Here is a 139,486-nt window from a genome sequence, read left to right as displayed (position 1 = left end):
TGTACCTATACCACTTTAAAATGTTTTAAAAATGTATGCACTGTATGATAATTCATTACATGTATGTTCTTAAGATCATATACACGAGAAGTAGGAAAATTTCTGTACTTTAATGGGCATTATTTTGTCTTTCCAATGAGTAGAAATTACAATAAGCAAAAATATGCACGAAAAGTAAAACGTTGGATATGTATTTCTAGCATATTATCTCTACTCTCAAATCAGTTTAGTACAAATATATATAAGTGCTTTTGTTGGTATAAGTTAGAAAAGAAAAATAATTTGATGTAATATCTCTTCAATCTGTGAGGAGAGAGCTATTGTATTTATCTATAGATACATGATAAGATAGAAGAGCCGCTGGTCATGATGTCTACAAGTGGGTCTTTGTGGTAGAAATTAATGAAACACACTTGAAGGTCCTTACAGTTAACCTTGTTACAACTCACAAGGAACATGAAAGTTTAATTCGGACATGTTTAGTGTATGAATGGGAAACCAAATTTCCAGGGAAATAGGTAGCACAACTTGTCACATCCAAGTTTTAGAGCAATTGGCGTAGATTCAACGATCTGTAATGCTGTCAATCATATTGCAGCCATCTGCTACAACCATACCACACCTCCCTCAAGCCCTGGCCCTTGCTGCTTCTAGTAATCCAACTCAAGTGCCTGATTGGTTCTCTGATAACAACTTTGATGTTGATCACCATTAGTGACAACGAGTTGCGATTATCAAGGGACCGAAAGCCACTATTTCAACTATGACCTTGTCTACGAGAATTATTAGGGCCACATTCACAACCACGTTAGACAAATTACATATTGGGACAAGTCTGATGGAGATATGTTGATGGAGCCAACGTATATGGGACAGTATAAATGATGTCATTAGCACTGGCTTATTAGCTAGAACCCTAATATAATCTCTCTTCTATTTGAGGAGAGTAATTATATTTATTTCTATAAATACATAATGAGGTATACAACAAATCAACAATCAAAACCATAAATTTAAGATTTAAATAATAATTATCTTGGATATCTTGAACTAATAATTCATAAATAAGAGATTAAAGAGGATATGAATCATAAGATAAAAGCAGGGTGGATGAAGTGGAGAAGGGTATCAAAAGTGTAGTGTGATTGTAGAATACTTATTAAGCTAAAAGGAAAATTTTATAAGACTACTATACAATCAACTATGCTTTATGGTTTTGAATGTTGGGCTATTGACTTGAGAAGCAACATATTCACAAAATGAGTGTAACTAAATAAGAATATTAAGATGGATTACATGGAAAGATAAGGTTCAGAATAAAGAAATTCACTTAAAGATATGAGTAGTCCCTATTAATGAAAAGATAGAAGAAAGTTGCTTTGGTTTGGTCTTGATATGAGAGGGACTAATGCACTAATAAGAAAAAGCGAGTTAATCCAAGTTGAGAAAACATAAAAACGAAGAGAAAGAAAAGAAAAAAAAATCATATTAATAGAAGTTGTAAAAAAATACATGGCTATTAAGAGAGTAACAGAGAGTATTATTATAGATAGAATGGAATGGAGAAAAATAATATATGTAACCTACTCAAACTAATCTGTAAAGATCCATAACTGACCTCAAAATTTTGAGAATAAAGATTATTTGTTGTTGTCCTCGTTGTTGTGGTCTAATAATATATAGTTTATTAATTTGAACCACAAAATATAGCAAATGATTGGAGAGTTTTTCTCTTCGGTCTTCACTAGTTGCTATTGATTTTCTTGTGGCAACTTGTACGGCCAAGTGATAATTATAAATTTGAGATTGTAAAACCGCTCTACGGGTGGAAAGAAGAAAAAGTGCTGACAAGAAAGTCGTGTGTAATATGTAATTCCCTATTTATTGGGCCACATATACACTGGACCTAACAATTCTCTCTTTTTCTTTTTTGTTGATATATATATATATATATATATATATATATATATTTGCATTTTTTTTTCCTTTTTTAGTAAGGAGAGCAAGAAAATGTTTCAGGTGTATTCTTGAGTAAATTTTAGTACCAGCTTGGAGAAATAAGTTTAACAAGGTATGAATAGTTGGGGAAAAATATATGGGCTTTCTAATGGGCTTGACGCACCAGACCATAAGACTGTTGACCGTAGGCCTATTAAGCTTGTAGAGATATTCGGTTATTAACCGTAAAGGATTGCAATAAAACGAACATGACGTTGTAACTTTGGTGTGTGCGCGTGTAAGTTTGGTTTTTAGACTATTTTGAAAGGATTATTATGTTTTCCTTAACATTTCTTCAATATGATTTTAGCATTTGCACGAGATATCAATGCAAAGAACACTGCATCTGATGTGCTAAAAGACCCTAAATATTATTTTAGTACACCAAAGAGAAAAAAAAAACTCCCTCCATCCATGTGCCAGTGCTACTTGAGCAAAAATTGCAAAATATTTTAATATTGCTATAGTGATCTGTTATTAGTAATAAATCACTACATCAATGTTACTTTTGTCTTCCTCTCTCTCTCTCTCTCTCACACACACATTTGGTGGGTTCTGAATTCCGATGTGATTTTTTTAATATTTTTTAATTAGCAGTAGGAGTTATTTTAGAATATTATTTTAATGGGTGATATGCTAAAGTAAAAGATGAGAGGGAGGATGAATTGTGAAATAGTTCGTTAAAGTAGCATTTTTTTTTAACCCATTGATGCTAATAGTGATAAAACCAAACGTCATCAAATGTGTACTTTAAAAAAAAATCGTGACAATAGTTAAATTCATCATGAGTAAAAATATTCACATTTTAAATTAGGATACAAAGGTCAACAATTTAATAATTGATTATTGAATAGAAGAGTAGTTGAAATCGATTGAACATTGTTGAGGGCCATTTGTGAAAACCCAGGCAAACAGAAAGAAAGCCCAATAATAAGGGCAACAAAGAATTGACAAAATAGATAGCAAAAAACCATTAGATCCAAGCGGCAGGAATAATGGATCACAGACCCAACAAATAAACAAATGGGTCTTGAAGAGGCAAGCGGACTCAAAGAAGACAGGAAAGAAAGAAATAACAGCCCATGGGCAGTGTATGAGGTAGAAAAGCGAGAAAGGGCCGCCGCAGACCCAAGGCAATGCAAACTAAGAGAGTAAGGGGTTTATGGCAGGCCCATGAACCCCAATGATGAGAATAAGATTATTGGGCCAGGGAAGCCCAATGAAGTTAGTAAAAAGCCCATGGGAGTGTAGAATTAGCAAACGGGCCGAGGAAGCCCAAAAGGACATAGGAGCCCATAAGTAAAAGCAAAACAATGCCCATGACAAACTTGAGAAAAGGAATAAACGGCTAGCCCAAAAGAAGTCCAGCAGGATTAAGTTATTGCGGCAGGAATAACAGTTCAATGTTGTAAGAAATAAAGAAAATCAAGAGTGGACCAAAGAAATGTAAGGCCTATCATCAGACAAGGCCCAGCTCTTGAATGGAGCAGGAAACCAAAGAAAAACTCACATAAAAGGTCAGAAAACACAGACGGAGAGTCTCCAGATCACGGCAAACACATGAGCAGCAGGCAGACTCTTGGACATATCTGAAAGGAAAGCATGTGCAAGGCCTAGGCACCATCAGTCTGTACCCAGCCAATATAGGACGTGATGGAGCCATGGGCCAGAGGTAAGAGGTAAAGGGGGTATGATTTAGTGGTGGGGAGAGGGGAAAAGATCTATTTTGCGGCTCCTACCCAAGCCCTTTTGGGAGGTACATCCTGCTGGGATGACAGACCACCCAAAAGAGGCAAGGTTGAGGGGGGAACCGTTGGGTGCATGCCTTGAGGGAAAGAGAGAGAAAGCATTTATACCGTGGCAAGAAAGAAATGCTACGGTAGATTGAGGAATGAAACAAACCTGCCTTTGTCTGGCGAGGGTAAGTGTCACACACCTTTGGTGGTCGGCAAGTATGCCCAGACCAAATAAAGGCGGTTAAGGGGCAAAGTGGTAAAACATTGGCCACGGCAGGCACTATAAAAGGGCCCTTGCCGTGCCCTAAAAAGAGGATCGAAAAAAAGAGCATTCACAGAGTAAAAAGAAAACAGAGTAAAAGAAAAGAAAAAAGATAAGAAAGAAAACAGAGAAGAAAAGAGAGGAAATTGAGAAAAAAAGAGAGATAGTATAATGGGCATGCACCAGTAGGTCGGTTTCCCTCTCTCCCCCTTCAAATCCTGCTTTCTTCCAAAACATAACAAGGATCCCTTTTGAGCAATAACCATTCAGGTCCGGCTCCCTCAAAGCCATTAATTCCCACGGCAGGATCTTTTCCTGGGAAATTATTTGCATTGAGAGGAGGCGTTCTCCCATCTTTGGCTTTGCTTCGGCGGACCAAACTTAAAACTTGATTTATGTCCATTCTTGATTAGTTCATATTGTTTTCTTTCTCCTTTACTTTCTCTGTAAATGACATTATCACAATTGTAATCATGCTTTATAAGTAGGGATTACTTGGCCATTTTATTTAAATAGTCAGAATACTCTGTTTTAGTTATATTATATCTGTCTGCCGTAACTCATCTGAAACAGTTCTGCTTGCCGTAAGCCTACTCCTGACAGACAAGGCATAAGTTTGTGCACAAACCAGTCCAAGTTGAGTTACAATTGGACCGGCCCCAACTCCTTTACTCAGAAACATTCGGGCCCATTACCGCAGGAGGCAGCCCAACCCAATGCACAATACGCACAAAAGGCCCCTACAAGCATAAATTTTAAATCCATTCGGAAAAGATTACTCTAAATCTTAAGAATATTGTATTTTATATCATAGGTCGGATTATACTCAAGTCAAGCCAAGTGGCTATTAATACTTGTAGGTCTTAATACTTGTCGACCTATCAAGAAACTACTAAGTGGCTATTATTTGTGTAACCTAGTAGAGACATAAAATGTAAGGTTTCGATATTAAAAACCCTAGCCTCCACTTGTTGAACCTATGAGTTCAGAAAACAAAAGATTGAGATATTGCTGCAACTTTTGTTAGCCTTTAGCACCAATAGTCGAAGATCTTACTAGTGTTTTGTGTGAAGCTACTACAAAAAGCTACAACAATCAAAAGTATTGATGTGGAGTTAGTTATAGATACGGAGATTTGTGCAAAGGAGAAGTTTTCTACAAGATCAAGTTTAATTGTGGATTGGAGCTGATACTGGCATAGATCAGTAGGTTCTACTGTATATAGGTATTTCGAGATAGTCCTATAGGGTAAGATTTCTTGTGATTGTAATTGCCTTTTCTTGTTAGTGGATTTGTCAAGAATGATAACTTGAAATTCACCTTAATAGGGTCTTGCCTACGAGGGTTTTTCCATCACAATTCGCTGTGTCAAACTTGTTTTTTGCTGCACTCTAATTTAGTTTGGTGATTTGATTGTATATATATTAATCTAATTTGCATGTAATTTAACTAATTAATTAACTTGAGTAATTAGATTGATTAACTGAGGTCAATTTATAACCCAACAATTATTTTTATTTCTTTAATTTTTTTTTTAATGGGAACCCAATAGTTATTATTCAATGCATATTAGCCACTATATTTATACTTAGATGCTAACAACTTTTATAGAACATGAAAAATAAAATTAACTACATTTTGAACAAAAAAAAAGTCCTTAAAATTGCAAATGATGATTATGAAAAAAAAAAAAAAAAAATACTATCTTTAGTGTTTATAAAAATATCAAAATTCAATTGATTAGATTTGTTCAAGAACGAGTTCAAGCAATATTCAGAACAAAATCTAACCGAACTTGAGCAAGTCACATGCAAGCAACTTAATTCATTTTACAGCTGCATGATACATTTGCAGTAACCTCTAGCCCTCTACAAATGAATTGACTAGATAGCCATCTTCATTGATAGAATAGTCTAAAATGAAAAAAAAAAAATATATATATATATATATATGTATATATATATTATTTTATGGTATTCTAGAGGTATTTGGCCCAACTCACATTCCCCTTTCTTCTCAACCACCGACATTCCCCTTATTCTTTCTCTAGTTGAAGTTTTCAGTCTTTTAACTCATTCTTTATAGCAAGTTTTGGCTGTAAAATATATTTTCAAGTTGAATTTGGCCCTATATATTTTCTATTTGTCCACTTACTATTACCTTTGTCTATGGTTGTAATCATTTCTCTACTTCTTGTAACGAACTTCGTGCATACATTGATATATTTTTCCTTTTCCTTGACTTTTGAAATGTAATAATCTCTTATAGCTTTGTTCAAACTTTGGTGATCTGGCACGAATGATGATGGGATAAATGGAGTGATTCAACATGTTATTACTCTATTAATTACGCTAATTTTGGCAATTGACCCGGCCTTGAAAGTGATTTATTAGAATACTATTATTAATGGAGACACACACATTGCACAAGTAATCTTAATTAGTCCAATATTCTTAAACCCACCAAATCCTTTATAAATCTTTATTGTGTTTAGATTAGAGAAACCTTACCGATTTCATCTTGCATTGATGAGCCAAAGAAAAAAGGACAAGTAGCCCAATAATACCAAAAAGAATAGGACCTAGCTAGCTAGACATGATGAGCAGGTGTATTGAAATTTGAATTTAATAATTAGAATGGTGATGGCACAGTACATATCTCTCTCAAAAACACACCCTGATTCACGCAAATCTATCTAAGAATAACGACTAAGGCAAGCATGTGTGTGAGGGTCTCTTTCTCATATCATGGGGTCAAACTTCAAAGCTTTGCCCACAAGCAACCTCTCCCTACTTAAATGTTTTGAGGTCCCCTAGCTAGGTTGTTATCCAGTCAATCCTCTCCTCCAATCAACTATTCCACAAAAAGTAAATTCACTCATATTTTGAAACATTATGGACCCATGTACCTCTCTCTCAAACCCTTTTTTCGGTTGTGATTTCTTCCAATCAGAGGACTTGCTGCTATGCCTTCTTGTTTTTTGTTAATATTAATGTACTAATTAATAGAATTTATGTTCGAATAGAAGTGTTTATATTGGCTGTGTATAACCTATGTTTTGGAACTCATTATAATAAAAATAATTCATGAAAGAGATTTAACTGTCCCTTTTTTTTTTCCTTACCTCAACAAAGCATGCATTTTGCTATTCACTTAATTAGTTTTATGTTACAGTTTTTGTTTGAACCTTGCCGGTACATGAATACTGGATAGTTACAAAAAAACTTACGTAAACTTCATAAAGATTTTCTCTGCATAAACTAGGAGAAGGTGGTATAAATAAACCTACTCAAATTTATCAAATCCCACTCATTTTATTCCAGCACTGCACATAATTATTTTCACCTACGTGCAGTTCCTTTCAAATAATTCTTGTGCATATGGAAAATTGACGCTTCGTCAAACTAATCATGATAGCTGATCATCGTCATCATTTGCATGTAAGTGTTGTTGGACATTGCGGTTGTTTAAACTATAATATTGAACAGTTAACCTCATCCTCCGATTCTCGATAATAAAAAAAAATAAACCTCATCCTCCAATGAAATGGAGAAAATAGGGAACGGTTTGTAATGCGCTAAGTGGGTGAACGAAGACTTCTTCTAAGTGGGTGAACGCAATGCAAAGCTTCAAAGATGGGTATAAAGTATAAACAAGAAAAAAAAAAAATAGTTTCTATAATGGGCCAAAAAGTGGTCTCTCCCACAAAAAAAAAAAATAATAATAATAATAATATTAATCATAATAAAATTGAAGAAGAAGAAGAAGAAGAATTGGTCACTATGGACAATGGCCTCCTTTGGGCTGAATTTTGCTTCAATAAAATTAGTGACTTTCAAATTCCTCAACTCGGCAAGAAAAAACAGAACAAGAAAAACCTTCTCAAGCAATTGTCTAATCATCTTTACCAAACAAATATTTCCATTAGAGAAGGGGGGAAGAGGATAACATTGGAGGGTTATAGTGAAATAATACATATTTTCCATGGCGACCAATATTTGATGATTTCATAAATTTTCCTGATAAATTTTAAATATTTCCTAATATATCATCAGATAGATTGCGATTCTTTTCCTCTTTTTTCATAATATTTTCTAATATTTCGCCACTAGATTCCAACATACTCATTTCTTATAATGAAGTTGTAACTTATTTTGAGAAACCAAAAGCTTTTATAATTTAATGGACATCTTGTGGTGGTTTTACTTGAGATATTCAAAATTCAAATTCTCACTCTCCATTATAAAATTTAAAAAAAAAAAAAAAAAAAAAAAAAAAAAAAGCTGATTTTGAGATATCACACCTATTTTTCTTTTTATAATCCAAAGTTACAACATAAGAGGGGTTCTCTCAAAAATGTTAAGAAACGTCAACCAATTGAAATATCGCACTTAAAAATATTACTCTAGTGGTCCTTGTTGCTTTTGCTTCTGCTACTCCAGCCAATCCCTGCAGACCAAGTGGATCTGAAGTTAATTTCCTATATCAAACCATGGATGCTTCATTTTGTTTGATCTATTTGGATTTGAGGTTGATCTAAGTTTGATATATGGTTGTGTTTGTTTGATCTGGAAAGTACGAGAAAATGTTGAATTAGAACAAAAAAAAAAAAAAAAAGGATGATAAAAAGAATTAGAAAGAGGAAAAAAATAATAATAATAGAAATAGAGTATTGACATTGATGTAGTTATTTGTAAATAATAGATTAGTTAAAGTAATAAGTGGGGTTACACCAAATTTTATTAAAAACACATTGAGCGTAATATGAATCCTATAAAATTCTACATAATTTTCCATTTTGGATATATGTCTATATTTTCCCAATAGAATTAAAACAATTAAAGTTAAGATCTTAATAGCCTTTTTGGTTTAATCTTGTCACACTAAAGATTCATAAAGTAGATTAAAAAGAAAGAAGATTGAAGTGGGCCAAGAAAAAAAGTTTTTGAAGTGGGAAACACATGCATGGGGCGGATGGATTGCATTACATCCATCACGAGAAAGTGTCGCATCATATATAGCCTTTAATTTTTTTTTCGTTTCAGTGCTTAACCAATAATAAACAAATAAATAAACATTAAATTTGGTTCAAAGGAAAGTTCCTCAAGATCCATGATACGGTGAACTATGAAAATACAACGGTTAAAACTTAAAAGATGATGTATTGGATGTCTCACATAAGCTTGTCAATGAATCAAATTGTTCATAAATTATTCGGGTTTTGACTTGATGAAAAAACCCATTCATGCTTTTTATTATTTATATAAACAAGCTTTTTTATTATTTATAAACAAGTTGAGCATGAGTTTTAATTTTAAACTTAGTTAATAAATGAAAAGAAATTAAGAAATTTTTTTTTTTCATAAACAAACTTATGAACAATAGAGTTTAATAAATAAATAAAAAAACAAGCTAAGTTTAGACTCGTTTATAGAATATGTGATAAGATTGATACGGGCTAGACAAATAAAGTCATAAAGACTAAAACTTTAATTAATTGAGAATTAAGAGTTTTGACCACTTTTCCAAACAAAGTAAGCTTAATAATGTATTTGTGTTGGTTCTCAAACTCGAGAGCTTGATATTAGCCCTGAAGTTAGCTTGACTATTAAATCAAGCTAAGCCAAATGAGTTTAAACTTATGGACTTTTTAATGATTTCAAGTTCAAACATCATGTGTCAACTTTGTTAGAACTTGAGCCGAGCTAGTATAAATATTTTACCTTTTGTTGACATGGCAAAATAGGTCAGAATTTTCTGACCCGACCCGATTGACCCGTTTAAAAATTACTCGTTTTAACTAGCGACCTGATTGACCCGACCCGAACCACCCGTTTTGCCATGTCTACCAACGTTGAATAGATTAAGATTGAGGTGTAATTCTTATAAAATATTTACTTATTCTTCTTTACTTAATATGTTATGTACTCTATTATAGTTTATCATTTTTTACTTGTTACTTTCATTTTCTCTTCCTACTTTAATTGAACAGATCGAAAATTATACCAAGATTAGTTTCTAGAAAGCTGGAACAAGAGTTGCACCAAATTTGGGTATCAAGTATTTAGTGGTAATTGGTAACAATATCACCAGTGAGAATCTAATTACAGTTAAGGAACTCATAAACAATTGATAGATTGCATCTATTTCAAAAAATAAAAATAAAAAATAAATAACTTTGACAGTTTTTAGACCCCTTAAACAATTGATTAACCCTAGTTAATCAGCCAAGTTGTTACTTAGTCAGATTAACAAATCTAGGTTATCACAATAATAAAGATCAAATCATGCAAAGCAGCGGAAAATAAATAACACACGATATGATCACCCAGGAAACCAAACCAGTAAAAACCTAAGGAGGATTTGACCTAGCTATCCTCAAGGTAAACTTAAATCCACTATCAGAAAGAATCGAAGTTCATACAAAAGGACTTACAAGCACCCCCGCTCGACTTCCTAATGCTACCAACCAGTAGAACTTACTGACACGACCACGTGCAAGCTCCGAATCCACAGACTCCTTCTTTCTTTGGATTCCACCAGCTACAAGCACCCCCGCTTGTGTATTCTTTAAGTTTTAATGGCAGCAACTGTTTTTATCATCAAGGTTTAGAGAATATCTCTTCCTTGAAAACCCTAAGTTTGTGTAAAGGAAAGCTCCTCTAGATCTCACAAGAGATTTACACAAACCGCAATATGAGCAACACTAAAACGTGGCTAGGGTTTACCTTTTATACTTAGGACAAATAAGAAACCCTAAAAACGTTTTAAACACATAGGGCTGAGTTGGACGAATTTGCAGAAAAGCAATCTGCCCAACGTTCGATCGGTCGAGCCTAAGCTTCGATCGATCGAGCCAGGCCGAAAGCCATACTGCTTTCTACTTTCCACTCGATTCCAACTTTACATTGACATACAACTTTGAGCTAGCTTTAAACACTTCTAAACACATTGTTTTGATCATGGTTTGCCAACATTACACATTAGAGTTCTAAAATACATAAAGTCCTAAACTTTAAAACCTAACAAACTTGTTTGAAAAATACGGGTCAACTCGACCCGACTTGCGACCCGACTCGACCCTTGACCCACAACCTGATTGACCCGACCCGAACCCGCCTTGCCCCGCCCGTTTTGCCACATCTAACCTTTTGTTATCCAGCTCAGCTGAAATATTCAGTGCTAAAAAATTTTTGAGTCGTTTATATCCCTAGTCTCACTCTCACACACACAATAGGTGAGGTCTACGGATGTATGGATCCCAAGCTCTTTGTACATTCAGTGTCGGCATAAAATGTATAAGATACTACCATCTACACGTAAAGGGTGAGTCCAAAGATGCGTTTGTGCCATAAGTGTTAAAACTGCAAGACCCACTGACCAAATGATGGTGCAATGGGGCCTCGTTTCCCATACCGATGGGATGTTTGAAAGAGAGTGGAGCCACCATTGAAGCATGCTGTATGCTTTCAAAAAACAAAAAAGAAAGGTCCCACACATCATAATCATTTACTTGTAGATGTGGTGGTAAAGCTAGACACTGGATTGTTCCTCCATGCATTTGTCACCAACCCTTTCAGAGTACTGCAACATGACTAGGGAAAAGGTGTGGAAGATGGTGAAGGAAGGTTCCCCACTAACGCAAAACTCTTTCATTTTTTTTTATTATCTCCTATTCACCACCCCACTCACCAAAGATTCTACCCACGTACGCAAGCTCTGACTTAAACATCAAGTAGTCCAACTCGTAATTATTTTTGGTGGACAAAGCTAACTCTTTTGAAATAAGAACACCTAAAGGGAGATCCCATTACATTATTCTTAAGACTATTTACCTTCCGTGTTCTCGGTCATTCAAGTCGTCTTCACAAAAATTCTTTATACACTTTTTATTCCATCAAATAGTATAATATAATATAACATATATATATATATATATATATATATTTTACATTTTAAAATTTGATTATTTTATATAATAAAATTGTGTGGTAGCTGTGATAGGTAGATCATCGAGTATATAACTTTGGAGTATGACACAGAATTTTATTCCATAACATAGTATTTTGTTAACATTGTGTATCCATCACATTCTTCCAAACTTGACCGAAACGATGCTGTACTAATTGTAGCACGTACTACATAGTACAAGTCTCTCTCTCTCTCTCTCCGTGTTTAAACAAAAGTGAAACTTCTGCCACTCATTAATAGAATTGTGTCGAATATTAACAGTTTGTAATTGGTTCATTAATTTTATTTCGAACGCAAATTGATTTCAAGTTCATCTCAAAATTATATTATATGTTTAAGTTTGATTTATTTTGGTTGGGTTGATTTGAGTTTAATCTGTTTAGGTTTGATGCAAAGACAGAGCAATGATTAGAGCAATGATTTGAGTTTAAAGAAGAAGGAAAACGTTGAATTGAGAGAGAGAGAGAGCAACAGATAGAAGAGAGAAAATTGAGACTGGTTTTTTTAATTAAAAAGAAGAGAGAGAGTTGAATAAAAATAAATAATTTTAAGTTTACAATTAAGTTACAGTAAGTTCTTAAGTTCTAAATTTAAGAAGTCACTGTAGCGAAGTTCTAAAATTTCTTAAGAGTAAGAACCCGAATATAGGTAGGATTTTGCTGTTTGCGTTGCTAAAATAGCATTTTTGGGGTTTTACACCCCTTGATGCAACTGCTCTAATATATAATAATAATTAATGACTAAATTATAATTTAAATTATATTACTTGATTTAAATTATATAGTCTAGCTTTCATTTAAGAATTAAGAACTTATAAAAGTTAGATTCAACAAACTACTACTACTACTATTATTGCTATTATTATTATATATACGTACACAATATGAAATTGGTTATTGGGTTAGTTGCAATTACACCCCAAAGGATTTCAATTCTTCCTTATAAGTTCATGAGGTTTCCATATCCATCAAATTGACATCTGCAACTAATTTCTTTAATTCTTATGGATGAAAAAAATCATGTGACCATCATGTGACTACATTCAGAAAACTCACCAACTGATTCGTGCTATACACGATTTTTCCACCCTTTTAAGCTAAGATCATTAGCATTACACTCCCCCAAATTGCTAGTTTAGCAACACACGCTCAAATGGAGCTTTAAAAGTTATTTTAGCAAACACCCCCATTAAAATTCTATATATGGGGTGTTTTTGCAACTAACCCAAACCGGAAAGGTGTTTTTTCATCTAGGGAAAAATAATAATTTAACATCCTATGAACTTATCGATAAACTTACATCCCCAAAAATTAGTCTATATAGATATATTTTTATACATATATATATCTAACATATACCATTATCTGTATTTAAAACAAGTCTCCTATTCTCAAGCTTGTTCACGAATAGATTATAATGTTTGAGCTTGGTTTGTTAAAGAGTTTAAGTTTAGATTTAGGCCTAAGTTTAACTTGTTTGGTTAAAAAATGAAAATAAACAAGAATTGTTTAAGTCAAATTCAAATTATTTATAAACAATTTGATTAATTTATAATTCGACTATTCAATCAAACCCATATGACTGAATTTTTCAAATATTCTACTAGTCCAATATTAGAGAACAATCGAGTAGAGAGGCAAGAGCTATATTCAAAACCAGGGGTGGCAAAATCTGACATGACCTGCGAACTCAACACAACTAACCTGTTTAAAAATAAGTCATGGGTTAAGGCTAAACAGATTCGGGTCATATTCGGATTAAAACAACTAACTTGTTTAAAAAATAGGTCATGTTCGTGTTCAACATGCGAACTCATCTAACCTGTTTGACCTATTTAGCTTATAAAGTTATTAGTTATCTTGATATTATTACTTAACTTACGATTGTTTTTATATGTTTATTACTATATTTATGGTTGTAATTGTATTTTAATTTAGATATATGGAAATTGATAAAAATCATATAGGTTAGATATGACCTATTAATCAAATAGATTATTAAACAAGTCATTTATATTGATCTTTACATGACTTGTTAATTAAATAAGTTAAATGTGTTGGGTTGGGTCAACCTATTTATTAAATAAGTCGTGTTCAGGTTGAGGATTCCTGACACGATTATTAAACATGTGGTTCAAGTCAACCCATATAACCGAATACTCATAACTTGACATGACATGAACCCGACCCGTGAACATGAATTTCCACCCCTATTCAAAACTAGACTAACACCATAATTGATACCCTCATTAATCGATTAAAAAATAGAAAGCTTATTAATTAATTATAATTTGTGGAGAAGTACAATGATCTTACTACACTCCAAAAACATTTCTTTACATCCTCCGTGTATATTTTCTATGCCCCATTTTTTTGATCTTTTAATTGCATACCTTTTCAATTGTCATATAGGGCCGACTAATTCAACCATTATATTTATGCTTTTGAAAGTCATGAAGACTGAAATGACTGTTTGCACGTTCATTACATCAACTAATATAAATAGGTATAAGTTTCCAAGCATCTCACTAAATAAACAAAAAGGCCTTCAAAATTGTATTAAAATAAATCCAAAATCTATAATTATGATTGAGTTTTTCCTTTTAAAAACAATATAGGTCAATTTTGCATCTTTTCCCCACCATCAAGAAAGCTCCCATGAAATTGAACCAATAGAAATCTAATACAATTGAAACCCAAAATTATTTTACCAAAATAAATTGTTATAAGTGTGCTCGGTAACAACCAATTTTTCTAACAACTTGTAAAAGAGATGTTAATACTTAATAAAACTTAAAAACAAAAACTTAATTAAAAATTTTGCATCTTGAAAACAAGAAAAATTTCTAAACCAAAACAAAAATATATAGAAAGTTTAATAAAATATATTTAATTGATATTTAAATATTTTTTAAAATACCATTAAAATTTATTTTCTTAAATTTCAAAATGTATTGAGTCGGCATTGTTAACCTTCATTTTCCTGTGGGAATCTACCTCACATTTGTGTGAGACAAATTCCATACACATCTTTTCCAAAGTTTGTATAGATGTTGATGATGCTGAAATCGTCAGTAGTTGGGTTTGTCTAGAGGAACCAATACGAGCTCATCCAAGTTCCTGCAGGGTTAATAAAGAAAAAGGGAAATCCTCTTAGGTGGTCACCGGTATGGTGTCAGCCACAGAATCTCCGATGGTAAAGTCAGCTAATGGAGCTCAGGAAATAGAGAGAATTTTGTAATGAGAGTGAAAGCAATTAGTGTGTATGTAGACAACATTGGCAAAAGGGAAGAAGAAGGTGGTCTCCTAGACATCTAGTGTTTGGGATGATGCTGGCCTTGCCTTGGTGAGGGCCCATTTTGCCGGTATTGCTGAGGACCTCAAGGCGCCTTCTAGCATCCCTTCTCACGAGGTTGTGAGCCGCCATATTCACAAGCTCGTCCAAGTGAGGTCTTTTTTATTTGGTTGCGTAACTCAAAAGGCGGGATGGTCCTTGATGTTTGTAATTCTTCCCTTCTTATGAATTTTAGGTGCTAGGAGAGGTGATCCACATATCTTTTGAGTATCTTAGCCAGGAGGAGAAGGCCGTAGTGGCAGGGTCCAAGGTGGAGGCTCTAGAGGCTGATGTAGCGAAGCTAAAGAGGGATCTCATTGCTGCTATAGACGAAGCCAACACAGCTAAGGAGAAGGCCAAGGCTTTGGCCAATGAGCTCAAGGTTGAGAAGCAGCTGACAGTGCAAAAGGATGAACAGCTTCAGGCTGTGAACCAAAAGGTTAAATCCATGGCTGCCAAGGCTGTTCAAGCTTTTCAGCTGACTAAAGAGTACAACATTGTACTCTTTACAAAGGCTTCGAGCTCCTTAGGTGGTACATGGTAAATCATCCCTATGAAGTCAACTTTGAGGAATTAGACTTTGAGGAAATGGACAAAGAAATGGAGGCCGACGAGGCTGCCCAAGCTGCTGTTGCTTCCGAAAAGAATGCTCCAGAGGGCAACACTTGATCCTGGGGATGCTCCTGTTGATGCAGTTGGATGGGACAAGGCTACAACTTGAAGCGCTTTTCTCTTTTGTTTTTGTCATTTATTTTTCTTCCTTTTTTTGTGGCGCCTAGTATGTTTTTAGGCTTTAGATGGTAACTCCAAAACAATTGCACTATATATATATATATATATATATATATATATATATCATGTGCTTGCTTTCTTTACCTTTAATGGTTGTCTTTACTTGTTGCACGAACTTGCTTCCTTTAGCCTCGTCTAGATGATCCAGGTCTTTGTTAGGGGTTGCATCATTTGCTTTTCTTCTCTGCCAGTTTACATCTATCACTTACCTTTGTCAATGGTTTGTGTCCAATTAAGGAATCTTATAATTTAGCCATTTTTTAGGTGATTTTGATCCAATTAAGGAATTTTATCACTTGGCTTCATCAGTTATTTACATTCACTTTAGGAGTTTTATCACTGGTTTTCATTAGTGATTTACATCCACTCAAGGATTTTTATCACTAGGCTTCGTCAGTGATTTACATCCATTTAAGGAATCTTATCACTTAGCCATTTTAGGTGATTTACATCCATTTAAGGAATTTTATCACTTAGCTTTATCAATGATTTACATCTGTTTAAGGAATCTTATCACTTAGCCATTTTAGGTGATTTACATCCATTTAAGGAATTTAATCACTTGGCTTCATCAGTGATTTACATCCATTTAAGGAATCTTATCACTTAGTCATTTTAGGTGATTTACATCCATTGAAGGAATTTTATCACTTGGCTTTGTCAACGATTTACATCCATTTAAGAAATCTTATCACTTTGCCATTTTAGGTGATTTACATCCATTGAAGGAATTTTATCACTTGGCTTTGTCAGTGATTTACATCCGCTTAAGGAATCTTATCACTTAGCCATTTTAGGTGATTTACATCCATTTAAGGAATTTTATCACTTGGTTTCATCAACAGTTTATTTGTGCACAGTTTTTGAGAATATTTGCTGAATAATACTTTTATTGCTTTATTTTCATCAACAAAGAATTTCTTTCACAATTACAATGGTGATTTGTCTTTAGTGATGATACCTCTTCAAATGCTCAATGTTCCATAGACATGGCAATCTTTTTCCATCCATCGATTCCAGGTCATAGCTCCCTTGTCTTAAGTAATGAACGATCTTGTAAGGCCCTTCCCAAGTTGGTCCAAGCTTTCCTTGTGCTGAGTCCTTTGTTGCTGGTGTGATTTTGCATAAAACGAGATCTCCTATGTTTAGTCTTTTGAGTTTTACTCTTTTGTTGTAGTATTCGGTCATCTTTTGTTGGTACTTGGTCATTTTCTTGGATGCTTCCTCCCTTGTTTCGTCCAGGTTGACCTTTAGTTGATCATCATTGCTGCCTTCTTGAAAAAATTCTCTTCTCATGCTGTTGATTCCTACCTCAACAAGTATTACTACTTCAATACCATAGGTGAGCCTGAATGGTGTCTCTCCAGTTGAAGTTCTAGCGGTGGTTCTGTAGGCCCACGAGACATTTGGTAACTCTTCTGGCCACACACCCTTTGCCTCCTCCAGTCAAACTTTAATGATTTTCAGTAAAATTCAATTTGTCACTTCTGTTTTTCCATTGGCTTGTAGGTGTCCTAGTGTAGAGAACTGGTTCTTGATTCCAAGCTCAGAACAAAAGCTCCTAAATTCTTGGCTGTTAAACTGACGACCATTGTTTGATATGATCGTCCTTGGTATGCCAAACCTGCAGACTATATTTTTCCACACAAAGCTCCGGATTTTGCTCCCGTGATTGTTGACAGAGCTTTTACTTCTACCCATTTAGAAAAATAGTCAAATGCAACTAACAGAAATTTTACTTGCTTTTTACCTTGTGGTAGGGGGCCTATGATGTCAATCCCCCATTGAGCAAAGTGTCATGGGGAGGTTATGACCATCATCTTTTCTCTTGGGACACATTGAATGTTCCCGAACCTCTAGCATTTATCACATTTTTCCACGTACTCCTTTGCGTCCTTCTACATGGATAGCCAGTAATAACCTATTCTGATAATTTTGCTAACCAAGGACCTCGGCTCTGTATGGTCTCTATAAATTCCTTTGTGACCCTCCTCTAGGATGTATCTAGCTTCCTTTTCTTTGACGCACCTCAAGTAGGGCATTGAAAAGTCCCTTTTATACAGAGCGTCGTTCAGGATTGTGAACTTGGCCACTCACTTCTTGACCTTCCTCGCCTCATCCGTGTCTACTAGGAGGTGTCCATCACGAAGGAAAGTGATGATTGGAGTCGTCCAGCCATTCTGGTTTTGGATCGCGAAAGTGTGGAGTTCATCAATGCTTGGATATCTTTGTACTTCCATTTTTAGATTGGGTGAACCCGTTCCTTCCTCTAACGATGCTTGCCTTGCTACCTCATCTGCTTCTGAGTTCTGGTGTTGAGGAACTTGTATGAAATCCACCTAGTCGAACTCCTAGACCAATTGGTGCACCAACTTGAGGTACTTTTGCATCCTGCCCTCTTTCACTTCGTATTCCCCTCTTATCTGCCCTACCACTAGCTTAGAATCGCTTTTGAGGAGTATGTTTTTCACTCCCAAGGCTCTCCCAATCCTGAGTCTTGTCAGTTTGGCCTTGAATTCTACTTCGTTGTTGGTAGGGGGGAATTAAAGCTGTACCCCATACTTGAGGGTTTCTCCTTCAAGCGTTTTGATGACGACCCTAGCTCCTCCTCTTTCTTGAACTGACGAACCATTTGTTTGTATTGTCCAGCTCTCTGAACCATCCTAAATTTTTCATCGTCCAGGATTGTGAAGTCGATGATGAAATTAGCCAATGCCTGAGCTTTGATAGCTGTCCTGGGACGGTATTCGATGTCAAACTGACTCAGCTCAATCGCCCATTACCTCCCCACCGCTTTAGGCTTTTTCATTGCTTTCTTTATAGGTTGGTCTATCATTACCAGAATGGGGTTCACCTGGAAGTAGGGGCGAAGCTTATGTGAAGCAATGATTAAGGCGAAGACGATATTTTCATGCGTGGATATTTCACCTAGGCTCCTTGGAACGCTTGACTTACGTAGTACACAGGGAGTAGTACTCTATTCTCTTCTCGAATCAGTGCTGCACTCACAGCTGTGGTTGATACCGCCAAGTATAAAAACAAATCTTCACCTTCTTGTGATTGGCTTAGGAGGGAGGATTGCTCAAGTAGCAATTCAACTCCTAGAAGACTTCTTTGCACTCACTCGACCAGGCAATAGCCTACTTCAAAGTTTTAAAGAAAGGCAAACACCTGTCTGTAGCCTTCAAGACAAACCTGTTGAGAGCAGCGATCCTCCTTGTCAGCATTTATACCTCCTTTACTGTCTTTGGAGAGGTCATGTCCAGTATGGCCTGTATCTTTTTAGGATTGGCTTTTATTCCTCACTGAGATACCATAAACTCGAGGAATTTTCCTGATGATACCCCAAAGGTCCATTTGCTAGGATTTAACCTCATTTGATATTTCCTAAAGGTCGCAAAGTTCTCTTTAAGGTTGTCCAAGTGTGTGTCCTCTTCTTTGCTCTTGACGAGTATATCGTCAACATATACCTCCATGTTCCACCAAATCTGTCTACTGAACATCTTGTTGACCAACCTTTGGTAAATGGCCTTTGCGTTCTTCAACCCAAAGGGCATCACTTTGTAGCAGTAAAATCCTTAATTGGTGATGAAGACAGTTTTCTCCTGGTCTTCTTTTAACATTTTGATTTGGTTATAACCTGAAAAGGTGTCCATAAAAGTGAGGAGCTTATGTCTGGCGATGGAATCCACAAGCTGGTCAGTTCTTGGCAGTGGGAAGCTGTCTTTAGGGCAGGCATTGTTTAGGTCGGTAAAGTCCACACACATCCTCCACTTCCAATTTGCTTTCTTCACTAAGACAACGTTGGCCAGTTAGTCAGGATAGTAGACCTCTCGGATGAAACTGGCTGCAAGTAGCTTATCCACTTCGTCCATGATGGCCTTATTATATTCAGGGGCGAAGACTAGTCGTCTTTGTTGGACAAGTTTCCTTTCAAAATTGACATTCAGACGATGCTGAATGACTTTCATCGCTATGCCAGGCATATCCTTGTGGCTCTATGTGGAAATATCCAAGTTCTCCTTGAGAAATTGTACTAGCTCCTTCTTCATTTGATTCTTCAGGTTTTTCCCTATTCTCGTCATCTTCATCGATTCTCCGTCTACTAATTCTACCATTTCCAGGGCTTCCACCTTCTCATTCTCTTCTTCCTCAATCATCCTAGTATGGTTCTCCTTGGTGGCCAAAACGGCTTAGTAGCATTCTTTGGCTAACACCTGGTCTCCTTTGACTTTGTCTATGCCGTGTTCTATTAGGAATTTTACCTTCAGGCAATATGTAGGCATTGCTACTTTCCAATGATTGAGAATGGGTCTCCCGATGATCAAATTATACAATGACGGGCAATCCACCATTAGGAAGTCAAGCTGTTTGGTGAGTTGCAAGGGGTAAGAACCTATTGTGACTGTCAATGTCACTATTCCTCTAAGGTATACCCGATCTCGGCTGAAGCTGACAAAAGGAGATTCGAATGGTCACATTCTCTTGGGATCCACTTTTAGCTATTGGAAAGTCGAGAGGTAAATAATGGCAGCAGAGTTGCCATTGTCAATGAGAATCTGTCTGGTGTTGAATACCTCTATCATAAGCATGATGACTAGGGGGTCATCATGTGGCTTCTTCACGCCTCTAGCATCTTCTTCCGAGAACAGGATGTCTATACTTGTTCATCTTCTCTATTTCAAACGAGATATCCCATGAATACTGTTCACAAATCTCTGTTAGGATATCCTGAGGGATTTGAAAGTTCCACTAGTGGATAGTCCTCCAGCAATCATCTTTATTTCCCCGATTGCGCTCTGTGGACGGTTGTATGAATTATCTTTATCTATAGGATTTTTTCAAATTTCTCTCTATGATTGTCCCTAGATTGGCTGGACTCACCGTTTTTTAAAAATTTTTGCAACTTTCCTTTCTGAATTAATTCTTTTATCTACTCCTTCAAGTCTCAACAATACTCAGTATAATGGTCGTGGTCTTTGTGAAAATGGCAATATTTCTTCTTGTCCTGTAGATTGGGCAAAGAATAGAGTGGTTTTGGCCACTTAAGATGATGCTTGTCCTTAATTTGCACTAAAATTTTGTCGAAAAGCATTACCAAAGGAGTGAATTTTACCGTCCTTGGAATTTTGTCGTCTCTCCATTTATTTCCGTCAGAATTAGTCTGATGATCTTTCCTTTCTCTCTTGCATCCCCTCCAGTCTTCCCTGGCACTTTCTCTTTCCTTAGGCATGATTTCTTCCCCTATCACAACTAGAGCATCCTCTACATTCATGTACTTATGGGCTTTTAGTAGCATCTCAGCCATTGTCTTTAGAGGGCTTTTCGCAAGGGCAACTACGAACTCCCTGTATTTTAACCCTACTTTGAAAGTGGTTAACTGTACCTTATTATTCACTTCATCAACTTCTAGGACTTCTCTAGCAAAATGTTTCACATATGACCTCAGGGGCTCTCTTTCTCCTCGCCTGATGGAAAGTAGATGGTCCGCTGGTCTTTTTTGACGTTGCCCACCAACAAAATGGCACATGAAGGAATTACCTAGTTGCTCGAAATTGTCAATGGACGACGTTGCTAGCTTACTAAACCAAACTCACGCTACTCCCTTGAGGGTGGTAGGAAAAGAGTGACATAAGATTTCGTCTAGGGGTTGTTGTAGACTCAAAGTCGTCTTGAAGGTGGTGATATGGTCCAGCGGGTCTTTCAAGCCGTCAAATGATTCGAGTAGTGGAAGATGAAACTTTGGGGGCAAAGGACACTCCAGGACTTTCGTAGTGAAAGGTGAGTCCATCCTTCAAACCATCCCGTCCAAATTCTGGTCCGCCTTTTCCCGCATTGTGTTTCTCAACTTGTCCATCTCCTTCCTCATATCTCTAAGGAGATCTAAATTCGCTTTGTCCGAAGGGTTTGGTTGTCGATAGTCATCTCTCCTATGGCTATCTTAGTCATTATTCCTGTTAGTCTCAATCCTCATGGGTGAACGATTTTCTTCCCATTGCAGTTACAGCCTCATCTCCTAGTTTTGCCTGGTGAGTTCTTCCACGTTAGCTGTAAGTGTTTGAATTTGCAAAGCCAATGCTGTAGAATCTTATGGTGTATTGGATTCCATTTGGATGTCAAAACCAAACAAGACTATGATTTCAAACGAAGGTCTGAATTTGTCGTTCCCACAGACAGCACTAAACTGATGATGCTAAAATTATCATTAGTTGGGTTCGTCTAGAGGAACCAATTCAAGCTCATCCAAGTTCCTGCAAGGTTAATAAAGAAAAAGGGGCATCCTCTCAGGTGGTTACCGATGTGGTGTTGGCCACAAAGTCTCCGATAGTAAAGTCAACAAATGGAGCTCAAGAAATAGAGAGAATTTTGTAATGAGAGTGAAAGCGATTAGTGTGTATGTACATTGTCTTGGATTTGGTAGGCCCTATAAATAGGCTCTTCTTATTAGTCGTTTTCCTTCTTAAATGGTGGCTTTAAGGCTAATTTGGTAATGTCCCATGCCTACTCAATTCAGCCTTAATGGGTTTCCAACAGTCTTCTTACTGATATGTAACCATCAGGGCATTGAATTACTACTTTCATGGCGCTCTATGTTCGTCCAAACTGGCTCTTCTGGATAGGGTAATTACTTGGTCTATTAGATGCTATTAATTCTCAAAGGGTAGTAGTGTCTTTGAGGCTGAATTATTTTGCTTAGATAATTAAGAATGTCTATAGTTTATTAAATGAGTTATCGTGTTACTAGATTCATCAAAAAGCAAACAAGGCTACTCATAATGTACTTAAATGGTCTCTCAAGCATGTTTTCACTGGATGTTTTGAATTGGGTAATTGCACCTCAAGTTTCGCTCGTGTCATCTTGGATGAGGCTGTTGTTTAGTTCTTGTTTGGTTTTGTTCTACTTTCTTTCATTGCATTAATAAAATTTTGTTATTCATTAAAAAAAAAAGTCCTACTCTTGTGGTACTTTACTTGCCCCTGCCCATAACACTCCTATAAAATTAGAGTAATATTACTGACATGAAATTTTTTACAATTTTTTATTTTGGGTAAAATACTATTTTAGTCCTTAAATTTTAACAAAAGTTTGTTTTTCATTCCTAAACTTTAAAAAGTTCTTTTTTCATTCCTAAATTTTGTAAAGGGTTTTTTCAATGGTTTAAAGACAAAAAATAGGGATGAAAAAGAACTTTTTTTAATAGTTTAGGGATGAAAAACAAACTTTTAGTAAAGTTTAAGGACATAAATAAAACATTTTCAATAGTTTAGGGACAAACGATGAACTTTTCAATAGTTTAGAGATGAAAAATAAACTTCTTAAAGTTTAGGGACCAAAATAGTATTTTACCCTTTTTTTTTTCTATAATTGCAGTTGTTATTATTAGAAAAACACAGTTTTGCATCTCATACAAAAATATACAGCAGAAATAAACAGATCTACTTCATTCATGTGAGATAAAATGGAACATCTATATTTTAGAAACAAAGAACAAGAAGGCGTACCTTGATGCAGTAAAATTTAAGACCAACCAAAGATTGAACTTGGGAAGACTTTCAATCTTCACCCCAATTCCACATATGCCCAAGATGTGTGGCCTCTCAATTAGTTCTATACATACTTGTTCAAGAGAATAAGAGAGTGACTTGAGAAAATTCGTATGTTTCTCTTTTAATCATACTTATATATATATATATATATATATATATATATATATATATATATATATATATATATATATATATATATATATCTTTCTGCACTTGGCAGTTACTTTATTTAATAAGAGTTATTAAATAAACAACTGATTATCTAATTGAGTTAGCCTTATGGGCCAGCTCAATTGGGTTTTAGTGTGTGGCTTGGAGTGGGACCAAAAGGGACAAGTAAAGGTCTAGCTCCAATGGGTTTCAGGCTTATTTGTCAACTTTTGACAAGCGCAAAGTTACCATTAATTATATTTAATACCACTATATAAATATAATTGTACTCTAGGCCTTATTAATAAATTATATCCCAAGACTTTATTATCTAAACATTTAAACCCTTCATGAAAATATTCGTAGTAATATAAAGTCATAATATATAATTGTCGCTTTGAAGATTACTACCTTTTGATCCTTTAGTACCCAGTTTATCCTTTAAGTTATTCATATAGATATATATATATATATATATATATATATATATTTATATATATTTATGAAATCCAATTTCATAAAATATAAACTTTAGTAACTCTTTACTAAAGTGGTTAGGCCTAACACTCTAAATAACCAAACTCATTAAACTTATCTCAAGAGAATATTTTATATCTCTATAAAGAGATTATGAATTCCATCTTGAGAATATATGTTCCTTCAACACTACGTGTAATTGCCCAACATATTGAGGTTTTGACCGTTAGATTAAATCTCACTCCTGATATATCAAAACAACCTACATTTCATGATTGGGTTCACTATTCTTTTAGGATTGAGAGTTTATATAAATAAAAGTCGTGAGATTTATTATTCATTTGATGGTCGTTAATAGAATAATAAATCTCATAGCGGTCCAGTTCAATATGTCCTATACACTTAAAACATATTAACATATCAACTAGAAGTCTCTACTTCCATGATCAAGACAAATCATCTTAGTTGACATATCAAAACAACCTACATTTCATGATTGGGTTCGCTATTCTTTCAGGATTGAGAGTTTATGTAAATAAAATTCGTGAGATTTATTATTCATTTGATGGTCGTTAATAGAATAATAAATCTTATAGCGGTCTAGTTCAATATGTCCTATACATTTAAAACATATTAACATATCAACTAGAAGTCTCTACTTCCATGATCAAGACAAATCATCTTAGTTGACATGTTATAGTCTTTGCAGATGAAATGTCAAATTTCATTACCGACTACGAACTAAGATTTTGTGTTTGCAAAGAACTTGTGATTTACATTTTCAGTGACTAAATCACATATTATGCATCTCAAAAACTATATGATAATGTCCATATATTCATGTTACCATTATTTTAGATAATAAAACAACTTTATTACTAATAACATAATGTTATACACAGCATTATACAACAGCATTTTAGGGCACTAATCCTAACAGTTATTAATTTCACATGGCCCTTACTAATTCACTTTACTGTCTACTATTGAGAACTTATCACCTCCAATACTTGTGAAAGATAATATTCTGAAAAATTTTGTGTTTGAAGACAAATTTTTCTAAATATTTGTATACTTGTTGATATAATCATATTCTACAACTCATGATTCATGGCCATAGAAAGTGCACACAATACTAAAATTGTACTTTTAGGTAGCTTCGAGGTTATGTCTTGTTTTAATATAGAGGTTGTTTCGAGAGTGCATTTTGTCAACGTGTAATTATTTAATGAAAATTCAAAACTATGGGATAAAAACAGTTACACACACTATTATACACACTTTTTTTTAACTGAAATCGTGAAGAAAAGATAAATTTCAAAATTGAAATCGTGTATTCAACTCATAATTTTTTATATTCACCTATCTTTGGTGAATGAGCGGTTGGTTGTGGCATGGCTGGGGGTTGAGATTTCAAAGCTCTATCATCAGTTGAATTTGGCACACCATCACTCATAAGTCAGTCCCTTGTTTTAGCAACCTATAACTCCACCCCTAATTGCTCTTCAATAGTATACCTTATTTTGAGTATTTTGTTAGCTTAGGATGTTAAGGACCGTGTAGAGACTAGGATTGTCCAACCCATTTGGAGACTTAACTCACTCAGAAGTTTGGTTATGTGTGGGAAAGGTGTTAGGCACCCCACTAAGCCTGTCCGAAAATAGTCCTTGGTTTTGATAAAATCTTAATTTTCGATCATTGGCAATTAAAAACAAGCTATTAGTATTAGCTTTTGGGGCTTTAAAATAATTTTACTTTGAGGTTTGACTTTCGATAGGGGTGTGGCATTTATCAATGCTTTACTAGCACATTTGGATTTGTTGCCAAACTTTCACAGTGAAAATTCGGCAGCATTTCGCCTTACTTTAGTGGTAAAAATCCGGTAGCATTTCAAATCAGGTGCATCATAGCATACAAAACATTATCCTCACAAAGCCTAATACAGTAAAAGGTTGCTCCATTTTCACAGTGAAAATCCAATAGAGTTTCGCGTATGATGCACAATGGTGCACCGACAGGGTTTCGTTCCCGTGTATACGACATGCATCAATATGTTCATACTAAGGCCAGCCTAAGCTCACCAAAGCATTAAACACATTGATGCGTGTCGCATACATGGGGAAACTGATGTCACTAGCTGACATGGATCAAAGGCAATCACATCGCGACAGTCATACACACAATGTAGCATGAATATGGATTTACAGCAATCACCTTGATTGTATACCTACATCCAAGGTCAAAAGCACCCATGATCATAAGTGGGGTACCCTCTTAACCATGTGATTCAATCATAAAAAGTGCATGACCATCTTTAAACAAGCATATATAAATATATATATATATATATATATATATATTCATGCACAATGCAAAACACGCAGAGCAGAAAGATAAACCAAATATTGTCATATCCCAAGGGTATAGCCAAAGCAAGTTACAAGAAAAATAAAGGATCATACATTCCCATACCAAAGGAATGTGGCCCAAGAAAGGTACAGGAAAAAAAGCCCTAATCTAGAAAGCTATAGACATGGTTATAAAAGAAAGGTTGAGAGAGAGAGAGAGAGAGAGAGAGGCTAAGCCTCCTAATCTACTAATTGTTGCCTTTTCTAGGCTTGCCCTTTTTGCTTGGCCTCTTTGCTTGCATTTTAGAAGTTACACTCACACTCCAAGTGTACATGCAATGAACAAGGAAAATACAAAACCAGCAAACAAGCAAAAGAAATAGCAAAGAAACAAAGAAAGCACTAAGCAAACAAGCAAGACATGTAGGCAAAGGAAAGGAGACATGCTAACAAAGAAAGAAATCATGCAAAGGAGCAAACAAGCATGTTATCAAATGAGTAAGCGAGAAAGGGTGTCCTAGAAGGACAAATGTGGGTTTGGATTTGGTGTCCATAGGTCCACTAGATTGGAGTACAAATGACACGTGTGCCACCAAGAAAAGTTCCTAAAAGGGATTAGGGATCTTGTGTACAAAGACAAGAGTGAACCTGCACGAGATTATGGGTAGGAACTATGCTTGATGACACAAACAAGCACACAAAGACACATGCATGTACATATAAGCAAGAAAACCCACACGAGGTGGCACAAAGTAAGCAAAGCGAGAAGCATTGCATGTTATTACATAAAGGGGAAAGCTAATCATGTCATAAGGCAAATTCAAGGGTGACATGAGAAACCCTAACATGCAAAGCTAAACAAGAGAGAGATTGGCAAGCGGCAAGCAAGCCAACATCATGAAGATGAACTCTTACCACACGGTTGCATCCAAACAAGTCACAAAAGGGGAAAGGATGCAACCAAACAAACAAAGAGTCACAAAAGGCCAACAAGCACAAACCCACAAAGAGAAACAAAACAAGAAAAGCAAGAACCTATATCTAAGCATACAAGCATGGATCTAAATGTAAAAGCACGAAAAAGGGAAAACAAAGCAAAAACAAGCAAATAGGAACTAATTCAAACCCTTTATTGTAATTGTATGGATGTAGGCCTAGACCACTAGATCTAGATCTACACCCTACCCAAAAGCCAAACACAAGAAAAAGGCACAAATAAGATGTGTAATAGCTAAAAAAAAAGCATTGGGCATAGCATACAAACAAATATTTAAGCACATAACATGGAAAGAAGCACAAACAAATATTTAGACATATCCTAGCCCAAGAAGGCAAGGCCAACAACATCAAAGTAAGAAAACATGTTAAGAAAGCCAATAGACATGCTAGAATAGCAATAAACAAGGTAGGGAAAGCAATAAAACATGCTAGGAAAGTAAAAGAAAGCAATAAAGAGACATAAAATTAAATGGGTGTAGATTGTAGCTAAAAAGTTACATCTACACCCCTAAACCTCAAATCCAAGGTATATGTACCAAGAAGAGGGAGATGAGAGCAAGAAAACTACCTCTTGATGTGTAGGAAAAATGAAAAATCAATGGTTTTTGTGTGTATTGGGAGAGAATTTAGAAGGAAAAAGAGAGAGAAATGCTCCAGAAAAATGCTCAAAATGCCCCAAAATTCCTCTTTTTCAATTCTAGGAGGTATGGGGGTTAAATACTTTTTTTTTTTGGTGACCCTTTTTGCTGACGTCAGCAGTTTTGTCATTTTCTCCAATCTTATAGTCCAAACTTGGATTGATCACTTAAAGGCCTTTCTCTACTCTAATTGACATAATCTTGGTATCACTGGAAATTTATGGATGTCTAGTTTCCATAACACATGACATTTTGAAAATCCAATAGTCGGATCAAAAGTTATGGCCTCAGGAGGCCGACTAATGCACCTGGCACATTTTTTCAAGATATCTCAAATGTTTTAATTTTGATTTCGACCTATGAGCAGTAGTTGGAAAAGGGATTCAAAAATCTTTGTGATGACATTGATTCCAACACATTCTGGTGGTTAGATCAAAATTAGGTTTTTTAGTCGCTTCCTAGGCCATTGCAAAAACTAGATGGTGACTCCAAAACCTTTTGTGTCCACAATGGCAATTCCACTGGAGATTGTGAGTTTAATTCCTATGTGTCCCATGTCTTAACCTTAATAAAGACTTACTCAATACTTATTTGCACACACATCACATGATTCTTTTGTCCCTTTGCCTTGGTTGGTGATGAGTGGGAAGATGGAAGGCTCCATTCAGGCCTAAGTCTTTTGAAGTTCATCCCGCCAACTCACAATGTGTGCCATTGCCTATGTTGGGTTTTGAGTACGTTAACGGTTTGCCACCAATCCACAAAGGTCCACTTAGGCCCTCGATTGGAATCATGGCCCACCTAGTTGTGAGTGACCTACTTTTCTATCCCTTTAGCCTTAAGAAGGCCTAGCCACACTTAGAGAGATCCTAGACCCAATCAAAAGAGGATACCCTTTATATATCTCTTTTTTGTTTAACCATATATCTTGTGCTCACCTAATTCTACAGGACAAATAAATGATATAAAAATGGAAGGATGACCCTAAAGCTATGGCATACCCTAAGACAAATGGGACGAAAGAAAAGAAGTTCTCACATATAAGAGGCTTGCCCCTAAATCCAAAGGTATATCTTAACTTGAAAGGTTTATAAGACCATAGCCTAATTGCTATCATAAGCCCAAATCAAAAAGCCCTTTTGAAAAAGAGGACTTTGGGCCTAAGGTAACAAGTATGCTATGAACTCAGTATCCAAGATCCTACAAAGTTAATATGGATTTCCCTAATCTTGGGCCTCTTTATTGTATGCCTAGGCCCAAAATGATGAAACTTCATGGACCTTGAGAGGAAAGTTACAATATATTCTAGCTAATGGGCTACTTCAAAAAATGATGATGATAATGAAATGAAAAAGAAGAGCTCAAAGGTGATGAATATATTGTAAGCCCATGTTTGAGACAAAAGGTTGAAAATCTCTAAGTACATTCTAATGAAAGCCCATGAGAGTAAGATGAGAGCATTTTTGTAAATGGACCAAAACCTAAATGAAACAAAGAGGTAAGGTTCATAAGAGGAAAGGAAGTAATTTTGTAATTGAGCCCTCATTAAAATGGACTAAAAGATTTTCTAAGGACACCTAAAAACAAAATGACCCTTTTACGGACATGAGCTTAATAAAAATGGGACTTCTTTTTAGATTAAGTTCCCACTCTAATTCAAGTCCAATGGAAGGCAAGACATTCCAAGAAGGGATGAATGCTTCGAGTGAAGAAGCCTCTTTGCAAGAGATATTCAAGCTAGTGGAGGCGCGAGGTAAAACCCTTGAGAAGATACTAAGTCGCCTCTCCAAGATAGAAGAAGTGTTTAAGGAAGGAGAAAAAGAGGATGAAGAAGACAAGGTTAACTGTGAACAAAATGAGTTGACTCAAGAGGACATTGATCGAATGATGACAAAGAAGGTCCGCCTACTTCTACCCAACTTTATGCCACAATTGAATAGCAATCCCAGACCATGGACTTTCAAGAGAGCCCATGTCAATGACTTTTCTGAATAGGGGGACTCGGGATCTTGGGAAGATCATGATTGGCCGGAATGGACCTTAAAGGTGGGGACAACCCAAGTCACCCCAACTTGCTTCATGCTTAAATGCAACATGGACCCTTCTTCCAACGACGACCAATACCTCGTGCTATCACAAGATGAAGTATAAGAGGAAGGAGATGATGAAGTGATTAGCTATTGGAGTGAAGACGACGACGCCTGGTTCTTCGACGAGGTGGGAAAAGACTTCCCCAATGAGGGTGAGGTTTTGTATGACATAACTAAGGCTATGCACATATGGAAACCTCTGAAAGAGGAGGACTGGTCTACTAAGCTCAAGGATTTGTTCGAAAAGGAGGAGAAGAGCAACATGCCTTAAAGAAGAAAGAAGACAAAATTCATCATTTCTATTGTGGGGCAACTTAATAATTGGACTTAGGTTGGGTTTTCTAGAAATGTGGGAAAGAAAACGTGTAATGCAAGTCCTAGTGTACTTTTCAACATTTTTAATAAGATAACTTCTGATTTGGCTTATTTTGATGTGTCCCATAATATTGAAATTTTGCACTTAAATGATTCAAATGAATTTGAAAAAGAAATTAATAAGCAATTGGAAAAGAAAATTGAACCTATAGAACCAACTTTTGAAACTCTTAATTTGGGCAATGATGAGAATTCACATTTAATTAAAATTGGCTCAACCCTAAATGAAAAAGAAAAAAAAGATCTCAAAGAGTTTCTTATCGAGTTTCAAGAGGGGTTTGCATGGTCGTATGAAGATATGCCGAGTATTGATCCCAAGATAGCTCAACATCACATTGACACTCACGCTCACATGGTGCCCATCAAACAGAAATTGAGGAGTATGAGAACCGAATGGCTTCTAAAGATCAAAGAAGAGGTCACCAAGCAATTGAAGGTAGGGTTCATCAAACATGTACACCAAGCCAAGTGGATAGCCAATGTTGTGCCCGTACCCAAAAAAGATGGGAAGGTAAGGTTGTGTGTGGATTTTAAGGATTTGAACAAAGCTTACCCTAAGGATGACTTCCCTTTTCCTCATATAGATGTCTTTGTGGATACCACTGTTGGTAGTGTTTTGATGTCTTTGTGGATAACACTGTTGGTAGCACTTTGATGTCTTTCATAGATGGTTTTTTGCGATATAACCAAATCAAGATGGCTCCTAGGGATATGACCAAAACTACCTTCACCACAGAATGGGGAATTTATTGCTATATCGTGATGCCATTCGGGCTCAAGAATGCGGGTGCAATTTACCCATGAATGGCCACAGTCATGTTACATGATATGATGCACAATAAGGTTGAAGTGTATGTTGGTGATATGATTGTGAAATCCAAGGAAAGAGAGGGTCACATCGTTAACTTGAGGAAGTTCTTCAAAAGGATCAAAGAGTATAGGATGAGACTAAACCCGCAAAAATGCACCTTTGGAGTAATTGTAGGAAAGTTGTTTGGTTTTCTGGTAAGTGATAGAGGGATAGAAGTTGACCCATCTAAGATCAAAGCCATATTAGAAATGCCTCCACCCAAAAGCGAGAAGGAGATAAGGGGAATTTTGGGCCAATTGCAATACATTAGTTGATTCATTGCCAAACTCACTTCCACTTGTGAGCCCATCTTTAAGCTCATAAGGAAGAAAGAACCTCATGAATGGAATGATGAATGCTAGAAAGCTTTTGAGCTCATTAAAGAATATCTCCTCCATCCACCTATCTTGGTACCCTCGATGCACAAAAAACCGTTACTCCTCTACCTCTCTATCATAGAAGATGTGGTTTGAAGTATGCCTGCACAAGAAGACAACGATAAGAATGAGAGGGCCATATGCTATTTGAGCAAGAGGTTCCATGACTATGAGACTAAATACACACCTATAGAAAAATCATGCTTTGCTCTCGTATGGGCCGTACAAAAGAAGAGACATACCATCCTACCTTTCCAGATATAGGTAATAGCCCGAATGGATCCATTGAAGTACTTTTTGAGAAGCTCGCTTTGAGTGGAAAATTATCAAGATGGTTGATCCTATTAACAGAATTTGATCTGAAGTATGTGGCAAGGAAAACCATCAAAGGGAGTATCATGTTAGATTTTGTGCTGAGAACCCCATGGAGGGAAAGGATGGTAGAGAAGATTTTCTGGACAAGGATATTTTGGATATTGAGCTAAGGGTATGGGAGATGTATTTCGATGGAGCCATGAACCAATATGGAAATGGGATAGGAGTACTCTTAATCACTCCCAAAGGATCTCACATACCCTTGGCAGTTAAGTTGAACTTCGAGGCAACCAATAACATGGTAGAGTATGAGGCTTGTATCATTAGAATGGAAGCTCTTCAAGAATTGAGGGTGTAAGAGGCCAAGGTCTTTGGAGATTCGACCTTGGTAATAGCCCAAGCGCAAAGGTTGTGGAAAGTAAAGGAGGAGCACTTAAAACCTTATCAGCGTTATCTAGAGGTTTTGACCAAAACTTTTGACAGAATTGAGTACACGATCATCCTTAGAGCTCAAAATCAATTTACGAACGCCTTGGCTACTTTTAGCTTCCATGGTTGAAATACCTGAAGAAGTATGGACACGACCCTTAGAAATTGAGCAAAGTTATGTGATGGTACACAAAGAGAAGACCGAAACTTCAGTCTTGGTTATAGAGGAGGAATGGATTCCTTGGTATTATGATATCATGAAATTCTTGGAATTAGGGGTATATCCAGACGATGTCGACAAGAGAGAATGTCGTTCGATTAGGATGATGGCAATGCAATATATCTTATATGGAGGTCAGCTCTATAGAAGATCCTATAAGGTATACATCTTCATTGTCTAAAGAAGGAAGAAGCCGAGAAAGTTATGGAAAATACTCATCAAGGGATTTGCGGTCATCATATGAATGGGAGAACATTAGCCAAGAAGATCTTAAGGGTAGGGTACTATTGGAACACAATGGAGACCAATTGCATAGACTTTCTGAAGAGTTGCCATGATTGCCAAACACATGCAAACTTAAATCACGTGCCACCTAGTGAGCTATACAGCATGACCTCTCCATGGCCTTTCTCAGTCTAGGGCATAGATGTGATTGGAAGAATAGACCCTAAGGCCTCAAATGGACACGAATACATCCTAGTGGCAATTGACTACTTCACCAATTGGGTGGAAGCAACCTCCTACTCTGTGTTAAAAGCCAAGCATGTGGCTTGATTCATAGAGAATAACATCATTTGTTAGTATGGGGTACCCCAAGAGATCATCTCTGATAATGGTTCTTACTTTAAGGGAGGGGTTAGAAAAATCATGGAACTGTACAACATTAAGCATCACAAGTCTTCACCATATCAACCACAGACTAATGGAGCCGTAGAAGCAGCCAATAAAAACATCAAGAACATCCTAGCCAAGATGGTAGTGACATACAAGGATTGGGCCAAGAAGCTCCCATTTGCCTTATGGGGTTACAGAACTTCTATCCGTGCATCAATTGGGGCAACCCTCTACCCTTTGGTCTACCGTAGTGAAGCGGTACTTCCCATTGAGGTAGAGATACAATCTTTGAGGGTACTAGTAGAAACCAAAGTCCTATAAGAAGATTGGGTGAAACAAAGATATAACCAGTTGGCTTTGATAGGTAAGAAGAAAGCTAGGGCACAATACCATGCCCAAGGGTACCAAAAGAGGATTGCTAGAGCATTCATAAAAAAAGTGAGACCTAGAAACCTTAAGGAAGGGGACTTGGTTTTAAAAGTTCTTAGAGATGAAACTTTTGATCCAAGAGGAAAGATGATGCCAAGATAGTCTTGTCCTTTTATTATCAAGAATATCATGTCAAGAGGTGCTACAAGAATTATAGATTTGGATGGGGAAGAGATGCTTTGCCCAATCAACATGGATAGACTCCAAAGATACAACATTTGATAATAATAAAAATAAATAAATAAATAAAAAGAGGAAAAAGTCTACTAGGTTAAAAACCCAAAAAGGCGGCCTAGGCAAAAGGACCCTGTTAGGTTGAAAACCCGAAAGGGCGATCTAGGCAAAATATAGGGGCAAAGACCATGGGCATGGTGAAATTTCCTCAAAGGACATCATGGGCAAAAATTACATGACATGGAAAAAAGAAAAGAAAAAGGAAAAAGATGACAATAAGCAAAAATAATAAATGGGTGCTTCTCTCATTTCTCAAATTAAAAGAAGATAATTTTCTTCTATAAGGGATGTGGAACATTCCAATCCTTTATTAAATCCATAAGAAAAGACATGAGAATCATAAAGTGCAGAAAAGTAAAATTTAGAGCATATCAAGGTTGTTGGTTAGACTTTCTTTCTTTTGATTGATTGGACCTTTTGTAAGCTTTTTCAGCTATACGAACCCACTTCGTGATAGCCCTAAGTCATTTCTTATATATCCTAAAGTTTGATGGAATTATTGAGCCTCTCATATGGCCATCCATGCAAACCAAAACGCAATCCATGCAAAAGTTAGGGATTAAGAGAAAAGATTCATCCATTTTAACTTAATGATATTGGAAGGTGCAAGAGAGAGATTAAATGTACTACTCAAGGCGCAATTCAAGCACAGAGTTTCCAAGAACAACATAATGGCATAAAGTTCCTACAAGTTTGTAATTTAAGTACATATCCCAAATAAAAGCATAAATGTAAAAGGTGTTCTTAAAATACAACCCAATGTCTCAAACAAAGTCTAAAAGTTCAAGCATGTGTGCTAAAAAGAAAAAAGTAAAAGCAACAAAAAGAAAGTATGCTATGCTACGTTGTGTTTGTGTCTGCATCTGTCTATTTGTAGGATCATTGAAAGCGCCTCTTCCTTGGCTGGTAGCTTGGAGTCGACTCTGAACCTCCCGCGCCATTACCGCCATCATCATCATCATCATCCTTGTCATCTCTACCACAATACAACTGCCGGGAGTACTCAGTCAACTCCAGCTTGAGGTTTCCTACAAGCAAAATGAGCTCTTCATGCTCCTGGACAGTAGGCTGAATTTTGAAGGGAAGGTTGTTAGAACAAGTGCTGGGATGCAAGGATGGAAATTAAAGAGAACAAGAATGAAAGAGAACTCACCGCCCAAGTGCATTAAGGAAAAGGGTAACCTGTGACATTTGTGTTACGGCCAACAAAGCACTCCCGAGCAAAGCTATCAGGGCCGTAGGCATAGACTGACCAAGGCAAGGGAAGGGATCAATAAGAGCATCGATAGCAAGGCCCTCCTAACACAAGTGTTTCATTTAAGTGTTACTAATGTACAAGAATGCAAATAATGACTGTTTGAAGGAAATGAGAGGAGCGAAAACACATACTAGAACGGTGAGGAAAGGCATAAGGCGAGCCTTCACTAAACTCGTTATGATCTAGCTTATCTATGACTCGATCAGTAAAGGGTATGCCCAGCCTCCACTGGTTGTACTCTGCATCCATCATGGAAGAAGGAGCAAGTATAAACACTGGAGGGTCCATGGGAACCCAAGGCGCATTCTCCCCCGCCAGATGCTAGCACACCCTCTCTACCAAATAGATCACCCTTAATCCACCACCCTCAAAGGGTTGAGAGAGACTAGATACAAGATTCAAAAATGACAGTTTGCAAGATGAAAGTTTGCAAGATGATAGTTTGCAAAAGGTTATGGCATAGTTTGTAAGATGATAGTTTGCAAGGTTTAGATATGGTACAGTTTGCAAGACATAGATATGGCTACAAGGTGATAGTTTGCAAGATATGGGTATGAATGCAATCAGCAGGAATATGGTACATGGCCCTAACCTATATGGCATGTGAATGTATGGCTATAAGAATACATGAATTTCAAAGGAAAAAGGGAGAGAAATTGACCTTAAAGAGCTTCCAAGTCCTTACTAATTGGTGCAAAGTCCCTCGATTAAGAGTGTCCAAAGAGGAGTAAAAGTACGCCAAGCATATCGATCCCCAGTTGGCAGCCCAAGCCCTCTCAAAGTCTTAGAAAAAGGCCAACCACCTAAAAGAAACTGTCTGCCCACCATTGGCACACAAGTACGCCTCCAATAAATACAACAGAAAGACCCTAGCCATCTGAAGATACTCCTTAGCCATCCCTTGTGGATGATGCATGAAATCCGCCTCGAGATCAATATAGCAGATCGTCTCAGTAGCATACCTCCTCCCTAGCAAGTCTATGCCCAACCAAATGCCCGACTCATCCTCTAAACTAATCAGTACCCCATCAAACCGCAAGCCAGTCATGTGGTGGAAGTCATAAGGAGTGATGGTCATCTCTAGACCAGCAATGTGGAAGGTGTGGGTAATGTCCCACCACCTCTTAGCCAAGGTCGACCCTAAGACAGCACTGGCAGACCTTTCAGGCATCAAATGGATAACAGGCTCAAAACCCACGGCATGAACATGGCCCCAAGTCTCCTTAGTCAGGATGTTGTACCACACCAAGACCTAGCTAGAACTTCCTCTACCAAAATATGGGGCTGAAACCTACTAAAAGAGAATGGGATTGAATTCATGATTAGGTGAAGGGAATGGTAAGAAAATGATATTGGATGCACAATAGGGTGAAATGTGACATGGAACATACAATTGAGTGCAAAAGTGAAGAGGAATGATGATTGATGATGCAAAAAATCAACAGTTGAGCTCCTCGTCATAGCGGATGGACAATGCTATGAATGGGATTGTCTCTATAGATGAAAAACATGAAAATGAATTGGGTGGAAGAGTAACACACCGGTGTGGCTTCAACCAAACCGCCTCCGATGCTTAAGTCAGTAAGGGAGAAAGATTCTAGAGAGAAAATGTGCAAAGAGTGATTTCATAGAGTATTTGTGTGTACCTTTAACTTCTGTTGTCTTCTCTTTTATAGTTATGTGCCTCATTAATGGGTAATGATGTACTACATTTATGCTCAACGGCTAGTGTGTTACAGAATCTTTGTCTGGAGATCACAGCTCATTCTGTGAACATTGCTTCGTCCATTATGTTTCATCATCAATGTGCGTAATAAATGTGTAACGTCTTCTCTAGGTGAATGACAATCTGTGTATAATGACGACCATAAATTTCTGGTTCATTAGCTGCCCCCTTGTTCATTTTCTCGTCTTTTAGATGAGATAAGAACAAATTCGTCTAACGCTTCGGCTAGGATGTGCTCAACATGCAAACATGTCTCAGTTTTCCCGCACATGTTTTGGCCACTTGTTTTGCATTTTCCCCTCATCTTTCCTTTCTTTTTTATTTTTTCCTTATTCAATTTCTATTCTAGGGTTCGTTTCTCCTCCAAGCTTCCTTTCTCTGTTCTGCGTTTCATGGTAAGTCCTTCACACTTTTTCTTCTTTTCTAATTCTTCCATGGTAGATTATTCTGTTGTTAGAGAAAATTGTCCTTCGATAGCTTTCTTTTTTGCTCATTTAGGTAGTTTATTTAAGTCCGTAGAGGGGAAGCGTCTTGAGAGGATTAGTTCCTTTGTAGGGGAGGACTGTCCATATACTTTTGTCCTTTCTTCTTTGTTTCCTTTAGTTTCCCAATCTGCTGAGGTAGCTAGGTTGCTGAGGATGTCTGAGGTAAGGTCTAGTGACCTGGAGATAAGGTTATCCTCGTTTGATGATCGTGTGGTCTCGAAGGCCACTTTTGTTTCCACCCTTTATAAAGCTTGGAACATCTCGTGTTCCCTTACGGGAAAAGGTAAACGGTGAATCAAGGATAGGTTCTAGTTCCCTGACTCTGTAAAAGTTAGGATCCCGAGTGAAGAAGAGAGGGTTATCACTTTTACGCCGATGAGTTTTGTTTTTACGAGGCCAATTTTTCCAGTGGCCTCCGTTTCCTTGTTCATCCCTTCGTTAGGGAACTTTTTTCTTATTTGCATCTGGCTCCGGCACAGCTAGTTCCTAACTCTTGGCGGATCCTTGTTTCTTGCATGGTGGTGTAGATGTCTGCCAATGATGGTGATTTCATTAGGAGGGACGAGTTTCTCCATTTTTATTGTCTGAGGAAATCTAAGGACCCCAGCTATTATGAGTTTAAGCCATGGGATAAGGCTTCTAGGTTAATCCTTGATTACCCATCGTCTCTCCAAAACTGGAAGCCAAATTTCTTTTTTATCTTTGGAAGTGATTGGGAGTTCGTCCCTGGTAAGGACCTGGACGAAGCCCCCAAGTTTTTTCATAGTTGGGGAGTTCTTGTGTCTTGTGCATCTTTCTCTTCTTTTCAATTGTTTTTCCCTTTCTTTTATGAGTGACGATGATAGATAGCTTACTGGTACTCTTGTTTTGCAGTTTCCCAACGTCCTCGTTTAAAGAAAAGGTACCAACGTCGGGCTGAGAAAGCAAAGGAGTATCTTGAGTCCATTAAGGATTTTGACGAACTTGTTTCTCCTTAGTCCTTATTTTTACACTTTTTTGGTCCGGAACCGTCTATTAAGGTTCAAAAGAATTTGGAAGTTGTGAGAAAAAGTACATGTTTCTGCCTTCTTCTTTCTTTTTTTTTCTTTCTTTTTATAAAATTTTTACTTTTGCCTTGTCTTTTCAAGAATGACAATTAGATTAGCAAGCAGAAATTAGTTGAGGCCCAAGAGAAGAAGGCCAAGGGTGGCACCGTTAGTGCTCTCTTGTCCAAGAAGAAAACTGGTGACGTTTCTAAGAAAGACCCTGTGTTGACACTTCCTCCTGCTCACTCACCTGCTAAGCGCCCTACCTCTCCTACTTCATCACTGGAGATGATTGCCTCTGGTGGAGAGGAGATTAGGAAGAAGAAAAAAGTTGGTGGTAAATCTTTCCTTCCTACCTTCTGGGATGACGCTAACGTAGTAGTTTCAAAGGCCCATGAGGCACTTTCTGTGGATGATCTGAGCCCTCTGATGGTGAAGTCGTCCAGTGAGGTGATGTCGTCTCACATCCAAAAACTTGTGTAGGTATGTATCATTGGTCATCCAAAAACAAGTCTTTATTTGCTGAGAATGAGATGCTTAAGAACAAGGTTGCCATTCTTTCTACCGATGCTAAGAATGACAAGGAGCGCATGGCAACCTTGGAGAAAAGCCTACAAGTGGAAAAGGATTTCTGCAAGCTGAAGGATAAGTAGATTGGTGACCTGAAGCTGAAGCTGCAGAATGTTAAGGCCACGATGGAATTGGATTTCAAAGACTCTGACAAGTACTCTGATGAATTGTGCAAGTACTATGTGGAAGGCTTTGATCTTCTTGTGAAGTGGATGGCAAAGCACCACCCTAGCTTGGACCTTTCTGGCTTGGCCATGGACGACATTGAGAAAGAGCTCATGTCCTCTAAGGCTACAACAGAGAACATGATGGAGGAAGCCATAAACGTTGCTGAAGGAATGAAGGAGGCCACTGTTATAACCCCTGTAGACCCTGTCCCTGATGAGCAGTAATCTTTTATTTTTTCTTTTCAGTTTTTTTTTTTCTTTGCAAGGCAAGAAAAATATTTCTCTTTGGGCCCGTTGTTTTGGGCAACTAAACAATTCCTTTGACGATGATGGATAGGTTTATGGATTTCCTGCTTTTAGCTGTAGTAAACAAATGCTTGGACAACCTTTTATGATGATGTTAGTTGTGTTGAGACAACCTTTATGTTTAGCTTGCATTTTAGTAGCTTTTTCATACTTAGCTTGTATATGAACAACTTTTTACCTTCGGTTGTGTTGGAATGATTTTTTATTGAGTCATACTCGAATGACAGTCTTAATTGTGTTTGAAAAACTTAGTATTTTTTAGCTGTGTCTGAACAGCTTTTTCTTGAGTCATGTTTGAATGATGGTCTTAGTTGTGTTTGAACAACTTAGTATTTTTTAGTTGTGTTTAAACAGCTTTTTCTTGAGTCATGTTTGAATGATGATCTTAGTTGTGTTTGAACAACTTCGTACATTTTTAGCTATGTTTAAATAGTTTTTTATTGAGTCATGTTTGAATGATGATATTAGTTGTGTTTGAACAACTTAGTATTTTTTAGCTGTGTTTAAACAGCTTTTTCTTGGGTCATGTTTGAATGACGTTGTTAGTTGTGTTTGAACAACTCTAATTTAGTCGACTTTGGTAGTTGTGTATCAACAACTTCGATGGCTATGATGCCGTTGGCTATGTGTGAATAGCTTTTGATTTGAAATTTTAATGACGGAGGTCCTTGAGACGTCTCCCAAGGACGACTCCTAAACGTTGCACACATTTTGATAGTGATAGATCATTGATAATCATTGATAAATACGTATTGCACATGACAGATCATGGATAATCATTGATGAATACGCATGGATAATGCTTTCATGTATTACTGATCTTATGAACGACTGATTTTATGAGTGACAAAAGTGATGGTTGTCATACATACTGATATGAAGATTAGGCAACTTGAAATGTAAAGCATTCCTTACTGGTAGTATTTCTTCAAGTATTCTATGTTCCATGGTCGAGGTAGTTTCTGGCCGTCTAAAGACTTCAGGTAGTAGGAGCCTTCTCTAGAATGACGGATTACCTCGTAGAGGCCTTCCCAAGTTGGTCCAAGTTTTCCTTGGGATTGGTCCTTTATTGCTTGTGACAGCTTTTTAAGGACAAGGTCTCCTGTGTTAAACCTTCTCACCTTAACCTTTTTGTTATAGTATCTGGCCATTGCTTCCTTGTGCTTAACCATTAGCTTCATAGCTTCTTGTCTAACTTCATCAATTAGGTCTAGATTGCTGTTAAGTTCTTGCTGATTCTTCTGGTCTTCATATGTTTTAACTCAGTAGCTCGCCAGTCCTACTTCCACCGGTATGACGGCCTCAGTGCCAAATGTCAATTTGAATGGTGTTTCTCCTGTTAGAACTCTTATGGTCGTCCTATATGCCCAAAGGACATTTTGTAGTTCTTCAGGCCATGCCCCCTTTACTCCCTCAAGTCTAATTTTGATAATTTTGAGCAAGTTTCTGTTCGTCACTTCTATCTGGCTGTTGGCCTGAGGGTGTCTTAAATAAGAATAGTGATTCTTGACTAATAAGTCTTGGCAAAATTTATTGAAACTTGGGGTTTTCAAACTGTTTTCCATTGTCTGATATTATGATATGTGGGACTCCAAACCTGCAAATGATGTTTTTCCACACAAAGTTTGTGACTTTAGCCTTTGTTATCATCATCACTGGCTCTGCTTCTACCCATTTTGTGAAGTAATCAATTGGGACAGTTAGAAATTTGAGTTGCTTCTTCCCTAGAGGGAATGGACCCATAATATCAATTCCCCATTGGGCAAATGGCCATGGTGAGGAGATGGGTGTCATCGTCTCTCCTGGTCTCATCTAGACATTTGCGAAGTTTTGACACTTGCCGCATGCTTTGACAATGTTGTATGCGTCTTTATGTAGGGCTGGCCAGTAATATCTTACTCTAAGTTCCTTTCCTCCTAAAGATCTTGCCCCAGCATAGTTTCCACAGGTTCCCTCATGTATCTCGCGGAGCACATAATCTACTTCTTCTAAACTAGCGCATCTTAGATATGGGAGCAAATATCCTCATCTGTACAGCACGTTGTCAATAATGACGAAGCGAGCTGCTCTGATTTGTATCTTCCTTGCTTTCGTCTTATCTTCAGGGAACCATCCTTCTTTCAGGTAACGGATGATGGGAGCCATCCACTCATCTTGTTCTTTTATCGTTAGGATTTGTTCACCTTCTGTGCTTGGCTACCCCCTTATCTCTACACATAACTCGGAGGTTGCATTGTAATCATCTAACGAGGCCAATCTTGCTAGAAAATCAGCTTCTACATTTTTGGCTCGAGGGATTTACACAAAGTTTAAATAGTCAAAGTGCTATAAGAGTCGTTGGACAATCTTTAAGTACTTCTGCATCCTTTCTTCTTTGGCTTCATAATCTCCCTTCACTTGTCCAATTATTAGCTGAGAATCAGCTTGGACGATGAGACTCTTTACTCCTAGAGCTTTTGCTACGCTTAGCCCTATCAACAATGCCTTGTACTCTGCCTCATTGTTTATTGCTGGGAACTGCAATCTGACTGCATATTTCAACATTTCTCCTTCTTGAGGTATAAGAACTACTCCTACTCCTCCCACTTTCTTCGTGGTTGACCAATCTGTTTGGACCGTCCATATTTCCATGGGGGATTCTTCTTCCTTACAGGGGTAAGTGAATTCTGCAATGAAGTCCGCCAGTACTTGGGCTTTAATTACTGCTCGAGGTCGATATTCGATGTCAAATTGGCCTAATTCAATTGCCTATTGAATAAGTCGTCTCGCTGCATCTATCTTGTTCATTGTCTTTCTTATGGGCTGGTCTGTAATGACAATGATGGAGTGAGTTTGGAAGTAAGGATGGAGTTTTCTAGAGGCGACCAATAATGCGAAAACTATCTTTTCCATCCTTGGGTAACTTGCTTTTGCTCCTTGAAATGCCTGGCTGGTATAATAAATTGGCTTTTAGATGTTCCCTTCTTCTCTAATCAATGTTGAACTTACTGCAGTGTTGGATACTGCTAAGTAGAGGTACAACATTTCTCCCATCACCGAGGGCCTTAGTAGAGGTGGTTTCGTCAGGTACTCTTTTAACTTGGCAAGGGCTTCCTCGCATTCATCAGTTCACTGAAAAGCTTTTTCCAATACCTTGAAGAATGTCATGCACTTGTCTGTTGCCCTAGAGACGAATTTGTTTAGGGTTGCAACCTTTCCTGTCAAGCTTTGCACCTCCTTCACTATCTTTGGTGTTTTGACCTCAATTATTGCCTTTACTTTATCTAGATTTGCCTCTATATCTCGTTGGGACACCATGAATCCCAAGAATTTTCCTAAAGCAACAGCAAAAACGCATTTTGCAGGGTTTAACTTCATATTGTACTTTATTAGTGTGCTGAAGGTCTCTTTTAGATCGTCCAAGTGGTTGGCTTCGTCCTTGCTTTTCACTAGCATATCATCCACATACACCTCTATATTCCTCCCTATCTAATGAGAGAACATACAGTTCACCAATCTTTGGTAAGTGGCTCCTGCGTTCTTCAGTCCAAAGGACATAACCTTGTAATAGTATAACCCTTGGCTGGTGACAAATGAGGTCTTCTCTTGATCTTCTTCGTTCATAAGAATCTGGTTGTATCTAGAGAATGCATCCATGAAACTCAAGAGCTTGTGTCCAGCAGTTGAGTCTACCAGCTGGTCAATCCTTGGCAAGGGGAAGCTGTCTTTTGGGTAGACCTTATTCAGGTTTGTGAAATCAATACACATTCTCCACTTACCATTGCTCTTCTTTACCATGACCACGTTTGTTAGCCAATCTAGATAGAAGACTTCTCTGATGAAATCAACTTCCAGCAGCTTCTTTACTTCTTTGGTTACTGCTTTGTTGAGTTCTGGTGCAAATATTTTCCGCTTCTATTGTACAGGTTTGCATTCTAGGTTGACGTTGAGACAATGCTGTATGATCTTCCTATCAATCCTAGGCATATCCTCGTGTTTCCAAGCGAAAACATCTTGGTTTTCCCTTAAGAAGGAGATTTTTTTCTCTTTTTCAGAAGTTAGGAATGTTGTTCCAATCTTCAATACCTTCGTCGAATCTCCTGGGACGATCTCAACTTCTTGTGGTGTTTTTGATGGTTCGAGAATGGGTTCTGGTTCACTGATCACCCATGTGTGATTCTCTCCCAATGCTAGGGCAACTTGATAGCACTCTCTTGCATAACTTGGTCTCCTCTGATTTCTCCTACTCCATGGGCTGTCAGAAACTTCACCTTCAAGTGATATGTTGATGCCACTGCTCTTAGTCTGTTGAGTGCAAGTCTTCCCAAGATGATGTTGTATGTTGAAAGGCAATCAACTATAAGGAAATCAATTTCCTTGTTGACCTATGCTAGGTAAGTTCTTGCGATCACAGTTAGAATGACGATGCCCCTAGGGACGATTCTATCCCCTGTGAAGCTTACTAGAGGTGAGGTGAAAGGCCTGATCCTTTTCTTATCCAGCTTCATCTGCTAAAACATAGGCAAGTAGATGATATCTGCTAAGCTTCCGTTGTCAATAAGCACCCAATGGATGTTGAATTCTTCTACTTTGAGCACAATTACCAGCGAATCGTCATGGGGTTAACTGATACCGTGACTGTCTCTCTCTGAGAAGAAAATATCAGGCTCATCATTCTTTGGCATCTTCATTGGAGGGACCCACGAATGGACGCTGTTTATTTCTCTCCCTTGTGTTTTTTTCAGGGACTTCAGCGTTCCGCCTACCATTAGTCCTCCCGAGATTGTCTTTATTTCTCCTGCAGAGGGTTTGATATCCCTTACCTCCGGAGTTCTGTCCTGGTCGTCCTTCCATTGGTATCTGTAGGGCTCCGTCTTTCTAACGTACTTCTGTAACTTCCCTTGTCGAATTAAAGTTTCCACCTGGTCCTTCAAATGCCTACACTCATCGGTGCGATGCCCATGATCCTGGTGGAACCTACAATATTTATTCTTGTCTCTCCTTTCTTCTAAAGTGCTAATTGGCTTCAGCCATTATAGGGAGGGATTGTCTCTTATCTGCATAAGGATCTGCTTAATTGGCCTTATTAGAGGAGTGAAGTTAGTGAACCTAGGTTACCAGTCTGGAAATTCCTTCTTTTTCCTTGTGGGCTGTCTAACACTTCATGTCTCCTTCTTCTTGTCGCAATTGCTGCCTTTTCCTTCGTCTCTCTTCCTTTTTCCTTTCACTTCCTTTGCGAGCACTGCATCTTCTGCATTCATGTACTTCTAAGCTTTACGGAGCAACTCCGCTACTATTTTTGGTGGACTTTTAGTGATTGAGAAGAAGAAATCTCCTGATAGCACCCTTGCTTGGAAGGTCGTTAAGATGACTTGATCTTCAGCTTCATCTACTTACAGTAGCTCTTTATTGAATCAATTGACGTACTATCTTAGTGATTCTCCTTCTGCCTGTTGAATGTTGAGAAGATGGCCAGTTGGCTTTTTGTGTCTTTGCCCCCTAATAAAATGATGAACAAAACCCTTGCTGATTTGTTCAAAATCTACAATAGTTCCTGGGGGTATCTTGCTGAACCATACCCTGGTTGCTCCTTTTAATGTTGTTAGGAATGCCCTACACATTACCTCATCTAGAGTCATCTGTAATAGCATCAGCGTCTTGAATGATTTTATGTGATCCAAGGAATCCTTGGAACCATCATATGACTCCAACTATGGAAGACAAAATTTTGGTGGGAGAGGACGATTCAACACTTGATTAGTGAATGATGAGTCTGTCCTTCGAATCATCCCATTCAAATTCTCTCCGCCTTTTTCCTTCATAACACTTTTTAATTCGTCCATCTCTTTCCTTATGTTGCAAAGCTCATTGGCCACCCTGGTGGAATCTTCTCCTAAAGTTCTGTCCCGCTTGTTGGCTTGAGAGTTTGATTCTTCTTCATTTTGATTTTCACCCATTCGCCGACGTTCTAGGTTTTGGGATTCCATTGTCTTTTGTAGTTCTTCATTCTGGCGAGTCAGCTCTTCCACATTGGCCAAGAGGGCTTGGATTTGTCATTGTTGCATAGCATCTGGCTGAGGTGTGGCCTCTGCTTCCATCTCGCACTCCAAGGAACTCTTTTGTCACTAGGAAAGATAGCTTGAATGATTAGCATCCCCACAAATGGCACCAAATTGATGATGCAAAAAATCAACATTTAAGCTCCTTGTCATAGCGGATGGACGATGATGTGAATAGGATTATCTTTGTAGATGGAAAACCTGAAAATGAACTGGGTGGAAAAGTAACACACCGGTGTGGCGTTAGCCAAACCGCCTCCAATGCTTAAGTCAATAAGGGAGAAAGATTCTAAAGAGAAAATGAGCAGAGAGTGATTTCGTAGAGTATTTGTATGTACCTTTAACTTCTGTTGTCTTCACTTTTATAGTTATGTGGCTCATTAATGGGCAATGATGTGCTGCATTTATGCTCAACGACTAGTGCGTTACAGAATCTTTATCTGGAGATCACAGCTCATTATGTAACTGTTGCTCTGTTTGTTACGTTTCGTCATCAATATGCGTAATAAATGCGTAACATCTTCTTTAGGTGAATGACGATTTGCGTATAATGACGACCATAAATTTCTAGTTCATCAATGATAAAATTGCAAATAGATGAAAAAACAGATGAAAATGAACTAAAATGTCCAAATTAGGGTTTCTACCTAGTGCCATGTGTATGTAGGAAAGACCCTGCGTATGCAGAGAGGATCCAACACACACAAACTAAAGAACAGATACACGCACACAAGAACAAACCTACGTACGCATGAATCAAGGCTGCGTACGCAAAAACAAGTTTGCACATGTAAGTCCAATCTACGCTCATAAGAACGAACATAGAAGGTTGTTCTGTGATATTTTCCAAGTTTTCTCAACCAAAACTCAACCTAAACATGTTTCTACCCCTCCTAGAGTGTCAGGTTTTCATTTAAACCCACCCCAAAGCAAGACCCAAGCATTTACATGCCTAAAAACATATTTAAATGAAAGATCAAATGAAAATTTAAAAAATGAGAAAAGTTTGAAAAACTTACTGATCTAGCCCTTACACCCTCTAGAAGGTGTTGTTATGATCTATAGGTCAAGAGAGGAGCCGTTGTTAGCCTTACCGCTCCATTCTACCAAGTGAGATGGAAAACATCGATGGAGAGGACGTAAGAACCCTTCCTAGACTTGGGTGCCATTGAAGGAGAAGAGAAAGATTGAGAGAGGAGTTGAGATTGAGGAAGCAAATAAGAGTCAGATTGTGAGGGAATGAGAGAGAGGCAAATGGCTTTTGTAGAGAAAGTTAGAGAATGTGAAGAAATGAGGGAAATGTAGAGAATGAAGAAATGAGGGAAATATAGAGAATGAAGAGAAAAGAAACGATTGGTAACTGTTGGAGAAAAATGAAGAGGCGGAAACACACTTGATGGCTAAACTACATGTAGACACTCGATTTTGCACCCATAATTTAATCAAAGAAGATGACTAGAATGACCATTTGTGTACTCGAAATTCATTATTAAATTACATGCATTAATTTGTTCATTGCATATCATAAAAATGATCTTGAGGTTCTAACGATCACGACGGTATGCTCGGTTTCCAAATCGGACCATCGGATTGAAAGATATTGTATAATCAAGATTGCACGGTCAGCATGCATTATGTTTAGGTAAAATCAACCACACATGATTAATTTAAATTAATTCTGATTGGCTAAAAAATTAAAATTAATTAAATGATTTTGTGATTGGTTGTTAGTTAATGTCAAAAATAGGTTTGCTTGCATGGGAATAAAGAGGATAATCAGATAACTATAAAATTGAGGATAATCAAGACTTTTTGGAGTATTTATCTACAAGATAATCATTGTTGAAAAGACCAGAATTATCAGAAAAAGAGTTTAATTTTTTAGAATGTGGATTAAAAATGCATCTAAGTGCAAGTCCCAGTTCAAAAAATCTCAAAAAAGGAGTCCAAAATGGACTCGAACTCAAAAGCGAGCTTGGCACCCAAAAGTGCCACTTGGCACTTTCCAAGTGCCGACTTGAGCCCCAGCCCGAGGGCACTTGGATCAAGATAAAACTCATCCTTTTTCGAATTCTTAGAGATAAGGACGCGTCCCTGTTCGTATTCTGATAATTTATCTACTTTTTCGAGCCTCCCAGCCTATATAAATAGAAGCTGCATCTCATAATTCAACACACTTTTTTATGCTCTCAGATTTCCCCTCTTTCTGACTTTCCTTTCTATTATTCTTACTCTTCCGTTAAAGACGTTCTGAAGGCTCTAACCTTAAGAATTTCTTTTTTGTAAGCAAGGTATTTTAGGTTTCAAAGATTATTGAACAAATTTCTTTGAATCCTAAAATATTCCCTCAATAAGAAGACTATGTCCATGTTTTTCTTCTTCTGTCTCTTTTAATTTGGTAATGTATGAGTAAATGTTTTTTAGTTTTAATTTCTAAATGTTCACATCATGTGTGGTTAATATTTTTTTGTTGAAATATGTTCTTGATATCCTTATTGTTACGATCTTTTTTTTAGTTTCAAAAATCTGCTTGTCATCACATTTTCAAAATCAAAAAACTAATCTATATCTTCCTTAGAGGTAGATCTGAATTTTTTTTTCTAATACAAAAATAGATCTGTATCTTCCTTAGATGTAGATTTGCATTTTTTCTAATACAAAAACAGATTTGTATCTTCCTTAAATGCAAATCTAAATTTTTTAACATAAAAACAGATTTGTATCTTCCTTAGATACAGATTTGAATTTTTAAACACAGCAGATTTTGAAAAAAAAAAAAAAAAAAAAAAAAAGTCATGAGTAGTGTTGTTTTGTTTGATGCAACTAGCGTAGGTTTACTTCATAAGTGTAGTTCTCTTCCAAAAAAGATTTTTTTTTTATTATTATTATTTATTCACAAAAAAGATATGATTTTTTTAAAGGTTTTATACTGTGGGGCCCAATAATTCGTGGGCCAGGCCCATTTATTCGTTGGGGTCCAAAGGCCCAAGCCGAGGAAGGTGATGGCCCAGGCTCGGCAATACAAGTACGAAATAGCCTTGGGACACAGCCGAGGACGATTCAGTCCTCGGCATGTCCGAGATCTCACAAAAAGAAAGGGCAAAAATGGTATAGAAACAACTTGGGAAAAAAATCTAAAATATCTGTGCCAATAGAAAAGGGTATGCTGGAAAGTGTAAACGACCAGGGAAAGCTGCCCTTACTGCCATTCAATACTCTGCACCTAACAGAGCCATACTTTCCAGCTTTTACAACCACCCCCAACCACTCTGGGTATGGGCTGATGGGACAAGTATCAGTCTTGGAATGTCGATCCTACACGTGGACGAAGGATAAAAAACACAGGCTAGTATAAAAGGAAAAGTAAGCAATTCATAGCAGGGGCTGGGAAAAATGGCCAAAAACCAAAGCCTCCCAGCCCGCCTCCAGGAGAAAGACTCCTAAGGTGAAAACGACTTAACTATGTATGAATACCACGAGAAACCCGCCGTCTGGTGACTGAGGCCTAGCCTTTCAAACCCACGCTCTACAAATCATATTGTTTGGGCCTTTTTACGTGCGAACCTAACACTGTTACGGTTCGTTACGAATCATGTCCTTACAATTGGCGCCGTCTGTGGGAAAGGCTTGTGTGTTGGCATAGGCGGTAGGTCGAGAGAATTCCCTTGTCATTTCTAACAGCTGGTTATAGAGTTCTAGTGTAAAGTTCCGCTAGGGGCTATGATTCTTGACTAGGGGCTACGCTTGGTAGCGTCAATCGCATGGATGGTTCTAGGGGCTCGGCCGAGGGGCTAATTCCCCTAAAGCCAAGGTCCCACGCCAAAAACTGAGTTTTGGACAGAACCAAGGTATTGTATGGTCCTCGGACTCAAACCTATGGGGAAACCAACTACTTAGATGAGGAAACTGAGTTTTAGGCAGAACCAAGGTATTGTATGGTCCTCGGACTCAAACCTATGGGGAAACCAACTACTTAGATGAGAAAACTGAGTTTTGGACAGAACCAAGGTATTGTATGGTCCTCGGACTCAAACCTATGGGGAAACCAACTACTTAGATGAGAAAACTGAGATTTGGACAGAACCAAGGTATTGTATGGTCCTCGGACTCAAACCTATGGGGAAACCAACTACTTAGATGAGAAAACTAAGTTTTGGACAGAACCAAGGTATTGTATGGTCCTCGGACTCAAACCTATGGGGAAACCAACTACTTAGATGAGAAAACTAAACTGAGTTTCGTAAGGTCGGCTACTTAATAAAAATTCTAAGTTACTCAATCCTTGGCTCAAATACCATAAAAGGTTAAAGCTATTAAAGTTGTTAAGAAGATGGTGAAACGCCCTACTACTCAGCAACCTGGAGGGGCTGTTCATTTTGTGGGTTGTATGTCTTCGGATGATTACTTCCTACACTGCACCGAGCATTCAGTTGTCATCTCGGCTATTTTGGGGTAAGTGTTGTTTTCGCAGGTCGGCATTGTTGTGCCAAACAATTCTACTAAAGTCGTGATAATATCTTTTCCTTAGCAAGAATTTTGACCCTAAGTGTCATTAGTTCAAGTCTGTATTATTGTGCCGAACAGCACTCGTCAGTTCATAATAGCGCCTTTTTCTTTGATAAGGGATTTCGGCCCTAAGTATTGTGCTTTAAGGTCGGCGATATTGTGCCAGTCTGCCTCAATAAGCTCACCATAATGTTCCTTTCTTTTTCTTCTTAATAGGGGTTTCAGCCCTAAGTATCACTAATTCGATTCAGTAGTATTAAGTCGGATAGTGTCTATAAACACAGAGTAAGATCTTTTTATTAACTAGGATTTCAGTCTTAGACATCGGTCAAAGTGTAAAAATAAGAAGAATTCACAAGATAGTATGTCTATTCACGGCGTAACCATTTCAGAAATAAAGAGATAGAATGTGTGAAATAAAGCAATAACAACTTTTATTAATATAAAGAGATATTACAACGTACAAAGAAGGGCTTAAATAAGCCTATACAGAAAGTGGATTACAAAAATAATAAAAGGAAAACAGCAACAATATAACAAATAAACGGTCAAATGTCTTCTTAAACTCGTCTCCGAAATCCTTCCAAACTCTGCCCCAGTAGCGCCCATATTGAGAGGAGGACTTTCTTCAGAAGAAGAGAAAGAAGGAGGAGAAGAAGAGAAAGAAGGAGGAGAAGAAGAGGAAGAAGGAAAAGCGCCAGGATGGATCTGGCGGTGGAAAGAAGAAGAAAGAGAGGCAAAAGGAGGCATCAGCGGAGGAAGAAAGGAAGAAGCAGGGACGCTTTGTCCCTGCATCAGTCTTGACTCCTAACACGTTGGTGCCATGTTAGCTATGCTCGTAAGAGAGCGGCTGGTACTGATAATGGGTGACCCCAGCTCAGTCGCGCCAAAAGCCTGACGCGACGAGCCCCTGCTTCAGATTTTGGCTGAAAGGAGGGTGAGAAGTATCTTGAGTCTCTGTCATCCCTGCCCCGACCGAGCCCTCTTTAGCTTCATAAGAACATGGAATTTCTGAGAAGGGAATGGCTCCTTCATTACTTGCTCCTATTTTGAACGAATTACAAATTAAAGTATAAACGGCGGGTAAAAGTAGACTCTGGAGGAGTCTAAGGGTTTCAGATTTTAGGGGGATTAAAAGGGTTCATGTACAGGAGGGAATAACCTCTTACTTTTTCTTTTTATATGAGGGGCGAAACGGAAGGTATTTAATATGTTCAGATCTCCAAGAAAATCTGTAAACGAGAATATGCCTGCTCCACTCCCCCACACCATCAATAACCATTGAATTTGAATGGTCTCGTAAAAGGAAACTATTAAAGGCACGTTTTGGATAGCCAAACGGCATGAACGCGTTGTGAATGAATTCAGAGGAATGTCTCGTAGACCGGTACATTTCCTGGGTAGATGAAGAGACGCCAACATTAATAAAGGGCTGAGTAAAACGAGCTATAATAAAGGCTTGGTATTACCAAAACCCTCCTCTCCAACCAAGAGGTTGGACAGCAGGGTTTTGAGGGGCTATTGTGGGGCCCAATAATTCGTGGGCCAGGCCCATTTATTCGTTGGGGTCCAAAGGCCCAAGCCGAGGAAGGTGATGGCTCAGGCTCGGCAATACAAGTACGAAATAGCCTTGGGACACAGCCGAGGACGATTCAGTCCTCGGCATGTCCAAGATCTCACAAAAAGAAAGGGCAAAAATGGTATAGAAAAAACTTAGAAAAAAATCTAAAATATCAGTGCCAATAGAAAAGGGTATGCTGGAAAGTGTAAACGATCAGGGGAAGCTGCCCTTACTGCCATTCAATACTCTGCACCTGACAGAGCCATACTTTCCAGCTTTTACAACCACCCCCAACCACTCTAGATATGGGCTGATGGGACAAGTATCAGTCTTGGAATGTCAATCCTACACGTGGACGAAGGATAAAAAACACAGGCTAGTATAAAAGGAAAAGTAAGCAATTCATAGCAGGGGCTGGAAAAAATGGCCAAAAACCAGAGCCTCCCAGCTCGCCTCCAGGAGAAAGACTCCTAAGGCGAAAACGACTTAACTATGTATGAATACCACGAGAAACCCGCTGTCTGGTGACTGAGGCCTAACCTTTCAAACCCACGCTCTACAAATCATATTGTTTGGGCCTTTTTACATGCGAACCCAACACTATTACGGTTCGTTACGAATCGTGTCCTTACATATACAAATCTAGATTTTCTTATAAAACAGATCTGATTTTTTTTTTTTACATACAAATCAAAAATCAATTTTTTTACTTTGTTCCAAAACAGATCTAATATTTTTAAAGCAAAAAGACCTTGCTTTACTTGATAAAAAACGGATCTAATTTTTCTTCACCAAAACTAATTTTTTTGACCTATACTAAAACAGATCTGAATTTTTTATAAATCATTTTTTTTTTATTCACAAAAACAGATCTAAATTTTTCTTAAAAGAAGAGGACACATTCATAAATAGATTTATGTGACTTAGTTTGGTTAAGTTTGTCATGTATGCAACATATCATCCATATCAAGAATAAATGGTACATTGGTCATGAGAGTCTAGAAGACCAGACTTTGTTTAGGCGAAATGGGGGCCTAACACCTTCCCATTCTGTAACCTTGCCTCCGAATTTAGTGTCTTTGGATAGGTAGACCTAGGCTTTATCTTTATTTTTTGGGGGTCGATTGTAACTAGGACAAAACGCCATGTATCTTTGGTAGTTTGTAACTAGGACCCAAAGCCATGTAATACTCAATTTATCAAGTTTGTATTTTTTTTTTTTTTTTATTCATGGGGCCTAATACCTTCTTATTCTGTAACCTAGCCTCCGAATTTAGTGTCTTTAGATAGGTAGACCTAGGTTTTATCTTTGTTTTTTGGGGTAGATTGTAACTAGGACAAAACGCTTGTATGAGCTATAAGTATTTTGGGTAAATTCTATTACCATATCCTAATGTTTGGGCTATTTGCCGGTCAGGTCCAAGACTTTCAAAACTAACTCATTTTATCTCTAAAGACAAATTAGTCCCTAAACACTGTTAGGCCACTTAGTCTTTTTTCTCAATAGTGTTTGGGGATTAAATTGGTTTTAGAGATCAAATTGATTGGTTTTAAACAATCTTGAATTTAGTTGGCATTAACCTAAATTTGATAGTATATTAATGAAATTTACTATTTTTTTTTATGAATTGGGGACTACAAAGCTTATTAAAGGTTAATGGTGATGTAATTTTTTTTTAGCGTGTGTATGGATATGAGTTTTACTAACAGACGTATACCCTTAAAGCATACATTACTAAATCATTTTATAAAAATATGTAGAAATGTATGTAATGTTGTTTAAAATGTGAAAATTGTTGTTTAAACTTTGTGACCACTTAACTTTCTATCCGTTTTTTCAAATTTTTATAAAATATTAATTTTTCAATTTTTCATAAAATATTTCTTCAAATTGATGATTAATTTATACCCTTATGCATGTTTATACTCAGTTTTGTTTGATGTACGGCAAATAAGTGACGGGAATATCCAGAAGCGGTCTCACTGCTATTATTTCTCAGGACAGAGATCTCACTATGGCAGACCAAAGATATGCTTTTTACTCGGAAACCAAAACATCCACCATATCTAGTTATTTATATGATATAATTAAACCAAAGCCTGTTTCTATATGATATAATTAAACCAAAGCCTGTTTCGTTTTCTTTCTTGGGTTAAGAAAATTGTATGTAATTAAACCGCCTCGGAGAAGGTCTAACTATATACAACATAGTAACTAATTTCTTTGTTTGGTTCAATAGAGAGGGTTCAGTAATCCACAATAGTGCCTCAGGTGTGCCTGCTTCCTCAACCAAAACCATTGAGGTCACTTTTTTGACTTTACTTTTTACGTGTTCTTATGGTAATCAGAAGAAATACTCCATGCACGCCACTATTACTATTACTCTATTTTTAGCCATTTGATTTTGTACATGCGTCAACCGCAACAGAGCAAATACGAATATATTGTCACATGATCCTCGCTAGCAATTCACCATGATGTATGAAAAAGCATGAGTGAAGGATTACTATTATCATTATGACAAAAAGAGCATGAGTGAAGGGATTAAGCATCTATTATCATTATGACAAAAAGAAATAAAGAAATATAAACGATTAATAAAGCATCTGAAACTGTAAAGTGATGGAAGAAAAAGCATTTGGAACTTTTAAAGTGAAGAAAGGCTTTGGCGTTTGAATAGCCAGTCAGCCCATTCCACAGGCACAAGAAAAAGAACCATCTTGTCCATCGACCTTTATACGCTACCCCATCCATGCATTCTGCTTCATCTTCGACTATATATCCTCTTTTTGACCTCTTTTCTTACAAACCCTAATTAACTACAAAGCAAAGCCATTCTTTAAGGGATTTAATTGATTTATATATATACACAAAAAGAGCAAAAAAGTAGAGCAACAAAACAAAAGCTCAAACATATATCTTAGTATCAACTTTAATCAACTTATACAGTTCAAAACAACCTAACCCAACCCAGAAATTCTCTATAACATAAAAAGAAGAAAGGCCATTGCCGCTATTCCCACTCACAATGAATACCCACATCACAAAATTCTCACCAATCCTTGTTTTCCATGATGAACCAAATTATACCCTATACCATCCAAAGTAAACCAAGAAGACAACAAAAAGGGTAAACATATTAGAGATCCAATGGGCCTTTTTATGTGCATAAAAGGCAAAGAATGCCTAAAAATTATGCAGTTGTTTGGTCTTTGAAGCTTGAGGAAGCTTCTAAGAATGGCTGAAATTGGTCACGACTCACGAACGTGGGCCATACCCTGGCAGATCAGGCCACTGACTTGGATTCAAAGTAGAGCCAGTATTGTTATTGTTGTTAGTGTTACCAGTTGTGGTGGTTGTGGTGGCGGTGCTCATAGTCCACAAAGCAGAATCAGAGGCCGTTTGATTGTTTGTATTGTTGATAAAGCTATGATGCCAATCATGCTGTGAAGAAGAACTTGTAGGCCTGTTTGATTGAATCAAAGTTTCTTCAGTCGGATAGAGATGTTCCATGTTTCTATCTCTGTTACCCATTTGATAAAACTGGGTTTGCTGAATTTGCCTTTGCTGCTGTTGTGACCCAAAAGAAGGGACACTAAAACCCTGTAGCAGACTCAAATTTGAAGAACCCCCTAAATCATCTCCAACACCTAGAGCTTGACTGTAAGTCTGTGATTGATTCAAAGATTGAATTGCTGCCAAAGAAGACAAGTACCCACCTGCCGCATAGTATGGTGAAATTGAAGGGATTGATGGTGCGGAAGGTGAAGCTAAATTACCATGTTCTTTAGTCCTTAGAGCTGGACTTCTTGTGATAACTGGATTAGAAGGAATTACAGCAGGTGGGTTTGCCAAATTTTGTTGTTGTGGCTGATGAGACCTTGAATTCTCGCTAGAAGACGCTGATGATGAGGTTTTAGCACGCTTTCCCTTTCGACAACCACCACCAACAGGAACGTTTCTGAGGGTTCCTCCTTGAGTCCAATACCTTCTACAAGTCTTGCAGAAGTAACGCGGCTGAGACAGGCTATAGTTGTTGTAATAACAAAACTTGGTGTTGAGAGACTCACAGCGGGGGCATTTCTGAGGCTGCTGAGGCTGTTGTTGTTGCTGCTGATTGTCCAGTTGCATAGGCTTCAATCTTTGGTCTTGACTTTGTGGCTTCATGTCTTCTGATCCTTCTCCATCTCTAATCTCTTGCTGCATCTCTCTGTGTCAATCGAAAGCCTTAAAAGTCCAAATCTTTTGTTTCTTTTTGGTGGTGGGTGTGATTTATCTTGTGGGTTTTGTCTATATATTGTGAAGGTTTTGGCTTTGGTTCGCATGCAGGTTTTGGGGGAAGTGGACTCTCAATTTGGAGCGTTTCAGTTTTGGAAACTCAACGTGTCTGTCTCTAGGCTTTGAGAATCTACACAGTGCAAAAAACTAACGCCCATCGTTACTCTTTGTGTGCATGCAAATTGCAATCCTCTCGTTCCCACCTACCAACCCACCACAAAACCAAGGCACTTCAACTTCATTACCAAATATACACCAGAGAAAAAAACAAAGAAAAATAAAATCTAATAAGAACTCAATCTCTCTATATTTAAAAAAAATCCCCCAAGATTTTCATCATCCCAGCCGTTTCTCTCCCTAATAAAGAAGGTAAATAAAGAGTGAAAAATAAAGTTTAGGGAAAAAAGAGCTAGCTTGCTTTTTCTGTGCTATCTGGAAGACTGGAAAGTTGAGTGTGTACGAGTGTCGGACGTGGATAGGTGCAGAAAGGTGAGGTCTCAATCTGAGGGTAAGAGAGATTTCAGGGAAATTGGGTTCTTTTTTTTTTTTTTTTGGGTTCAGTAAAAGTGCAGTGAGTTTATAGAGAAATTCAGTCCCATCTCTCACCAACTGGGAAACCCAAGTTCACTGCTTTGATCAGAGCACCTTATATCTATCTATACACATGAGAAAAGCCCAAAACACAATCAAAAACTCTACCTGATCCTTGCAAATACTTCAAAAAAAGAAAAAAAAAAAGAGTCTTTTGAGTACAGATTTTCACACACCCCAAGATTAATATAACCTCAAACAAAAGAAATTTTAGGAGAATAAGTAAAAGTATAGGGATCTGCGGGGAATAGAATAACAGAGAAAGGACCAGTGGGGAAGAGGGATGAAGAGGCGGCGGCAGAGGAAGCTAAGAGAGAAGAAGGTGGCGTGGCGGTCATCAATGGGGTGGTGGCTTTGTCAGACCTCAGCAAACTCATCTTTTTTTCTTCTCTTTTCTCTCTCTTTCTTTTTGCTCTTTCTTTCTTTCTCTCTGTCTTTTCTCTTTCATTCCACTTGCATGTACTACAATGACAGACTCTCTTAAGTCTTCTATTCTTTTTTTTCTTTTTTTTAATTTAATTACTTTTTCAGGTCTTTTCTGTCCTACAAAACGACATTATTTTGTGCAATTTGGACGCCCATACTTGATCACTTGGACACCCCATTTTCTTCAAAGACACTTTTGTCCCTTGTATTATTTAGAGAAATCCCATGCTCTCTCGGTGATCCGTTTACTCGTTGTCAGTACCTCCTAGGCCCTAGCGAACATTGATGGCTGGCAAATGGGGGAGAGCCTTTGTTTTTGTACAATATTTTGCCACGTATATTTTTATAAAATATTTTACAAAACATTTTAGGGTCAATTGAAAATGTTTTCAATTTGATCAACATTTTACAACAAAATGAACAAGATAAAATGTTGAAAACGTTTTCCGTAAAATATTTTACAATATAAGAAATGGAGCTTAGCTATGTTTGGTTCAATGAAAATTGATTTTCAGAAAATATTTTCGGCATTTACGGGTGTTTAGAATAAAGGAAAATGTTTTCATGTAGACCGTAAAATAAAAACACTTATGGTGGAATTGGTTTACACTTCATTTTTTTGTAAACCATTTCCAATTTCACCCAAAACTCATTATGCAAATCACCACCCTCGTACCCTGAGTGTCTACCACCCAACCACAATCCCCCACTAACATCCCCAAACTCAGGTAGCCAACTACTGTTGTCGATGTCCAGTGATTGCTAGCCGCCACCACTGTCTGACCTTGAACACGATTTTTTAATCTAAAATTTATATATGTGATTGGAAATTGAGAAAATATAAGAAATTATGTTTCCATAGCATTTTCAAGAACACAACCAAACAATGGAAAATATTTTTAGAAATACTTCCAAGAATACAACCAAATACTTGAAAATAACATCTATTCTGAAAAATATTTTCACTTGAAAATATTTTAAGGTTGAAAAATATTTTACCTCCAACCAAACACAATTGACCCAATGAGTTCCATAACTCAAGGAGTAAATACATGTTAAATTACAGCCAATTGTTTAAAGAAGACATATTCTGCCAAGAATGTTTATGTTGGCATCATAAGTTTAACATGGGAGATGTGTTAGAATCTATAAGAATATTTTTGTAATGGAGTAAGATCATGCTTTAAAAATTTTCATGGAATACTATGATTTTAGATTTATCATATATATATATATATATATTGTAATAAATGATTTGAGAAATGTTAGGGATGCATCCCTTCCCAAACTCAAATTTACATCCAGCTTATGTGTCAATTAAGAGTTGACACATAAGTAGGGTGTGAATTTGGATGCGGAAAATAATGTGCCCCTAGCATTACTCAAAAAATTTAGTATTGCAAAATGTAGTTATTTTGGACTGCCCTAGATGTAAACCTTCATGTTAAACCACCTTAATTCACCTCTTACTTTCGCTTGTTCTCTCTTAATCTTTCTTGTCAATGCCACATTCGTATGACCTTTAACAATCTCATTCAGTCGTTGTGCTATGATTATTCAAGCATCTTTTGGTGTTTTCTTTTACCCAAGTAGCACACTAAATGCACTTTGTGACCATTTCCTCATGTTCCTCAATGATCCATAGGACTTCATCTATACTTAAACTCCTCAAATCTACATCTAGGTCCCTTTAGCCTGAAAGCTCTCATGCAGCAGTTTCGTTTTGAAAACACACTTGACCTACTATTTGACTTCCATAAATCTTTGCTCCGCACAATACACATATTGGAGATGTAACTACATGTGTTCTAGAGTTGGTATCTCATGCGCCTGACACATGATAGATTTTTCCCGTAGCACGACATTTGTTTTTGCATTTTTCATGTGCATCACACACTTCTAGAGATTCTTACTCTTAGACGGTTTTTTTAAGCATTGATTAGACAGTTTTTTTTTTTAAGTATTGATCTTAATTTATTTAATGAGCATTGTAGACTTTCCTAGCTAGCATTGAAAACTTTCCTTCCAAGCTCAATTTTTCCATAATTGTCCACTTTACATTTGTAGCGAATGTTAGAATATAGGGTAAATTACAAAGTTGGCCCTTATCATTTGTACCATATTATAATTTGATCCCTAAATTTTTAATTGTGTTAATTTGGTCCCTAAATTTTTAATTGTGCTAATTTGGTCCCTAACCTTTTCAGCGTCATGTCAATTTAGTTCCTGTCGTAATCGTTTGGATGGAAAAAGTTGATGTGTCAAATAGAATAAAAATAAAAAAATAAATTTCATGCCACATTAACAGTCAATTGTATTACCACATCAAATTAAAATAAATTATATATATTAAATTTCTTTTACTTTTTTTTTCTTTTTTCCATTGTGGAAGCATGTTTTTGTTTCATATACCAGCTCTAAACAAGGCCAGAAGCCAAACAGAAATAAAAAGTTCAATTTTTTCAAAATATGCTCCATCAAAGTCCCTCCTAAGTTCTAAATCCTCTTTGCTTGGATTCATCCTCAACCGCTCTCTATCTCTATACATTTACTTATTCACTAACTACCTAGTGGTGGCGCCATGTTAAGGGCAGGGTGGTCTCAGGACCACCCTGACCTGAAAAAAAAAAAAATATATATATATATATATATATTAGTTATTTGAATACCCTTCAAAAAAAATTTGAGAACAACCTCAATTTTTTTTATGCCAATAAAATTAAATTTTGCTCCATTATTTGTTCTACTTTTAAGCAAAAAGAAAAAGCCCAAAATTTTTTTTTAACTAAAAACTTTAAAAAATAAAAATAAATAAATAACAGAGCAAGCCCCACCCTAGGGAAAGAAAGCCCAACATCAATCCTAAACAAAACTAACCCAAACGGATTCTCAAAAAAAATTTAGTTAAATTTTTATTAACTAAATACGGCCCAACCTAAACGGATTCTAAAAAAAAAAAAAAAAAAACCAACCAACCAACCAAAACCCAAATTACTAATACGTGTCCACCGATTGATCAAAATCATCAAATGGTAAAGCAAATTAGTAAAACTGAAATCAGAATTGAACTCCTAACCTAAACAATAAAAACCTCATCAACGACCAAGCTCCAAGCACATCGATGTGATGGCGCCTTCACCTGGACCGCCTCAAACTCGAGCAACAGCGTCAGCGAGATAGGAAATCGAATCAGAGATAGCTTGGCTTGCCTCATCACCTCGACCCTCGTCCCTTGAGTCCTCGCCTAGACATGCTGCCGCGGTGCCACCCCTCAGGCTTCAAGGTATTTTAGTTCTTTTTACTTCTCTCTCTTTTTCTCTATCAGTATATCTCATCTAAATCTTACATCTTTGGCTTTGCTAATTGCTGTGCTCTAATCTGAGAGTGACTGAGTGAGGACGGAGTTCTCTCTTTCTTTCTCTTTGAACCAAAATGAGATTCTCTTTATCTCTCTGTTTCTCTATTTCTCTTTGTCTGAATGTCTAACTGCCTTTACTTTATAACTTTATTTGACATTTTGACTTTATTGGTTTGTAAGTTTGTCATTTTGTGTATTGTCAATTTTGTGTGTTATGAATGTTTTATATGTTTAATTTTGTGGAATGTTGATTGGCTCTTGTGACTCTTATCTGTTGAGTGGGCAGTGGATGGGGGCCATGGCACCGTGGGGTGGGATATTTGAATTAGGGAAGTGGATAGGTAGAGGCAGTAAAGGCTAAAGGTATGTAGAGGCAGTATAAAAGACAAAAAATTAAATTATGTTAGGCACTAGGTAGTGGGTTGAGCCATAGATAATGCACATGGGATGTGTGTTCATTCACAGTGGAGTGTGTGCTAAACTGCTAGTAGTTAGTAAAGAAAAGTAATGAAGCAACTAAACAATAATAATTAATAATTTAATTAACTAATACATTATAAAAGACAAACAAATTAAATTATATTAGACAATGGGTTGAGCCATAGATAATGCATAGTGGGTTGTGTAATTTATACTCCTTATGGAACACCCTGAGAAAAATTCATGGAGCCGCCACTATAATTACCGCAAGAAAAAACCAAACACCTAGTTTTTTTTCATCGCCATCACAAGTCACAACTATTCAATAATACTAATTTTGATTCTCTTCACAGCCACGTTCCTAAACCCATCCTCACCTCTCATACCCATACCCATACTTATATCCATACCCATACAAATCCTAGATCCAGCTCCATGCTTCTTTTATAACCTAATCATATAGCTTCTCACCTCCATCTTAATCATCTCCTGCATCACCACCATTAACTCCGCACTCAACGGCACCAATCCTATACTCTGACCCTCTTTCCTATTCCCCTTCTCCTTCTTTGGCCTCAAATTTAAAGCATTCATAACTTATGAAATCGTGTTCTATATGTCGCATGATTCCATAACTAGTAAAGACAGCAACAACGATGTCAGAGGTTCTTTCATTGTCAACAATCCTATTTCAATTGGAGGCACAAAATCCTCATTGCCGTTCGCAATTTGATCTTGACTAGCGTGTGGGTGAGGGAGAAGAAAGGAAATTAGAGACTTTAGAATTTTCCCAAACTTGATCTTACGTGTGACATTTTTTTTTTTTTTTTTAATCTGATGATTCTAATCTGGTGGTATAGTTGGTTGTTGACGTGGTATGAAAATAATTTTTTATTATTTCATTTGACACATCAACTTTTTCCATTCAAGGGTAACGACATGGATTAAATTGACACAGCACTAAAAAGGTTAAGGACCAAATTGACACAATTAAAATGTAATGTAAAAGATAAGAACCAACTTTGTAATTTACCCTAAAAATATATTAGGATATTTCCATAAATTTGTAGATCCTGGTCTTGAAAATACCATAGGCTATCATTGTTTTATAGTGCCATGAGCTATCATTATTTGTAATACCATGAAATACTATGGTTTTAATTAGGGTTGCCATATTAAGCCTAATATATTCCTATATTGTCAAACTTGTTCTTTGTAATAAAAAAACTCATTATAACAACATGTAGCCATATAGAGTTCTTTTTTATCGTAGATGTAAGTTTTTAAACTGCACCATGTTAATTCTAATCTTTCTTAATTTCGCCTTTTCTCTTAATTTTCTTTTTCTTTATTTCTATATCACACTATGGAATGCTCCACATGCTAAAAATATCTAAACTTTAAGGGACAAGTTTATGATTTCTATTCTTTCACTTATAACACTATTAAATTTTAAATAGCAAACAATCACAATAAAGTAAAAATGGGAGTAGATTCCAATTAACTCAATTGGTAAAATCTTTGATAGTTGAATACGAGATATGGGGTTCAATTTCCGCCTACACAAAAAATCGATTAGTGTATTAGTTTGATGATAAAGAGATCAGGAGTGAACGTCAAAAGTTGAAATTCTCTAGAAAAAAGTAAAAATGGAACTGTGGGGGCCAATTATCTAGAAGGTACAATTAAAACTATTTGAATTGGGCCTATGGCCAAATCCGAGGATATTAACCAATCCGAGGATGGTCAAGTAAAATTATAATGGGAATGGTATAAAAGGAAGAAATAAAGATTGTATGTGATAGTCTAAAATACATCCGAAGAGAAAAGCCATCTCGGAAACAGAGATTCGAGGTCAGTAAGAATGTCTTATCATCCTGGACATTCTTCAAGGTTGCATCACAACTAGGAGTCGGACATTGGATAAGGGATGAGCAAAGGAAGGCAACAAATATCTTCAAAAGCTGTTACCTCCACATTAAATGTCTCCCAACTAACTTTTTGGCCGTATTAATGTGGAGGTGATACCTGAACAGTGGTTAAGCAGCTTTATAGCTACTAGTTAATGGCTCTGGGAGGTGTTGGATGGGACAAGAAGGAATTCCTAAAATCTATCCTACACATGTATGGTAGAGATGATACCATGATTGTAATATATAGCATGGGAAGGTGGCCTAAAGAAGGGGGATCGGAAAAACCAAGAAATCCTTGTAATAATACTTTGAACTCTTGTAACTTTGTTCATCAACAATACATTATAACATAGCTCCTCAAGTCGTGCCGATGACAGATTTTCTTATCTTATTTGTGTTTAATGCTCTGAAATCAGCAATTATTATTGTTTTTCTTCTAGAATAGAACTAGTTCTTTCACCCACATTCTACAAATTCATTGTTTGGGCTTGTTGGGCTAAAATCTAATCCTATACTGGGTCCAGTCCAAATTCGGTCCTTACAAGAACCTTCTCTCTTTTATTTCGTTTGATAGTAAAACTTCTATCGAATAAGAATAATATTAGCTATAATACTCCTTCTACCATTTTCATAAGTAAAAATAAGAAAAGAAAAAGGGAAAAAAATCATGCACTCAAGTACTAGTAACTAAGAATTAAAATTTCTACTCTTTAAAATAGATCATGAATTTAGTGTAAATCTAAAATGTCATTGAGTTATAAAAATTTTAAACATTTATTCTACATTAAAGAATTTGATCAAAATAATGATCCATGAATAATGCATAAACTAAAAATTGCTAGATTTTTATTAAAATTATAATTAAAAATAATGCATAAAAGATATCTAATGAGTTGACTATCATCTCATTTATTCAACCATACAATCACTTTTTTTAACAAAACAATACAAAAGAAAATAAAATAAAATAAATTTTGGTCACAATAATTACATGTGAGGTACTTTTTTTTTTTTTTTTGTTGAGAAAAACATGTGAGGTACTTAAAAGGTTGTTGTAATTTTTTTATTTATTTATTTTTTAATGAGATTGTGGACTGGTCATGTTTTAAATTGGATTCCACGAGATAGAATAAGATACTAGATAAATGATATGTATTCCTTCCGACTCCTCTTTTTTGCTATATTCCTTAAGACTCATACATTCATAATTTACACATATCTTCTAGACTTGATTCTGCATGACACACGTTGAAGATATGGTACATCCTTTTCTTCCTGAAAAGACACCTTTAAAAAAAAAAAAAAAATCTTTTTGATACATATATGTAGAGTTGATACTGCATGATACACGTTGCAGTTATGTAACATTTTTTTTCCCCTTAAAAAACACATTTTTCAATAATTGGGAAGCAGTAATAAACTCACAATTATATTGGGATCAGCTCCTTCTAGTTTCTCTAACGTAATTCTCTCTGGAGCAAGCCACTGTCTGTGGCTCTCATTTGTAACCTGTTGGATTTTTTGTTTGCGATAGAAGTTTTATCAAAATCATAAAATAAAAAAATAAAAAATAAAAAATAAAATAAAAAAAAACATTGAGTGATATATATGTATCCATGATTCACCACCCATATATGAGGTTTAGTGATATCGAGCACCATTACATTAAATATAGAGGGATAAGCTATTGGTGAAGTGTGGTATCTTTTGACTCATAGATTAGAGGATGACGCACAAGACTTGTCCTAATTACATAACATATTAAATGCATTATTCATATTTCATACCCATTTTAAGAGAAAAACCCACATCCATTCAATTCCAATAAGAAGGGGTAATTTTGGGTATTCAAGTCTAAATAGATGGGTGCCCAGATAACTGTCACAATACTCTCTCTCTCTCTCTCTCTCTCATATACGAAAAAAGCAGATATATATTTGTTTGTTTGGTTTGGTTTAGTTGGGTCTCTGACAAGTCAGAAACTGTGAAGTGGAACATGGGCCATGGCCCATTGGGGTTGCTTATATCATCAGGGTGGGAGTGGCACGTGCCCCAAGCCACGTCCCTGGACACGAAGACGAAGACGAAGATGAAGAGGAGCAGAGGTGGTGGGAAGTGACGTTCACATCCGTTTGGGAGTTACAACTGCTCCTACACTACAATCACCTATTTGTGGACAAACGCTACCATTCTTTTGCGTTTTCTTAATAATAAAGGCAAATGTTAACTAGTATTGTTGTTAAGGTTGTACTCACGCGGGTTTCATTTAATAAAAAAAATTTAGTATATAAAATTAACTTCACAATTTGTTTTAATATTTTTTTTTTCTCTTTATAAAACTGGCTTCACAACTTAAAAGCTTTAAAAATATGACATAAAATTGCAAAAAAAGTATAATAGGTTGCAGTTAACGGGCATCTTACAATGCCCATTAACACAATTCAATAATAAAAGGGAGTTTGCAGCTGCAGCGGTTTAGAATTTCATTTCACGAGTTATTAAGAAATTTAAATTTAAAAAATTAATATAAAAAAACTTAAATATATTAAGTTATTAACCCAAAAAAAATAAGAATCACACAAATACATGACATTTTACTATTTCTTTCTACAAGTTTTTATATTTTGATATCATTATAAGTTTTCATTATTTATTATCAAAGTAGGTAAGAGTAATCATTTTATTTTGTAAAGTTTGTATAAAATGTGGTCGTTTTATGCAATTGTGATTATCTATCTGTCACTGTTTTTATAAAAATATTTTAAACTAAATGACAAAACTTAACCTACATGCATTGTCTTAATTATTGACGTAAAAAGCTACACTCATCCATAGATATATAAATAATACTCTATATGTCTACTTAACCAACCAAATGTTTGAAGAATCGTTAGTTTTTTTTTTTTTTTTTTTTTAATCACTGACTTTATAACAAAATGTTATTATAACATGATAACAATACACACACATGTAACAAACCCTCTATATTTCCTAATTATTAAATTATATAAAGTTATATTATATTTATACTATACACGTATACATTCACACAAATAACATTATAACAAAAATAAATAGATAAATAAATAAATAATGCACACAATTAGTATTAGACACACTCATACAAATAATATATAATTTTATAATAAAAAGAGATACACTTACAACTCACAAACACTCATTATTTACTCTTAAAATCGGAGATAACAATACTCAAATAGAGAAAAGAGATTCATGAGAGATAGATCTGTGATTTATGTTATTGGTTGGTTTTGGGATGGACTGATTTGTGTTGTTTAGTTTTGGGTTGAACTGATCTATGTCAAAGTGTACAAGATTTAAGTGTGCAAAAATCTTTTTAAAAGTAAATTAAACTAATAAAATAATATTTTATACATTAGGTTTTTTTATCAAGTCAGGGAATGAACCCCTCTTGAAGCATTAGTAACAGGGTCCTTAGTTTGCCGTTGTGGTTACTGTATTTTACCCCACTTAAACCTTACTCATGAAAAAGGTGAGATTATTTACAAAATAAGCGAACTTGTTTTTTTTTTTTTTTACTATTATATATACAGTTTTTTTAAATCTTTTTTTCTTTACTTTTTTTTAAGTACAAATATATTTTAGTACACTTCAAGCAAAAACTAAGTGTCCGTTTGGAAAAAATTATTTTTGTCAACTTATTTTACTATTTAGTTTATATTTGCTACTATTTATGGGTCCCTTTGCACTTTATGGTATTATTCATGGGTCCCATAGTACTATTTCAACTAATTTTTGCCTTTATCAACAGTACTTTCGGCAAAAAGTTCTCAATTTCAGCAAAATAAGTGAATCCCAAACGGACCCTAAATGAACTATTTCCAAATGAATACCAATGGAGTTTGTCCCTATTGAATCCACAACCTCTTTCTCTTAATAGAATAAAATTCATTTTTCCCCTATTTTGTTGCTGACGTCTATTATGTATTTATGTCTATCGTAAGAGCAAGGTTGTTAAAATTTGGATCCTACGTAGGATCGTTGAAGGTAGGTGGGATCGTAGATTGTAGGATTCAGATCGTGAATTATAAGATCTTACATATTTTCAGATTTAAAGCAAAAAAACACATTGATAATGGCTTTGTATGTTGAATAATCACATAAATTATAAATTCATTTATAAAAAAACTTAGATTTGCATCATATGTTGCAATTTGCATGTCATGCATCGCTAAGTCTATACTAACGAAACAAATATATTTAAGTTTTTACCCAATATATTTAAAAAGTTCAATAAATATTTAATTAGCAACCAAATACCAAAATATTTATCAAAACATATGGAAAATATTTCTAAGTTCTAAGTTCCAAATTTGAAATCCAAAGTAAGTTACTAAATGAAAACTAGCTAATTACAATATGAAATCCAAAGCAAGATGAATATTAAGGTGAAGTGAACATTTAATTATTCCCATTCTAAGGTTCTTATAATCACCGTCCTAAATTCCTAATCATCATCATCATCCATTTCATCATCTATGTAGACATTATATATTTATATACTAGAGTTGTAAAAGACATCAAGATACAATTTCACACTCAACTATTTAAGTTACACCACTCAGCAACAATTAAAAAGCATGCTAAAAAAAAATCAATCAATCAATATACAAATACAAGCATAACTAATAAAATTATATAAAAAAAATATTTTAGTAATATTAGAACACAAATTAGTATATTAATCAAACAAATTTAACAATATTATAACTTAAAATGCAGCAAAGCCAACATCAAATTCTTTATTTAGAAATGGTGAAGCATTCTTTCATTTTAATTTTGTGAACTAAAAACTAGAAAACATTTGCTTAGGTTGACATAATTTTATAAAATAAAAAATAAAAGTTATACCATCACAATATGAAGAAATAAAAACCCTTAAAACTTCATCAAAACAAAAGATTTATCCCAAAAAAAAAAAAAAAAAAACAAAAAAAACAAAAACAAAAAACAAAAACAAAAAAACAATGTTTTTGGTAGGATCGATAGGATCCCATACAATCCTACGATTCTACGTACGATCCTACCATTTTTACGATTCTAGTGCGATTCTAAACGTTTTGATGAGGCGAGATCATAAAATCATATTATCCCACTATTCAGATCGTGACTTTGACAACCTTGCGTAAGAGTATAGAATTCCTTTTTACCCTATTTTGTTGCAGAAGTCTATTTTGTATTTATGATCCATAATCCTACATGCTATCCTAACCTAAAGCCCAATTGTACCTGTCTGAGAAGAAAACAAGAAATGGTCCTATGGTGGTACTGTTTACCAATTGGGACTTTGGAAACTGCTCTCAAGTCTAACTAACCCGTGGACCACCTACTCTAATTCTATATTTCTATGGAGCTGGGCTCTCTGAAATTTTGGTGTCACGGTCCATTTCCTTGCGAGTGGACTAATGGATTTTGGTGGTACTGTTTATCAATTGGGACTAATGGATTTTGGTGTAATGGTTCATTTGGATCCGTTTATTTTACTAAAATTAAATTTTTTTATTTATTGAAAGTAACGTAGATAAATGTAAAAGTTAGCTGAAATAGTACAATGGGACTCATAAATAGTACCAAGAAATGTAGTGAGATTCATAAATAATAGCAAAAATAAACTAAATAGTAAAATAAGTTGACAAAATTAATCATGTTAAACAGACACTTAAACCGCATTTTTGGTTAGGAAAATGGCAAATAAAGTTGGTAATGTACCTCTCTTCATCTTTGGTTATTTGCAGGTGTCGTTACGATCTCTCAATCTCATTTAAACCCTACTTATGAATAAGGTGAAACTATTTATATTATGTACAACTTAAAAAAAAAAAAAAAAAAAATTCACTCTTTCAAAGCATAAATATTTTTGTGGGTTCCAGTTAACTCAATTGGTAAAATCTCTAATAGTTGTATAAGAGATATGGGGTTCAATCCTTGCCTATACCAAAAACTGATTGATGTCTTAGTCTGATAATAAAAAACTATTATTAGAAGACGTCATAAATTGAAACTCTCTTTAAAAAATATATATATAAATATTTTTTAGCACACTTTCTAACCAAAAAAAAAAAGTTAAATAAATTGTTGCAGAAGTCTATTATGTATTTATGGTCTATCATCATTCATCCATAATTTCTAACCCGTATAGAGTATAGAATTCGATAGCATGTAAGATGATGATGGATGATAAATACAAAATAGACTTCCGCCTAACCTAAAGCCCCATTTTCTCTATCCGAGAAGAAAACATAAAATGGTCCTCTGTTGACCTTGACCAATTGGGACTTTGGAGACTGCTCTTAAGTCTAACCACCCTGTGGACCACCTACTCTAACTAAGCAAAATAGTTAGTTGAAAACGGAAACAGTAAGGTACCCTAACCCCTATACTTTCTAGGGTTGAGCTGGACTCTCTGAAATTGTGGTGTCCCGGTCCATTTCCTTGCGAGTGGTCTAATGAATTTGGTGACGAAAATGGAATATCGATTCATCTTTAGTTATTTCCATGGCTGTTGAATGTTGATGCAGGTCCTGTTTCCGAAGCTCCTGCCACAGTGTGTCTGTGGCTGATCACCTGGTAGGCCCAGTCCGAATGCTACAATACAAGTTGGGTTAAAAGCTGAATTTTCAGGCCTGCGAGAAACTGCTACGTGAAAATTTGGGCTTATGTCTGCTAACTTTCATTCGTTTTGTTTCGTTTTGTTTTTTGTTTTTTGTTTTTTTGTTTTTTGTTTTTTTTTAATGTAAAATTTACTGTGCTCCATTTTAATTTGATGGCAATTTAGCATGAGACTCTTTACATCTATTTCAATTTTTGTTTTATCTTTATTATAGAAACACGGAATACACGTTATTATAATTTTAATAGCCAAAAATCATGAAGAAATTCTAGGTATTACTACAATTTACATTTTTCAAAATCGACCAGTGCTATTGTACCCTAAAAATGTAAACATGATATCGTAGAAATTCAAAATTAGCTCAATAAATCAACTTAATTAACGTAAATATGATATAATAAAAATCTTATGACAACTCCATAGATAATTCAACTTGAGAGTAACCTCTAATTACTTCCGTAAGAGATGCAAAGGATCTTCTATAGAAATAAATAAAATAAAAACTCATTTTATTATATTAATGATAGGTTATCAAAAAAAAAAAAAAAAAAAAAAGAATAACAATGATTGTATTCTATTATTAATCCTGAAATGGTTTATTTATTTATTTATTTTATTTTTTTTTTGTGGGGGTAATGCTGAAATGGTTGGTAGTAATAATCTATGTGGGCAACATTAAGTTTCTGAATTAAAGCAGTTTTACATTATCTCATTTAGTTCACATGATATTTAAATAATTTGATTGTTGCTTGTCACGATAATATGACCATAATATTACATGTACCGTCACAAATTATTTGTTATACAGATCTAATGAATGTAAGGGGACAAAATATTTTGAAATTACTCATATAAAAAAAAAAGATTATAGATTCAGAACAATTTAATTAAACTTCTTAGCACAACACAGAGACAAAACGCATCCATCATAAAACTTTTTTATATATAAAAACTTGTAACTTTATTAAGAAGAAAATAAATTCATTATATCATGAGTAATAGTTGAGTCAATCAATGATGAATTTTCCTCTATTCAGGTTATATAAACAACATCTTAGAATGAGAATTTGAGTTGTGTTTGGCTTACTTTAAAAGTCCCAACTATCTTATATAATATATTAAGAATATATCTATACATGTATTATGGGAGATGGTATACATGTATACGCCATTTCTCTCATAGTAGGTGAGTTCCATAGATGTGTAGGACACACTTGTTGTGAGAAATATGAGATACACACCCGAAATAAGATATAATTTATCGTATTATGGACATGCTAAGATAACCCTTAGTGTTTTTATTTATTTTTGGATGAATAAATAACACACCTAGGTTTGTTTGCTTACTTTCATGCCCAAGTCAGTCCAAAGGTGCTTTATATTTAGCATCATTCCTCACTTCTCTCTGATCTTTGTATTAGAAAACTATGCTCTATCTACAACTTTTCTATGAACCTAATGTACCATCCGGGTCGTACTTATTAGTTCACTTTTCTGCTTTTCATCTGGGAATGTGTGTTTTTCACTTCTCTCTGATTTTTGGTTGCAGTGTGTTCGCTGTCCAATTTCGGCAGCTCCTACGACAATACGACAGTGGCAGACCTTGAGGGCCCAGTCCTATATAAGCTGATTTTACAGGCCTGTATAGTGGTATGTAATTTTTACATAGCATTCACATTAGAGGCTGTAAAATCACTCATAAGCTTCAAACCATAAAAATCATACTGCATCAAAAGCGCTATATCTAAAAATTTATAACATTCTGTTACAGTGAACTCTTATATTTTATTTTAATAATTTTTATTCTCTCTCTCCTCTCTTTTTCTTGATGATATTTATTAATATGTTGAGTTGTTTATATTATTTAATGGGTCGTTCAAATTATTTTAATTGTTTGTATGTAAAAATATAGTAATATTTAAGGTTAAAATGCAAAGTGCATTACTGAAATTCATTTTAGTCATTTAACTTTACTTTCATTTAATTGAATTTTTTAAGTTTCAAAATTATTCAATTTAGGTTTTTTATCCAATTTTGTTAAAAAAATTCTGTTTAGCATGCAATTATAACTGATGAAAAAAGATTTTTCTTTTAAAAAAAATTCTTACATAAAAAAATCTATAAAATATTTTTATGAATTTTATAGATTTTTTTATGTGAAAATAACATTTTTTTAAGTAAATTTTTTTAATAAAATTGGACAGAATGCCTGAATTGAATAAATTTGAAATTTAGAGAATTCAATTGAACGAAAGAAAAGTTAGAGGATGGAAATGAATTTCATCATTGTCACTATTTAATATAGAGTATATTGTAAAGTGATATGTTAAAATAGATAAAGTATCTTTTTGGATACTAAAAACAGGTTATGTTTGGTAACAGTTTATGTTTTCTATTTTCAGAAACTTGTTTTTAAGAATATAAAGAAAAAACAATTTTCTTGTATTTTTGAAATAAAAAACATGTTTAGTTAGTTAAAATTAAAAAAAAAGTTTTTTAAAGAAAAAAATAGAAAATACTAAAATATGTTATTTCTAGGATTTAAAATTTAATACTAACTCATTAAATAAGAAAAATTCATTAAATTAAATGCGTATTTTCATTGACTTTTGAAAATTAGAAACTGAAAATAGTCTTTTGCATATTTTCAGTTTCCTTCACAAATTGAGTTTTGAGAACAGTTTTTGTTTTCTGTCAATTTTGAGATGCCAAACAAGTTTTTTAGTTTCAAAAATAGAAAATTATTTTTGAAAACAAAAAATAAGAAAAGAAAAAAAAAACAGTTACCAAACATACAGGTTTTAGAACCTTTAATGTGAAGGCTTAGAGCATCTCCAACAGGGCTAGGCATCTCTAAATTTTGGAAAAAAAAGCCACTATTCACGCCCGAAATGAAGTCCAACAGCCTCGGCATCTCCAAATTTTTTTTTTAGATTTGCTACAGTAGCTCTCCAGGCTTGGAGAGCACTGTAGTAATCACTGTAGCTTTTGCAAAGATTATTTCTCATTAAACTAATACCGGTTGAATTAAAAAAATATTTTTTTCTCTTTCCTCCCTTTCTCTTTCTTCCTCACTCTCTTTCTCTCTTCTTTATCTCAACGGCTACAAAACGCAGAATACAAGGGATTTTTTAGAAAATAACCTTGAAACCGAAACTATTTCATTAGTTAGGAAACGTTTGAAACTAATTTGGAATATAGCAACTCGAGTTCAGTATCCACGATTTCCTGGGTTTATTAGTTTATTATTGCTAGAAATCGAGTTAAAAGAACTCGACTTCTAAGGCTAGAAAACGAGTCCAAAGGACTCGGTTTTAAAGCATGGAAACCGAGTCCCTTGCACTCGGTTTCAAAGCCTGGAAACCGAGTCCATTGGACTCGATTTCCAGCCTTAGAAGTCGAGTTTAACGAACTCGTTTTTCAGGCTTAGGAACCGAGTCCTTTGGACTCGATTTCCTTTTATAAACCAGCATCAGTTCCATCAAACAGCAACACTCCCATCCCACAGCAGCTTTCACGTGGGCATCACAGTTCCCCCACAGCAGCTTCAGTCCCCAGCCCTCCATGTGTCTGTGGGTCCCAGCTCCAATAAGTTCTCTCTTGCCGTGGGAATAAGTTGTATTGTGAATATCAGAAACTCAGTCTCTATATGCTCTCTCAACTGTTTCAACTCAGTCTCTATATGCTCTCTCTGTATTGTGAATATAAGTTATCTTAAACACTCTTTCAACTCTTTCAACTCAGTCTCTATATGCTCTCTCTGTATTGTGAATATAAGTTCTCTTGAACACTCTTTCAACTCACAGTCTCTATATTCAACTCACTCACAGAACACTCATCACACAACATTCTCAGGTAATATTTTTACAATGTTGTGATTATTTTGCTAGATTTTTTTAAAAGAAAATTTTAGAACATATTAGGAAAAGTTTTGTTTTTTCTTATTTGTTAGTGTAAATATTGTGATCAATTTATTTGTTAGTATATTGTGATTATTTGCTAGGTTTTTTTTAAAGAAAAATTTAGAACATATTAGGAAATGTTTTGTTTTTCTTATTTGTTAGTGTAAATAGTGTGATTAATTTATTTGTTAGTATATTGTGATTATTTGCTATTTTTTTTTTAAATTAATGTTATAACACATTTATATAAGATCATAAATCTACTTAAGAAAAAATATCTATAATGAGTAGTAATTTAATGATTAATTGTTGGGAATATTTAGTAAATAATTGTGATTAAATTACAACATATTGGGGAATTTTTTTTTGTTAGTGTAAATATTTTGATTAAATTACAACATATTGGGGAATTTTTTTTTTTTTTTTTTTTTTTGTTAGTGTGAATATTGTGATTAAATTATTTGCTAAGTTTTTTTTTAAGAAAGTTAATATTGTGATTATTGGGAATATTTAGTACCAAATATTGTGATTATTATGTGAAAATTTGAGTACTCTAGATATGCAATTTTTTCCTTTTTATTTTTATTTTTTCATTTAAGAGAATATATAAAACTTTTTTGGCTAAAGGTTCGAAGCTCAAAATCTTATAAATCCAATTATTTTTTATTTTTTTTAAGGAAGTTGCAACAGTAAAATTGTAACATGAAATGGTCATGACCATGACCATGAATGAATGTGTAAGGATGGTGCAGCACGAGCACGTATAGTTTGTGAAAAATTTACAAATATTTGGTGTTATTACACCATTTGTAACATTCCAAGTTAGGAAAAAAGGAGCAGACTTTAAAAATAGAAAGAGAGCAAACGCTGTCCATTTCCATAGCCCTTTAGGATTTTAGGGGATTAGATATTGGCAAAAAGAATGGAGTCATTAGGGTTTTTTTAGAAAATAACTACAAATATTGTGATTATTGGGAATATTTAGTACCAAATATTGTGATTATTATGTTATTACAACATATGGGAATATTTGTTTTGTTTGTTAGTGTAAATATTGTGATAATATGCTAAGTTAAAAAAAAAATTAATATTGTGATTAATTATTGGGAATATTTAGTACTAAATATTGTGATCAATTGTTAGGAATATTTAGTACTTTTAGGTCTTTCTCATGGATATATCATAACATTATGAGTTTGATACCTAAGATAGTAGTCTTTTTACCATAAATTATTTCAAGATATATTTGTTTAAGATTTGTAACAGAGATTTCAATGGATAACTGGTTGGTATATAATATTTTTGTTCATCATAACTTATTTGAATGGGTTTTGAAAGTCATGCCCCTAGAATGATTTAGAATTTTTAAAGAATATGAAATTGGTAATGACTATTTTTGTAAGATTACTAAAGGTGAGTATATGCAAATTTGGTTGAGGTTAGTATTGTTGGCATTTCATACGCAAAGTTTTGTGATTGATGTTGATTGAGCATTATAAATTTGTCACTAACACAATTGCACTTGATGATCTATAGGTTGACAATGATCTATATAAATATATACTACGGTGGACCCCTTAGCAATGCCAACCCTTATGATGGAGCCTCATTTCAAGGTCCGGGTATCCAGTGCTACTATATGATGATACGCCGTAAGCTAAAGACCCTGAATGAGCTGAAAGTAAAAATTATGGAAGAGTTGCAAGTGAACCCTGCTTTGCATGACATACATATTACTTTCCGTTCTCCATATGAAGTCCTCAATCAATGCATTAATTACAGATATATGGCGATAACAGAGGACAAACATGTGAAATTCATGTTTAGTAAGATGGACAAATGGAAACAAGCAGCAGATTTTGAGTTATATGTCACTTTGGAGCCTCGTGCAGAAGTCGGCGTAGAAGACGAAATTGTACAAACAACTACATCTCTACAGTTTGCAGTCCTAGATGATCAATGCACCACATTGGGAGGCTATACACCCCCTTTTCAAGAGACACCAGTAACAATTGAGAGTGAACCTGGAAATAGATATGAAGATCAATTTTGTACACATCGAGGTGAATCCTCTACAGTTCCAGTAGTTGAAGATGAAGATGAAGACGAAGACTGTTCTAGGGAAGATTGTGAGGATAGAGATGAGTATGAAGAGAGGATTGACGATGGTGACTTTGACAGGGGTCTTGATGACCATGAAATTACTCACATTCCTCATGTTGATGATATGGCTGAATGTGATGAAGATGATGAAGACGCTAATGCTAGAGTTCAGCATGTTACAAATACGGCCCTCGTTTATGAACCTCCTGCCTCATCATTTTATGAAAATACTTGGGAAAATATGGTTGATCCTGAAGTTGTTCAGCAATCATTTGGTTCTTGGAATGCAGACATGAATTTTGCGAAAGGGTTGATTTTTGCTAATAAAGATGCGGTGAGACGTGCATTAACAATTTACGCCGCAAAGCATAACAGAAACTTTGTGACTAGTAGGTCGACCACAAGTAGACTGTCTGTGAAATGCAGCGATGAATCATGCATGTGGTACGTTGGGGCAGTTGTGAAGCCTGAACTCGGACTATGGATGGTCACATCTTATAGGGGTCCTCATAGTTGTATGCCCCTTGCCACGGCCCTTGATGGTAGAATGATGGATTGTAATTTTCTAGCAGAAGAATTTGTTCCATTGTTGAAAGAGAAACACACGGCAACAATTTATCACCTCAGACATTTCATTAAAGGGAAGTATTATGGGCATATTCTTTCTTACTATAAGATATGGGATGCGAAACAACGAGGTATTGCAAAGATATTTGGGGATTGGGAAGAGTCTTACGAAAGGTTGAAAAAGTTATTGTTTGCATACTGGGATCAAGAACCTGGCACCCATTTCTGGTTTCACACCATACCCAGGGACGAGTTCGGTGATACAATATTGCGCTATATATTTTGGGCTTTCGCTCCATGCATTGCAGGATTCAGACATTGTAAGCCAGTGATCAGTATTGATGGGACCCATTTGTATGGTAAATATCGAGGGGTGTTGTTGATTGCAATGGCCACCGATGCCAACAACAAGGTTTTGCCTCTTGCCTTTGCTGTTGTGGACAAAGAGTCAGGGTCTAGTTGGGGGTGGTTTTTAGAACGCCTCAGGAATGCACTGGGGGATGTGATAGCAGATAAGGACATCTGTATAATTTCTGACCGACATAAGGGTATTCAAAGTGCAATTGCAAACTGGCCTAGACATGATGATGGACGACAACGAGTAGTTCACAGATATTGCCTTCGACATGTTGCTAGCAACTTCAACACGCATTTTCAGGACGCCACTTTAAAGTCATTAGCCTTGAAAGCGGGGTATGCTACTAAGGAATCAAAATTTGAGCTGTACATGCAACCTATCAAGGAAGCTGAGATCGAGGCCCTTAGGAAGAAACGGAGAACCGAGCGGCAGGAAAGTGAACCCGACTCATCCATCATGCCATACACATATCTAATGAATGAGGATCTAGACAAGTGGACCCAACTACATGATGGTGGATACCGTTATGGGGCTATGACAACCAATGTCTCGGAGTGCTTCAATGGAGTACTCAAAGGTGCCCGTGGCCTACCCATTGCTGCAATGGTTGAATTCACTCATTGCAAACTTGTTGCGTATTTCCATGATCGACACAAAGAAATTACTCATGAGCTCTCAAAGGACAAGGTATGGACTAAATATGCCTTAAAAATCTATGGACACAACCTACAAAAATCAATTTCACACCAAATAAATCCGTTTAATAATCAGAATGGTATATATCAAGTAATTACTTCATACAACATCTATAGCTCTGGAGGGGGACACCATAGTTATGAAGTAAATGTAAAGGCCAGAACATGTGGTTGTGGAAAGTGGCAAATTAGAAAGATCCCTTGTTCACATGCAATTAAAGCTCTTCAGTACTTGGGGCAAGATGCGACTGCATATATTGACCCATGTTATAGTTTGGTGAACGCCATTCACACCTACTCACATGCATTTGTGGTGCCAAAGTCAGATTCATTGTGGAGGGATGTGGATGGTCCAAAGTGGGTGCCTGACCCAAAGCTGTTGTGGGGCAAAGGTCGACCTGTGGCGTCTAGGATACGAAATGAGATGGATGGGGTCCGGCGAGAACCGGGAAGCCGGAGGCCAGATTCTGACTTGAGGGAGATTCAGCAAAAGCAGAGCTGTGGACTGTGTCATCAACATGGGCATAACCGTAGAAGATGTCCGCTTTCCCGTGGGGCTTCGACAAGCAGTAATAATCCAAACTAGGTAAGTGATGCTTTTATATAAAATGCCATGATTGTATCAATTAGCCAAGTTGCATAGATTAGTACGTATGTTTTGGGTTTTGGTATCTAACAACAATATTTGAATTTTTGCTAGGCATGCAAATACTCGAGTTTGGAATGGCATTGTAGATGTCAATTGGGGTTCTCTTTATTATGTATTTGAACTTACTACTGGGTTGTATCCACACAATTATTATTTTGTTTGTCACTGAATGAACTTGTAATCGAAGTATTTTATATCTAATGTACCTGTTTCTAGATTGTGATATTATGACTGTTTAATTTTGTCTTTCAATTTTAAATCCCCACAATTTTGTAGTTTATATTGCTTACTACTCACTAGTTTAATTGTGATGATTGAATTAACTTACTGAAATGAACTTTAAACAGTACATATATATCCAGGCCAGGAACAAATTTTGTCAGAGTGATGTGTGACTTGGACGGTTAAGGTTGTTTTTAAGGTTGTTTTTTTCCTCCTATTATAGTTAATTATAGAAGACCAAAAAGAGAAATGGCAAGAGAGCTCCACGTAAATGCAATAGCCTCATTATTTAGGTAAAAAAATAAAAATAAAAATTTATTTTATTTTTTAGGGGAGAATATTACTTGTAAGGGTTCTTTTGTTCCCAAAAAAAAAAACATAAAAAGCCTTTATTGAACCCAATGTTCACAATTCTTAACTATGATTTTTCCTGAATGCTATAGACACATGCACATCCTTCCCTTCCCCTTCAAGCAGTAATATATATTGTCAATCCACCATCAGCCCTTTAATTATTCGTGCTTTGAGCATTGATGCTACAACTTCCAATTGAAGCTTGGTCAGTACCATCAGTGCAATCATGCTCATTCATCAAAAAACAACCAAAAAGAGAGAAACAATAAACACCCCAAGGAAACACTTATTTCTAACGACACTCGTAGGAAATTTCCCACCTCAACATCCATGCAAACCCGACTATGCATTTATCTAGTGAACAGATTATTGTCTATCAAATATATCAATTACAACCTCCCATTTGTCTGATTTTTTTTCCCCATTTTAAACATTGGTTATTTTATAAGGAAAAAATAAATTCTAACAATTTGTGATTGATAGAAGCATCAATGGAACAGAAAAGGTGAAATAGATGACTTTTATTTTAATTTGAACAATGGACAATTAGCTATGAGTGTTCTATTCCATATCTTTATTTTAAATTTGTTCTGGTATTGATGAAACATTCACAATATCACAACAAGTTTATTGTAGGAAATACAAAGTTGGAGAGGAAATAAGTGTACAAATAACACATAAAAAACAAGTTTAACGATATTGAATTGGAGAGGAAACCCATATAGATAACACATTGGCTACTGCGAAAAACTGATTCTAACAGATACAGGGAAGTACCGACTGAGGGCCATGACATCAAGTAAAACTTGATAAAACTCTGTTTAAGTTTAAATGCAAGCTCCTGCCTGAAGACTAAAATCCTCATACAATTTTCATTAGCATGATGCATGAAGGCAAATATTAAATTAACAGTGACCTTCTTAAGGTTTGCATTCATTGATTAATGGGAATTAGTGATTAATGGGAATACTATATTACGTATATGGGTTTTTAATACTAAGGAAAGAAATTCCACTAGTGCATAGAAACCTAACAATTGGTTCATAGGATTCACATTTCAATGTAATTTGGAGACTTAGAGGAAGTGCTCTAAAAGGGCAAGGCCAATATTATCTATTAAATTACAATAGATACCCGTATACAGACAAAAGTGTGATGATTGTTTTACAAATGTTAAATTCAAGAGTAATTACTTTCATGTGTTTGCTGAAGAGCTCTCAAACGCTTGAGCAAGTGAGAACCAACATCAGCGCAATGAGCTTGACGCTTCTCCTGGTCAATAACTCTCAGCACTGCTAGCCCCCCAGCCGAACATACAGGGTTTCCTCCAAAAGTATTAAATTGAATTTTCTGGGCCAATACACTCGCAATCTCTGGGGTTGTCACAACTGCTCCCAATGGTAAACCATTGCCAATACCCTGATAGATATTAATTGTGAGATTCAATGGAATGGTTGCATAAGATTATAAAACAAAAACTGATTAACTGAAATTGTAAGTTATTTAAAGAAAAAAGCTATTGACACTTGCAACACTAACATGATTTACATGTCTTCCTAAAATAGATTATGGGTAATGACCTTTGCCATAGTAAATATATCAGGAATGACGCCCTGTGTTTCAAAGCCCCAGTAATTGCTTCCTGTTCGACCAAAGCCAGTTTGCACTTCATCTACAATGCAGACACCACCAGCCTTGCGTACAATGTCATAAACCAGTTTCCAGTATCCAGGCGCCAATTCAACTGCTCCTCCAGCTCCCTACAGTAAGTGAAAAGTACAACCAATTAGAAAATTTTCAGTGTCCTTAAATAGGTGGTTGTAACACCAACAATTTCAGACCTTACTATAGATGCCAAAAAAGAAAAAAATGAAGAAAAAAGAAAAGAAAAGAAGATAACCTGAATTGTTTCAGCTATAAATCCTGCAACTTTTCCTGAAGTACCAAAATCAATGTGATCTTGCAAATCTTTGGCATAACGATTGGCATCGGAACCAAAAACTCCATGGTATGGATCTGGATTTACAACATGATGAATTTCACCCTGCAAAATGTTGCAGTAATTTTGAGCAGATAGATCAGAATATTTATTATATTTTGACAAATGTCTTTTACACACATGTACATGATGAATTTCACATACTAAGTTTCATTGTGACAGTGATAATTACAATAGTTATAACTATAGACTCGCAAACAACAGAGCTTCAGTGAGTTTTTCTACATGTTTGTGGTCAATGTGCAAAAGAATTGGGAAAAGACATTTCCATTATTACTCTCAGCAAGTGTTTGATAACAAGAGATTACCAACTTTGTATTTCCTACAATAAACTTCTTGTGAGTTTGTGAATGTTTCATCAATACCAGAACAAATTTAAAATAAAGATATGGAATAGAACACTCATAGCTAATTGTCCATTGTCTGATGATGCACAGGCAATGAACTCCTTCACACGCTCTTGAAAAGGTGTATAATTAACTAATAGACGATCCAAAACGATAAAAGTAGATTCCACCACCTGTGTCATGGACTCGTGTTGAAGCGGATTCATTGATTCAAGACTACTCTCATACTGAGTGCCCCTCATATTAATTTTGTTGCCTTCTTCAGAATAAGATGCTGGCTGTGCGTTCAAAGCCAAGGAATGACTGGATGCTCTGCCTGCTCCCACAGCATGCCTATTTAAGTTAAAATTTATCCGCTGATCTTGTATTAGGAAAGACTCGGGATGTTGGGACTTCATTGTCTGACTTCCCACTGGTATAAGCTTCTCCATTGGTGATCTCAGCAACTGAATTACCACTCACTGTTCATCACATTAGATCAAGTTTTATTCATTACTAAATGCAAATGTCATCTTCTGAAATAAAAGGGAATAATTGCATGGATGTCTAGGAGAAGGTATTTCATTTGCTACCCTGAAAATAATGTAATTCAAATAGGAAAGCCACACAATAATTTTTAAATTATTATTCTATATTTGAAATTAATAAATGCTGCTCCAATGAAATAAATACATTTTTATCTTCAGAACAGCAATGCATCAAGGCAAAAATGAGTTCAAGCATTCTAAATGAAACAAGTACGCACTATACAGTCAGGAACTCTAGCACAATCCCCATGATCACCTAACAATTAGAATCTGAAGAGTGAACGGCCTCAATAATTGGAATTGCATAAGGCCATAGACAGATTGAGTTCATTGCAGAACTAGCAAGACCCAAGTTCCAATCCAGTTACATTAAAACATAAGCTGAGTAATCAGGATGTGACAGAATGTAAAAATAATAATTACATAAATTCAAATTGTTATTTTAAGTTTGAAATCCTGAATAAATGATCTATGTTTAAAAAAGGATATTAATACTTAGTTTTATCTGTGGGGAAATAGTATAACGTCATAATTGTTCAATCTTCAGTCAATTACTCAATTATATATATTGAGCTTGATCAAATTAGAATCCTAAAAGAGAAAGAACCTACCTAACTTCTAGTTTGATCTAAGAATAGACATTCATTAATTGGATTTGGATTTAGTTGTTAACCTAAAGGATCTTTATAAGAATCAAATCTTGAAAGTGTTGAACTGACATAAAATTCAGATAATTCCTTTAATCAATAATTGTACAGAAACACAATTTTCTGCTATGGAAAAAGCTTCATAACTAGAAGAGAGATAGAACCATGAATTCAGTTCTAATTGAGCTTGCACATGAGTTGGTTATGAAGAGAGGATATTGGCATTGTTCTGACCCTTGAAGTCATATAGAACCACATTATTTTTTGCTGACAATTCTTCTCCTCAAATGTAAGAACTAAATTGCAACTAATTCGCTATTTTAAAGTGTCGCTGAACTTCCATAAAAAGAATGAAAGTGAGGTTAAAACTGCGAAGCTAGGTTATCAATTGATGCCGCTAGAGAAAAGAACCAAAACCAACAAATTAGAACACACCTTTACTCTCTATGTTTACATAGACTTCCTGCAAGATGAAGTAAATAATATCTCCCGACTGGCTCCAACACATTGAGTCATGCATCAACAAAAATGATTATTATTTTTCAAGAAATGAATGCCCTGAGATAATCACCACTTCCACTTCTATTAAAGTTGGAATATGCTACTCTTGGGTAGCACATGCACTTTTATCAAGTCTACTCATAATTTAAATTTTCAATTATCTCTATTATTCTATCTTTCAAAATTTTCAGTGATATTGAATTTGGATTCCACATCTATTCATATTGACATCAGCCTAAGGAAAAAAAATACACGAAAGGTGTACTAAATTGGCTAAGATTTTACAGATAAAGTCCTGCAAGGGAATACATCCCATGCGTTGGGCAAATAAGGTTTTCCAAACAGCCAAATTCTCAAGTTAGTCCAGAAAAGCAGAAAAGGGCCCATTCAAAACTACAAATTCCATGCCAATTTACATTTAGTCCCAACCCTAGATATCAAAAGCATGCTGATAATTCTTATACTTGAACAAGAAAAGCAACACTAGCTGCAAATTTTAGGGAAACACTTCAAAAGGAAAACTAGTCAAGCTTCCTTCACTTCCCCAATTCATGCATTAAATTGTGAAGTATATGCCTCCAAAAGTTGAAAAGTCATATTTGTGAACTTTCAAAATCTTGCTTCTGGAATTATTGAAAGATTACTATTAGGCTACAAATTTCACATACAAATCTATTAATTAATATCTACAGTATGGCACCTTTGTTAATATAGTAACCATTAAGGTTTGACTAGAGAGAGAGAGAGAACCTCTATGGGATGCTAATCCTAATGCATTTTACGCTTATGCTGTCTCGTATAGTGTCTGGTATGTGGGGGAGGGGGTACTGCGTCTCCTTCGTGAGGCTCCTCACGATGCTGCAAAGATGAAGTTACAACCAAACAATGGATTACATGAATTCCAATACCAACCATAACAGTAGTTACTCGATATTCATTACATTAAATGATTTGTCATACCGTGGGGCCAACGTTGTGTCCTGCTTTGTGACCACCTGTCCCACAAGGAGGTGCTTTTATTGTACGTTTAGGTCAACCTTGTGGGGGTGACTGTAACCCAACAACCTGCTCATTCTCAACATGCACAGCTGGCTGTTTTGCTTGACTCCCAACAACTGCGGGGGAGGATGGTGTAGCAAATGAAATGTGAGTGCCCGTAGTGATGGGATCTATATGCAGTCTAGGAGTGGGCATGAATGACATGGAGTGACTATGGGGTGATACATGGTCTGTATGGCCAATGCTGTACGAGGGGGATTGCGTGTGCATGACAGGAGGGGTTTGACTGAAATCAGGGCCGAGATCAAAGGATGGTGGAGTAAATGAAAGATGAGCAGGATCAAAAAATGTATGTGAGGTGTGTGAAGGGATCTCGGGGTGAAAAGATGCATGAGCAGTGGGTAGAGAGATCTCTAGGTCAGAAACTGCATGAGCAGTACGTGGAGGGATCTCTGGGGAAGGAGATGCATGTGGAGGTGGAGGGAACTCTGGGGCACGAGATGCACGTGGGGGTGGAGGGAGATCTGCCCTACTGACGACCTGATGGGATGCAGCACGCTGACCATGGCTATGGCTGGCATGAGTTGAGCTTGTGCTTGGTCGTCCAGTATCTTCTGGGGCTTCTGGATTTGCCCCATCGATATCTTCCAACGGAAGTCGAGCAGTTATACGGTGAAGGCGTTCCACTGTCTTAAGTACAGCTGAAATATGCTTGTACTCATGACTGCCTACTGTATAAAGTTTCAACAACTTCTTGTGACTGGCAACCTGAAAGTAAATAAATACCATTAGTACATCATACTGAAGTTCTTGATACGCAACAAAAATTGAAAAGAAAGGTCGAAGCAATTACCATAATAATAAGTGAAGCTGAAGTGTGGTCGACGAACCTCCAAGTCACCCTATCGTACCAATCGAAGTATGGATGAGCAGGCGACATATCACCCTCTAGTTGTGCTCCAGGACATAGAGATCGTGCTCGACTATCCCATACTCGGATATGGCCATAATGTCTGTCCCTCCAATTCACCTCCATCTTCCCCCTCAGGTCTATGGCATGAAGGGCTTCGTCAGTATCAACATATAGGGGGGGTTCTTGTACCATCCCGAACTGACGAACAACACGGTCCGGTGTATGTTTCTCTACTAGCCAGAAACATACAAGCGGTACCCTCGCTGTCCATACATCCCTTCCGGCGACACAAAACGCAGGCAGGTGGGCTAATTCAGCTTCATATGGTTGCCACACCACCTGAAATAATCAAATCAAAGGGCAGCACATTATGCAATGTTCCATATCTATGAGCTTTTTTACATTTATAAATACAATAGTCATAAACAATAGAATAAACACAATTTTGGTACCTGCTTTGGATGCATACAATCTAAAAGCTGACGGTACCGGACCAAACAGATTTCGGCGGGGCTATTCAAGGTGTTCACAACCCACACAGTCCTACAATTGCGAAAGAGGGAGTCAATACTTGGAATTGAGAATATGAAATAATCAATTATAGTTAAATGATGGGCAATCGTAAATTTAACAGTACATACCACTAAGTTTATACTAATAAATGGTTATCTAAACATATGATTTGTGGAGCTATTACTCAGCTATTAATCAGTCAAAATTTGAAGAATATCAAGGTTAAAATTTAATTTTCTATGTCTAACAATGTGTTTAAAATTATGGATCTATTTCCAATAGAGAGAATCGGTCAAGGAAGAGACTTACTTAATAGACAATGGAGAAGGTGCAAATGGTGGGCCATATGCACCATCTGGTGGGAGGTCCATCCTTGGGCACAAAAAAGGGAATCTGACCCATGCCCAATACTGAACTAGCAACAAGGCCCCACCAATCTGACTAGCACTTCTGTCGGTTGCCCTGCATAACTGTTTGTACAGCCATGCAAGGCAAGCGCTCCCCCAACTGTACTGAGGTGGATTTCGAAGGTTCCTCAGCATCTGCAACCACATCGTATGCACCCTATCACCAGACTTGTCGGCGAAAATTGTGTCTGCCAGGAGTGCTAGGATATAACACCGTGCATATTGATGCACAACCACCTCTGTTGCATCATCGGGCAACCCTTCGTCAATTTTTTCTAGTAGCTTCTTAATTTGGATCCTTTGTCCTTGAAGCGTGGTGCTATTAGTAGCAATTCCAAGCAGACTCCGACATTCATCCTTCCATTTCAAGTCAGTTGTTCCAACAATTGCCTCACCATCGATTGGAAGCCCGAAAAGAACCTCCACATCTTGTAATGTGATCGTTGTCTCACCATGGGGCAGGTGGAAGGTGTGGGTTTCAGGCCGCCATCGCTCAACGAAGGCCGTGATCAGGTTATGATCAATCTCTCTACCTGGGGTCCTATACAGCCCCTCTAATCCAACTCTCTTCACAATGTCGACGATACGATCATCCACCACTATCCGGCGTCGTTTTCGGAACTCGTCATTACGACCGCGGCATGTCAGTGGCCCTGGATCCTGCACATGATAGAACTATGGTGATGAGATGCAATATGTCATAACCTTTGTATATATGATTGTAGTTATTGATCCCAAAAAACAAAAATAAAGCAGTTATGAAGGGACCTTAAAATATCAACCCCAAAAAGAAAAAAAAAAAACCAAAAAAAAAAGCAACAACGGGAGAAAAATAAAAGGATGCAATGCACTTTCTACATTTGTCTAGTAATGAAAGGCTTCCCATGCGACTAGCCTATTGCTGTCTCTAAACCAGGAAAAGTTAGATGGAAAATAAACAACCTAAATAGAGGAAAGTAAAAGAAACTAGAGGCAAAGGCTAGCATTCTCAATAATAACAAGAAAAATTACTGCAACAACCACAACCTGAACAACTTCTTGCCAAGCAACAATAAAATTATCACAGGTCACATTGCTTCAAACAAAAATAACTCTTATGAACCTAGGATTGCTTTGTTCATGTATGCACAGACATCGAGTTCACGTATACAACACATTCATGTACGCAACACATTTAAACGTACTCTTACTGACATCTTCATTTCTACACAATTTTCAGAGTTTGTAAATCATGGCATTTTTTGCTGGTCCTGACATTTGTTTTTCTTTCCTGTAACTAAGCACAAATTGTTCAATTGTTTCATCTAGGTGATTAGAGGCCTTGTCATAGACAAAGAGAGTGGTAACTTGGTTAAGGCTAATTGATTTGGTTATGTAAAGAGGGCTATGCATGGCACCAAAATGCTATCCACTCGGGCTGTAAGGTATGTATTTAAAACTTGTTAGCTTGATTATGGAAATTGTTATAAGGAAAGTTGCCAACCTAGTTTCTGAACTGTGGAGCACTGGCGATTACGAATATGCACACACACAAAGTATACACCAAGATTATTAATTGGCTAGAATATGCTTATACAAAATGTTGATCATGACCATTCTTTTGGGGAGACAAAATAAAGAAATAAGGCCAAGTTATTATAAGCACATGGACACAGTATTGTCAGTGTTTAGCATGAGACTTAATATACTTGTAAGTCTCAATTGAGTTCAGTTTATTTATTTATTTATTTTTGATGTGATTAGTTTAATTCATTGCATTCTACATAGCAATTTTAGCATCACAAGATTGTAATGTAACAATGAATCATTACTGCTGTTGTGGTAAGTAATAAGTAATAACATTCTTTTAATAATGCCGGTTCATCATTCTTCTATTGAGGGTTGCCTGGCTGCATTTAATTTTTTACATATTGGAATATTTGGAACATAACTATGATCCTTTTAGCCTAAATTTCATACTTTTAGCATTAGTTTCATCTCAAAGTGTTTTTCTTGGTTTTCTAGATGAAAGAGTGAATGGTAGTAAAGTGTACACCCACACTAACAGTCAACCAATCTAACTTAACCCAACTAATGCGCATGACCATGCATTGAAAGCTAGTAATACCATTGACACTTAGAATTTCAGAAATGGGAAGAAAAAAAAAAATCAACATAATGTAAAAGGATAAGAAGAGAATATTCAGCAGGTGGTCGGTTTTAATTTTTACCTTGCCTTCCCAAACAGCGCACGCTCGATGTGTTTTTATAAACCTTAACACCGAATCGTCAATGGGCCCAGGACCAAACTCATCAGGGAGCTGAGCAGGAATAGCAGCCATACTGCACGAAGTTTAGGGAGTCAAGAGTAATATAATCACATGTTAAATTGGCAAGGAAAGTGATGAACAAGAAAATGATTCAGTTTATTTTGACAACAAGCAGATGGTCCTCTTTACTCATCAAATTAATTTGGGCTACAATGAAGTTTTACAAAAGGTGACAATGCGAGGACACCCCATGACAATGCATTATGGCTTTGTACAAATAACTTTAACTTTCTCCCCTTTGATCATTAACTAGACACACGTTTTTATTATGGTCAAAGCCTGTTTAATCAATGTATCTGGGAAATCTTTCAGTTACCGATTCCTACTAGACAGAAAGGGTTTAAAGGTCCAAAGTCCACCGATTATAGCTAGCCTAAATTGTTACATTTTTAATATTGTAAATTGTGGGTGATATATATAATGAACCCAATGAAATTTGGTGTTGTAAAATTACTATAGTCTATTATATTAAAAAAAATAATCATGGTTTATAATATATATAGTAATATTCAGAAGGGCATTATTTGCCTCACAGCAGAGATATGGCAGCAAACTCTGCACCCCCAAATATCAAGTACAATGCATGCGGAGAGAGAGAGTAAGAACCTCCCTTATGATGACTTCTCTTATCTTTCAAACAATATCAGTAACGTTTCAATTAAAAATAAACGAATCCTAAATTCTTGTCCGTATCGATCAAACAATGTACATCCTCCCACAGCAAACACAACTCATCCTCGTCAATAACTCTAACATTATAACCATATATGTAACCAATTCAATCCTTTAAGAAAAACCTCTATACTTGGCTTTGTTGTTGTTGTTGTAGTATTATAAATAGAACCAATATAAACATAAAAGCAATACATGTTAATCTGCATCAATCAAACAATGTACATCATCTCGCGCCAAATACAACTCATCCTCGTAAATAACTCGTATAACATTAACCATATATGTAATCAATTCAATCATTTAAGCAATTCCACCAATAGTAACACTAGCACTGGCACTAGTAGCAAACAAGACAGTCACAAAACCTAATCAATTGAATGAAATTCACAGTGAGAAAAGAAGCAAAACCTCGTTGATTTCCTCGGGAGGCGGAGGCGGAGTCTGGCGAGGCTGATAGAACTGCTTGAGCTTGGACAAATCGACAGCGAGGTCAACGTTGCACTGAGGGCAAGTGAACCTGGCCAAGCCATGAGGGACATTGAGAATGGCCTTGCAGTGAGCACACGGCACCAAATAAACCCAGAAAAAAAGAGAGAGTCCTTACTTTTTGTGAGGTACTTCGCCAACCACTGAGGGAGAAAGATGCGAGGCGGAGACAGACCGACGGAAGCGAAAGGCAGCGACGGCGATGGAAGCGAAAGGCAGCGACGGCGACGGAAGCGAGAGAGCCAGCGACGGCGACGGAAGCGAGAGAGCCAGCGACGGCGACGGTGCCGGCGAAGGAGCGACAGGCTCGGAGAGAGTGTGAGAGTGAGAGAGAGACGTCTCGTGAGAGAGAGAGAGACTGAGAGTGAGAGTGAGAGGGTCTAGACTGAGAGTGAGACGGCGACGGTGCCGGCGAAGGAGCGACAGGCTCGGAGAGAGTGTGAGAGAGACGTCTCGTGAGAGAGAGAGAGAGACTGAGAGTGAGAGGGCAGAGAGACGAGTGCAGTCAGGAGTGGGAAATGTTTTGAACTTAGTTTTTTTTTTGGTCTGGGATGGTTGACACGTGGGTTCTTTTTTTTGAAAACAAACCGAGTTCAATGAACTCGGTTTACAAGAATGGAAACCGAGTTCATTGAACTCGTTTTCCAGTCATACAAAACGAGTTAATTAAACTCGATTTGTACCTATAAAAATTCACTTTAATAAACTCGGTTTACAAGAATATAAACCGAGTTTATTAATCTCGTTTTCTACTCTTACAAAACGACTCCTACGAACTCGATTTCTGGCATATCAGACCCACCTGGGGACAGTGCAAAATAGGGAAATCGAGTACACCATACTCGATTTTATAGCACACAAATCGTGGATACTGAACTCGAGTTGTTATATTCCAAATTAGTTTCAAACGTTTCCTAACTAATGATATTGTTTGAATTTTATTGTTATTTTCTAAAAAAATCCAGAATACAATCCAAACATGAAAACAATTTTTCTCATAAACCAAATGAAATCAGAAAAAAAGAAAAAGAAAAAAAAAGAAAAAGAAAAGAGAGAGACCTATTCATGAGCAAAATAATTAACTCAATCTCAATAATCAAAACCGATTAAAATTTTTAATTTTCACTCAATAATCACAACGGTAACAACAGAACTATTCTTGATCTTTTCTCTCAAACATCTCTAAACTCAGTCTCAATCAAAATACAAACTCAAATCACAATTTTAAAACTAATCAAATTAGAACCAAAAAAAAAAAAAAAAAAAAAAAAAAAACAAAGCTGACCCATCTAAGCCTCGGTGGGGAGGAGGATATGCGGTGGTGGGAGAAGGACAAGCGGACGATCTTCATGTGTGAGAGAGAGCTCCAGCCGAAGTGCTGCTAGAGAAGAAAAGAAAAAAAGAAAAGTGATCCTAGTGTTCCAGCCGAAGTGCTGCTAGAGAAGAAAAGTGCTCCAGCCGCTGCTAGAGAAGAAAAGAAAAGAAAAAAAAAAAAAAGGTGCTCCAGAGAAAGTGCTAGAGAAGAATAGAGATAAGGGAAAGGTGTGGAGGAGAAAAAAAGAGGAAAAAAGAAAAGAAAAGAAACGTGTGGAGGAAAAAAAGAGATAAAAGGAAAAATAAAAAATCCTAATTGAAAAATACTACTACAGTATTTTTACAATATTTTTTCAATAAATTTTAAGTAACAGATTTTTATTAGTTAATATTGACGAGTAAAAAAATAATTTCAGTGGTGGGTTCAAATTAGAACTAGTAATAACTTTCCACATAAATTTTGTTGTGAAAGTATTGCGTAAAATGTTGTGAACATAGCAATTCTTATTGAAAAATATAGTTGTTAAAAAAAGAATAAATGATGATTAAAAAAAGAATAAACAATAAATGATGAAATAATATTTAAATGAGATAGAGAATGGGATAAAGAATCTGTTGGAAAGTGTATTTGAAAAAGTGGGTAGCTAAAAACTAAATGTCACTGTTCATTCTCTAAACAGGCAAAAATTAGGCAAAAATTTAGAGAGGCTGCTGGAGATGCTCTTAGAATTCTATTTCTATAAATAAATCACATCATTGTCGCTCTAATTCTATACCTTACATTTTACAGCTGGTCATTCGTGCATAGTACGTATGTATTGAGAAAGCAATGATGAATCTCTACTCAGGCACTGTCCTAGAAAGCATTTTGCACAAAATATTTTTAAAATTTTTAAGAAAATATAGAAGATAATAATTTCGTTTAGAAAATTTCTAACAAGATTAGAAAATTTCTAACAAGATTAGAAAATTTCGTTTAAAAGAGAATAATTTGCATGAAAATGATCCCAAAGTTAATGAGGAAAAGATGGATGTTCTTAAAGACGGTTGAGGAAGATTTTAGTGAAGCAAAATATCAAAAGGAAGAAATTGTATAAAAAAATTGTCAAAGATCTTGATGAAATCAAATCAAATAATTACCAATCTCAAGATCCTATTATTTTGGTGGAAGAAAACAAATTAAATGTTATTGATGCTATTGAGGTTGAAAGATTTGATTGATCATCAACTCTTATTTGGTGAATCTTGTCAATTGCTTAAAAATTCTTACACAAAGAAACCTTAGAAAAGGCTTCAGAGGCCCATAAGTGCAAAACACTCGAAGCAAAGAAAAATCTTTAAACATCGTAAGCTAATTCTAAGTTCAGTAAGGCCTCTTCAATCAAGTTACACACTAGCATCAACATCCGGTTTCTATAGAATATCTCATTTTACCATCTTAAAAGCTATTTTATCTATTATACTATACTATTTTACAACACACCCAACATCTTAAACTCTTTTTTTTTTTTGGTCACTATATTTAAATATTCTTTTTTATTCTTTTTTTTTTTACTATTTCTCTCTCACTTCCTCTTCCTCTCTTTCTCCCTCTTCCTCTGGGCATTGGCTACAACAAGAAAAAAAAAAAAAAAAAAACACAGAAACCCAGAAACAACAACCATGCCACCATGTCAAAAACTGCCAGACACTGGCCATAAGAACCCAAAAAAGCACACACACACACAACAACAACAACAACAACAACCACAATAGCCCACATCAGCCACCACAACCACAATAGCCATCACCACGCCACCCACCAAAACCCATTAAAAAAACACTACCAAACAACCATAACAACACACTACCACCCCCACATATCCCAGAAACCACCCACCAGTCCTTTAAACCAAAACCATATTAAAAAAAAAAAAAAACACCATGAAACCATCAAATCAAACCAAACCAAAACCCCCACATATCCTAGCAAACTCATTTAAAAAAAAAAAAAACCACCAATGAAGCCACACATAGCACCCAAACCCCAAACCCAACTCCATGCCGATTTCCACTGCTCAACGCCCACCACACATAGCCACCACAGCTCCACGCCGATTTCCACCACGCCAGACACCAATCTCCACACCACAACCCACTTGACCCACGCCAAAGAAACCCACCACCTGACCACAATCTCAACCACGCCACCATGCCGATCTTAAACCCAACTCCGATAGCAAGTGTTGAGAGAGAGAGAGAGAGGACTAAACACTACAAAGAGAACTTGAGAAGTGAGATAGGGTAGAGTGGGGGACGAAGAGAGAAAGAGTGTGTGAGGATTAAAGGAAGTGAGAGAAAAAACTAATTTTTAAAATTATACAATCTTGCTACAATACCCTTAGAGCATTAACATTAACAAATGTTATTCTATTCTATTTTACCATCTCAAAAAGCCACTTTATCATTTATACCATACCATTTTACAATACTTCCAGCATCTCAAACTTTTATTTTTCTATTCAACTCAATAAAATAATATATCTACATAATAAAATAATATATATCAAAACCCAAAAAAAAAAAAAAAAACCCAAATCTGCAACCACCACTACCACAAAGAACATACCCAAACCGAAACCCATGGCCATGCCTCACGGCAAATATCCAAACAAATGAAACCCACCTTTGCCACCACAACCAGAGACACCACCACGACAACAACACACCCACCACCACCATGCAAAGACACCCACAAAAAATCAAAGAAAAATCCATTTAGAACCCCCATCAAAACCCATCGGAAGCTGATCTCCATGCCTCCACTAGCGTTGTCTCCATAGCCATGGCCCCACGCAAGATCAATACCCAGCCACAACCACAACCACAGCCCCATGCCGCCATTGCACCACCGCGACCCAAAACCCACTCCCACAAATCAAAATCCCACACCCACACCACCGGACCCCATTACTAATCACAGAGAGAGGCCACAGATGATCGGAAGGTACCCATCGGCATCGACAACATTGCCAACCTCCTTGGCAATGGTCTTCACGGCCTCGAAATCGTCGTTGGAGGCGGCGGGGAAGCTGACCTCGATTATGTTGACACCGAGCTTGGCGAGCTGCCGGGCTATGTCGAGTTTTTCCTTGGAGGTTAGAGAGGCGCCGGGGATTGCTCACCGTCGCGAAGAGTGGTGTCGAAGATGCGAACGTAGTTGGGGTCAAAGATGCGTTGGGGATGTAATTGGGGCGGCGGTGGGGGGAAGGTGTGGGTGTGGGAGTGGAGTTTGATGGGGTTTGATGGAAAGAAACAGGGAGTGGGAGACGGAGATACAGAGTGGGAGTGAGAGAGAGATGATTGAAATGAGAGACAGAGATGAGAGATTTTGATAGAGATGAGAGAGTCAGAGATAAAATATATATATTTTTTTTACAATACTGCTACAGTGCAATTCTATCTTTAGAATTGCATTGTAGCAGTATTGCAAAAAAATTTGCAATACTTGCCTTTACGATTCTCTGATGCAGATGATTTTGAGGCTGCAAATGCCAAATTTTCCTTAGATATGGCATTAGCATTCCCCAATGCTAATGCTCTTATACATATAAGAAGTTACTGTAGTACAACTGTAAAAAAATTTACAATTGAAAGTTCGGGTAATGTATTGGTTTTGTGCTTTAATGCTAAAATATAGCATATTTTTTTTTGTAATTGGAAGCTTGGATACTGATGCTCTTACCAGTACAAGAAAAATGCCTTTTAGCGACGAAGAATTTTTGATGGACCAAAAAGCCCTCTTAAAAAAATTCTATTTTCTGATAGCAAAATAAAGCCCTTGCAAATACTTGGTAAAATGTGAAACATTTATGACCAATAAGAAAAGCTGTCGCAATTATGTGTTATAGTCGTCACAAATGCTAATATTTTGAAGGGAAATTTTCCCTCCATATTATTTGTGAGGGACAATTAAAAATCTCTCGCAAAACTTTTGGAGGGAAATGTTCCCACCAAATTATTTCCGAGGGACAATAAAAATCTCTTGCAAAAAGTTTATTTTTTGTGTGGGTTAAAAATATGTCATCATTAATACTAAATTATTTACGATGGCCACGATTGGCCTTCTCAAATAATCATCAAAATATTAATTTTTTTTGGAGATAAAAGTTATTCTAAGATTCAAAGAAAAATAAAAAAGAAATGCATAAACATATAGCACTTTGTATTCTTTTGATGAATCTTTTGTTTACAAACTAAAAAAAAAAAAAAAAAACCTTTTATATACATTCTATATAGGAAATCTAATGAATTTTTCCCATAAAAAAATAATAGCACTTTCAACTTCAAAATGGTAGCTTGAAATTCAAAAATAGCCGCCTTTTGTCTCTTTCTCTCTCTTTCAAATGCGAATAAAAATTTCTTCCCATCAAGGAAAGCGAGTTTGTCCAATTGGAATGTAAGCCAATAACAATATAAATATTATCAAATTAGTCAAGTCTCTCTTCTTCTTCTTCTTCTTCTTTTTTTTTTTTTTTTTTTTTTTTTTTTTTTTTTTTGAGCTAAAAATGATAGAAATGCTTTATTAGAAAACAAAGAAGAATTACAAGTAAAGCTAGTAGGGCTGTCCAAACCCATCCGAGACCCGACCCACCCGAAGGATCCGACCGGAATCGATCCGAAACCGGCCGACCCGATTATTCCGGTTGTCGGCGACGGGTTTTCTCCCCACAGAAACCGACTCCGGCAGGTCGGTTTCGGTTTCTATCCCCCAAAACCCGAAAAACTCGAACCGACTGGAGAAAAACCCAGATTCCAGCAAAAACCCCAGATTCCGGCGTGAAACCCAGATTCCGGACAGAAAAATTCTAGAATCCAGCGAAAAAAACCCAGATCTCGGCCAAAAAACCCAGATTCAGGCGATATTTCACGTAGATCAGGCGAGATTTTGACCGGATCTGGTGAAATCTCATCAAATCTGATGAGATTACCGCCGAATCTGGCGAAATCTCATAGATTCCGATGAGATTTTTGCTGGATCTCGAGTTTTCTCACTGTTTTCTAGAGTTTTCTCCCCGTTTTCTGAGAACCCAGCGCCGACCGACCTGCCCGCCACCCGTTGAAGTTTGACCCGAACCGATCCGTTTACTCCGGTGGTCGGTGGCGGTTGAGATTTTCCAAGACCCGATTCCGTCGGGTCGGTTCCGGGTTGGGCACAAACCCGACCCGGACCGACCCGTGGACAGCCCTAAAAGTTAGTTAGAAAACTAGCGTAGGGGGGAAACACCAACTACATGGAGTGGTGTCCCCAACACAAGCTGAAATCCAGAGAGTGGAATACAAAGGAAAAAACAAACCCCAACCCCAGAAAGTTTATACCAGAGCCCGTTAGACTTGTGAGGCCATTATTCTTTGATATTCCTCCAGAAAACTACTTGCGCTTTCAAAGATTTCCTTCGGATGGACTTGGACCTGCTGAAAGTAGAATCTGTTTCTTACGTTCCAGATTGCCCATGCTTTGGTTGCCCATCTCTCCAACTCCAACTGGCTAAAGCTTCTGCTGCATCTGTTTGAAGAGAAGGAAAAAGTCAGTGGCCTCATTCGTGCATTTCTGAAATCTTCCCTTGAACAGAGCCCACACATTCTATGCTAACGGGCACAGCAAGTCTCTAAAATGCAAAGAAAGTGAGTTCACATTGTAATATCATCACACTTATGCATTGTAAGGATATGATCAAATCCTATTGCTATTTCTTAAGTAGACATTAAACCTCTTCAATGTTGGGAATAACAACTAACTTTCCTAAACCCGACAGAAGTTAAGAGATGTGTTCACTGGTACAACCGGTTTATTTTCTTGTTGAACCAACTATGACTAAATAGGTTCCACAAATTATTCTGAAAATTCCACAAATTAATAAAAAAAAAAAAAAAAAAAAGACTCCCTGAAGAACTATAAGTAGATAATAGTGCATGTATATAACATCTAATTTATGGCATCATGGAATATTTTATCTTCAAAATACATTCCAATTATATAAACTTAGCATTAATAACTACATATTTCACCAATTAGCCCTACTCAAATGGCACCTCTTCCCCTTCTCCTTTACTTGTTACCAATCTATAAATGTGATTTGGTAGTGCCTTACTCAAAAGTAGATCCTATTTTCGACTCAAATAAGATTTTACCTTATTACTAAGTATCATTAACACAGTCCCTAACTTGATCGTTGTGAGTACGTATAAAGTATGACAACTTATTCATACTATTTTAATTAGAAAAACCACAATAAGAGTTGTAGAATAGTATATGGCTAAAATTTCTTCTAAGGTTTAGTTATTCAGAATATAAAATAATTACCCCAAGGACAAGACTATCTGATGGAACCAGACACTATCTTACAAACACTATATCCTCATCTGATTCTGTGCTTAATAACCTCCCAACACTGATTATTAAGTAAAAGAGGGATCTTCTAGCCAATATAGACCATGACTAGAAGAAGGCTTGGATAGTAGATATCATATGGACTCAGACCAGTCTGCAACTTTAAGATCATGTAAAATATTTAGCGAAAATGAAATTACAAAAATAGTCAGTAGGATTTAAACCTGCTAAAATCAACTAATGTTCAGATGGAAAGAATTATACTAGAAAGAATTGCATCAAAGGGCCCTGGAGAAAATGAAAAATAGTGTTTCTTCCTAAATCAAACAAATTGATCCATACAAGAATCAAGTTCTGCTCTATTTATGAATCTATGTTAATGGATTACTTGTTAATCTGGATTGGCTAACTTAAGGATTGAACTGAAAAACCAGAATAGAATTATTCAAGCACCCTTCATGACAGTTCTCTCTTATTACTGAAGAATAATTATATCAAGCACCCTGCCAAAACATATGCAGCTTTTAATTGACATCAAAGGTATACCAGGAAGATGAATCCCTGATAATTTGTGTATTTAGAAATTTAACATCCACTTCACCCTACTATTCATATAAAGCTTATGTAAACTTCTACGATTGTATCACATGTGCTACCATTCCCATGAATAAAATCCAACTAATCAAACAATTAAAGAAAAAACTAGCTTGTAACCTAAGCTTATGCACAGAAACATTGAACAATAAAAAAAAAAAAAGTCAAGAATTTGTCCATGACTCCATAGTCCTTGCCTCCTTGGTCTAAAGTGCATGTCTGAAACAAAATAGATATATAAGGATGAAGGGAACACATTCATAAAGCCAGCAATAGTATCTCTTTCAATATAAATTTTTTTAAAAAAAAGAAAAGAAAAAAGGCAACTTCAAGCTCAAACAGAGTCAAAATAGATGGTATAATCACATATTAAACTCAATGGGGTCAATGAGAGGATTCTATACTTTAAGGGTAATAACCTTAGAGAATTAAGAAAGAGAACGAGAGAGATAACTCCCCGTACCTTGTCTGTAACTAAATTTCTATTTCAATAAGCATCCTTAGTATTATGCACACAGATGACGGATTTGGATGAAACCAAATACGGTGATGGAGTGGAGGCTATAAGCCTTTGAAGTCACTCGATTATCATATTCCCAACATCACTCCTACTCCTATCTATATCATTATCCTAATTTTCTTCTTGCAGCACATTTGCATTACAGTGTAAATTTTCTTTTTCTTGGTATGGCTCTTCTTCATTTGACGGCATTTCATAAAGGTTTCGTGGCTTGGTTTCAATCACAACATTCCATGAGGGATCTTTTATTCCATCAACATAGTAAAATTGAGTTGCTTGACATGCTAATACAAATGGCTCTACAATTTTCAACTTTCACAATGTATTAACAATAGTGGTTCCATGCCGATCTCTCTTATAACCAATTCCTTCACAAGATAAACTATACCAATCACATTTAAACAACACAACTCTATTCCCTTCATATATTGAAGTTCAACAATGTCGGTTAGTTGTCGATAATAAGGCACATTGCAACTTTGATCCTCCCCTCTCACCATAACTCCATTATTTTGTTTCTTTTACTTTCATCACATTGATTTGTATGAAATCTGAACCCATTGTTGATATCGTATTTTGTTCGTCCTCAATATGCATGCCAGACCCCAAAAAATCAAAAAAATATCATTTTCTCTTCATGGGGTTATGAGAACATATATAATGGCGTAGCGCAACCCGTTCGAACACCAGAGCGCTCAAAGTGTCTTTTTCAGCCAAAATGACCAAAATGCTCTTGGTGAACCTTGGGTTGACCAAAGGTCAAACAAGGTCAAAATTCTCACCAAACAACATTTTTCATGGTTTTATATCAAACCCGAGTTCCTCGGAGATTTTTAGCAACTTTGACCAAGTTTGACCCGGAGCTGACTCTTGGTGGGCCCCAAAAACTCTAATTTTGATCCAGTCGTTAGAATGAAACTAATGTCATTGAAGATTATCAAATTCTCATTCCAACGAGTACTCATGGGTCGGAATTTGAGTTAGAACGGCCGAGATATCATGAAAACTGGGTTAACGCATCGATTGATGCACGACTAACTTCTCAAAGCCGTAACTTTTGATCCGACCATTGAGTTTTCAAGTTTCATACGTTTTTAGAAACTAAAAATCAAGATCTTTCCATGAGTGTCAAGATCAACCCGATCTGAGACCTTTTGAAGGGATGCCAATGGCCCTACAAGGGCCTTTACCTCGAAAAACACGTCGGGGCTATAAAAAGGCACCAAGCACCTTCAGACCAAAGGAGGAGACCAATTTTTTGGGTTTTTGCTCTATACTTAGATGATTTCTAAGCTTTTTTTCCTCTCTTCCAAACACAAAACACACAAAAACACATCAAAGTCTCTTGATTCTTCTCTCTTCACTAAAAATACAAGGTATTGTTCTTATACCTGATCTTCTTCTCCTTGGTTCTACATTTTGGATTTGAGGTTTAAGGGTGTGGATGTAGCTTTCTAGCTACTATCTACATTCACACCCCTAACCTTCTAAATCTTTTTCTAGCATTTATCTTGCTCTTTTTTTCTTGAATAACATGATTTATTACTTTCCTAGCATGTTGCTTGCTTTATTTGTGCTTCTAGCTTAAATCTCCTTACTTTTTATGCCTTATGCCATGTTTTATGCTTAGATCTACATCCTTACATGCTTATATGTTTAGATCTATATGCTTTAGGCTCTATGCCATGTTTTCCTATATTTTGTGCCTTTTTTTGTTCTATGTTGATGTTAGGGTTACATACTCACATGCTTGATATCATGTCTATGGTTATGCCTTGCTTAGATCTACATGTTTGTATGCATATTCTATGCTCCTATGCCTATGTCTATGCCTACACATGCTTGTATGCTTGGGTTTGCGTTCTCCCATGCCTTTATGTTTATATCTACATGCTTAGATGTATATCCACATGCTTTCATGCTTGTATATGTAGATCGGTGTGTTTACATGCTTTGGATTGATGTTCTCTACGTGCTTTATGCTATCTTCCATGTGCTTGTGCGCTCCATGCCATGTTTATGTGCTTAGACCTAGACCTTGTTTGTCGTTTATGTGCTATTGTAGCCTTTTTGTTCCTTTTATCGCATCTTCTTGTGTTTTGGCCTAATGGTTAGGACCCGATCGTGATCCTGTGGTCTTTGTCATCGTCCATACACCTTGGCCCATATCAAAGGGTTTGGATCATCCTTATTTGCATGTTTATGTTTGCGTGTTTCTATGCTTTATGCTTATGCTAGCCTCCCTAGTTCTAGGCTTTGCCACGTTTGATGCCCTTAGTGGGTTTGTGGTTGTGTGGTTACATCCGATGCCCATGAGGCCTTGTTTGGATGTAACCATTTGGGATGCATCACCCTGATGCCGTTTGCTTCGTGCCTACCTTTCCCCTTTTCCGCTTCATGCGATGACATACTTACCATGTTTGTTTGTGCCACCCGTTGGCCTTCTATGCATCTTTACACACTTGCTCACATGTCCATGCATGAGTCTTGCTTGCTAGTGTGTCATCCATACTTCAACACAATGAAGCTATGGACATTCGATCCAAACCTACATTTGTCCCTCGTGGACACCACCTTCTATATGCTTTCTTACTTGTTTGCTTGCTTTCTTATTTCTTTGCTTGCCATGTCTATCATGCTTATCTACTTTATGCCTCTTTCATATACTTTATGCCTCTCTCATATGCTATATGCATCTCTTTCTTTCCATTGCTTGTTTGATGGTTTCTTATTCTTTTCTTTGCATGTACACACACGAAGCGAGGGCGCATTGAGTTAGAGCATGGTCTCCCAGGCGCAAGCAAAAAAGGCAAGGATGCGAGCATGTATATATAAGCCAGGCGACAATGTTCAGTAGTTTTAGGAGTTTAGCCTTTCCCTTTGGTTTTGTACTCTTTAAAACCCTTTCCTTCCTCATCCTTTTCTCTTTTAGATGGGTTGTATTAGGTATATCATACCGTGTACCATTCGTCCTCATCTCTAGGGCATAGCGACCCCTGTTTACTTTCTTGTGCCTATATTTTGGGTCATGCTCAAGGGATGTAGGCATTTACTTTCCTGCTCTATGTGCTTGCATTGTGCATGATGTATGTATATATATACCTGCTCCCTTCTTCCGGTGTGATTGTCACAGTCCATGTCACCTAAGGCAAAGCGATGCCTAATTTCCGCCGCGAAAGTAAGGTAACATGTTGCCGGATTTTCACTGTGAAAATCTGGTACTTTGCCGAATGCCCTTAGGAAACCATAGATTGAGACCACACTCATTCAAAAGCCAAACCTCAAAGCCCCCACGCATGCTAAACCCCGAAAGCCCACGATGGTGGTTTTTTGCTTCGATCGAGGTCAAGCGTTAACACCTATTAACATCATAACCTTGATTAAAAAAAAAAAAAAAAAAAAAGCCCTTTTCTCAGGGCCCCGAGCTAATGAAAGCATATGCCCATCAACTTGCTTTGTATTATATAAGTTGGTGATCTACAATAAAACCTAAATAAGGTTAAACTCAAGTGTAGTTAAAATATAAACAAACATACATTTTCAAAATAAATTATTATCTTACCCTTTTTTCAAACCACGCAATAAATTCTTGTCTATGCATTTTGTCAATGTTGAGAACACCTGCATTTGTAAGGATGTTCTTATGTTCTCTACACACAGTTAAATATCCTAATTAGTTTTAATATCATATCATGAGCATACCAAAGAAGTAATTTCTGTGAAGATCATCTTACTGAACAAATCGATCAACATTAACACAATTTTGAAGGACATAAAATGTTGTCGCGTTGTGAAAATCATCATTCAACTCATACTTTATTACTTTCCCTAAATGTCGTCCAGGTATTGAAAATATGGACAATTGAGAGGTATTACATGCAGAAGTACCTCCATCATAATTTCGCTCTACCCGATTAAATTTGGTTTCTATTCCATGTAAATAGCAAGAACAAAATGTTAGACATTCATCTGCTAAATACTTTCTGCAATAGACCCTTGTGCATGTGTCTTATTACGAACATAACTCTTAAGCTTTTGCAAATACCTATATTTGAAGGCATAATATGAAATTTTATAAAAAATAAAATACTAGTGTGCAATTGTAATTTAGATCATAATGAAAATTTGTAAACTTTACCTCTCAATTAGATACATCCATCTATATTGCACTAGACCAGCAACTTTAACTTCCCAAGATAGGTGAATGGCCAAGTGAACCATTACATCAAAGAAAGGAGGTGAAATTTTTTTCTTTTTCTAATTTATAGAGGGTTATTGCAATTTGAGTTTCAAGACAATCCAAATCATCCACTCGTAACACTTTGGAACACAATTTTTTGAAAAAGTTACTAAACTCAATCAAAGCATCATATACTTTTTTAGGTAAAAAGTCACGCACTTCATGTGGGAAGTAATCTTTCTAGGAAAACATGACAATCATGAGTTTTCATACCAGAAGTTTTTCTCTCCTCAATATTCACACATCGAGATAAATTTGCAGAGTAGCCATCTAAAAATTTAAGATTTTTTACCTATAGGCATAGGGCTATTTTCTTATCATTTGACAATGAGTAGCAAGCTGAGGAGGTAGCTCTATCTTCCCATTAACCTCCATGGGATTGAGCGTATATCGTATGCCCATTTCTTTTAGATCAAGACGAGTGTTTGAAGAATCCTTCATTTTACCTTTAATACTTATAATTGTCCCAATCACATTGTTAAATATATTTTTTTCACCATGCATCACATCTAAATTGTGACGTAACAAAAGTGTTCTCCAATATGGCAATTCAAAAAACATGCTATGCTTCTTCCAATTATGAAACTACCCATACCCTTCTAAACATTGCTTTTTCTAGTATTTTCCAAATATAATTAGCTCTAATGGAAGAATTTGTTTTAACACATCATCACCATATAATCATTTGGGTGTTGACTTTCTTTCTTTTTTACCATTTAAATTGTGACTTCTCATTACACCATTTAAGGTCTAAAGCCAAAAAACAATGATGTCCCATATAGCATATCTTATATCCATTTCATAACCTACAATAAGTAGTCTTACTATGACAATAAGGACACCAAATTTCCTTTTGTACTCTAACCAGACAAAACAGCATATACAGGAAAGTCATTGATAGTCCACAACACTACTACACTCATCTGAAAGTTCTCCTTGGTTGAAGCATCATATGTAAACACCCCATCTTCCCACAATTCTTTCAGCTCATCAATCAATAGCCTCAAGAATACATCAATGTCATCAATGCAGGAAAGTCATTGATAGTCCACAACACCACTACACTCGTCTGAAAGTTCTCCTTGGTTGAAGCATCATATGTACACACCCCATCTTTCCACAATTCTTTTAGCTCATTATTCAACAGCCTCAAGAATACATCAATGTCATTTCCAGGACCTTTTGGGCCTAGTATAAGTAATGACATCAATGAGTAAGGTTCCTTTATGCACATCCGAGGGGGAAGATTATATGGAAATAAGATAACAGGCTAGATACTATATTTAATTTTCATATTCCAAATGGGTTAAACCTATTTATAGCCAATCCAAACCTAACATTACAAGGATCCATTGCAAATGACTCATGCATTTGGTCAAATTTTTTCCAAGCTTCACAGTCCGTTGGATGTTATAACACTCCATCATTAATGTTAGGACATATGTGATTCATGTTAGGAACATATATCAATATTTTTGTAATTGGCTAATCCTTCGACAAAATGCACTTTACTTGTATTTGGGTAGATCTAGGATGTGTTTAATACTTCAAGAAACTGTGTTTCAAGTCTAGTATTAAAGCCATGAAGATTGGACCAAGAAACAAGTGAAGAATGGCTATTCATTAAAGCTGGATAAATAGCTCGACACCTGCGAATAGATAGCTTGATAGTTGCTAGACAGATAGCTATCTATCGAGATTTAATGAATGAAGCTCGACAGATTCTCAATCGATCGAGGTATCTATCGAGGTTACGGGAATTCAGATTTTCAGATCTAAATTTCGGCCCAAGCTTATGTATTTGTGTAGGATTTCTTTTCTCACAACCCTAAACATATATAAAGTTTATTTTAGAGGCCGTTACATAAGAGAATACAAGGAGAATATATGCAAAAGGTGACCGAGACCTTATTTTCTTTGAAAGAAGCTACTGCGTCTTTGCGCCTTAGGGTTTTGTAACCAAGTGCTTCTTGATCTTCATTGTTGATGAAGTGAAGAACTTTGCAGTCAACATTCTTTTTCCTCAAGTTGGTGAGTGAGTCATGTATTGAGATTTGTGCAAAGGAGTTGGTCACGTACTAGGATCCGTGCAACAAAAAGGGTGGCATTCATATATTGAAGAGTTTAGAGGTTCTGAAGCAGTAGAAGGTTTTTGCTGTAAGTTCATCTACAGGGTGAACTTAGGGTTTTGTAACCAAGTGCTTCTTGATCTTCATTGTTGATGAAGTGAAGAACTTTGCAGTCAACATTCTTTTTCCTCAAGTTGGTGAGTGAGTCATGTATCGAGATTTGTGCAAAGGAGTTGGTCACGTACTAGGATCCGTGCAGCAAAAAGGGTGGCATTCATATATTGAAGAGTTTAGAGGTTCTGAAACAGTAGAAGGTTTTTGCTGTAAGTTCATCTATAGGGATTGTAGAGTCTAGAGACAAAGGTTTTGTACTAAATCTGAAACTTCTCTTTTCTATAGTGGATTGCTTTTCGGGAAGGTTTCCCCTCAGATTTTTACTGTGAAACTAGTTTGTTTCATTGGTTTTCCCTAGTCATCATATCTTGTCTTATTTATTTTTTCGCTGCATGATTTTGACATGATATTGATATTTGTTTGTTTTAACAAGTTTTATTCATAATAAATCTAATTAACAACTTGGATTTGAAACTTGTTAATTATTTCAACCGAGGTCTAAATTTCCTAACAATTAACACGTTTTTCATGGTGCCATTTCATATATGCAGCAGTCTTGGTTGATATAAACAATTGTTATAGCATTGATTCAAGTGGAAAATACCGCAAAACCTTCTATGGTACATTTTTATTTTTCCCTTTACCACCCTTTTTTGGTTGCCATCTTGAAAGTTTACAAACTAGACATTGAGTTGCATCTAAATACTCCTTATAATAAAATGCACAATCTTTTTTGCACGCATCTATCTTCTCATAATGGAGGCCTAGATCATTGACAGTCTTTTTTGCCTCATAGTTTGAGCTAGGTAGTCTCTCACATAGGAAATGCATCATTTAACAGCTCCATCAATATACTAAAGGACTTGTTGCTCCATGATAATACGCACTTTATGTGCAATAACTTGACTATGAAGGACAAGCTTGAATATTATACAAAGGTTGTTTAACTTCTTCCAACAGTCTATAAAATTTCTTTGCATCTCCATTTGGCTCTTGTGGTTCACTTCCACTTGATTCCCTACCACGCACCACTTATGGATAAGCATCGTTGATCATATCAAACATATTACCATATAATATACCATCATCATCATCACCTTCCACTTCACTATCACCTTCCCCATGAAGGTACCAAGTAGTATGATCTCTCCTTATGCCCCTAAATAAAAGATGATATTGGACCTCATCCCGAGTCCTATGATACCTATTGCTACAATCAATACATGGACAATTGATTTTCATATCTTCATCTATTGAATGTTAAATGCATACTCAAGAAAGTTTTCAACTCCATTAATATACTCTGTGCACGATTTAGTAGAAAGATGCATCCAAGATTTATCAATTGTCATTTTATCTACACCATTTAAAGCATTGTATTACACATAACTAATATTGATGTTGCAGACAGTAAATCTTCATAAGTCAATTATAAAGAAACATGAGCTAAGTTTCATACTAGATTGTAACAAAAACCACAATCTTTACTGCTTCTTCAGCAGAGCTTGTGCAAACAATATCAAGTCTTGCATATTGCAAAGAGAATCAATGCTTATGTTTCAACCATCAAGTCAGAAGCAACATCAAACCTTTTACATTTTTTTTAAAAAGAAAATTATAAAAGTACTAGTGTGAAGATTGGAATGTAGTACAAGTTTGAAGTTAGCCTTAATGAGGAAAAAACTATGATCCCAAATTAATATGGATTTTTAAAGGAGTACTTGACTGTAAATTCATCATTTTATAATGAATCTTATATTACTCGTACTAGGATGGCTTGCATGCCATGTATAAAGTAAAACTTAAATAAAAACACAAATAATTGAACTAAGATTGTCACATTCCTCAAAGAAGGCAAACATCTTTCCAAATCAAATACCAACTTCCTCATATCCAAAACATGGGCATGTCTTTTTCATTTCCTGGTCATGCTACAATACTCAAGTATCATGCTGTTACTATATATCCATAAATTACTGTAAGACGCTAGAGCCAGGTTTTGACAAATTATACATTCTTTCAGTGATAAACAGTCATTTTGATATCTCAAATTAATAATAGTGTCAGCAACAGCAACAAGCACATATAAAGGGAGCAATAGAAGAAAGTCATTTGGTAAAATACTCAAAAAAGGGTAAGAGTTTCAAATTCAGATTGTGGGGTGGGGTAACGAAACAAGAAAACAATAGGAAAGGATTAGCTTATTCAATCAAAGGGGGAAAAGCAATAGGAGAGGAAATGAGCTGATATTTTTGGGTTTGCTCTCCCAAAATTGACTTTGGCTAGTCTAGTGGAGATACTCTTAGTGATTAATAAAAAAAACTTTGAGATTTTTTAGCAATTATTCTTACTATTTATCTTTTAGTCAAAACTTTTATCGCTTAATCTTTTTAAAAAAAAAAAAAATTACCGCTTAATTTTAATATTTAATGCTTATCCCTAAAATCATAATCCCCATTTTTTCTAAATTATCTTCTACATGTTCAGTAACTTTAGTTACCACTCTATGTTAAATCCTAAAATTTCTCACACTTACCGTTTATTTATGAGGTATTTCTCTTCTTTCATTATCATATTCTACATTTTCATTTAATATTCTTGTGTGAGGTTATGGATCATTTTTGCTAGCTAGAGTGAGTATTTTTTTTTTCAATATCTTATTTATGGTTTATATTTTATTTTTAATGGGTTTTGTATATGGTTATAGGATCTTTGAATAAGTTTTTAGATACAAGGGCAAAATATTTCCTGGAAAACATAAGCTTGATGACAGTATTTTCTTATTGAACTCTTTTTTTATTTTAATCCATGGAACACATTGTAGTTTTTTTTTTTTTACATTACTTTATATAAAATGTTAAAAAATTCATGTTCTTGTTTTCATTTGAATCTTATCAATGATTTTTATTGGAGTACAAATCAGATCAACATGTCTCTCATTTTTTTGGTGGCTATGAATTATCATTGATTCATGACGTACAAAATAAAGATCAATATTGTAAGGTTGAATTTAATCAACCATCTTGTTGGCTTTATTCCATGCCAAATTTGCTTGTATTTCAGCAATTAGTAACCCTGTATTTAGGTGGGTTTGTTGTAAGGGTAGTAAGTGAGATAGAGTGATTGAATGCTCAAGAGTGTGCAAGAAAACAGAGTCTCGCGGCTGGATCTCGCGGGTGACTCGCAGCTGCAAGCCGCTAGAAGCAGCACACATGCCAAGCATGTCAGAAGTTGAAGCGTCATGCTAGCTGGAGCACTATAAGACAAAATAGGACAACTGGCCGTTTTGTTATCGCGCAGCTGGATCTCGCGACTCAGTCAAGCCGCGAGCCACCCCTGTTTTGAAAAACCTGACGTTTCACATTCTTTTCTCACCCCAATATAAATACCCCTTATACTCACAAATGAATGAGAGCTTCTAGAGAGAATTTTGAGAGAGAAACCCTAGAGTAAAACAAGATTGATTCATCTACAATCTTTACATAAGAGTCTCTTCAAATTCCTCAACTCTCTTCCTCTCCATTGTTAAACCCTTGAGAGACATTTTACCAAAACCTATTCTCACCATATCCATTATTGTGAGAGGGCTGTTTGGTGTTCTGGTTAGGAAGGAATCAATCTACATTGGTTGATGCTATGGTCAAGTAGCAAAATCCGGGAAGCTAGAAAAAAAATAGGTTCGGCGCAACCTCGTTGGAGCAAGAAGCTTGGAGGGCTTAGGTGCACTGGGTAGATTAGGCTTGGAGGGTCTATTGCTGTCCATGTATCCCAACTACATTTTCTAGTGGATTACTTACTGCTTGGAGGGCGGCGGAGAGGTTTTACGCCGAGGGCTTCAGTTTCCTCTTCGATAACACATCACGTGTTGTCCTTGTGTTTGCATCTTCCTTCCCTTTTATCTTTACCTTTTATTATCTGCTGTGGGTTGTGATTTTAATTTGGCTTAGATTGTTTTCCAATTTCGTTTTATAGCTTTTGTTCATTTTCCGCACACTTGTTGTTTGACATAAAGCTTGAATTGGTTAATTTGTAAATTGGGGGTCTAAACGTTCAATGGTGTTTTTACACTATTTGAACTTTCAAATATTAATTAGTTTGCACCTTTTATAATTGTCAACTAAAAGTTTCTGTTTCAATTTATCAATGTGATAGGATGATGAGCATGTATTTAGTTTTGAAAAATTGTTAATTATATTTTTTTTCATAGTAATGTCATTGAAGTAAAAGCTTTGTGAGATAGGTAAAGCTGTGTTTCATGTATAATTACACATGTTAGTTCATAATTGCTTGAGTTCTTTATTTTTTGTGATCACAATATTACTTTAGACAAAATCTTGTTTAACATATTTATATTCAACTTTCATCATATTGTTTACAAATGTTAATTTTTCTAATAGTAGGTAGGCATGACAAGGAAAGATAAGAGGAAAGGTAAAGGCATTAATGAGTCTCAACTATAAGAAACTCAGTCAATTAGGTCTTCTTTTAATCATAATAAAGTTTCTGAGCAGGAGATTGTTCCTCTTAACCATGGTAGTACCTCACAAATTCTACATCCATCTGAGCCTTAAACTGATGAAGGAGCACATAATGCCTCTAATTCCCTTATAATAGGTAGAATTTACATTAAATTTATATACTTTTTATTTTTTATTTTTTTTTTATGGCATTTACTTATATTCATAATTTATGTTGTGATTTGGTTGCACCTTCATCATTGCACTTCCACCAAGGATCTGCATCATGCATAATAGTTCTGAATCCATCATATTACTATAGCATCATTGCAAGTGGTTGGTTGAGAATATTGTGATGATCTTACATGTTTCATTGTTGGAAGTTTGAATTTCATAATAGTCATCCAATTGATGATAAAAAAAACTGTTGATTTATTTAAAGAATTAAGATGACCAAGGTAAATGATGTATTAAAGAGGATGAAACGAAAAAAAATCGTGGGAAATTGATGTATATAGAACAATAACATTAGTATGTAGAGAGTTTTAGACCCATAAAGGGGAGGGAGTAGAAGTTCAATCATAATGTACATCAACTTCTTGTGGCACTAGCATTATTTATTAAACAAATGACATAATTCTAGATAATTATGTCAATAGGTACACGTTCTTTATCAAATTTTTATTATTATTTGTTTTATCAATAGGTACTAATGTTGGAAAAAAGAGGGGTCGAGGAAAGGCTAAAGGCATCAATACAAGAGATGGTGAAATAGAGGTTGAAATTTATGATGACAAGTGAGTGACTTATTGCTATGTTGGTTAATTGAAATTAATTATGGTATCATAGCTATATGATATTGTTAACATGTTTGATTTCAATTTCAGAATTATTACACCAAAAGCCACTTGATAGATTACTATTCTTTTTCACCAAAAGCTTAATGGAACTTGACAACTTTTGCTGAATACCCAAATTCTGAGTTAGAGACTTTATATGCTTGATACAAAGCTCAACACTTTAAGCATGAGCAGCCAGATAAGGAAGTGAAGATGACATTTGTGGAATCAGTGAAACACCGCTATTCTAATTGGATGTTTTGCATTAGAAAACCTATTTTTAAGAAGTACAAAGAGAAATAAGATTGTTACAAGAATGGTCTTTCCTTCATTCCTACACCTTTTTGAAAAAAGATGGTGGGTAAATGGATGAAAGAAAAGTGGGGGGTGAGTATAAATGAAATACATGTCATAAATTTTCTTGATCTCTCTCTAACCATTATTTGTTAAATTTTATTTATTTTTTATTTATTATTATTTTTTATTATAGAAACTCATTTTCTAGTGTATGAATTATGTGTGCAAGGCATTTGTTTGAGAATTAAAGACAACAGAAGTAAGCCTGAAATTTTCTTCACTACAGGTTCTGTACCAATGGCCAAGTACAAATATGAAATGGTATATTATATTATTATCAAATAGTTTTAAATTTTAATATGCATTTTCATAGTTTAATAACTTTACCAAACTTTTTTTTTCTTTTAAATGTTTGCAATATCTTGAGATGAGCTCTGAGCCTAGACCCATTGATTGCTTTAAGTAATTTCACACAAATAAGGATGGCAAAGAATGAGCAACTGATAAGGCTAAGACATTATATGTATGCAACTTATACCAAAATTTTAATTTTTGTTATCAACTTTAGTTTTTTTTGTTGTTTTGAATTTCCATGTGGTTTTTATTTATGTGTAAAAGCCAAAGCTGTTTCTAAAGGTACTAAGACAAATGATTATCAGATCTTTTGCGACGTGGTTGGGGAACCAAGTCACGGTTGTATTCTTGACATGGAAATATAGGTATTAAGGCTAAGGATGTGTATAGCTTAACTTCATCTAGTAAAGGTTGTAGCAAACACTGCAAAGAAGATTTTACTAAAGAAAAAGAAGATTTGGAGGCACGTTTTAGAGAAGAAATGGATTCCAAACTTGCAAAACTTGAGGAGAAGCTTGAGGAGAAGTTTGCACAAAAGTTACAGTCGATGGGCATACCACAACAATCTAACATAGATCCAGCTACCATGCTACAATCTCAAATTTATGAAAAATAAAAAAATAGGTTAAAATGCAAAACTCACTTTCTAAGTTTCACTTTTAGTTATTTCAGTCCTCTAAGATTGATTTTTGTCATTTTAGGGGAATCAGAGTTTTCGATATTGCTCTTTGTAAAACCCGTATGTGTATCCCTTTAGTCACAAGAGGCAGAAATTGGAATGATATCAAAGTAAATTTCTATGTGCTGGACATAACCATTATTGCATTGTAGCATTATATTTAATTGATGTCAGAGGCAAACCAAAAATAGTTAGCAAAATTCCAAACTATGTGTTACTGAGACAAATCAACAATAGAAAAACAGTATGGAAAATGTAAGCTTTGACTAGATCTTTTAATCCCTAGTAATTTCCAGTTTGTTGAATATTACTTAAAACTTAGATAACAGTTTTAGTTTATGTTTTTTCATTAACGTTTTGGGTTTAGTTTATGTTTACGGGGTTTCTTAGACTTTTGTTTTGGGTTTAGTTCTAGTTTATGTTTTTTATTTATTTATTTATTTATTTATTTATTTTTTATAATGTGAAAATATGTTATGAATGCTACAAGTTTTGTTGCATTTAGAGTGATTTTTCATTTTAACTCATGTTTGATGCTTCTTTTTGTTAGGATGGTAGTAGTAGAGATAGAGATGAAGAGGACAAGTCAAACAATAACATGGAGGTCGAACACTGCTTGGAGCCAGAGGGTGACCTAGAGGAAGACTAATATAGATCTTGTAATGATTCTAGTTGTTTAAGTTTAAAACAATATTTTAATGACATGGTTTAATTTTAAGTATTTCTTTACTATTTTGTATATTTTATATTTTAAAGTTTGAACTTATATTAATTTTTATCTTTCCATGGATCAATATTTAATAATTATTGTACCATTATAATAGGATAGTTAAACAAAAATGATATAAAATAAATTAAAAATAAATAAATAATAAAGTATTGCAAAAATTATATAAAATATTATCACTGATGACATAAAAATTTGGTCATAAATAACTTTATAGTGACGACAAAGTCCCACGCAATTTATAGAATAGTGACACCACTTAACCCCTTGCAAAAACGTTTTAAGTGACAGCTTAATGTCGTCACCATTATTCCTATCTAATTGCAAGGGCATAAAGGCCCTCACAAATAAATTTTAGTGACGCCATTATTTGTCTCTAAAAAGTATGTCGTCAATTTGAAATTCACAGATAACTAATTACAAGGGTCTAAAGTTCCTTACAAATAGTTATTAACAATGGCTGCTTCTCTTCGCTAAAAATAAGTCGTCAACTTTTCTCATTGTTTGGTAATATATTTGTGAAGGTAGATTTGTTTAGTAACAACAGTGGATTGCTCTCGTAAATTATCTATTAGCGAATGTATGATCGCAAAATCCCTTTAGCAACAAGAGCAAATACAACAGTCTATGAGGGCCATATGCCCTCGCTAATAACCTTTTGCAACGATATTTGACTTTTTGCGAGGGTATTTTACCCTCACTAGTAGACTCTTTTTTTGTAGCGTACATTGTGAAAAACCGAAAAGTTTCACAATGTGCCAACTTTCAGGGGCCATAAATTTTTCCACTTATGTCCAATTTGCCTAAACTTTGTGTCATTGGAAAAATAATTCGGCTGAATAACAATTAAAGGTTTAAAATAGTCTTCTCAGTTTGCATTTTTAATTTAAGGTTCAGAGATATAAAGGATACATTCATAAATATATATTAATATATTTGAATGGAATCACAGAGGTCATTCTAAAGAATGGAATGAGTTACATGAAAGCTTACTTAAGGAACTCCAAAACCAAAAATCACAAACAAAACATTCTTATTTGATGCCACCGAATCCAAGCTTTTGTTTCCAAGGTCATGAATTCTTGTTGGGTTCTTTCCTAATTCCTTCCCTTCTGTATTTTGAATCATCAAAAGCACATTATTTGAGAAGTGGTCTTTGTAGAAGTGTTGATCTTTTGTCGTAATTGGAAGAACTAGTTCCGCAACAATTACCTTTCCATCATTTGGAATAGCATTGTAGCAGTTTGCAACAGCTTCAAGCATTGTTCATCATGCCAATCATGAAACATCTACTACAAAATTAACCAATCATGGCATCATTTGTCTTGAATTCAAATGAAATTTTTTTTCCTATGAAACATTTAATGTGACAAATAATTTTAAAGAAATTGTTATATGTAAACATTGCCACATTAATTAAATAATGACAAATTGAGAATTTGAGTCAATCCAATGGGAATAAAAGCATTTTCTATGCCACAAATCAATTAGTTACGTGTTTTAATTAAATCATGGCTACAACTCAAAAAAAAAAAGAAAAAAAAAAAGAATATAGAATATGAAGCTTACCTTCATAAAAATGGCGTCACCTATAGGAATGCTTTCAAACATATCACCTCCTAAATGTTCCACACCTGTAGCATAAGTTAACACCTTTTTTTATCTATGTATCTTGTGTATTTATACATCATTTATTATCTAGGGCTCTTAAAATAATATACTTTGCATTATTAGTCCACAAAAACCATAATAATGTTGATCAAATATTAAATTGGTGAAAGAGGAAAATGCCTCAATCAACAGTGTCATAACAAAATGGAGATGATGAATTAAATTTACCTAGTATGATGTGGCCTATTGTATAACATGAAGCAAGACAAAATTAATGACTTTAATACAGGGTATCTAGAAGTTATTAAGTTAAGGGTAACTCTTAGACCACTGGGAACATCAACAGATCAACAAGTTGCTTGAATTGCTCAAAACCTTTGAAATACTCAGGAATTTGCTTAATAACAATAGTAGCGTGGTTGAGTAGCACTGTGTTAAAAACTTGGTTGAACTTGGATCTAAAGACAAATACTCAGAAGTGTGAATGTTACGAACCCTATTGAATGGAATTCCTCCCTCGTGAATCACTTCTTTTAATAAGGACCTATGAATGAACTTCGGTTAGATAATATATCAAATATGTCGGTCCACTAAGAGCATCAGCAATGGTGATGCTAAATATCTATTTTTAACAACCCATGTCACAAAAAACACATTACGTTAATGGTGTCATTCCTAAAATTTTTTGTAAACAAGCTACAGTAAACTGCTATCTCTAGCAGCTTACTGTAGCAACAAAATTATAAAAAACTAGCCTCATCACACATGCGCTTTGCGTGTGCGATAAGGCTCTTCTTTTTTTCTTTTTTTTTTTAAGATTTATTATTATAATTTTTCTTTCATCACAATTTGAAAAAATAGATAGGATTTTTTTTTTCAAAGAGAATAGGATTGCTTTTTCAATCAGAAGTTTTTGCGTGTTTATCCAAATCCAATTGATAATATAATAGTTATAAAAAAAATGATAATGTAATAAATAAAAAAAAAAAAAATGATAATGTAATAGTTTAAAAAAGAAACGTGGGATAGTGCCTGACACTTTTTTTATTTTATTTTTCATTTTTTTACGTGGGATAGTTTTTTCTTATTTTATGGGAGGGGTAATTATTTTCTTTCAAACGTGGGTAGTGGGAAGGTTATTTTATTTATTTATTTATTTTTTTTCAACATTGACTATTTAGTGGGGAGTTAATAATCAGTATTTTTTTAAATTTTTTTTTATCTATTTACGATTTTAACCTCATTTCTTATTTTTAGGAATAATGATAAATTAATTAAATTAGGGGTAATTTTGAAAGTGAAAAAGGTAGTAACTAACTTTATGAATCTTCTTAATATAAAACTAGCCTCTGAGCACGCGCGTGAGGCTCTTCTATATTTTGGGTAAAGATTAATAATTTGCATTTATTATAATTTAAGATTTCTACTATTTCCAATCACCAAAAAAAAAAAAAAAAAAAAAAAAAAAAACTAAAACTAACAAAAGAGTAATCCTATGTTATAGGGAGTTAGTGAGTAGAAGTAGGAATTTAAATCAACGTAGAAGTAGGAATGGAGAGTTTTTTTAGCTATTAAGTAGAAGTAGGAATTTATTAGAAGAGAAATGATATGTCTACAACATTTTTACAACAAATCCTAAGTGGCAGATTGTTACTGGTTGTTATTGTTAGGGAAAAAAAAAATCTTAGTTTTAGTTTCAAATTTGAACCAATAACAACTAACCACCTGTGATTTGTTGTAAAAATACTGTAGACGTAGTATCTCTCTTTATTAGAAATAGAAAGACATTTCAACGTAGAAGTAGGAATTTATTATTTTAACCCAATTTTTAAGTTTTAGGTAGGGGTATTTTTTACAATAAAAAAAGCAACAACTAACTTTCTTTTGACAATTTACTATTTTATCCCAATTTTTTAGTTGTTGATTAATTAATTTAGGGGTATTTTTGACAGTAAAAAAAACAATAACTAACTTTCTGAATCCTTTTAATATATACAGATATAAAAAAAACCTGTGTTTTTTATTTTATATATAATTTTTATTTTGAAAATCTAATTTATAAGCGAATAAATTAATTTGAAAATTAATAGGAGAGTTGTCTTATTTTTTAGGCAATGTTTTAGTGGGGGCTAGAGTTGCATTTTTACTGGATTGTCCTTTAGTTTTGTCTTTACTTAAACATATGAGTGTACAGGCATTTTTAAACTAAAAAAAATGAGGAATCCAAACATGGGAAGCTCCTTAAATAATAACTAGCCTCATCACATGCGCTTTGCGCGTGCGATGAGGCTTTTTTTTTTTTTTAGTGGTCCTATTTTGTAGAAAAAAAAACTGTGTTTTTATTTTTATATATATATATATATATATAATTTTTATTTTGAAAATCTAATTTATAAGTGAATTAATCAATTTGAAAATTGATAGGAGAGTGGTCTAATCTTTTAGGCAATGTTTTAATGGGGAGTTAGAGTTGCATTTTTACTGGATTGTCCTTTAATTTTGTCTCTACTTAAACATAGGGGTGTAAGGGCATTTTTGAACTAAAAAATGAGGAATCCAAATAGGAGAAATCCCTTAAATAATAGTATAGATATAGATATAGAAAAATGATTTTTTTTTTTATTCTATGGGTCGTCTTTCTTCATTATTTCTCTCTTTCCCTTCTCTCTCTCTCTCTCTCTCTCTCTCTCTCTCCTTAGGCCGAGCTTGTGCTTCACCCTCACGCTGACCCCAATCTCTCCTCTCTCCTTTCTTCTTTCTCTGACTTAAACTCTCTCAAAAAATTAAGTTGAGACTGATGACAACATGATTATTGGGCTCGTGGGTTTCTTGGGATCGACGACGACAAGATTTCTGGATTCGTGGGTTTTGGATTGTGTTTGTGAGAATACAAACTTTCTGGGAAAAAACTACTTGCTAGACAAGACTTCGCACCAAATTGATGGACTCTGCCACAGCCTAAACTAATATGACTTCAAAAGTACAAAATATTCAACTAAGAAAAATAAGGGAACAAGCAATGTAATCACAATATATAGATATCTTAATTCAGAATTCAAGTTTATACAAATAAGAAAGATTCAATTCACACAAACACCCAAGTTAAATTACAAAAACTATACTTAGATAATTCATGTAAAGCAAACACACTTACAAACATGAAGTTATCCTTCCATTGACCGGGTATGTGAATTTAGTTTATCAGATTTTTGTTTGTTTGTTTGTTTGTTTTTTTTTTTTTTTTTTTTTTTTTTTTTTTTTTTTTCTGCTCCCTGATAATACCTTTAATCTTTATTTATAGTAGACAAAACAGTTACTGCTCTCCTCCTTATATTTTGGTAACTTCTATTGCACTCTTGACTTAGTGGATAACTGACTCACTTGCTAACACACTCACACATGAGTTTACTGTTGTGATATTCTCTGCTATAATCGGCCTTGCAAGTTTGCTTATTTGGGCCATGGTTTACGTTGATCAAAATCCTGCCCTTCAAGTCCCCTTTAGTGGAAAATTGACTCACACATGAAAAAGTTTATCTTTAGCCTAACAGATTGCTTGGTATTTAGGCAGTGACGTGGTGGTGGTGGGTCATTGGTGTGGGTTCAATTATCCGTGAGTTTGGGTTGAGATCAGATTGTAGTGGTGGCTGGCAATGGGAAAGCTTGTGTTTTCCAATCTGTTGTGGGTTTCCGATTTGTTGTTTTTTTTTTTTGGTTTCTGCTGGTTTTTTTGGTTCTTCGCATAGGAGTGGGGAAGATCGTGTGGTATTGATCAGGTAGTGCTAGTGCTTGAAGAAGTTTTACACTTGTCGTGGTGGTGCCATGAGTGGATGTGTTGAAGAGAGGGAGAAGATGGAGAGATAGAGAAGAAGAGAGAGAGAAAAAAAAATTAATAAATAGTGTTTACTGTGGTTTGAAAAATAAGAGTATTAACGTTGGGTGAGTTGTAAAATAGTAATTTTTTTTTTTTTTTGTTTATCAGGTAAAATAGTAACTTAAAATAGATAAAATTACTTTTTTAATTGCTGAAAGCTAAAAATAAACTGTAGCAGCGAACTAGTCTCTCCAGGGTTCAAACCCCATAGTTAAACCGGATTACTATAGTGAGACTAGGGTAGTAAACCAGCATTTCATGACAAACCCGCTTCCAAGGAATGCCAAAGATACTATTAGTATTGGAATGCAATTTTTGTTGCAATGTTTTCCACAACTTATTACTGAATTTTTCAATACGATCTAGACTTCCAATTGAAACGACTTCAACAGCTAGGACTTTTTACTTCATCCTTATGCCAAGATTTTTCCATTCTCTATTAAGGGTGTTTTTGGAATAACAAATCAAATAAACTTAAAGCTCACAAACCCATAGACGAAGCCCATTCAGTCGGAAAAATCTGGTTTAAAACTAGGCCCACAATGTCCAGCCCGAAACTTACCATTTCGGCCTTCAAAGTTGGTGAGGCTAAGCTAGAAAAAATGGCTTGGTCAGGCCCATAAGGCCCACAAGGCCCACTGCTGCAACAGGTTTGGCCAGGCTAAGCGTCAAACAAAACTCTTTCCTCTTCCTGCGGTGTGGACCAACAGGCATATGATAAGGAGAGAGTGAATGACCCAATAAAGGGATAATTTGGAGATGTGGAGAGCATAGGAGTCATCTCACACTGATTTTGGGCTCATCAAGTATATCTCTATTGAACTTGGGAGGCTAAAGAAACCATAGAACTCATACTAACTGCAATATTCAAAACCCAATCATTAGTCCACTTAATACATTTCATTCAATCCCCACTTACAACCTTCAATCCCTGTTAACGTTAAAAATTGATCGGTGTCATGATCTGATGATAAAGAGTTATTATTAGGAGCGGAAGTCATAGGTTGAAACTCTCAAAAAAAAAAAAAAAAAAAAAACCAAAACTATATTGAATTAACACTAATACGTGACATTTTTTTTCTCCTGCCAATAAAGAATTTAATTGGTATTAAATATTGATTGTCCAAATCCTCAAATGCTCCACATAAATTTTCAAACGCATTCAACAAATAGTTAAATATCTTTATGTGAGTTTTCGAGTGCTCTAAAAAGTTAGTATTTCTCCTTAATTACATGGATCATAATTATCTTTATTCCAAGAATTTGAACATAGTGTTTTCCCTTTCCCTTTCGTTGTACGTTTCTCAATTATCATGTTAGCTCATTTGGGAGGAAGGAAAAGAATGAAATGGAAATAAATGCATTCACTTCCTTTGTTTGGAAGTTATAATGGAGAAAATGAAAATCCATTCCTTTATTTGGGAATTTAAATAGAGAGAATGAAATTAATAGGAAGGAACTCTTATTTCTCTTTATTGCCTCAAAACTGCAAATTTTCTTCCCCCTAAAATTGAGAGGAATTATTTTATTTTCTTGAGGAAAAATTAAGAGGAATTAGAGGGAACAAAATTAGATTTAACAAATTTTTTCACTAAAACTCCTAAAATACCCTTATATATTTAACCATTTATTTTAAAATGAGGGTCTAATAGTAATATTATTATAAAATGATATCATTCTTCCCTTTAAGATACTCCCAAACAAAATTACTTTATCCTCCATTCCCATTCATTCTTTTATTTTAAAGCATCCAAACAATATTACTTAATTTTGTTTCATTCATTTCTTCGCATTCCTTTCTCTTAAATACATTTCATTTCATTCTATTCTTTTTCATTTCTTTATGATTATTTAATCCCATTTCATTTAATTCCTTTATAAATTCCCAAAAGGGAGGCTGGTATGTTCAGCTTGGATTTCACGCCCTCTACCTCTTCCTCTCTTACCTATTTTGATGAAATAGATATTAGAAAATGGTTGAGTGCGCTTTAAGGGCCTGTTTGGTTGGGAGAATGTAAAAGTGAGAAAATAAAAAATGGAGAGATGATGGAAAAGTGGGGAGATATAAGGGATTTTAATTTTTCTCATTTGTGTTTGGTTGGAGGGTGGAAAAGTGGAATGATAGAAAATAGAATTTGTATAAATTTACTCTCATGCCCTTATTACATAACTTATTTTATATAAATATTTTATAAAGGAAAATAAAAAGAAAAAACTGGTTCTATGTAAATGTGAGTAGCAAAGTACCTAGGAAGAAAAAGGTTCAACGAAACCAAAGATAGAGCCAAAAAAAAAAAAAAAAAAGATTTTAAACAAAAAGAAAAAAGAAACAAGGTTCAACATCAGACAAAGAACCCATAAAAGGGGGGAAAAATAATGCAGCAAAGGAAGAAAAAAGAAGAAGAAGGTGTTAACGTTGAATTCACCTTAGGAAAGTAGAAGAGGTAGAAATGTCTTTTTTATTAAATCACTTCCCCTTCCCATTTTCTCTCCCATTTGGGGTAGCTGAAAAATGGTGGGCCATGGGAGAAAATAGGTGGGTCTCACCATTTTCTTTCCTCCAAAATCACTTTAACCAAACATCCTTTCCACTTAAAATCTCTCATATTTTCTCTCTTCTATTTTCCATCCTGCCTATTTTCATTCCAACCAAACATAACCTAAGTGGTTTTCTTTCAGGGAAACCGGCATCCTTTAGAATTTAATTTGAATAAACTAATCTGCCATTCCATTTCATACTTCTTAATATAAATACACATTACAAGATAATGATAAACTTACTATCAACCTATATCGGATAGCTATCATAGCTCATCCTTTATTTGAAACCCTTGCTAAGATAATGCTTAGGTTATTGGAACTTGAAATCAAACTAATCTAAACAACCCTATCTAAACAATACCAATCTAAACCACCGATCCTAAACAATTAAAACCAAACCAATCTAAACAAGAAGTGATGTCAGGAAACGTCATCTATATCTCTCTAGCAACGTGGCTGGCTACAGAAATCTTCTTGTCAACGTGGCCGGCTACGGAAATCTTCTTGTCAACGTGGCCATGCAAGTCTTCATCCTTAGCAACGTGGTTATCTGAGGATGCTTGTAACAGAGGCTAAGATACACTACACACTAGCTTTCATTACTCATGAAGAAAAAAGTTGCAGATTTTCAGGTACCAAGATCCCCAAACTAAATCCAAGTCTGGGGAAAAGACTAATCAAATGCAAAACACACGATTCACACCCAAAAAAAAAAAAAAAAAAAAAAAACCAAACAAGCACAATCCTCAGCATCGCATCACCTGTCAAACAGTTAGTACCCTACCTTTTGACAGTACCCCTAAGGCTTGTGGGATAATTGAAATTGGGATTAATTTCAATTAAACGGGAATTTAATGCATTTTCTACCTATTTTTTTATTTTTTTGAAGTGGGTTTTGCGCTGGAGATTTTCGTACCACTCCCTGTAATTAAATTACTACACTACCCTCAACTTATTAGAAGCCTTATGCCCTAAAACTCTCATTAAACTGGATAATTTGTGCATTTTCACTTTTCAAATTTTCACATCAAAATAGATATAATATAAAGATGATCTCTATTTCACACATTATTAAACTCGTGATTTGAAGTTATAATTTTTGCGAATTAAAAAAAAAATTATAATTTTTGTCAGTACAAAAAAGTGTGTATTTTATGTGCAATATTGTGTGTGATAATGCGTGTGTGATAATGTGTGTGCACTAAATATTATCTATTTTAAAATTACAGAGCAAAAGAGCAAGACAAAAAAAATTACTTGAGCAAGATCTATTACAACATAAAACAAGAGATTAATTAACTCTTAATAAAAACAAAACATCTCTGAATTATTGGTATTTCTTATACATAATAACAAAAGGAAAACACCATAATTAATTAATTAATACCTATTTTTTATTAGGATTTCCAGCACGTCTCCTTAACTCCACAACATCCTCATCCATTGTCTTTCTTCCCCCGCCACCATCTTCATCATCATCATCCTCCTTCCCAACTACAGTATCCTTGATCTTCTGCGCTGTCTCTTTCGCCGCGTCCCAAGCTCCCTTCACCGTCTGCTTCGCTTTCTCCCCAATATTCTGCATTGTCTCCGTCGCCTTATACGTCCCCTCTTTAGCTTTATCAGCCACTGACCCCGCAACATCCTCTCTCTTCTCCTTTGTTTCTTGGGCGTTGTCTTTCACTCTCTCTTTTGCACTCTCTGCAGCTTTGTATGTTCCTTCCTTGGTCTTCTCCTTTGCTTTCTCTTTCATTTCCTGTGCACGCTCTTTGGTCCTCTCCACGGCCTCTTTTGCTTCATAGGTGACATCTTCGTCCCCTGGTTCGGTCACCGGCACCTCTCTCCATCCTTCACAGTTATTTCGGTCCTGAAATTCCAAAAAAGACAAAGCAATGAATTCATCAGAAAAGTTTTCTTTCTTTATGCTAGGCTAAAAAAATTACTGTCAAAAGTGTGCGTTAGTTTTATACCTCGGAATAGCTTGAGGCGTAGGAGAAGCAGACCCTTGAGACCTTGCGGGAAGATCTTGGAGAGTGTGAAGGGAAGCTAGGGAAAGCCATTGAGAGGTTGAAGATAGCGTTACTTGTCAAGGAAATAGCTGCCATGGTTAGTGGTTACCTTCTCTGTGCGTGTGTATCAAATGTGTGTTTGTGTGTGTTGTGTTCTTCTTCTCTGTTTGAGTTTCACTGCTTTCAGGAACTGCATGTTTATAAGGTATTCATGGAGATGGTGGCTGTCTATGAAGTTGACACGTAAGGTTGATTGATGCCACGTCTCAAATCTTGTTGTTAAGTATGCGTTTGGATCACGTTTTGGCATCTGAGTTGGATCATATGTGTAGTAGTGGTACACTCATACTTGCACCAAGCGCTTATAAGGCATTAGTGGGGCGCTTCTCTTGCCGAAGTGGAACTGCACTCAAAGTCTTCCTATGTCGCTTGCAGAACAAAATCGTGCGGGCTTCGCTCCCTAAAGCGGACAAACAGCTTGTGCGGAAAATTACCCCACAATTATAATATAATTATCTATGTTTACTTATTTATATAAATAAATAAGTAATTTTTGGTTAATTAATATTTTCCATTTAGTAATTGAATGTTTAGTATTGACTATAGGATAGGGAATTTTGAGATTGTAATCCTAACGTGCAACATTCATTTTTTGTGATGAGAGTTAGATATCTATTAGTCTTACGTTAGATATTTATTTGCTTCTTAAATGTATCAAATATGACTCTCACTTTCGCAAAACGGAAGGAATCATATTCACAAAACTTCATGTAAGACTTTCTTTATTTGTGAAAAAATTTCAAATCCATTCCATGCGTTTGTCTTAGGTTTTAAGTCTGTTTAGCACTGTCATAAGTGATAGCTTAACAGCTTTCCTGTGCATCACATGGGTTAGCAATTAGTTATATTTAAATTCGACTTATTAAAACCACATTCTCTCTCTTTTGTGTGTAAAAAAGAGCTTGACTTATTTATTAAATAAAAGTATAAAAAAATTTCCTAAGTAAATTCAAGTTTTTATTTAGGCACAATTCATTTATGATTCCAATAAGTTCAATTCATATATGGCCCTAATAAACCCAAATCAAGGATCATCTATATGAAATTTTTTTTCTTTCCCTTTTTGTAGTACTCCAATAATTGGTAGTAGTACTAATTATGTGAAATATGTGAAAACTCTTTATTTGTGTAAATTTTCATTTGTGTTACACTGCTTAATAAATTTTTTTTTAAAAGACAAAAATTGTTTATTATATTAATATTTTAAAACAGAAGTTGTTTGGATCATAAATTCTATAAGTGTCAAAAATAAGTTGATGTAATACAATGAATTTTGTAGCGGTGGGAACTTGAATCAAATAACCTAGCACAGTTGAAGTAGAAGAAAAAGACAAGGAATAATGAAGAATACTGGTCCTCGGCTAAAATCCGAGGACTGATACTTGTGTTGGACTTATCTTAAGAACAGTTTGCTACAGTATTCCTCTCTCTCTCTTGGATTTTTCCGAACCCCTTCTTTCAGGAGGATCTCTTACATTATATAGCTGCTTTCCGCTAATCTTGTCCCTCCATTTGTTGATTATGTAGGCCACTACTTGAGTGTTTGTCCCATCAGATGCCCTCCCAAGTCTTTTGTAAGTTGCGGCAACCAAGACAGCACTATTTAGGAGTCTTCTTCACATAAATGTGGTCAAGGGGTTTGGTGGGGTGCATTAAATGTGGTGGCAGCTACCATCCCTCCAATTGCATCAGGGCTAACCTCCTCTCTAAAACTCTTCCTCTACAGTGTGGCCCATTCTAATAATGTGCTATTGATGTGGCCATGGCTTGCCTCTTTGGCCTTACTGTCTGAGTGTATGGTTTCCTCGGAACTACATTGGCCTCCTCGGCCTCGAGTATGACACGTGGCATTATTACCTTCTTAAATTTCTATATCCCACAATAGTCCCTCAAAACTCTGATTTTTCCCTCTTATCTGAGGAGAAAAATGGGGTTTTGATCCTGGGTGATTGGCTCTACACGCATCTTTGTTTTTCCCACGTGAGAACATCACTTCGCATGCCCTGTAACCGTTCCTGACGCTTTGGAGTTCGTAACATCTCATTAAATGCTCCTTGTGGTGCCTTGTCCCCCACGTCCTTCGATGAGATGAAAATCATACGACTGGTATTTTTCCTCGAAATTTAGGTGGGGTAACTCCCACCCAACTCCACCTCCTATATAAGGCGCCTGAGGGATTCATTTCTCCCAATTTCCAAATCTTCAAACTTTCAAGAAGCTCCTGAGGTGACTATTGTCATTATTTTCATAAGTTCCTTTATTCTTAGGTTCTTTTCTCCTCGGCCAGTCTCCTCGGCCTTCTGTTTTCTATTTCTTTCTTCACAAAAGTTCTTTCCCTTCTCCTTAGCCTGCTTAAATGGGTAGATTTACCCACTTAGTAGATACCCCCGCAAGTATGGAGGGGTTTAGGGCTCTGTATCATATTCCTTGGGGTGTCTCCTTATGGTGTTGCCTTCTGGGTGAATGACATACCCTTAAAAAGGAGGGGGAGCTCGTTATTCCCATGATTGCTTTCACGAAAAGAGGAATGAGTCTTCCTATGGGTAGAGTAACCAGGGACTACCTGATCGCCCGTAGGATATGCTCTCATCAATGCGCGCCTAACCTGTTTAGAGTCTTAGGTAGTGTAGACACTCTCAACAAGCAAATGGAGATGGTCCTCACCTGGCACCACGTTGTTTGGATGTACGAGTGCCATCTGCTTGCAGACTCGGGCTATTATCTTAAGTCTAGGTCTTCCGACGTTAGGCTCATCTCGTGTCTCTCCAAATCCAACAAGGGCATGAAAGATGACTTTTTGATCATCTTGGGTGAATGGCATGACGGTCTTTAGTGCCCAACCCAAGGAGCGCCAGAAGGGGTACCTTAGGTTTAGGTCCTTTAACACGGGAATTAGTTTTGTAGTTTGCTTTTTTCTTTATTCCTTTTGTAGTTTGTTTCCCTTTATTGATGACTCACCTTTCAAACTGTGGTTTTGCTTCTTGGCTTTTTTTTTTTTTTAATATATATATATATATTTTTTTATGTGCAGATAAAACATACATGACTCCCAATCTCATTTGTCAACGTTCTAGATCTGAACAAGGTGCTGAGATCCGAGGTGTTTGTGAGCAAGGACAGACAACTGAGAGGTGTCCATCTTATCCTTGACTTCAAGCCTCTGTTTGATAAGTTTCAGGATGTGGGCAACATGATCAGAGCGGGTGATCCTCAGCTAGCATGGATTGACGTTTCGGTGCCTGAATTCCTAGCTCGAGAAGGTACCATGCAGGTCGAGCTGCATTCCCACTGTTATCCCCGTGAAGAAGCAGTTTTGAGAGAAGAAATAACTTCCTCGCGCCTATCACTTGAGGCGGAGATAGACCAATTTCAGCTCGAGGAAGAGAGGGAAGAGCAAGGAGAGCTTGTGATTCAGGTCTCGAATTCAGAAGATGAGCTTGATAGATCTTTAGGCGTTCACTCTTCCAAATTCATCATTACGCGTATAACCGGTAGTTTGGAAGAAGAAATGCCATTAGAAAGGAAGAGGGGTCTCCATGAACTCCTCGTGGGCAGGGCCAAGGGGTTGGCGCCCAAGGATGCCTCGGGGTCTCAGCTTCCTCCTCATTCTCCTCCTCTTCCTCCTCCTTTAGCTAACCCCTTTCGCACCTGCCAGTCTGAAGAAGAGGAAAAAGGACAAGGAAGTGGTCGAGGAGGGGGAGTTAGTCCCTCACGATGAGAGGGTTCCTCCAAAGATGCCCAAGACAACCAAGGGTAAGGGAAGGGCTTCTTTGGCCCAGAGTAAGGAGGATCGGCACATGGCCGAGGTGCGCCCTCTGAATCCGACGTGGAACCCTTAGTTGGAGTTGGATAAGGCAACTATACCATGAAACTCCACCATCAGGGAGTTTTAGAGAGGGAACGCCCATTACCTCGCCAACGCTCTAGAGCAGCCCCTCTTGTTGTCGAAGGACATGGCTGCTTTGAAAAATGTGAAGTAGCAGGATCTTTTTCTGTCCCTAAAGAGGGACTTGGCCTTGGTAAGTTTCTCGGCATGCCTTACTAACTTCATGCTAGGCTATCTTTTTCTTATTTGATAGAGCTTTCCTTTGTCGTTTCTGTGCAAGCTATCCAGGAGGTATTTATGGCCGAAGAGTGGGTGAAAGATGCTCAGAATGAGGCTAGGCTCGCGGACAACCTTGGCATAGAGACCAGCAAGGCTTTGGGCGCTGCCGAGCAGAAGAATAAGGAGCTTACTACAAAGCTGATTGTTGAGGAGAAGGGGAGGAAGAGTGCTGAGGTTGGCCCCAAGAATGCTCAGACGCAAGCTGAGGAGTAGAGTCAAAAGCTCCATTACACGGAGATAGAGCTGGCCACGACCAAACAGTAGGTGGTGGACTTGAAGGCAGAGCTGAAAAAGGCTAAGGAGGCTGCTCAGGCGCCTCAGGTGGCCGTGGATGCTACAGGGCAAAAGTTTTACGACCTCGGAGTGCAGAAGACTAAGGCCCGCTTGATTGATGAGTTGGCCAGGGTCTACAGGGACTACTACCTTGAGGTGTAAACTGAGGCACTGAACCAGGTTGGAGCTCTTGCTACCTCGGAGTGGAGGAAGGCTGAGAATGTGTATTATCCATAAGACCTCTGAGAAGCTCCTGAAGAAGCTTAGGGCCTTGGGACGGATGCTGCCCTTGCTACAATTGCACCTGAGCAGCTTTCAACCACTCAGGCCTTTCTTCCTCCTCCTGAGACCTACGAAGGGCTTGGCAAGGCTGATGACTAAGGCCAGGGGTGGAAGTGGCCAAGGGTAAGGAGGCTGGTTAGGGTAGAGCTCGGCTAGAGGATAAAGGCAAAGGCAAGGAGGCTAAAATTGTGCCAGAGACCAAAGGCCTAGAGGCTGACTGAGGCAAGGAAGCTACTCCCAAGACACAAGAGTTCGAGCTGGTTAAGCCTCAAGCCATAGCCTAGGAGAAGAAGGCCACCTCGGGCAAGGCGGCTGATCCTTCTGTCTCCCGGCCAGCCAGTAAAGAAGATCCTCCCCTAGCCAAGGCTTAGCCTAGGATTTTTCTCGTCTTCTTTTTATTTTTTATTTATTTATTTTATATATATGTACTTTTCTTTTGTTGTGGCAGTTTGCCATGTTTTATGATGTATCTTTCCTTCTGATTAATGAAGAGACATTAGCTTTTGCTTTATGATAAATGAACTTTCATTTTCCCTGCAATATTTATCTCTGATGGCTATAGTAATTGTTCTATCTTTTGCTAAGAGGTTAGATTGATGATTTTTCTAAGGGTGAAAACCCACACTTTAACAAAAAGCTAACAGTAATGAACTGTTGTTAATTCAAGTAAATTAAGCCCATGTAAATAGTGAGAAAAAATAACTATGTGTTGGCACTAAAAATTGTATAACCAATAGGAATGTTTAAGTCCTTAGAGACAAATGAGACACTTAGTAGAAAAAGGGTGTTTGAGGTCTTTTGTTTTTTAAGAGTACCTTATGAATGTACCTTCAAAATCCTTTAACCAAAACCCAGGATAAGTCTTTTTTTTTTTTTTTTTAATGATGATGCATATGCCAAGGTCCCACCCTTGGTGAAATTGCGAAGCGTTATTTTACTCAAGGCATGTGATTCGAGGGATCAGGCATGGCCGATGTTTTGTTTAACCCTTAGAGAATTTGTTGAGGCGTTAATTTACCCAAGGCATGGGTTCAAGGACCAAGCATGGTTGAGGTTCTATTTAACCCTTAAAGAATTTGTTGAGGCATTAATTTACCCAAGGCATGGGTCCGAAGGACCAGGCATGGCCAAGGTTCTGTTTAACCCTTAAATGCAATGACACAGGAACAACAAATGAAATATTCTTGCATTAATATAAATATCATTTCAAGTTACTTACATTCTAGGGTTGTAGTACAGTGTTTCCATCCAGATCTTCTAGTCTAAATACACCTATGCCTGCTATTGAGGTGACGCGATAAGGGCCTTCCTGATTTGGCCCCAATTTCCCTAGGATGGGTTTCTTGTATTATCAACCACTTTCTTGAGGACGAGGTCCCTTAGCACAAGTGGTCGTGACTTCACCTTTTTATTGTAACCCTACCTCAGCTTGTGTTGGTAGTAGGCTAGTTTTATTGTTGCCATCTCTCTTTTCTCCTCGGCCCAGTCCAAACTTGCACACAGCTGACTATCATTGTTATGCTCCTCAAACTAATCTATTCTCATCGTCGGGAATCTCGTTTCCACGGGTATAACTGCCTTCACTCCATACGTCATGGAGAAGGGGGTTTCCTCGATTGATCTTCTTGAAGTAGTTCTATATGACCATAGTACATGGGGCAACTCGTCTACCCATTTCTCTTTTGTCTCGTCCAGTCTTTTCTTCAGCCCATCAAGGATCACCTTGTTGGTGGCCTCGGCCTGTTTATTTCCTTGTGGGTATGTAGGGGTAGAGTAGTTGTTCCTGATTCCAAGTTCACCACAATATCTCTTGAAAGCCTTGCTGTCGAATCGTGTTCCGTTGTCATATATGAGGGCATAAGGTATGCCAAACCATGTTACAATGTTCCTCCACATAAATTTCTTCACGTCTTGATCTCAAATATCAACCAATGGCTCGGCTTCTACCCATTTTGTGAAATAATCAGTCCCAACGAGCAACCACCTCCAGTTTGCAGTAGCCCAAGGGAATGGTCCCATGATGTCTAAACCCTACTGAGCGAAAGGCCATAGGCTAGAGAGTGGGTTCAGAACCCCTCCGGGTTGGTGGATATTTGGGGCGTATCTCTAGTATTGATCACATTTCCTCACGTAATCTCGGGCCGACTTCTGCATACTGGGCCACCAATACCCCTAGTTAAGGGCTTTGTGAGCCAATGATCTTCCCCTGTGTGGCTCCCACAAATCCCTTAATGTAGCTCTTCCAACAACGGCTCCACTGCTTCTGGGTGTACACATAGTAGGTATGGCCCATAAAAAGACCGTCGATAAAATTTTTGCTCTTGAGATAGCCAGTATTGCGGGGCACACCTCTGGATCTTTACGACCTCCTTCTTATCCTCTGGCAGGTCTCCACCTCTTAGGAATGCCACTATGAGGTCCATCCAGTTGGGTCCAGCTCAGACAGACTGCATCATGGTTGGGCTTTGGTCCTTCGACCTTAGCCTGTTTAATTCCTCCACTATGATTAACTGTGGAAAAGCACCATCGGACATCGTCACCAATGTAGCTAGTGAATCAGCATGGGAATTTCTTCACCGTGGTACTTACTTCAAGGTGAACTCCCGAAAGTGTGCCTATAGTTGCTTTATCTTGCCCAAATAGGCATGCATCCTCGCATCCTTGCCCTCGTATTCTCTCATTACTTGTCCCACTATCAGTTGGGAGTCACTGAAGACCTCTATGTTGTTTCCTCCCAAGCCCTTTACTGCCTCCAATCCTGACCATAGTGCCTCGTACTTGGCCTTGTTGTTAGTGGCCGAGAAGGACAGCCTTGGGGATTTCTCTAGAACTATCCCGTCTGGGGAGACGATGATAACTCCAACTCCCGAGCCCCGCTAGTTGGCTACCCTGTCAATGTACACAATCCATGGAAGGGAAATTTCGACGGTAAAAACCCCAACAGCTTCCTGGCTTTGTACACCCTCCTTAGTTTGATCCTCCGAGAACTCGGCAACGAGGTTAGCCAAGACTTGGCCTTTAATCAATGTCCTCGGCTAGTACTTGATGTCAAAAGCTCCTAGCATAGTTCCCCACTGCACCACCCTTCCAAAATAGTCTGATTTCTGTAATATCGTTTGCAAGGGAAGCTGGGTCAAGACCATTACCGTATGTGCCTGGAAGTAGTATGACAACTTCCTGGTAGCGTGGACGAGGGTTAAGATGTCTTTTTCTACGTGAAAGTACCTCGTCTTGACATCTTGTAGAGATTTGTTAACGTAGTAGATTGGTCTTTGAACCCTAAAATCAACCCGAATTAGGATGAGGTTGACTGCGTGGTTCGTGACAGCTAAGTAGGCGTAAAGGATTTCCTCCTGCTTGGGACAAGACAACACCGGCGGATTTGACAGATACTCCTTCAGTTCTCTGAAGGCCTGATCACATTCCTCTGTCCAAGAATAATCCTTCCATTTGTGTAGAAGTTGGAAGAATGGTCTGCATCGGTCAGCCGACCGTGATATGAATCTGTTCAGGGCAGCTGTGATGCCCATCAACCGCTGCACCTCTTTAGGGTTCCGAGGTGGATGTAGGTCGTTTATGGCCTTGATCTGATCTGGGTTGACCTCAATGCCACGGTGTGTTATCATAAAACCTAAGAACTTCCCCGAGCTCACTCCGAACGAACACTTTGAAGCGTTTAACCACAGTTGGTGTTTCCTGAGCACGGAAAAAGCTTCCTCCAAGTCTTGTATGTGCTCGAACGCATCTTTACTTTTTATCACCATGTCGTCTATATAAGCTTCCATATTTCTACCTAGCTGGGTCTCGAACATCCTTGTCACCATTCTTTGGTAGGTGGATCCTGCGTTTTTCAACCTAAAAGGTAGGAGTGTGCAGAAAACCCACCGACCCGCCAAACCCGACCCAACCCAACCCGACCCATCAGGTTGGGTCGGTTTTTAAGGCTTGGTGGGTTGGGTTGGGTTACAAAAAATAATTTTATAGCGGGTCGGGTTGGGTTTGGGTCATAAAATTACAAACCCGCTAAACCCGACCCGACCCACCATATTTAACATATATTTAAAATATATTTTATATTTAATAATTTTTTTTAAATCAATTGTAGGGAACTTATATATATAAATATATATATATATATATTATATTTAATAATTTAAAAAAAAAACCAGTTGTAGAGCAACATTTCTTCAATTCCTCCTACTAATACTAATTCAATATATATAAAATATATTATATAATTAATAAATTTTTTTAAATAACAAATTATTCCTATCCTATATAAAAGCCAATTAGTTTACATAAATCCTAATAAATTACTATTGTTGTTTAGTCATTAGTGTTGAGCCTTTAAGGAGTTACATTGATACTAATCTTTAGATTTTTTTAATATATTAATATTTATATTTTTTTCTACTCAATTTAATAATAATAATAATAAAATTTTGTCAAACCCATGGGTTCAACCCGACCCAACCCGACCCATGTGGGTTGGGTTGGGTTGGGTTGGACTTATGTGATGGGTTGGGTTGAGTTGAAATTTTTTTGACCCACCATGGTGGGTTGGGTCAAAAAGTCCCCTCAACCCGACCCAACCCGACCCGTGCACACCCTTACTAAAAGGCATCACTTGATTATGGTAGTTGCCGAGGGGAGTCCTAAAGGCTGTTTTTTCCTGGTCGATGAATGCTAGAGGGATCTGGTGGTATCCCTAGAAAGCATCAAGAAAACTCATTTGAGGGTGCCTAAAGGTAGCGTCTACCAGCTGGTCTATTCTCGGAACAAGGAAGAGGTCTTTGGGATAAGTCTTATTGAGATCAGTGAAGTCCACACAAACTCTTCACTTCCCATTTTTTTTTTTGACTACCACAGTGTTAGCCAGCCACTCCAGATAGAAAATTTCCTTTATTGCCCCAACTTGTTTCAACTTGTTGACTTCTCCTTTTACTGCATTGGAATGCTCATTGGAGGATCTTCGAGGTGGCTGTTTCTTTGGTTGAGCTTCGAGATTCACATTCAGTTGATGACATATAAAGTTCGGATTAATCCCTAACGCTTTGTATGGGTCAATATGCTGCTTGAGGAAAGCCACCAACTAGTCTCTTTCTGTTGGTGATAGATGCGCTTTTAGCTAAAAGTATTTGTCGGAATTGCCACCAATAGCCACCTTGATAAGGTTTTCACAGGCCTTTGCCGCTCCAACCCTATCGTCCTCGGCCTCGGCTGAGATAAGCATTAACTACTATAACTTCGATGGCACCTTGTTCACTCCTTCCAGAGGGGTTCGGTGGTTGATTGCTGCGATGAGGCATTGTCTCGCCGAGGCTTGGCATCCTCATAATTCTTCGATTTGACCTTTGGTTGGGAATTTCATCTTTTGGTGCAGGGTGGATGATACGGCTTCGAGAGCATGTAGCCATGGCTGAGCTAGAATGACTGTGTATGATGAATACGCGTCCACCACAATGAAGTCCACCAACACCTCTTCTTGCTCTACTTGGACCGATAGCTTGATTCTTCTCTTTGGGATAACCATTTTCCCATCGAATCCCCTGAGTGGGGCTCCGTAACTCTCTAGGTCTTCCTCCTTTAGCCCCAGTCTTTTAAACAGATTGAGGTACATGATTTCAGCCCCATTTCCCCCGTCGACCATTACCCTGTGCACATCGAAGCCTCTAATACGCACTGTGACAACTAGAGCGTCAACATGGGGTTAGGCAATGTCGACCAGGTTTTCATTGGAAAAACCCATGACCAGATTGGGTTCCATCCTAGCCCTCTTGCAAAGGTCTTCTCAGCTAAAGTTGGTAACGGGGGGAGACACGGACATCACCCTTGTTAATGTGGCCGACATTTGTTTTGGTTCGGTGAGGATAACATGAATAATTCCCAAGGGGGGTCGTGGCTCTGGCCCTCCCTAATAACCCTGATGTGGGGCTCCTCTTTGTGCCGAGGTATCGTTCGTGAACTCTTCCAGCTTTCCTTCCTTAAGCAGACGGTTCAAGTACAACCGTAGGGTTTTGCACTCCTCAGTGGTGTGCCCTTTATCCTGATGGTAGCAATACATTGAGTGATTTCTTCAGGTCGGGTCCCCACCTATCTTGTGCAGCCAAGTGAAGTAAGGCTCATTCTAGATCTTCTATAGTATTTGGTGGACTAGGACCCTAAACACCGAGTTGACCAGTTGGACCTCGCTTGGCTGTCCCTGATTGCGAAAGTTTGCCTTGGGCCAATTTTTCTGAACCCCTTCTTTCAAGAGGATCCTTTACATTATTTAGCTAATTTCCACTGATTTTGGCTCTCTATTTGTTGATTATGCAAGCCACTAATTGAGTGCTTATTCCATCAAACGCCCTCTCAAGTCTTCTGTGAGTTGCGGCAACCAAGACAGCATTGTTCAGAGGTTTTCTCCACATAAATGTGGCTAGGGGGTTTGGTGTGGTGCATTAAATGTGGTGATAGCTACCATCCCTCCAATCGCATCAGGACTAACCCCCTCTCTGAAGCTCTTCCTCTATAGTGTGGCCCCCTCTAGTAATGTGCCATTGATGTGGCCATGGTTTACCTCTCTGGCCTTACTATCCGAGTGTATGGTCTCCTCGGAATTGCATTGGCCTCCTCGGCCTTGGGTATGACACTTGGCATTATTACCTTATTAAATTTCTATATCCCACAAATTCTCATTTTTCTTAACATACCTACCAATTTTTTATTTTATTTTATTATACTAATATATTTTAAAAATTCCATCATGGATCATAAGTTCTCATTTTTCTTAACGCACCACCAAGTTTTATATTAATAAAATTTTATTTAGTATTTAATCTATGAACTCATGTTTTATACTTTTGTTTGTAATTTAAAAATACAAAAAGAAAAAAGAAAAAAACTAAACATTTTAAAAATGAGATAGCTAAAAATTATTGATTAACTTGGAATTTTGAAAGTATAGAAATAATAAGAAGAAAATGTTATCTAACTATAGATTTTTCTCATTGCATATCCAATAAAAAATTATTCAAAGATGTAAAATTGTTAACATTTACAACTACTCTTGTAGATAACTAGGGGTGACAAAATTAGACACGACCTGCGAACTCAACATGACTATGGGTGTCAATTTGTGTTCGCAGGTTGGGTTCATGTTGTGTCAAGCCATAAGTACTCTGCTATATGGGTTGACTCGAACCCGACCTGTTTAGTAAACGTGTTAAGAATCCTCAACCCTAACCCGACTCGATTATTAAATAGGTTGACCCAACCCGACACATTTAACCTGTTTAATTAATAAGTCATGTAAAAGTTAATACAAATAACCCGTTTAATAACCTGTTTGATTAATAGGTCATACATGACCTAAATAATCTATTATATATCTAAAATTAAAATACAATTACAACCATAAATATAGTAATAAACATATAATTACAACAAAAAATTAAACAATAATAACAAAATTTAATACCTTTATTATCTAAACGGGTCAAACAGGTCGGACGGGTTCACATGTTGAACACAAACACGACTCGTTTATTAAACGGGTCAGCCGTGTTGACCCAAATATGACCCGAACCCATTTAGCCTCAACCTATGACCTATTTATAAATGGGTTAGTCGTGTCAGGTTTGCGGGTCGTGTCAAATTTTGCCACCCCTAAACATGACATGACACAAAATTAGTAAGTTATGGATTGAGGCTTAATGAGTTCGTGTTACATTCGAGTTGACACGATTGACCCGTTTAAATAAACGGGTTGGGTTAGTGTCCATCACATGGGACCTGTTTGACCCGTTTAATTAAATAACATTTTACCAATAGTCCCTTCAAACCCTAGGTATATAAACTTATTAGTTGTTGTGGTTTATTTTCTTTGACATATTATGATTGATTATTTGTGATATTGAAATATGCTTTAGTTTTGAATGATTATTTGTAATGTAGTTATTCGTTAGTTCTGAATTTTATATTAAAAATATTTATTTGTTTGGTTTTTCATAATTCATATCAATTTGGTTAATATATATATATATATATATATATATATATATATATATATATATTTCGTTTTGATAAAATCTAATAAACAGGTCAACATGATTGGCCTGTTTAATAAATGGGTTGTGTTAGGGTTGAAAATTCTTGACCCGTTAATAAACATGTCGGGTTAGGGTTGACCTATATAGTCGAATGCTCATAAGTCGACACGACACGCGCACATAAATTGCCACCCCTATGGATAACTATTGCTTATGAAAATTTTGCCAATCGATGAGGTTTTAAAACTTAAATTTGTTAAATTCTTTGGATGTGATGGAAAAAAAAGAGTTACTTTTTAACTTTGGGTTGAATTAGAGAATTTTATCTAAATGGCATATGTACGGCACCGGGCCCCTAGAGCCATTTGGGCCTTAGGCCCAAGTTGAACAGTATGTCCCATGGATCCTAACGCTTATGTCAGATAAACTGGGCTTAAGACCCACCAGGGCCACAGAGGCAAAATCCTGCAGTGTTATGTCGAGCCCAAAGCATGTTGGGTCGGTCTTTGAAAAAGGTACTTATCGCCTCGTTGCCGTGAAGTTGCCCGGTGCATCCATCTCCTATGCACATGAGTGCTCGGGAAGGTCCTATCCTAGATGTTCGGCGACTCCTTGGCAAATCCTACCGCAGAACATCATCCCTTCCTGGGAGTAGGAACCAGTTCCAATGCCACTCACACCACACCCAACTAAACATCCACTTAGCGATAACAGTATTGGACCTCCATTTCCACTAGCTTTAAAAGTAATCATGATTTTCCCATTGATTTTGAACTATAAATAGACGAAGCCAAGGAAAGGAAAGGGTTGTTGAAGTTCTAAAAGGAGACCCTTAAATCTAGAGCAAGAGCTGCAGAGAGGGAGGGGAAAGTAGTCCAGTGGTTGTAGAAATGTTGCTGGGTCTCTAAGTTAGAATCACCAAGAGTAGGAAAACCAAAGCCCACATTATAAGTATATTGTGAGCCTAAGAGCGAGACTGACCCATTAAGCTCGTTCGAGGCACACACAATTGGCGCTGTCTGTGGAAATCTCCTACAAAGCTGTGGTTTGGCGGAGACCCATCCTTGAAAGATGTCTGGAAGACGTTCAGAAGCTTCTACTGAAAGTGGCTCAGTGGGATCATCTCGGGGATCCACATGGCGAGAGAGAAGGCAAAAAAGGCACGAAGACAGGGAATGTAAACACAAGGAAGAAGAGTCCGGCCTTGGAAAGGGGTCATACCAAACAAACCGGGCTGCAGCAGATGCTTCGGGGCACAAGCGATTGGATGAAAGAGACGAGGAGCTCGAACGGTTGCGTAGATTGGTAAGAGACTTGGAGCTAGAGGCAAGGGATGGACACCGAAGAGAGGATCGAGATAATGCAGCAGTGGGATCTATAAGCGGAGGAGATCGCCATGGTCGGGGGTCCGAGCAATCCGATCCCCGTCGACACCAGGACCGTTCACATTCACGGGAGTCTCGTAGATGCCGGGACCGTTCGCATTCACAAGAATCCTACCAACGTCGGGAACATTCACGATCACAGGAGTATAAGAGGGGGAGTTCAGATTCACCGGAAGAGTGACAGCCTCGAAATGTAGCCATGGATGCCATGAGCCGCGCCCTACGGAGAGCTGCCCGGTTGCCCTTCTCATATGATATTGAACGGGCCCCAATGCCAGATAGGTTCACCCGACCGCTTTTTAATTCCTATGATGGGAAGACGGACCCCGTGGAGCACGTCAGCCATTATATCCAAATGATGTCTCTACACACTCACAATAATGCGCTGATGTGCAAGGTGTTTCCCTCGAGCCTTGGACCCACAGCATTGAGATGGTTCAATGGGTTACATAAGGGTTCCATCCACAATTTTGTCGAGTTAATCTAGGAGTTCGGCGCACGGTTTATAACCTGCAGTCGGGTACCACAACCGGTGGACGCGTTGCTTTCTATGAAAATGAGGGTTAGGGAAACTCTTCGCAGTTATGCCAGTTGGTATTAGGAACTTTACAATGAGATAGGCAGAGGAAACAAAAAGATCACAGCAAGCACCTTTAGGATGGGACTCCCCGAGGACTCTGGATTACGGGAATCGCTGACGAAGAAGCCTCCCGAAGGTATGAGGCAGCTAATGAGGTGCATCGAGGAGTACAAGTGTCTCGAATATGATCGGCTGCAATGTAAGGGCAAGGCCCCACTAATGAATCGCCCTCGGTAGCCCAGATTTCAACCCAGACCCCAGAAAGACCTAAGAATACAAGAGTCAGGAGTGCAGATGGGATAGGTGTATGTGATGTTTAAAGAGTCGATACATAGAATCATAGATCGGATTAAGAATAAGCCATATTTCAAATGGCCGAACAAGATGGGGGGTGATCCATCTCAGCGAAACCAAAGCTTGTATTGTACGTATCACAAGGATAAGGGCCATACCACCGAGCAATGTCGGGTACTGAAAGACCATCTAGGACAACTAGAGAAGGAAGGATATCTGAAGGAGTTTGTGGTGGATTCCAGAAGTCGGGGTACCGGCCAGGGCACTCAACAGAGGGGAAATACCCTCCTACCACCATTGGGAGTGATTGAAGTTATCCACGCCGCCCTAAAGGGTCCGATCATAACCAGTAGAGGAGTACTGACCGTAGTATCCACAGGCAACCGCACAGGAGAGCAATCGCTTAAGAAAAAGATGAAGATTGAACGGGAGCCAATTGCCTTTGGCGATGAGGACTTAGAGGGAACGGTCTAGCCCCATGATGATGTGTTGGTAGTTACGGCCTGGATAAGTGGTTTCTTGGTTAAAAGAGTGATGGTAGACCAAAGGAGTGGGGCCGATGTGATGTATCTAGACCTATTCAAAGGGCTCGGGCTAAGAAACTGGGACCTATCAAAAAATGATACGTCGTTGGTTGGGTTTGACGGCAGGATGGTCGCTCTTGAGGGACAAATCTCCCTTCCCGTGAATATGGAAGGAAAGGAGGTGATGGTAACATTCATAATGGTCAATTCATTTTCACCGTACATGGTGATTTTAGGACGGCCATGGATCCACGCAATGGGGGCTGTTCCGTCCACCTTGCATGTGAAGGTCAAGTTTCCCACTAAACGAGGTGTAGCTATGGTAAGGGGGAGCCAGCAAGTTGCCAGACAATGCCTGGTGGCTGCGGTTGATAAGAAGAAGGAACAGATTGAGAAGAAGGGAGGCGCCGAGGAGGCCCCTTCATAGCAATTACAAAATCCCCAGGAGGGGTTGGGGGCTAACTGTGCCGAGCAGTTAATTAGAGTAAAGATACTACCGGATGTTGACTAGTATTTTCAGGTGGGGGCAAGCATGTTGAATGAGGATAAGGTAGAGAAATTGCTATTCTTGATACTGAACGTGGATGTATTTGTGTGGAACCCATATGAGGTACTCGAGGTGGATCCCGAGTTCATATCCACAAGCTTAATGTAGACCCGTCGTTCCCTCCAAAGAGGCAAAAGTCGAGAAGGTCGGCCAAGGAACACGTTGAGGCGGTGAGGCAGGAGGTCGGGAAGTTGAAAGAGGCTGGGGCAATAAAGGAGATCTTCTTCCTAGATTGGCTGGCAAATACGTGGTGGTTAAAAAGAAGAACAACAATTGGAGAGTTTGCGTAGACTTCACAGATTTGAACCGAGCATGCCCCAAGGATCCTTTCCCTATACCAAAAATAGATCAATTGGTTGATGCAACCTTTGGGCACCCGAGGATGAGTTTTCTGGATGCTTTTCAGGGCTACCATCAGATCGCATTGGCTACCGAGGACCGGGAGAAGACAACATTTATCTCCCCGGACGCAAATTACCACTACACCGTAATGTCCTTTGGGCTGAAGAATGCCGGGGCAACCTATCAGCGGATGATGACTAGAATGTTTCGGAACGAGATCGGGCGTACGGTTGAAGTATATATCGATGACATGGAGGTAAAAAGTAAGTAGGAGGCACGGTATGTAGAGGATCTTCAAGGTGTATTCAAAGTACTTCGGTAGTATAAGCTACGGTTGAACGCGAACAAATGTGCCTTTGGAGTAGGTGCTGGCAAGTTCCTTGCCAATCGCTGCCTCCATTCTATCAACTCCTGAAGAAATGGAAGGGATTTCAATGGGATAAGGAGTGTGAAAGAGCTTTCCAAGACTTGAAAGAATATTTGATGCGGGCACCAATTGTTAGCCACCCCAGAGCCTAGGGAGGACTTGTTCATGTACCTCTCGGTGTTTGATCATGTCATGAGTACCGTGCTTTTAAGAGACCGGGGGATGCAGCAGCCCGTGTACTACGTTAGCAAAACTATGGTCGACGCCGAGACCAGATACCTACCTTTGGAGAAGTTGGTCTTAGCTCTAGTGCATGCTACCAAGAAGCTACCCCATTATTTTCAAGCTCATACCGTATACGTCTTAACTGAGTACCCTTTGCAGTCATTGTTGAAGAAATTTGATTTCACGGGCCAGATAGCCAATGGGGGACACGGTTGGGATCCTTTGATATAAGGTACAGGCCGCGGAGTTCGGTGAAAGGCCAGATTCTTGCTGACTTCGTTGCGGAGTTTTCACCAAAGGGCAAGCCAGAGGCGGTTTGTTATGTAGAGTGTCACTCGTAGAGGGTATTTATGGACGGCGCCTCGAGCTTAGCAGGGTTCGGTGCCAGGATTGTCATCATCACCCTGGAAGGAGTGTGGTTGGAACATTCTTTTAGGCTGGGATTCAGGGCCTCCAACAACGAAGCTGAGTACGAGGCCTTGCTCATCGGGATGAGAACTGTATTGGATTTAGGCACCTGGGAGGTAGAGTTTTATTTAGATTCTCAGCTGATTGTTAGCCAGGTGCAAGGTAGATTTGAAGCCAAGGATTCTCGGATGAAGCAATACTTACAGGTGGTGAAACAAGTCATGAACAAGTTCCACATGGCAAGTGTATCTCAGATTCCCCGGGGACAGAATAGGCATGCTAATTCTCTAGCCATGCTAGCATCATCAGTAACAAAGGACATCCCACGGTTGATTAAGGTGGGGCTCTTAGGGGAGCAAAGTATTGATACAGCGGTTGGTGTTGATGTCGCGATGGTCTCGCCTGCCGAATGGTGTTGGATGGACCCAATTATCGACTTCCTAGTCGAGGATCGAGTCACTGATGACGAGAAGGAAGCTAACAAGATTTGCCGAACAGCTACCCGATACTGGTTGTTGGCAGATCGAAAGCTTAACCAAAGGTCATTTGGGGATCCGTATCTGCTTTGCCTACGACCCGAGAAAGTTATGGAACTCTTGGCCGAGCTGCATGATGGGGTCTGTGGCAGTTATGTAGGGGGATGTTCTTTGGCACATCGAGCAATGACCCAAGGATTCTGGTGGCCCCAAATGCAGAAAGATGTGGCTGAGTATGTGTGGAAATATGAGTAGTGCCAGAGGCATGCCCCCCTGATCCACCAACCAACAGGCCAGCTGAACCTGGTCAGCAGTGTCTGGCCTTTTACACAATGG

The 139,486-nt window shown here is 36.8% G+C and overlaps 4 protein-coding genes and 1 long non-coding RNA gene across 5 annotated transcripts; 1 reads left to right on the top strand and 4 right to left on the bottom strand.

The window, feature by feature from the left end:
* Positions 1–54,664: 54,664 nt before the first annotated feature.
* On the bottom strand, positions 54,665–57,165 carry LOC126726001 (dof zinc finger protein DOF3.4-like). The gene has a single exon (XM_050431082.1). The coding sequence runs from the start codon at positions 56,033–56,035 to the stop codon at positions 55,088–55,090; it is 948 nt and encodes a 315-aa protein (XP_050287039.1). The 5' UTR covers positions 56,036–57,165; the 3' UTR covers positions 54,665–55,087.
* A 20,318-nt stretch (positions 57,166–77,483) lies between these two features.
* On the top strand, positions 77,484–77,966 carry LOC126729085 (uncharacterized). The gene is made up of 2 exons (XR_007656491.1): positions 77,484–77,678; positions 77,793–77,966. It is a non-coding gene; the product is annotated as an uncharacterized LOC126729085 (long non-coding RNA).
* Positions 77,967–79,496: 1,530 nt separating this feature from the next.
* Positions 79,497–81,094, bottom strand: LOC126728201 (alanine--glyoxylate aminotransferase 2 homolog 1, mitochondrial-like). Its single transcript, XM_050434065.1, has 4 exons — positions 80,717–81,094; positions 80,218–80,361; positions 79,898–80,077; positions 79,497–79,736 (listed from the first exon to the last, which is right to left on the bottom strand). The coding sequence occupies exons 1-4, from the start codon at positions 81,092–81,094 to the stop codon at positions 79,497–79,499; spliced, it is 942 nt and encodes a 313-aa protein (XP_050290022.1).
* An 11-nt stretch (positions 81,095–81,105) lies between these two features.
* LOC126726000 (serine/threonine-protein phosphatase 7 long form homolog) lies at positions 81,106–90,195 on the bottom strand. The gene is made up of 8 exons (XM_050431081.1): positions 88,563–90,195; positions 87,381–87,492; positions 85,073–85,830; positions 84,703–84,793; positions 84,191–84,589; positions 83,299–84,105; positions 83,089–83,196; positions 81,106–81,124 (listed from the first exon to the last, which is right to left on the bottom strand). The coding sequence occupies exons 1-6, from the start codon at positions 88,691–88,693 to the stop codon at positions 83,371–83,373; spliced, it is 2,226 nt and encodes a 741-aa protein (XP_050287038.1). The 5' UTR covers positions 88,694–90,195; the 3' UTR covers positions 81,106–81,124; positions 83,089–83,196; positions 83,299–83,370.
* A 30,288-nt stretch (positions 90,196–120,483) lies between these two features.
* On the bottom strand, positions 120,484–121,412 carry LOC126729084 (uncharacterized protein At4g13230-like). The gene is made up of 2 exons (XM_050434814.1): positions 121,211–121,412; positions 120,484–121,107 (listed from the first exon to the last, which is right to left on the bottom strand). The coding sequence occupies exons 1-2, from the start codon at positions 121,343–121,345 to the stop codon at positions 120,628–120,630; spliced, it is 615 nt and encodes a 204-aa protein (XP_050290771.1). The 5' UTR covers positions 121,346–121,412; the 3' UTR covers positions 120,484–120,627.
* Positions 121,413–139,486: the final 18,074 nt, after the last annotated feature.

This window comes from Quercus robur, chromosome 5 (genome assembly GCF_932294415.1).
Source record: "Quercus robur chromosome 5, dhQueRobu3.1, whole genome shotgun sequence".
NCBI lineage: Eukaryota > Viridiplantae > Streptophyta > Magnoliopsida > Fagales > Fagaceae > Quercus > Quercus robur.
Note: the sequence above shows the minus strand (reverse complement) of the source record. Positions and strands in the feature narration are given on the sequence as shown.

Bases quoted from the DNA above. Each gene is read 5' to 3' on its own strand.
- LOC126726001 (XM_050431082.1), bottom strand. From the start codon at position 56,035: ATGCAGCAAGAGATTAGAGATGGAGAAGGATCAGAAGACATGAAGCCA.
- LOC126728201 (XM_050434065.1), bottom strand. From the start codon at position 81,094: ATGGAGAAGCTTATACCAGTGGGAAGTCAGACAATGAAGTCCCAACAT. The intron at 80,362-80,716 runs GTTCTATTCCAT...AACATTTTGCAG, and splicing joins ATGGACAATTAGCTATGAGT to GGTGAAATTCATCATGTTGT. The intron at 79,737-79,897 runs GTCATTACCCAT...AATATCTATCAG, and splicing joins ATATATTTACTATGGCAAAG to GGTATTGGCAATGGTTTACC.
- LOC126726000 (XM_050431081.1), bottom strand. From the start codon at position 88,693: ATGTCCCTCATGGCTTGGCCAGGTTCACTTGCCCTCAGTGCAACGTTG. The intron at 84,794-85,072 runs GTAAGTCTCTTC...TCGCAATTGTAG, and splicing joins CCTTCTCCATTGTCTATTAA to GACTGTGTGGGTTGTGAACA. The intron at 84,590-84,702 runs GTACCAAAATTG...TGATTATTTCAG, and splicing joins ATTGTATGCATCCAAAGCAG to GTGGTGTGGCAACCATATGA.
- LOC126729084 (XM_050434814.1), bottom strand. From the start codon at position 121,345: ATGGCAGCTATTTCCTTGACAAGTAACGCTATCTTCAACCTCTCAATG. The intron at 121,108-121,210 runs GTATAAAACTAA...TTGGAATTTCAG, and splicing joins ACGCCTCAAGCTATTCCGAG to GACCGAAATAACTGTGAAGG.